The 127879-nt window shown below is 44.5% G+C and overlaps 4 protein-coding genes and 1 pseudogene across 12 annotated transcripts in view; 3 read left to right on the top strand and 2 right to left on the bottom strand.

Moving 5' to 3' along the window:
• Nucleotides 1–9302: 9302 nt before the first annotated feature.
• KRCC1 (lysine rich coiled-coil 1) lies at nt 9303–25803 on the bottom strand. Of its 2 annotated transcripts, none has more exons than XM_060655773.3 (3): nt 25629–25803; nt 13990–14102; nt 9303–10491 (listed from the first exon to the last, which is right to left on the bottom strand). In XM_060655773.3, the coding sequence occupies exon 3, from the start codon at nt 10392–10394 to the stop codon at nt 9621–9623; it is 774 nt and encodes a 257-aa protein (XP_060511756.3). In that variant the 5' UTR covers nt 10395–10491; nt 13990–14102; nt 25629–25803; the 3' UTR covers nt 9303–9620. The 2 variants fall into 2 exon arrangements, with proteins under 2 accessions (XP_060511756.3, XP_081651365.1); XM_081795239.1 differs by having other exon boundaries at nt 9303–10416; nt 25629–25802.
• LOC132692940 (ribosomal protein uL24-like) lies at nt 12639–13485 on the top strand (annotated as a pseudogene).
• Nucleotides 25804–34106: 8303 nt separating the features above from the next.
• Nucleotides 34107–77436, top strand: SMYD1 (SET and MYND domain containing 1). 2 transcript variants are annotated; one of them, XM_060655763.3, is made up of 10 exons: nt 34108–34322; nt 48768–48944; nt 52452–52665; nt 57959–58089; nt 60462–60500; nt 63431–63620; nt 68644–68736; nt 70862–71025; nt 72552–72720; nt 74015–77436. In XM_060655763.3, exons 1-10 carry the CDS (start codon nt 34186–34188, stop codon nt 74171–74173), a joined length of 1473 nt encoding a protein of 490 aa, XP_060511746.1. In that variant the 5' UTR covers nt 34108–34185; the 3' UTR covers nt 74174–77436. The 2 variants fall into 2 exon arrangements, with proteins under 2 accessions (XP_060511751.1, XP_060511746.1); XM_060655768.3 differs by lacking the exon at nt 60462–60500 and having other exon boundaries at nt 34107–34322.
• A 5390-nt stretch (nt 77437–82826) lies between these two features.
• On the bottom strand, nt 82827–88960 carry FABP1 (fatty acid binding protein 1). The gene is made up of 4 exons (XM_060655754.2): nt 88829–88960; nt 87022–87194; nt 84836–84928; nt 82827–82951 (listed from the first exon to the last, which is right to left on the bottom strand). Exons 1-4 carry the CDS (start codon nt 88893–88895, stop codon nt 82901–82903), a joined length of 384 nt encoding a protein of 127 aa, XP_060511737.1. The 5' UTR covers nt 88896–88960; the 3' UTR covers nt 82827–82900.
• A 24358-nt stretch (nt 88961–113318) lies between these two features.
• THNSL2 (threonine synthase like 2) overlaps nt 113319–127879 on the top strand; it is a 21726-nt gene continuing 7165 nt past the window's right edge. Inside the window, exons 1-5 of one of the 7 annotated variants that reach the window (XM_060655664.3) lie at nt 113323–113487; nt 121041–121273; nt 122787–122981; nt 123389–123541; nt 127318–127548. In XM_060655664.3, the coding sequence (XP_060511647.3) occupies nt 113483–113487; nt 121041–121273; nt 122787–122981; nt 123389–123541; nt 127318–127548 (817 nt within the window). In that variant the 5' untranslated portion in view covers nt 113323–113482. Of the gene's footprint in view, nt 113488–119220; nt 119380–119471; nt 119574–120743; nt 121274–122786; nt 122982–123388; nt 123542–127317; nt 127549–127879 lie in introns of those variants that run through there. The other 6 variants (XM_060655745.3, XM_060655685.3, XM_060655737.3 and 3 more) reach the window with 6 other exon arrangements.

The raw sequence follows: 127879 nt of genomic DNA, 5'->3' as shown, positions 1-127879 counted from the left end.
GAGGCGGACGGTGGGGGAAGGGATGTTGAGCAGAGCGAAGCAGGCTCTGCCTGAAGAGGACTCAGGTGCCGGCAGAAAATGTCTGTATCGTGAGACCCATCAGGTCTGGCCTATTTTACCTACTAAACACCCTGGGGAATATACCCCTGCCTTCCGACCTCGCTGCTCCATCCCTTGTCTGAGCCCCGTCTTCTCTCACTTGCGCTACAAATCAGCCTTCATCCACTTGAACACACCCTTGAATCATGCTCCAGGAAGCAGCCAGAGGAATTATTATTATTTTTTTTTTCAGAGTAAATTTTTAAAAGTCAGTCTGGTTATGCCTGCTCCAGCCAAACCCTCGTGTTTACTATTGTTCTAAAATAGTCCTTAGTAAGTCCCCTAGGCCACCCACGTCTGGTCTGTTACCTATTCCTCAAGTACCAGCCACAACAGCTGTCCCCCATTTTCCCCAGCCTCTCTGTAAAAGCCGTGCTCCCTCAGGCCACAGAGCCTCTGTTCAGGCCATTCTTGAGTCCTTACCTTAACTATTACTTTTCTCCATAGACTGCTAGGTCGTCACATCCCTGCCTACTTCTTCTCTGCCTCGTTTCTGCCTCTCTGGCTTTGTTTTCTTAGCTGGGGTGCTGTATATTAAGACAAACATGGCTACACTATACAGTAGAAAGCAGAATTTGCAAAATAATGTGCAGGTGAAATCAAATTCTCTAAGGCATTTCCTTCTGCAATAGGCCTCTCACCCCAGACCCAGGAGACTCCGGTCCATGCTTCTCCGAGGAACTTGTGGGAAGTTAGGGGCGCCTGCTCTTCCGGCAGGCTCTTTCTTTGTGTCCTTTATTCCTGTTCCTCCTTCCACTGCTCAGACCAGAGCCACAGGAGACACCGCTGCTCCCTTGCTTTTCTCATGTGGCACACACAGCACGTCAGTTGGTCCCCCGTGTTCTACATTCAAAATACACCCCGAATTGGAGCACTTCTCTTCACTCTAATGGTTCCTTCCCTGGGGCCAGACCCCATCTCTGCTGAATCAGGCCTGTCAGCTGCTAACTGGTCTCCCAGCTCCTGCTTACTGAGTCTATTTCCAAACCGGCTGCCAGAATTAATCCTTTAACTATAATGTAATCCTGGCTAAAAGTCACTCCTCTGCTCAAAATCCATCAGAGGCCCTCCCTCACACAGAAAGGCCTAGAAGTACAGACACTATTGGTTGTCCCACTGCCCTGCGGTCTCAGCTTCCTCTGTGACAGCAACCCCAGTGCTCCTGCCTTCCAGCTACACCGTTCTCCAGGCTGGAGGGGAACAAGCCAGCACGCCCTGACCTCAGGGCCTTTGTCCGTCTCCACCTGAAGCCAACAAAGCTCTTTATTTATCTCCTTCTGAAGACTCCTCCTTCCTAGGCCTAGATGCAGTGTCACCACCCTATGCCCCTTCCCTACTTTGTTGCTCTGCGTGGCATTTTCCATGACCTAACACGGGGCTTCGAGATATTGTTAAAAAGCTGATTCTGAATCACTGGTCTGGAATGGGGCCTGAGATTCTGCATTTCTACCGACGGCCCAGGTGATGCTGGCATTGCTTGGACCCAGACTACACGTTGAGTAGCAAGGATCTAAATGCAATTTAACTTTTTGAAATTTGATCCATTTTCTATCCCCAACACTCAAATATAAGTTCCTTACCCTCTCGAAGTGTGTGGGGCATAGAGTAGATGCTTCATAAATACTGCTGAATGAATACACAAGCCAAGGAAGGCCCGGACACTTTATCGTCAATGTGCGGGTCCCACTAGGAAGCCCAGATGCAAGAAGTCCCACTTGCCTCAGCCGGGCCTCCCCGCCCCCTCCTCCAGTTCACACCTCAGCCGTCCTCCCTCTCAACTAGTGCCACATGCCACCCGCATGTCTGGCTCACCTCTTACCTGGAATGTACTATACTGACAGCAATTTCCACAAACGGATGGAACCCTCATCTCGAGCTTCCAAGTCTTTGAGGTCATGGTAAGTAGAAGTCCTGTGGGCCCACAGAGAGCAGAGTCCCCTGGCTAGACTCTCGAGGCGAAGGAGTCTAAGGCGGGGTGCAAATTTCACTCTGAGCTCCAGAAGTCCAACATTCTCACTGCTCAGCCTTCTCAGCCAGGTCCCTGGGAGCCAGGGAAGCAGCAAACCACGCCCCTTCCTTAGTCTCCAGCTTTTGAGTTTTAGACCTCATCGTCCTACAGATCCAGGCTCTCCCATCACAGTTTTTAAGGCGATTCAGGAACACTTAAGCCACCTTGGAATGCAATCTGTCTCTAACCTAATCGACATCATCATAGCCTGTTTCAAGTCTATTTTGAAAAAATTTTAAATAAAATACGCCACTCTTAAATTGCGAAATAAACACATATGCAGAAAATATGCACAAAACAAAAATATAAAGCACAATGATTTATCACAAAGGAAATGTCCAGCCAACTACATTCAGGTCAGTGAACAGAATGCCGCCCACACCTCAGAAGTTTGGCTCCTTTTCCTCCTCATCCCAACTGTGGGGCACTAGCTTGACTTCTGTGGTAATCTCGTCCTTCCGTATAGCTTATCACTTAAGTAGACATCTCAAAAAAATGATAGTTCAGTTTTTGTGTTTGAACTTTACCTAAGCGGAATCGTACGGCGTACTTTAGTTCAACACACTTCTGAATTTCACTATAATGTGTTCCTTTTCATGGTTGTGTGGTATTCCATTCTATTCAAAAATATATATAATCACAGATCATTTATCCGTTCATGGGCTTATGCATGTTTCTAGCCTAGGGCCATTTTAAACACCACTGTCATGAATATTCATATTTACATCTTCTGAAGCCCACAAGTCTGCATTTCTAGAGGCTGTTTGCCTCCCAGTGGAATTTCTGTGTTAACATGGCATTGTATACTCAGCTTTATCAAACACAACAATACCAAATATTTTTTGAAAGAGGTTTTACCAATTGAACTCCTCCCCCAGAAGTGTTTGGGTGCTTCTGATTCTTTCTAATGCTTGGAATTAAATTCTGTATCTAATTATAATAATTAAAGTGAAATTCAGAATAAACGAAAACAAACCACAAAACAAAAACAGGCATTTCCCCGTTTCCAATGATACTGAGTACCTTTCCTAATATCTCCTGGCTTTGGGGGGTTGCGCTCTTGTTTGTTTGCTTATTTATTCATTTAACTTTAGAGTTGGGGAGAGGGGCAGAGGGAGAGAGAATCTTTTTTAAAAAAATGTTTATTTATTTGAGAGAGAGAGAGAGTGCGCGCACACAAGTTGGGGAGGGGCAGAGAGAGGGAGACAGAATCTCAAGCAGGCCCCACGCTGTCAGCACAGAGCCCCATGTGGGGTTCAAACTCACGAACTGTGAGATCATGACATAGCCAAAATCAAGAGTCAGTTGGACGCTTAACTGACTGAGCCATCAAGACACCCCAAGAGAGAGAGGATCTGAAGCCGTCTCCACCACACCCAGCATCGAGTCCAACAGGGGGTGCTCAATCCCACAACCCTGGGATCATGACCTAAGCTGAAATCAAGAGTCAGCTACTTAACTGACTGAGCCACCTAGATGGCCCACTCTCTTGCGAAGTTCTGGTCGAGGTCTCTTGAACATTTTTCTGGTGCATAGTTTGCATTTTTTCTATATTCTGCAGATGAGTCCTTTGCTGGTTCTTCTCTCTCTCTCTTTTTTTAATGTTTACTTATTTTTGAGAGAGAGAGAAACAGAACTCGAGCAGGGAAGGAAGAGAGAGAGAGGGAGACACAGAATCCGAAGCAGGCTCCAGGCTCCAGCTGTTAGCACAGAGCCCTATGCAGGGCTCAAACCCATGAACCGTAAGATCATGACCTGAACTGAAGTCAGATGCTTAACTGACTGAACCACCCAGGCGCCCCTCCTTTGCTGGTTCTCTGGGTGTGAGATCTCCACTCTGCCTTACATTTTCATCCTCTTGGTGGCATCTCTTGACAGACAGCTCATGATAAACTGTGAAATTTCATGGTGCGTGGCTCCATTCTCCCCATTTGGAGGGAAATCTTCCAGACCATCTGGTCCAATGTCCTCTTTTTATGCCTAGAAACGGCCCGTTACCCCTTTCCTATCAGACCAAGACTATCATCTTACTTTTCAAGGACTCCAGCACCTTCTGTGCCCTCACGTTCTCTGCATATTCTATGAGGCCTTCTGAGCCCTTCAACCTTACTTTTCAAAGCTCTCACAAGACCTTCTGTGCCCTCATATTCTCAGCATATTCCCTCATACATGCTGAGGTGACTTCCTCCTTTCCTTCAAAGTCTATAGTAAAACTGTTTCCTCACTCTTGGCCCCTCCAGGAAGACCCTAGATTCTCTGAAGTCCAGCCAGTACCCATCTGCCAGCTACCCTCGCCCACCACACCTTCTCCTGGATTCTACTGCAGCTCCCTAAAGGGCTGGCGTTCAAACCTCAAATCTGGGAGGAGACAGGCCTGGGCTCCAGGGCAACCCTGGACAAATTACTTTGAGTGGTTCTCAAGAGTCTCGCTTTCTTCCATGTAAAATGGTGGGAGCAATGGAAGTTCCCTTTATGGTAGCTGTGGGGGTGAGATGTACAAGAATGTCAAATGTCTGTTGTGAGTCAGAGCCCAGTCAGCATCAGACTGTTATTAGGGTCTCTGGTCTCCAGGCAATCCACGATACATTTGGATATCCACACTGCCTATGAGAATCGTCCTTTTCTTTGGTTTGATTCTTGTCCATGGAAGTCCATACTTTCTGCTCCTGGAAGAGCCAGCTGAATCCCCAAGTGCCCTTGCATCCATCATTTCCAGGGCAGATAGCCTGGGGGCAGGTGGCAGGGAAAGCCTAGAGTGCACCCTCTTTCCTCCATGATTAGTGCTGTGACCCAGGGTATGCACCTTCATACCTTGGTCTCAGCTGCCAGCTCTCTCACATGCTTTCCTCTGGCATTCTGGGTATAAGGACTGCCTACAAAGTACTAAAGCAGTGTGCCCAGCCTGAGGACTGCCCCTTTCCAGCCTGCGGAGGTTGTTTGTTTTTATTATGTTGAGTATTTTATAGCGTGTCAGGCACTTCACATATGTCCTCTCATTTAATCTTCGGAAGAGCCCTGCAAGGGTACTTGTCTCATCGCCATATTACCGATGAGAGAACTGAGACCCAGAGAGATTAAGAAACTCACCTAAAATCACCCAGTATATAAGTTAGTTTTTGCTGCATCACAAACCGCCCAACAGCTCATGATTTCAAACAGCAAGAAGTTTTCTCACAATTTTGTGAGCTGGCTGGCCTGGCTCAGTGGGGGTTGGATGACCAAGGTGTTCTTGTATGTGGGGAAGAAGAGGAGTCAGTTCAATGTCAGCTGAGTGATGGAGACACGGCCACGAGGCTCTCATTATTCAGCAGGGCTTGAGTGGCTGAGTTCCAAAAGTAGCACGAGTAGCAAGCACAGGCACTTTTCCAAATCCAGCTTGCATCATATTTGTTATTCTCCCGTTGGCCAAGCCAAGTCCCACGGCCAAGCTCAGCAGTATGGGAACGGACTACCTAAGGGGTGGTACAGGGAGGAAGAATTATCGCTGCCATTTGCCCCAACAAAGAATGTGCCATACATAGCTTGTAAGTGTACAGCTGGAGTTCAAAACCAAGTATGTCAGATCTGAAAGTTCAAAACTGTCTTGGGAGTTATTGCCCAGGGTCAGAACGCTGCATGCATTGCCTAAATAAGTCAACCACCTTTTGCACGCACACCTGCAACTGTTTTGCAAATGCATATACATATTGCCATTAATAAACACAAATTACACATCAATAAACACAGCTTTAAGTGTCTGTTCTGCTTCACTGATTGTTTTCTTCCTTAGAGACTCCAAGTGTATTTGGGTCTTCTTTGCTTCTCTTTTATCCTTAATCACCTTTTTGCAGGTCTTTTGTATTTTTTTCCTTACTTTTGTTGCCTTATCCTCATTATTCTCCTTTCTATGCTTTATTTCCTTTTTCTATATTGTCTATGCTCACTTCAGCCCTGTTTGAAGTGTTAGGTCAGAGTTTTCATCTGCTTAGTGTCTGAATTCTTCTGGTGTCTTCTTGTCAAAATATGTGTTCATTTTTTCTCTTGTAATACCTTATGTGTGGCTAGGTTGCTTTCTCCTCCTCTTTTCCAAGATTGAAATGAAATGTGTTAACCTTCACTACTGGAAGGTTCCTTTTTGAAAAAGGAATGACCTAGGGTACCTTTCACAGCTTCACAGCTCAGGGCTCCCTCTTTTGTTATTGTGAAGGGTGCAAAATACTATTTCTCTGCCTTTCAGGGCTAAGGCTCGTTTCAGAAAAATCTGCTCTATTTCCTATTGGCCTACAGGTCTTACCTGCCAAGGTGAGAAGCTTAGATGCTGTATTTTGCTGTTACAGCAGTTTCTGGGTTTTGTTTCATCTGGGACCTTTTCCTGCTCCCTGTTTGAACATTCTCTTCTCCTTACTCCTAGTGTTACTTCCCAGCTCAGTTTGGTTTCTCAACCCAGCAGATTTTTTTGTTTTGTTTCATTTTGAGGCAGGGTTTTGTCCTTCTGAAGGAAATGTTTGCTGGGTATTTCTGAAATCCTCAGGGCTTAGATGGCCATAACAGTCATAGGTTGCTGGGTGCCTCTGGTGCCTGTTTTGCACTCACCAATTCAGAACCCATGATGATTTCTTCCAGTTCTGCAGCTCTTTGCAGACATACTTGTCCTGTTTAGTGCAAGGATAAACGATGGTTTGGGATAGGATGGCCGTCAATGAAGATGCAGAGAAGTGGACAATAGGAGAGATTATGTGATGGTATAACCAGGGGGAATTACTGATGGGCCTGATGTAGGAGAGGAAAGGATGAACAATGGAGTTGGTGTTGTTATTCACAGAGATGGGGAAGAGTGGACGGTGAAGAGGCGGGAAGGAATGCCTGGTGATGAGGGAAGCAAGTACTTTTTTGGGTTTCCAAGTGGAAATATCAACAAGTGCAGTTGGCTATGAATCTAGAACTCAGGGAGAAGATGTAGCCTAGAAATAGAAATTTAGAGGTATCTTAGATAATTTGTGTTGCTATAACAAATTACCATAGACTAGGTGGCTGATGTAGCTCTGGCCTCTTCTTATAAAGGCACTAATCCCATTCCTAAGGGCTCTACCCTCATGATCTAATACCCTCCCAAAGACCTCACTCACCTCCACACACCATTACAATGGGGATTAGATTTCAACATATGAATTTGGTGGGTGGGGAACATGTAGTCTACAGCATCGATATACAGGTACATTTAAAGCCATGGGCCTGGATCAGATCACTTAGGATGTGTGATTACAGAGTGATGGTCTAGAGCTGGTCTCTGATGCACTATACATGATGATGCATTTCGAGATAGGTGGAGAAAGAACCAGTAAAGAAGCCCATGAGGAGGAGGAGCTCTGGAGGTAAGGAAAATCAGGCAAATGCAGTGCTATGAAGGCTGAGGGAGGGGCATTTCAAGGAAGAGGGGCTGACCAGGTGGAAGCTGTTGAGAGGCTGAACTGAATACAAATAAAAAAATATCCATTGGATTTGACAACATGGAGGTCATTGGAGATTTTGACAAGAACAGCTTCAGCGAAGTGGTAGGGACAGAAACTAGATGGAAGAGATGGAGGAGAGAATGAGAGGTGAGAAAGTGTAGACAGCTGGCATAGACAAGTTCTTTTGTGAAAGAGAAAGGAGGTAGCTGAAAGACGATATGGGGGTCAAGGGAGTTGTTTGTTATTGTTTTTTGTAGAGGGGAAACAGAAGCATGTTTGCATTCTAATGGAATAATCCAGTGAAAGTGGAGAGACTCATGGTGCAGGAGAGATGAAGACATTGAGGAGGTGAAAGGGTGTAGGATCCAGTGCATGAGGGGAGACATTGGTCTTTACGAAGAGCAGGGACACCTTAACTGTAACAGGAGGGAAGACAGAGAACAGACTACCTGAGGGAAGTTTATCAGTCTGGTGGTACCACAATGAGTTATAATCCCCTCTGAAGACTTCTTTCCTCACTGGAGTGTGAGATGAGGTCATCAGCTGAGAAAGGAGGCCTTATGGGAGGCACTAGGAAGGGAAAGTTTTGAGGGAAGAGAATATAAAAGTGGTGTCTTTGAGAGTGGGAAACTTACTATGGAAACTCAATGGACTGGAGGTTTGTGGTCATTAGTTTAAAATAAAATGGGTCATATACCCTCTCTTCCTTCCTCTTCCCCTTCTTTCCTTCTTTGCTACTTGGGGCCTAGGCAGGTAGGAGGCTAGGTAGGGTGGTGATCCAGAGAAAGGCCAGGGCTGAGTAAGGCAGCAGCCCAGCAAGGGTAGGGAGACTGGTTACATGCAAGAGGATGGCTGTGTGTGTGTGGAATATATGGAGTGATATATATGATACATATATATCTCTCATATAACATATATATATATGTGTATATATATATATATATATATATACACACACACCTATAAATATGTATATGTATTTTAGCATATAAGCTAAAATCACTTTTAGCAAAATAATTCTAAAGTTAATATTAAAATAGACATGTAAGCCCAGCATTGTGGAAAGCAAAAAGAGTTTTCATATCACAGAATCTTGCTATCCAAGGCATTTTAGGGGCCAATCTTTCTAGTCATATTTGATAATGAGGAAAATGAAGTTAAGTGATTCCCCCAAAGTCACATAACAACTTGATGGCATAGCTGAGACTTGGATTCTGGGACTCAGTTTCCCAGGCCATAATTTTTTTCTACATAAAAAAGGGAATTATCAATTTCAACTATTTGGAAAAATTATGGTCATTAATAGATTTCTATCCTAAAAAGTGGGTTGAAATATGAATAAGCAAGGTAAAGAATTTTTACAACTGTAAAGTGTGACCCACCCAAAAGATCTTCCTCGCAAGTATAACTACTCCATTATTTCTCTTCCAAAAGAAAATCATCACTGAATGGGAACATATAATTGACACAGAACAACAAAATGCAGAAATTAGAACACTTTATTATAAGTATTTCCAGAATATAAACTGATTTTATATCAAGACTCTTTGAAACTTTTAAAACTATATGTAACCTTAGCTTATTATTATTATAATGTATTTCATTTTCCACTTTGCAATCTAGAAAATACACTGCAAGTTAGGTCTAACAAAGGAAAAAAAATCAGTCTAAATTGTGTCAAAGAGAAAACTAATGAATATAAAAATATCCCACCCAAAACTAAAACAAACCTAATCAAGAAATAGATTCTGCAAAGCCCGTTAATACTTCAATTTAAAATAAGTGACTTCCCAAGGGAAAAATACTTCTACTATCATAGCATTTTGACGAATAAAAGCAGTGCCACTCTCATTAAGGAAAATTACATTATATAGAAGAAAAATGTAGGGATGCTTTCAGGAAATGAGGAAAAGTAATTTCCGTGCTGGAGAGTAACCACATTAAATACTTTTGGTTCACTCAGCCTGTTGTTAGAAATTAAAGTAACTGTTCACATGAAAAAATCGATATGAACATGGACATCATAAAACCAAGCTCCTCAACTATTTTTTCAATTTAACCTCAGGAGAACCAACTCAGGATCTTCAAAATCCAAGGATAGACTGGTCCCAAAGCATTTCCTCCTCTGTCCTCTCTTTACCTTGTTCCTTTTTCTCTTTTCTACGCTTACGTTCCTCTTTCTTAGAGGCCACATCTCGGCCTTTTTTCTCCTTTCGATTCTTAAGCTTTTCTGTACTGACCCTGACTGTTTCCATTTGTGTTAGATTTCTTTGGAAGTTCTTGTGTTTGTCTAAATCTATTTCCTCACAACCTTTTTTCCTCCTATGCTTGGGCCGCTCCTCCTCTGCTTTTTCTCTGGCTTCCTCTGGGTGCCTTTTCCCCTGCTGATGTATCTGTTTATGACTGGCTTGATGGGCGCTGGCACTGTTTTCTGAGGAGAGACGCTTGTAAACTCCAGATTCCACACTGTATGGGCGACAGTTATATGCTTGCTGACTAAGGTTCAGGGGTCCTGGTTTTTCTGAGAAACAGTCCCTGGTGAACTGGCAGTAGCTCAGAGAGTCTAGTCTTAGCCTGCTGTCATGAGCTGGTAGCCACTGAGGTAACCGGTTTTCCACCTTTGGTGAAATAGGGCATGATCTCGGGTAGGTCTGGACAGTCTCAGATGAGAGTCTGTGATCAAACATTCTATGCCTCGGTCTGTAATCAACCTCTTCTTTGTACCCACAAGTTTCCAAACAGTCCTCTCTCATCTTTCTGAAACAAGTCTTTGGCTCTAAGCCTCTGGCTTTCTGCACTTTGATATAATCTTCAAGTTCATCTTGAAAAGAGTCATATGTCTTCTTTGAATGCTTCATTAGGTTGACAACAAGGGGTTCTCTGTAGAGAAGATGGGAGAAAATTCTTCTTACTAGATTATTGTATTCTGAATATTTCCTTTGCTCTTGAAGAGAGCTTCAAAAAACAAAACAAAGAAGCCCAGACAAATTAAAACCTAATTCAGCAAAGAATTTAAATATCATGACATTATATGCCAAAATGGTATATTAGGATAGTCAAATATCTCCCAGGCCACTCACAAGTAGGTTTATCATTCTCAGAAGTGGGATGAAGAGGGCAGAGAGCAGATAACACATAGGGTTCTGTTGTATGGCTAAAAATGTAAGGCATATAGGGATGTGTGGTTAAGGGCCACACATCCCTGATAGGTGGCTGATAGTTTTCATAGTTTTCCTAAAGTTCTGACTAATCAGTTTCTTGTATATTGTTTTTTAAGAGAAGTAATAGAACCATAGAGAAGTAATTTTTAAAATCTTCAGTTTACTCAAACAAAATAAAATAAATACGCCTACTTACCTGACTAGAGTACCATAAGACTTAATAATAAAAGGATGTTTATAAAATGGTTTGGGAATGCTGGAAATTGGAAATTCTGCTACGAGATGAAACTACTCTTTTGTATAGGGCATGAGGGAAGATGAGGGAACAGAGTTCCGTATCTTCTGTCCAGGGCTTGGATTTCATTCCATTACTTCTGATTGGTAAAAAAAAAAAGCATTCTAGAATGTCTTCTGGTTTGTTCTCTATTACAGTACTGGTGGGAGGGTTAAGGGAGGAATGGAGATGAAAGCGGAGAGGGGGTCAGACTGATGCAGAGAAAAGTTTCAGAAGAAATTTAAAGTAGAGACACGAATTTTTTGTTGGCTTGTTTGATTCTTTTGGTGGGGGCAGCACTATTTCTGATTTCTTTCTTTCCCCTACCTCAAATCCTGCATTAAGTACAAATGTAGCAGAAAACATCCTACAAGATCATGTCCTATGTAGTTTTGGTGATATACTTTGTCTCTAAAAATTAGAAGGTGGCATACCCACGGAGAACAGAATGTTCTTCCCTTTAACAGAAAGAAAGAAGCATGACATAGCACTCCAGAGTCACTAATGATCAGCTACGTTTTCTGGAAATTTCAGATCAAAAAATAAAGTCTAAATGAAGTCTAATTTGGTGAATCAGAAACTTTAGCTCCTATTCAACTTAAATAGTACAAAAATTCTAACGAGAATAACGCAACAAATATTTGATTATAGGCAAAAGATTTGAACAGACAATTCAGAAAGGAATATATACAAAGGGCCAATGAACACATGAAAAAATATCAATAGTCATCAGGTCATGTCAATTAAAACCACAATGCAATTCCACCACGCACTCACTAGAATGACTGGGATAAAAAGAATGACACCAGCAGTGTAGTTGGTGAGGATACGGAACAACTAGAATTCTCACACACTGCTGGTCAGGGACAGAAAATGGTACAACCACTAGCAAACAGTTTGCTGGTTTCTGAGGAAGTTAAACATACACCTACTGTACGATCTAGTTATTCCATTCCTCAGTATGTCCCCCCAAAGAAAAGGAAATATATGTCCTTACAAAGAATGATACATGAATATTTATGGTAATTTTATTTGTAATAGCCCCAGAAAGGAAAAAACAGAAATGATGATCAACAGGTGAATGGAACTATCAATAGTGGTACATCCATACAGTGAAATACTATCAGTGGTAACAAGGGAAGAATTATTGGTTATTGATAGAGTCAACAACATCGATGCATCTCAAAATAATTACGCTGAGAGAAGCCTGACAAAAGAGTACATAACATATGATTCCGTCTACAGAAAACTCTAGAAAATGCAAACTAATGTACAGTAACAGTGTTTGCTTGGGGATGAGACAGGAAGGGATGGGAGGGATGATTATAAAAGGCACATTATGGAGTCTGGATATGTTTACTGTATTGATCATTTGATGGTATACACATATATCTGTCAAAACTCAAATTTTGTATTTTAAATATGTACAGTTTATTGTATGTTAACTATATCTCAAAAAGCTGCTTTTACAAAGTCACTAGCAAGATGAAAAAGATGGTGATAACTGTTGAAGCTGGATGCTGGTATATGAGGGTTCGTTATACCATTTTGTCTACTTTTATGTTTAGAAATTGATACTTCATGCCCACAAGGATGGCTATAATAAAAAAGACAGGTGAGATTCAGTATTGGCAAGGATGTGGAAAGATGGGTCATTTCATTCATTGCTTGTGGGGATGTAAAATGTGCAGCTATTTTGAAAAATAGTTTGGACTTCTGGCCCCACGCACAGAGGTCTGAGCCTGCCTGGAGCCAGGTAGACCATCACGATGAAGTTCAACCCTTTTGTGACCTCGGACCACAGCAAAAACCCCAAATGCCACTTCAGTGCTCCCTTGCACATGCGCAGGAAGATCATGTTTTCCCCACTCTCCAAGGATTGGTGGCAGAAGTACAAGGTCTGCTCCATGCCCATCCACACAGATGATGAGGTTCAGGAGGTTCAAGGGCACTATAAAGGTCAGCAATCAGCAAGGTAGTCCAGGTGTTTAGAAAAAAATAGGTCATCTACATTGAGTAGGTTCAATGTGAGAAGGTAATACCACAACTGTCCATGCATGCATTTACCCAAACAAGGTGGTTATCAGGAGGATAAAACAGGAAAAGATCAGGAATAAATTCCGTTTTTTTTTTTTTAAGACTTTGTTTCTTTTTTTGTTTTAAAGTTTATTTACTTAGAGACAGAGACAGAGAGAGGGAGCAGGGGAGGGGCAGAAAGAGAGAGAGGGAGAGAGAGAATCCCAAGCCCTGACGCAGGGCTCGAACCCATGAACCGTAAGATCATGACCTGAGCTGAAGTCAAGAGTCGAAGTCAGATGCTTAACCGACTGAGCCACCCAGGCACTCTTGATCAGAAAAAAAATCTTGAATGCAAAGCCAAATCTCAACAAGTTGGAAAAGAGAAAGGCAAATATAAGGAAGAACTTATTGAGAAAATGTAGGAATGAGTATAAACTGTTATGCAACCATAGTTTAACTGCAGATTTTTAGCCTGGTATATACTTCTTTGAAACTTTTCAAGATGTCTCTTGAACGTTTCATTTCCTTCCTGTTTTGTTATTGACATGTGGCTCTGTAAATCAACTTTTGCTGTTTTAATAATTTTATGAATAACCATTGGAAATGTTTCCTAATTAAAAAGAAAAAAAAAGAAAAACAGTATGGCAATGCCTCAAATTGTTAACAGTGTTACTGTATGACCCATCAGTTTCACTCCTAAGTATATGCCCAAGAGAACTGAAAACCTATGGTTACACAAAAACTCGCACACAAATGTTCACAGTAGCAATATTCATAACTGCTAAAAAGCAGAAACAAGTCAATGTCCATTAACTGATGAATGGATAAATAAAATGTGGTATATTCACACAATGGAATATTATTCAGCAGTAAAAAGGGATGAAGTACTAATATGTGGTACAACATGGATAAATCCTGAAGGCATGCTAAATGAAAGAAGCCAGTCCCCAAAGCCCACATATCATGCAGAAATCAATGAAGAGGTGAATGGAAACTTACCTTTATCAGGCTGGGAACTTGGTGAAGAAATCTGATCATATTCCCCCATTAATTGCTTCAGTTTTCTAGCATGGACTTTCCCCAAATGGTGAGACCGTGCAACAACCAGGAAGCTAAAAAACATGATGCAGAGATCCCAAAATCTATTTTTGTCTAATATTCCACTTCCAGTCATCTGAAACCAAGTACAATCTTGTTACAAAGATTAAATAGTTCAAAGTTTAGACTCATACCACCAAAATAGATCCAGTATCTGAAAATTCACAAATCCATATCCTTTTTTATCATTTTACTTCCTATAAACCTGAAAGTTAGGCTAACTTTTTGAGCATATATTTTACTCCGGAAAAATAAATAATATTTTGTTTTACAACACAGTGACCCCAAATGTCTACCTCTAAATTTGAAAATAGCTTTCATGATTTTTAACACATTTACTCTGAACTAAAAGTTTAAGGACAGAGTTTTGTTTGCATTCAAATCAAAGTATCAGCTTCAGGAGAAATTATCCTATGATTCAGAAGATGTTTATTTTCAACCTCCCTCATAATATGAAATCCTTTGCAATTCAAACTATATCACTACTTCCCATATACCTTTTACAAAGAGTATGTGTAAAAGCTCAATATTTATTCATTCAATGTGGTATCTATGAATAAAATAAAGGGAGGGATGATTGAAGATCATATTAAACATTTAAGGTAATATTTTCAATCTGTAACTAGATATCACTTCACATACCATCTCAAATCTTAATTTCCTGAGTGCTTGCAAGACTATCTACTAACTTTTTGCTAATTAGAATGAAATTTCAGTATGAAAACATTTAGTAAGGCTCTACTATTTAATATGGTAGTATATTCTTATTTAGTCCAGAATATATTCTGAAAGGGAAGTTACTGGGTCACCAGTAGGAGTCTGGACTTTATGGAAATGATCTGTATTGAAAGGCTGGGAGAAGATATCTGGCCTTGGCATTTTTGTGTTTTATAGCAGACAATTTCAAGAAATAGTCTATTTTAAGATAGTTACTGATTCTAGCTGTATCTCTCAGGTCATCTGGGAATCACAGAGAGGAACCACAAACCATCTTTACCTGTGGTGGGCAACAGTCCTCTATAGTTGTACAAAAATGATCACAAGCAAGGCTCCCTAAACAAGGCTCAGATAAGCCACTCAAAAGCTATAGTCATATTCACATATTAACTTCCAGAACTTTTGCTCAAAGTGTTCCTCACCTCAATAAATAATCTACACCAAACTTACCACATGTATATTTGAGGTCTATACTACTATCTAAAGTTCCTAACAGTTGAAATGTATTTTTATTGAAATTTACTAGTTTATAGCCAAATTATGGGAAGAGCCTAAATGTCCATCAACTGATGAATGGATAAAGAAGTTGTGGTTTATATACACAGTGGAATACTACTTGGCAATGAGAAAGAATGAAATATGGCCTTTTGTAGCAACGTGCATGGAACCGGGAAGTGTTATGCTAAGTGAAATAAGTCATACAGAGAAAGACAGATACCATGTTTTCACTCTTATGTGGATCCTGAGAAACTTAACAGAAGACCATGGGGGAGGGGAAGGGGAAAAAAAAGTTAGAGAGGGAGGGAGGCAAACCACAAGAGACTCTTAAAAACTGAGAACAAACTGAGAGTTGATGGGGGGTGGGAGGCAGGGGAAAGTGGGTGATGGGCATTGAGGAGGGCACCTGTTGGGATAAGCACTGGGTGTTGTATGGAAACAAATTTGACAATAAATTTCATATATATATAAAAATAAATTTACTAGTTTATAAATATGATACCAATCATGGAACGTCAAAATTGTACTTCCTATGCAGCCACTTAAGTGAATATGAATTGGAACCACATGTACTGTCATGGAGAAAAGTCCATGATATATTAAGGGGAAAAAACAAGATGTAGAACTCTATCTATCTACCTACCTGAGTACCTATCTGTTGATCAATCTCAAATCCAATTTTAGTATAAAAACACAACACAGAACCAAAAAATAAATATATTCACATGTATTTATTGTAAGGAAGGCATTAAAAGAGCTGGGCTGCAATCCATTCACTTCCTTTCTGGGGGTGGGGGGAGAGGGAAGAGGGTAGGTGACTTCTGGACCTCTGAGAAAAGAGACCAATGATACTGGCTAAAAGAATAGGAACTTATCTTTGAAATGCCCTTAGCAAGATGTTCCTGGCTAAGGATGATCTACAGTAAGTAAATTCAGGACCAATGAGGCATAGCTCTATGAAGAATGTCACATAAGCAAGGGTATATAAAATGATTCATAATTTAAATACCCACACTGTGTGAGGTGATCCTTACTTAGAAACCTCATCTATTATTTTCGGTTAGAGATGCAGGTCTGAGGAGCCATCTTTCATGTCCTAGAGATCTTTGCTTCTTTAGAGTTGCTTGATTGCTTGTATCCTTGAAATACTTAGAAAGCCTTGATACTAGGTAATATTACTGATTTGTGTTAGTGTGATTTGACAGTCTGATCTTGTATATCTCAATACCCATAGGAAAAAAAAATCTGAAAAGGTATACACTTAATGGGGCTTGGGATGTGAGTTTAGGAAAGGAGTAAGAGACAATATTTAACATTCTGCTCTCTGCATATGTCTGTACTGTTTTAATTTGTACAAAAAAAATACTTTGTAATTAAAAACTCCATAAAAATTGAATTTAAAGGTTCTACAGGTTAATTTTCAGAACAAGTGTATAGATTAAAAAGGTTTGGCTAAAAATATTGAGTTCAAGAACTGTAAATGATAAACTTTTTAGAAAGGATGATGAATATTTAAAAATGTTTCTCTAATATATATAGTATCTCTCTGAATTATTTGAGTTGTTTTAATGTATATAATTTACTTATGACTCTAAAATTAAAATGAAAAGCAAGCCATAAGTGGGAGAAAATATTCCCATCTCATATATCAGACAAAGGACTTGTATCTAGAATATATATAGAACTCTTATGACTCAGTAAGATAAACACAAATTAAAATGGATGGGCAAAAGATTTTAACAGACACCTCAAAGAGTGTATATGTGTATGTGTGTGTGTGTGTGTGTGTGTGTGTGTGTGTGTATGGCTAAGTAAATGCGAATTAAAACCACAATGAGATACTACTACACTATCACTGGAAATGATTAAAATTAAAAGGACTAAAAATACCAAATGTTGGTAAGGATGTTCAACAACTGTAATTCTCATACGTTACTAGTTAGAATTTAAAATGGTACAACTTTACAAAGCTGTTTGATAATTTCTTTAAACATTCAACATCTATCATATGACCCAGCCATTTCACTTGTATTTGTTCAAGAGAAACAAAAACATATATCCATGCAAAGCCCTGTACATGAATGTTCATAGCAGCTTTATTTGTAATAGCCCCCAACTAAAACAACCCTAATGTCTGTCATTAGGTTAATGGATAAACAAAACCAGGTATATCAATATGGTAGAATTATTCAGCAACAAAAAAGAAACAAAATAGCAATATATACACAACACGGATGAATCTCAGAATCATCATGCTTAGTGCAAGATATGAGTACCTACTTGTATGATTCCCTATTTGCAAAAAGTTCTGGAAATATAAACTAATCTATAGTGATAGAAAGCAGATTAGTGGTTGCTGGGGACAGGAGTAGAAGGAGGGATGGACTGTAAAGAGGCATGAGCAAACTCTGGGTGTTGATGGAAATATCTGGCATTTTATTTATGATGGTTGCTGAGTATATACCTGACAAAAACACATTGCCTTGTGTACTTTAAATATGTGTGTATTTTAAGTAAAGTATATCTCAATAAAGTGTACTAGAAGAGCTTAAAGATCTATTAACAGATGTTTTTGGAAAATGAAATTTTACCTTAATTTGTTAAACTGGACTTTTAAATGTTGGTTTTTTTCCCCCAGAAAGATTATCCACCTAACATAAGGCCAATTCACCTATGCAGAACTACTGCCCATCATATTGTGTCACTTATCTCGTTGCTCTTATGAGCCAGACATAGGGACTCTGGAGCCAGTTATTTGCTGTGTAAGCTTGGTTAAATTTCTCAACCTCTCTGTGCCTTAAGTCCCTCATCTCTAAAATAGGGATATAACATATACTTCAAAGAGCTGTTGTGAGCCTTAAGGAAATGAATATACATAAAATGCTTAGAACAGTATATGGTACATAGCAAGTACTGAATGAATGAGCTTTTATCGTTACTCAGGATTTCATCCATTTTACTGACCTAGTGAAATGTTCTCCCAGCCAACTTTTCTCGTAACTACAGAAAGCCAAATAAAGGAAAGGTTATGTGTAAACAGAGCAAGAGTGCCTGACAGGAGTACCTAATTCTTTGTATTTCAAGATAACTCATGTTTTAGAGGATCTTTTTAGTACTTACTTTTTGAAATGTTTATTTTTGAGAGAGAGAGCAAGCAGGGAAGGGCACAGAAAGAGGGAAGGAGAGAAGCCTAAGCAGGCTCCACGCTGTCAGTGCAGAGCCCAATGCGGGGCTCAAACTCACTAAATGTGAGATCATGACCTGAGCTGAAATCACAAGTCGGAGACTTAATCGACTGACTTCAGCTCAGGTCATGATCTCACAGTTGGTGGGTTCCAGCCCCACACTGGTTTTTTGCTGACAGTATAGAACCTGCTTGGGATTCTCTCTCTCTCTCTCTCTCTCTCTCTCTCTCTGCCCCTCCCCTGATCACACTCTCTCAAAAATAAACATAGAAAGAAAGAAAGAAAGAAAGAAAGAAAGAAAGAAAGAAAGAAAGAGAAAGAAAGGGAAAGAAAGAGAGAAAGAAAGAAAGAAATGAAATGAAACGAAATGGAAATGAAATGAAATGAAATGAAAACTGGGGGCTCCTGGGTGGCTCAGTTGGTTAAGCGTCTGACTTTGGCTTAGGTCTTGATCTTGTAAGTTCAAGCCCTGCCTCCATCTCTCTACTGTCAGTGTGAAGCCCACTTGCGATCCTCTGCCCCCCTTTCTCTGCCCCTCTCTTGCTCTCACTCTTTCAAAAATAAACATTAAAAAAAGAAAGAAAGAAAGCTGAAAGTTAGACTTGATCATTATTGTGTCTTCTGGCTGCTCTATTTTGAACCAATTCTTTGAAGATTTCAGTTTATATCCTGTGTTAATTGGTGCCATGTCTACTTTAATACCCAAGAGTATGGAATATCAAGCAGAAACCTCTAAGGATACTAGCTAATTTTACTACTTACAGGCTGGTATTAGGTCCCAAGCAAGAAATAGCTTGTCTTGACTGAAACTCATCTGGAGTATTATTTTAGATTTACCTTCTAATATTTTTTGGAAAAAATCTAGCAAAATTCTGAAAACCTTTCTATTTCTAGAAATAGATCTCATGTCCTGATCTGGTCATAAGATCCAGCCCTGTGTTGGGCTCCAAGCGGAGCAGGGAGTCAGCTTGGGATTCTTTCTCTTGTCCTCTCTCTCTGCCCCTCCACTGCTCTTGCAAGCACGTGTACTCTCTCTCAAAAATAAATATTAAAAAAAATATATTAAAAAATGGAAATTGCAAAGCCTGAGCTTTTGCATTGTATAAAATGTTTTTAGTAAGTCTCAGTTCTGATGAATAAATCAACTGAATTTAAGTGAAAAATCTATTTAAAAAATGTCATGCCCCACCGCACATCATTTCTGTTGTGACACGGCACTTAAACATTATACAGCATCTTTAAAAAAATGTATATTAAATATCTCTGAAGAAAAAATGAGCAAAATTAGGATGTTAATTTGGTTAGTTTTAGCTCAGTTCTTTCCCTTTAATACACCCCCAAAATGGTATGGTCTTATACTTTGTTTTTGAAGTTTATTTATTTTGAGAGAGAGAGAGAGAGAGAGAGAGAGAGAGAGAGAGAGAGGGAGAAATGTGAGTGGGGAAGAGAGAGAATCCCAAGGAGGCTCCACATTGTTAGCTTAGGGCCCAAATCAGGGCCCAAACTCACCAACTGTGAGATCATGACCTGAACTGAAATCAAGAGTCAGATGCTTAACCGAAAACTGAGCCATCCAGGCGCCTTACGGTCTAATACTTTTAAATCTAACTCAGTCAGAAGTATTAGGAGACGTTCTATATTTTCCCATTATTTGCATTTTTCTCTCAGCCATGTTATGTAGCATTCTCTGTATTCCATTAAAGCTATCTAAAAGTATTTTGTTCTTTGGTGCAGTAGTAAACAGTATTTTTAAAAATCTGAACTTACTGTTTGTTGCTAACATTGAGCAATACAATTGATTTTGTATATGGAGCTAATATTTTGCCCCCTTGCTAAATTTATTCTAGTAGCCTTTTCTGAGGTTCCTTGGCATTTCCTACATAGATGATCATATCATCTGCAAATAGAGAGTGTTATTTCTCTCCAATCTGAACATCTTTTGTTTTTCTTGCCTGACTGTACTGGCTAGGACCACCAGTACAATACTGAACAGAAGTGGTGAGAGTGTATAGCCTCCCCTCATTCCTGCTCTTGAGTTTTGCAATCTTTTAGCATCATTATAATCTCAGGAAAGGCTAAGCAGAGCATAGCATTACATTTTAGGAGACTAGGTAACTGACTGTTATCTTTGCTATCTTTTGTAACTATTTGCTATCTTTTCAGGTTTTAATTTTTTTATTTTTTACCTAAGTATTTTTTAGAGATCTTAATTGTGCTAGACATGCAACCCTGTAGCTGTCAGCCTCATAAATACTCCTAGCTATGTTGGTTATTAACCTTGTCTTTTCAGGAACATAGATTAGTATCTGATTTAGGAGTTTGCCAAGCTCTAGCTATTTCACACTAACCCAACAATCACAAAAATAACTAAGGGTTTACTATTATGGCAAATTTCCAATGATAAAATACAAAAGAATTAACAAAATCATTAATTGGGAGTACTACACATTTAATATAGTTACACATTTAATATAAAATTTGTGTCTTTATTTAAACTAAGTCTTTGAACATCAGTAATTGTAAGTACTCTGTGGCTAGCTAGCTCAAGGATCATGCTTGTGAAGTTAGTTTTACTTGGACCCAAGGCAGACATCCAACATCAGAATGCCAGCAGATGCATTCCATTCCTTTCAAAGGATTAGTAAATGTGAATGTGAATGGGTCTGTAAGAAGTGGGGGAAAGCCCCAATGCTTTCACATAGATGCCCTAACATATATGTGATGAATATAGTAGGGGAAATCTTTTTAGCCATTTTAACATGCTTAGTCACTATTTTCACACACTGACATCTAATAAAGTCAGCAGATCTGCAACTAACAAATAATCATCAATGTCTCTCCAGAGATCTTTCTCCCCAACTATTCTACCCATCTGTCAACACTAGATTTACAACATAATGTGCCCTGGTGTGCACGTAGCAAATATGTCTTGGACAGAGCACACCTTTATACAAAACAATGAACTACTCCTGATTATCCCAGGAGTCCTGGCTAATCCACATTTAAGACTACATTTTCTCTAATGTGTTCATCCTGCTATTTCTTACCAATTTTAGAAGTTGTCAATTAACCTGTTTCCTCACCACTCCATGGAGAATTTGACTGCCTCACACTACTATCCCACATTTCCTCTGCAGCCATTTCAGATTAAGAGATAGAAGTTGTGTGTCAGGAAGAAGAAAGCAATCATGCCAGCTCTGGAGCACTCACCATTAACGTAATTTGAGAGATAAATAAACTTTTATTGTGTTTAAAAGAAAAAACCCCCAAACTGCATTTTGTTTTGTTTTTTCTTTTTCTAATTTCACAAAAAAACATTAACTACTAAGCTCTTTAAAAGGGCTGTGCCTAATTCATCAGTATATCCTTGGGACTGAGCACAGTACCTGATACATACCAGGAGCTCAAAAAGTGTTTTCTGAATAATACAACAATGGCTATTAGCTAGATTTTTCTGTCATTTGATCCAAATCTCTGCTTACTATCATGAAAACAAAGGAAAACATTTTTAGGTAATGCTATGTAAATGGGTTACTGATTCAATAAGGAGTCAAAAATGTCCTTCATTCTAAAACCAAGTTCATTTAATTTCTTGAAAAGAAGCAAATAAGCTGGAATTGTTTTTTGTGGTTTTGTTTTTACTAATCCTTCAGGAATATGATTACTTAAAAAAAATTTTTAACTGTCAAAAATACTTGAGAAACCAAAAAACTTTTTTTGAGAAACCTCACTGAATGAATTAGAGTGTCCTGGAAAACGTTATGACAACTTCACCATAAATTCTATATATATGTCTTTTCATAGAAGTCTGGTTATGCGGTATTTCTTTGGGTTTTTGTGAGTGAGTTTAATTTCTCAATTTCCTATTTGTAATCTGACACTTTCTACATATTCTCTGCTTGCCAATATTTAATCCTTACCGACATCTGTTCATTATCGAGCCCGTACAAAGGAGCTCCTCTCAGTGTTACAGCTATAGGTGAAAATGGTTTAGCAGATGTTCTTCAAATCAGTTTGAATGGTCCTATCAGGATCTTGACAGTGACTGGGATTTTAGTAACTGGAAGCACAATAATTCATACATTTAAGGTAAATCTCCTAACCAAGTCTTTTAAGGAAAAAAAAAATACTGGGTCAGTAACAAGCAACATTTTCCTCTTGTTTATGTACTGTCTTACCTGGCAATTATTTAAGGCTTTTACAAATATCTCAAGTAAAAATATATGACTTCTACTAGTGTTTTAAATAGTATAATATGCCACATATTTACCATTTGTTAGGTAGCAGTTAACTGAACAGTTAATGAAGGATATTTACCCAAAATAATGTGACAAGAGGTAACTTTTAGGTAGCGAATTATATTTTGTTTTTCATATCCTCATGAAGTCTCAATCTTAACTCAGAGATTTCATCACTCTTTGAATGCCACCTGACGGCCATTATAGGTCGAGGTTTCGTGTTTTATGAACTGCTATTCCAGTACACAGCCAGCTCATGGAAAGAATATCAATACCGAACTGTAAAGCCAGTTAACAATTTTAAGGACCTCAGAGTTTGGTTGGTGCAGAGGTCCTCAACCTCGACACTACTGACATTTTGGGTAGGAGAATCCTTTGTTAGGGTGGGTGTGGGACTGCCCTGTGCATTTTATTTCTATCAAATAGATGCCAGGTAGCACCTGTGCTCACCCTGTCCTTCCTTGCCCAGTGGTGGAAACCAAAAATGTCTGCCAAATGTCCTCTGGGGTAGGAATGCAAAATAACCCCTGGCTGAGAACCACTCAATTGGGCTAATCCCATTCCCCCTCCCCACAGATGACAAAACTCAAAACGGAAGTTTGGGACTTTGAAAGTTTGAAAAGAAAAGTTTGGGACTTACTCAAGTCATACAACTAGTGGACAAACTAGCACTAGAACCTAGTACTAGTCAAGATTCCTATTCCAGTATTCTCATTATACCACCTTGAAGTCGTATAGAAAGGTGACTGATAGCACTGTGTGAACTGACATTGTACAAAGTCTTAAGAAATTGCACATATTTAAAGTCATCACACACACGAAAAACAAAAAAACTTGTTTTTCCATGAGAAACTGTTTCCAAATCTTCCTGTGATCTGGCTGAGAGCCAAACTGAATTGTATAAACTATAAACCGTATAAAAATTATAAACTCTATTACAAATTGCATAATCTATAAACTGCTCAGGCTTACTTGTTGGTGAGAGGCAGTAAGTCTGGTATGAAAACTAAATCCAGAGTTTATTTTTGACCTCAGAACAATGATAACTAACCTAGGCTGACTCAAGACGTTAAATCTAGTTTTCCGAAGGTTGCCTTCATTCAGAGATTTACTAGAACATCATTTGGTTGCAATGACTTCCTCATTCCATTTTTAGTGCATGGAATTTACATAAAGTGCTTATAAAAATGTTTTAAGAAACGTATACTTTTTTTTTTTACTTTGCCGTTCCACCAAAGTGAAATACGTAAAAGATTATGGAATAGCACAGAAAAATAGAATATATCACGAAAAAGGGTAAAAACAAAATTATTTTCATGAGGTTATTATATTGATGCCTCTCCAGAAAAAAGGAATCTAAATTATTCTACAATATTTTGGCTTCCACTGTCTTTTCCCTCTGGGGACAAAAAGCAACATAAGTCAACACGGTAAGTACTAAAAATGGTGAGACTGAAGATGGTGAAATGTTTTACTGAGACCTGCAACGCGATCAAGCTCCACCATCTAAAATCCTTTCCTAAACTGCCTTACAGTCTTACCTCATAGTTTGGGACAAATAGGGTGTTCACAGGCATATAGTACTTGTAGGAACTTAAACATCTGTTAGATCGAGATGATGAGGAAATAGCTTTTTGTGTTAGGGGAAATGTGTTGGTGAGAACTGTGAAAACTTGGGCAGAAACACTCCTTCCAAACTCCTGCAGGGAGACTTGACCAAATTTTAACATGGCCTCTAGCAGCTTAAGGCTGAATCCCAGCGATGACCCAGCCCCCTTTGGAGCTCCTGCAAGAAAAACCTCAGGGCTGTCAAAAAGAAATCTGCTGTTTTTAGCGCCAACACCTGATAACAGGTCCCCATCTCTCTTTTTAAGAGTACTTACTGAATTTGGATTGTGAATCCTTCCTGTCTCTGAGAAGGATGTGTCCCTCCTACAACTCAGGAGTGTCCTTCTCAAAGACCTGAAAGCCATTCCATTGAAGTGTAATCATCGGGAAGGAGACGCCTAGGTCTCCCAGTGGCTGTGGGAGGATAGAATCCTAAGGTCCCTCCCTACTTGCCAGCAGCCAGACACAGCTGGCCTAACAACATCCCCTTTGTAATTCCTCACTTCCCTGACTCTTCTGGAACCCCCACCTCTCCTCCAGTCCCTCATTTTCCCTTTGAAACTCCCAGTCACCTCTGCGCAAATGCAAATGGAGCTCAGCTCTTTCCCCTACAGTCGGGAGTGTCTGGATGAATTCTGTTTTTCACCGCTCTCACTACTGTCCACTTTGCTACCTTTGACACTGATCTGTAGATCCCTATTGAACTCAGACCACTATCAAAATAGGCCTATAAAGCTCAGAAGCTTGCTTTATAGGGTGTTATCCTCAAAAAGCCCCGGAAAACTCTCCAAAGGGACCTCTCAACGCCCTCGCCCCTCCGCTCTTCCCCCAGGGCCCCGACAGTTTTAAGCTCCGGAGCTACTTCCTGCGGTGGGCAGAGTCCTAACTCCACTTCGGCCCAAGTGTCTATTTCCCCGGATGTTCAAGTTCACCCCGCCGAGGTTTCCTCGCTTCCACGTCTCAGGCCGTTTCTCTCCTTATCCTCGGAGCTGCCTCATCCATCCTCCTTCCCTTTCCCTGCCACTCCAGTCAAGACTTCTCCCTGGACATCTCTCTGCCCCCTCAATCCTCAGCTTCCTGAGCTTGCTGGGGTGTCCCTCTCCCCTCCACGCTCCACCGGGGGGCCGTGGCGCCCCTTTCCCCGGGAGGCGGGTGGTGAGGAGGGCGGACGGACTCCGGCCCCGGCCCGGTCGGCCATGGCGCACGCTAGGGGCGCGCCCAGCCTTCACTGGGCCGCGGAGGGAGCTGAGGGGCTGAAGACCGGGCCGCCCCCGCCGCCGGGGCGGGAACTCACCTTCTCTGAGGCAGGGGCGGGCGTCTACAACTACTGTCCCCCTCCCCGCCAACGCCGCCGGCCGGGGGGTAGGCCGGGGTGGAGGTGGCGGAGAGGCAGGGACAGGCGCTGCCGCCACCGCCGCCTCCGCCGCCGAGCAGGCGGGGTGAGAGGAGGAGGCGGAGACCAGGCTTCCTGAGGGGAAGTCTCCGCCACCACCGGCGGCTTACTGGACGGCGCCAACGCCATGGCGGCAAGGCGCGCTACTGCGCTTGCGCGGGTGCCTCCCTTCCAGGGAGGCCCTTTAGCCCCGCCCCCTTTAGCCCGGCCCCTTTCGCTGGGGTTTTTTTGCGGGGGGGGGGGGGGGGTCTCGGCTCTAACTGTGGCTGTGTCCCCTCCGTCTCGTGTACTTTCCCCGGGGACTTTCCCCTCGTTGTCGGAGGGAAGGGAGAGCGCGTGGGGCCGCTCGCCTGGGGTGAGTGAATCTAAAACCGACTAAGAAAGAAAAAGTCTGGGAACCTCCGGATTCTTCCTCCAAAGTATCTGAGAAATACGTCATCTCCTTTATCTGTTTGTCTTTCCTTTGTTAGGGCCTTTACTGCACAGAGTTAGAGTAAGCAGAAGCCTCGGTCCTGATACGTTGTCGTCACTGGTCCGTAAATGACTTTTGTCGCCCTCCGTCAATATATGCCTATATGCGCGCACTCACACGCACAGCCAAACTCACCTCATCTCATTCCCCATCTCCCAGAGAAATCACTACCCTCCTTTGTAGTTTCTTTTCATATCTATATCTTTATTCCATACGTATGCGGCCAAAAACAGTTGGGATGATTCTTGAATTTCCTAAGATTTGTATCTTTCTCTGTGCAGTATTCTGGAACTTGTTTTCACTCAACATTTTGAGGTTCATCCAAGCTGTTGCCTGTAGGTGTTTGTTTCACCGCTGCACAGTATTCCACCCATTTTCCTGTTGAGGGGCATGACTCCTGGTGCAGGGTGCCAAAGTTTCTCTTGAATGGCTTCTCCCTCCCTGTCACACTGCCATTGCCTAATTTCAGGTGCCCATCATCTCCTGTTAGAACCATGGCAAGAGATGCCTAACTTATCCTTCCAACTTGACCAGCCCAGTGTCCTCTCCATACTACTGCCAAAGCCTTCTATGTAGAAGTCATTTTGGCTCTCCGTTGTCTGTTGGAGAAAGTCAAACAGGAGTACTACTGGGCTTCTGTGCACCCTGATCTCTGTCTTTCTACTTCTCACCTCCCCACCCTGCTTTTTCACTTTATGATTTAGCAACGTTAAACCTTTACTGATTCCTATAAATACCAAATTACTGCGTAACTCAGTTTATTGTATATGCTGCTCCCTCTTCTGGAATGCCTTCTCCCTACTTCCTAATGAACTCCTCCTCCCTTCAGAAGTAAATTCTGTCCTGAATGCAGCATTTCTCATTCCTATTCATTTCTTAATACTTTTGCTACATATGTATGTGTCCCCAAGGAACATGAAATATTGCTTTGCATGATTTAAAACTTTACATAAATGTTATTATATTTTCCCTATTATATTTTCCCGTTTATTCCCTTGCAACTTTTTTCACTTATTATATTTTGATATTGAGGTATGCTGAGATGTGAGGTTCTAATTCATTTACCTTCACAGCTTTAGAGCATTCTGTTGCATGAAAACACCATGAACTAGCCATTTGACAGACATTGAGCCTGTTGTTCATTTTTGCTTTTATAGACAGTGCTGTTCTAATGTACTTGTGCAGTCTCCCTGTGCATACATGTGAGAGTTTCTCTGGGGTTTATACTTATGAGATGCTGCTGCTTTTTAAATAGAGGCTTTGATAATACCCACTTCGAAGGGTATTATGAAAAACATACGAGGTAATGTTAATAAAACACCATTTCAGACATTCATACATTTATGTTAGAAAACTTGCAAACGTATATGAAACAGTGGGTCACCAGGGCAATAGTCTGGTGCTAGAATGGTGAACAGAAGTATAATATGCATGCTCCTGTAGCTCCAAGGTACCCAACCTATTGTAGGTGTCTGTACGTCTGCCATTTCTTTACCTCCACACCTCTGCTTGTGCTGATGTGTCCTTGGGGCTGAAATGGTCTCCTCCAGTTCTGGTTGTCTCACTCCCTTCTTATCTTTGTTGGCTACTTTTCTGAAGCCTTTCCTGACTCCTCAGGCTGCCCTGGATATCCTTTCCCCTCCCTTCCTGTATCTCTCTCACCATCTTTACATGCTCTTCCATAATCCTTTCTAAATGGTCAGTATCTTAAAGACAGGGGCTGCGTGTTACTCGTCTTTTATCCAGGCACTGAGCACAGTGCTGATAAATGTGCTGATAACTACACAGGAGTGGACTTAGGAATTCTTGGGAAGAAAGTAATTTGCAGCCAAAGATTTCTTGGAGCCAAAAGAAGAGAGATGGAAGCAAGCATGCTCTTTTGTTAGGAACACAGAGACCGGAGAATTTGAAGGGGTTTTTTGGAGGCTTTTTTTTTTTTTTAATTTTAGAGAGAGAGAGGGAGACAGTGGGGGAGAGGGGCAAAGGGCGAGGGGTAGAGGGAGAGAGAGAATCTTAAGCAGGCTGCACACTCAGCATGGAGCCCAATGTGAGGCTCGATCCCATGACCCTGGAATCGTGACCTGAGTCAAAATCAAGAGTCAGATGCTCCACCAACCAAACCACCCAAGTGCCGCGAGGGTTTGAAGTTTTGCCAATGATGTAGTTATATAGGATATAATGGACTGTTAAGGAGGAGACCTGCGCCTGTCATTCTGGAATGTGAGAGCTAGATGTACGCGAGAACTTTTTCTTTGAATCTGTCACTCCTAGGGATTATAAAATGAATGAATGAATCAGCCAGTGAATTCACTTGAATGAAGGCAGTGAGCAGCCCCTTGCTTATTTAACATTGCCAGGCTTTAAACTGTTATTAGTTTAAAGCAGGCGTTGGCAAACATTGTCTGTAAAAGGCCAGATCGTAAGTATTTTCAGCTTTGTGGGCCATATGGTCTTTGTTGCAAGTATTCAACTCTGCTGTTACAGTGTGAAAGCAACCGTAGAAAATATGTACACAGAATAGTATAGCTGTTTTTTTTTTTTTTTTAAAGTAGGCTCTGTGCTCAAGGTGGAGCTCAAACTCACTACCCCGAGATCAAGAGTCCCATGGTCCACCAATTGAGCCAACCAGGTGCCCCTAGAATAGCTGTTTTTTAATAAATTTTATTTATGGTCACTGAAACTTAACTTTCATATAATTTTCATGTATCACAACATATTCTTTTGACTTTTCCCCCCAACTATTAAGGAAGGTACAAACCATGCTTAGTTCACGGTTTCAAAAAAACTTGTTGACCCCAGGTGGAAATGAACCTTACTTCCAGGTACAAAGGGGGTGAAATCCAGTGATAAAGGACTGTTCTTTTACTAAACAAATCTTGCAGTTCTCTTGATTTACCACTAGATGGTGGTCCCTTGTAGGTGTGTGGCCCAGCCAGTGAGTCTTTCCAATAGAAGGGATGATTGAAGTTTTTCCAAGTATAGTAGATCAGCCACTGCTTTGTTAACGCAGGCATACAAACTGTCCCAGGCTTTCAAAAACCATTCTTCTGGGTTTCATTTATGTCTCCACCTTCACACTTATTTGTACAAATTCCTTCCATTGCAGCATATCAAACTGAAGGGAACGCAATTGCTCTCAAGTCCTCTGAGATTATTTGCTCGAAGGCTCAGGAGGACAATAATTGAATACAGGCTATGGCTGAAGATTTGGGAGCTGCAACTTGGATCTGGGAACAGATGTTACCTGAGATACAGATTAATAAGTGGAGCTTATATTGAGACGATACTTGAAGCCCAAGTGTTGATACTTAAAACTCCAAAAACAGCCCCCATTCTTGGCCTCTTCATGTCACCTTTTTCTACCCTTAAGGTGCCCAACTGGGGACCCAACATAGCCCTGGCTTAGCATCTTCTGCAACAATTTTCCCACACCTTTCTTAGGGTATGGAAGTATTTGGTAGCCATAGTGACGTTCTTGGCATGTATGTGTGGCCTGAGGTGCAAGGGAAGTTCAGCCGAAATAGAAGTGCGTAGAACCATTGTGGTTATTCCTGTCATCCTCTTGTCTGAAATCTCCCAGCTTAGATCTCTCTTCCAGACTAGGAGTCCCCTGGCTTGAGCTGTCCCATTTGTCTCCCTTTCTCACCACCCTTCTTTATCCAGACACACGAAAGAAAGAGACGGGATGGCTATTAAAATTGTTAACAATGGGAAAAGTTTCCATCTTCCTGGAGCAGAAAAGAGCTTGACAGAAATTTGACTTTGAATGTCCTTGAAGCTCAAGTCTGTGACCCTAGCCACCACACCACACTGTCACATGGTTATGTCCACTCTGCCCCCTAGTTGGATCTTTCAGCAAACATGGAATAAATCCGTTTCTTCCACACCTCGATATACGATGTTGAAGAGAGGTCTTAGGTTCTTCCTGAGTCTTTTCAGCTGAGCATCTCCAGTAGAGCAGTAAGATATCCTTCCAAAACTCTAGATGGATTTTTCCTGGTCATGAAGACCAGCAGTTCTCATGAAGGCCGTTCCACTACTTAGGGGCCATTTTAGAAATGTCACGGGGCAACTCTTGGTTGTGCAGTGGTGCTGGCATGTTGTGCGCAGGACCAGGGTCACAAAGAAGGTTTTGGGTCCCAGTGGAAAACAAAACGGGAGGGGGGCAGATGGGAAAAAACTATTATAGAGGATTTATGTTGATACGCAGTATAGCAGGGACATGTACCAGGACATGTCCTTGTCACCAGCCTAATAACTGGAGCCAACATCCCCTGTCTCATTGATCCTGGCCACAGATGCAGGATATCTTGGGAGGAAAGGAACAGTCACACATTGAAGATTCTTTGCCTGTCCTACACAGCCTCAAACATACAGATGTACATTTTAGGTATATGAAACTTTGTTTATAATTATCAGAGTCTGGAATTCTGTTTTATATATAATCACAGAATCATTTTTAATATATCCTAAATTTTCCAAGGCAACCTCTTGTTAACTGAAGGATTATGCTTTCTTTCATTCAGAACTTGACTAAGTAAGAGTCATTCACCATTTCAGAAAATCATGTCACAGACAACCGTGCCCTGTGTGATATTTGTGTCCCCAGAATCAATCTACATTTTCGGCTCTCACTCTCACAGCCATTCTACTTGAAGGTGCAAACATATGACCCCTGTATCATGTTTTCTACTGTAGTTGTGCCCAAGCATATGCATAGTGAGTTCATTGACATATTTAATTTAGCATGATTATATATTATTTTATCATAGGCTAACTTTCACTTTATCTCTCCCTTATTAGGTTAGGTAAATGTTTTAGTCCGTACGGGCTACAATAACAAAATACCACAGACTGGGTAGCTTATAAACAATAGAAATTTATGCCTTACAGTTTTGGAAGCTGGAAGTTAGAGATCAGGGCATCAGCATGGTTGGGTGAGGATTCTCTTGTAGATTGTTCACAGCCTTCATATAACAGAAAGACCTAGGGACCTCTCTGGAGCCTCGTCTTCACGAAGGCTCCACATTCATAATTTTTAAGCACCTCCTAAAGGCCATACCTACTAATACCATTCATTACCTTAGAGGGTGAGGACTTCCATATTTTGAAATTTGGGCTGGGGGCTGAGGAGAGTGAGATACACAAACATTCAGACTACAAGATATAGTAATTTATATTTTTTAGGTAAAAGAGCTGGTAAATTATGTATGCCATTTCATTTCAGAGTAGCAAAAGGGATGTTATAAAATATATACTAGAATGAAAAACTATAATATTTTATATATTTGTTTCCTGGTTTTGCCATAACAAATTACTTAGTGATTTAACATAAATTTACTGTCTTACCGTTTGGTGGTCAAAAGCCAGAAATTGGGTTCACTGGGCTTAAATCAAGATGTCACCATGGCTGTTTTCCCTCTGGGGGTCCAAGGGGGTGAAGCTGCTCCCTTGCCTTTTCCAGTTTCTAGAGACCACCTGCATTTCTTGTCTCATGACCCATCCCTCCATCTTCAAAGCCAGCAATATAGTATCTTCAAATGTCTCTCTGACTCTGACCCTCTGCCATAGTCTTATAAGGATTCTTGTGATTCCATTGGGCCCCACTGGACAATCCAGGATAATCTCCCTCTCTCAAGATCCTTAACTTAATCACACTTGCAAAGTTTCTTTTGTCGTGTAAGGTAACATATTCCCAGGTCTGGGGAGCAGGGCCTGGACATCTTTGTGGGGGGTGGGCCTTTATTCTATTGACCACACTTTATTTTTTTTCATTTTTCAAGGTTTTTTTAAAATGCTTATTTATTTATTTTGAGAGAGAGAGAGAGAGAGAGAGAGAGAGAGAGGATCCCAAGCAGGCTCCATGCTCAGCATGGAGCCCCACGCAGGGCTTGAACTCATGACCTGAGTTGAAGTCAAGAGTCAGATGCTTAACTGACTGAGCTACCCAGGTGCCCCCTATTGACCACACTTTAATATAATACTTGTTCTGATAAGGTCAAGACCCACAGATACATAACTAAAGCATTGGGCTTGATGTTCCCTCTCTTTCTGTCTTGGAGCAGCAAGATTTCTTTCTTTTTTTTTTTTTTTTTTTTTAATTTTTTTAACGTTTTATTTATTTTTGAGACAGAGAGAGACAGAGCATGAACAGGGGAGGGTCAGCGAGAGGGAGACACAGAATCTGAAACAGGCTCCAGGCCCTGAGCTGTCAGCACAGAGCCTGATGTGGGGCTCGAACTCACGGACCGCGAGACCATGACCTGAGCCGAAGTCGGCCGCCCAACCGACTGAGCCACCCAGGCGCCCCAGCAAGATTTCTTTCTTGACCTTGGCTTGGGCTGAACCTGTTCCAGGGGTATAGTGTTTAGAGAACAGTCTACTCCCTTCCTGAGGGGAGCTCCGAGTTGCCAGGCAATGGGGGTCCAGGTATTCATTTGAAGTCAACCTGGATTGAAGAGCTCTTTTTCAATCTTTTTTTTTTTTTTTTTTTTACCATTGGGAGCATGTGATGTTTACTCTTTGGGGCATCCAGTCTTGTTTTATTTATTTATTACTTAAAAAAAATTATTTTTATTTTATTTCTTTTTATTGAAGTATCATTGACATACAATGTTAGTATTAGCTCAGGCGTACAACATAGTGATTTGACAACTCTGTACGTTACGCTGTGCTCACAAGTGTCACTACCGTCTGTCACCATACAAGGCTATTACAGACCATTACTATATTCCCTATGCTGTACCTTTCATCCCTGTGACTCATTCATTCCATACTGGAAGACTGTATCTCCCTCTCCCCTTTTGCCCATGCCCCCACCCCTCTTTCCTCTGGCAGCCACTAGTTTGTCTTTGTGAGTTTTTTTTCTGCTTTGTTGGTTTTGTTTTTTAGATTCCACATATAAGTGAAATCACGTGGTATTTGTCTTTTCAACCTTGGGAAGAGCTGTCTGGCAATCAAGAAGAGTGGCATTTAGAGGCACCTGGCTGGCTCAGTCTGTAGAGTTTGTGACTCTTGATCTAGGGGTTGTGAGTTCGAGCCCTACATTGGGTGTAGAGTTTACTTTAAAAAAAAAAAAAAAAAGAAGAGTGGCATTTAGGTCAATGGACACTTTAGAATTTTCCCTCCAATGTCCTTATTCCTGGGAAAGAAGAAAGACAGAGCATGTTGGTGTTCTCCTGGCAACAGACACGGTTTAAGGGAGATTTGATAAAAAGACAGAAATGAGGGTTTTCATTTTCAAGGCCTATCTCCTCTCCTAGCCTGCGTCCAGCACCCCTGTATCATCAGGGGGCTCCCAGACCTCTGAGCCCTGCGTGGGGGTGCTGTGGGAGTCCCAGGTAATACTGGAGAAGAGGGATGTCACTTGGAGCCTAAATAGTACTGTTCCGTATGTGCGAAGGGGGTCAGTTGGGCATCTGCTGTATTCTGCAAGCAATCCACCTGTGGGGGAGGGGAGAGGGGAACAAGGGGCCCATCTCACTTGAGAAAGTATGAGCCTGACAGCTGAAGGTTCCCAGAGCAGCAAGCATCACCTCTTCTCTTGGACCATTTCAGCTGTCTGCTTGGGATTGACAGAGGCATCTGGCTGCTAAAAATACCCCACTGACCAAGTGTTCCCTATTCCAACTGAAGCTGAGCACAACCGCCATCCAGGACTGAGCTGCTTCTTGCAAAGGAATTTTGCAAAAATTTCAGGTCCAGTTCGAGAGGTGCACCAGCCCGTGGTCATTTCTGCTTTGCCAGCTTTGCTGGTGATGAACGTGACCCTTCTCGGATCACCATTCTCTTGCCTGCCCCATTTCCACCTCCAGGAAGCGTGGCAGAGGGGGAGGTGAGGGCCCCATTGCTGAGAGGGGGTAGGGAAGGGGAGGTGCTTGTCCATTTATAGGCTTGCTCTTTGGGATGCTGAAGGTGCTGAAATAGCAATGACAGGGGACTTGGCTCCGTGTTAAATATCTGCCGAGCTGCCTGAAAGACTCTGAAATGACAATAGGGAGAATGGAGAACGTGGAGGTCTTCACTTCTGAGGGTAAAGGCAGGGGTCTGAAGGCCACTAAGGAGTTCTGGGCTGCGGATGTCATCTTCGCCGAGCGGGCTTATTCCGCAGTGGTTTTTGACAGGTATGAAATGTGGGGTGTTGCCTTCTTTTCTCTGTTGGTTTGGCCGGTGCCAAACTCTAAAACACTTTGCTCTCAAAATCTTCAGGGAAAGGGATAGAAGCCATTTGATCATTTTTAACAAAATGGCACTTCTGACAGCTGTTTTCTGGAATAACTTTTTCTGCAAAGAGTCATCACTAATGTGATTTGCTCTGGTCCCTAGGAGGGTTGTAAAGGTGAGCCAAGGCACTGGGGTACTTTCTCACAATACCATTGAACTTGGCTGAGTGGGTGTGCTGGAGCCCACTGGAGAGGTGGGTGTGGTACTATAGGAAACATCTTTCTTTCTTTCTTTCTTTCTTTCTTTCTTTCTTTCTTTTCTTTCTTTCGTTTGTTCTTTTTTTTTTTTTTTTTTAAGTTTATTTATTTACTTAGAAGGGGAGAGGCAGAGAGAGAGGGAGAGAAAGGATCCTAAGCAGTCTCCATACTACCAGCACAGAGCCTGACGCAGGGCTCGAACACATGACCTGTGAGATAGACCAGAGCTGAAACCAAGAGTCGGATGCTCAACTGACTGAGCCACCCAGGCGCCCCATAGGAAACATTTTCTTACAAAAGGCTCCATGTTTTTAGCTTCTTGAGTATGATAAATATATTACAGCATAAAGTAATTGCTGAGACTTTTAAAAAGTAATTGTAAACATTACAATCCATTTACATTTGGAACATTAGAATATCACCATGAAGCCGAAATCCCTTTTTACCATTACTACTCCCAATACCAATCTCCTGTCTTTCCTCAGAGGTAATACTTGTTATGATTTTAATGTGCTTCCTTCTAGAATGTTCTTGTACTAGTACATACATATATCTTCATTTATCAAGAATGTAGCACTGTAGTTTGTCTTTTTCTTTTTTTTAATAGAAGCAGTATCATACTTCAGATGTCATTCTAGAACTTGCTGTCTTCACTGAACATGTTTTTGATATCGACCCTCATGGGAACTATAGGTCTATAGATAATTCTTTTAAATCCTCAAAGATCTGTTTCTTTTACCCCCATGTATATCTATCCGTGTTGATCCATATGCTATGTGGATCGCCAATTACAACTGCTGTGGATATTCTACCCAATAAATATATGAAAACTTATTTATCCACTTCCCTAATGAGAGACCTTCAGTGGTTTCTAGATTTTCACAAAAACAAACATTTCTGCAAATAAAATCCTAGACCATGTCCACCTGCACACATGTGTGATTATTCTCAAGGATATATGGCTAGAAGGGGAATTGTTCCAGAGTGTGCTGTTTCTATTTTAATAGGCCTTCCAAAGTGGCTCTATTAAATTTACATTCCCATTTCCCCACAACCATGTCTATACTTGACCAAACTTTTAAATTAGTATTAAATCTTTATTTCAAAACAAAACAAAACAAAATCTGCCTAGTGATTAAACTATGACAATGTTCCCTCCACCTAAAGCTGGGTGACCTGCCTGACATTGATGTGGTCTGAATCAAGATGGCCTCTGATATCTAGGCTTTGTGGTTGGCTCGCTGTATAGACCATCCTGGGAACGGGCACTGCTTTTCAGAGATAATTTGATTAGCGTTCAGATCTTCGTTTCTTCCTGCCTACCAGGACCCGCAGGGAGAGGGCAGTGAATGGAGTATGTGGCTGACTGCCACCTGCGGAAGGAGACAGTTATACCTCTTCAACAGGAGTCTGTCTGGCTTTATTAATTTACTTGTATGTGTGTCGTGCATGGAGGTGAGTGTGGTAAAGGAGTCAGTCGGGTTCAGAATAAAGACAAAAAAGTTAGAAAACAGAAACTCGGAACACTCATCTTGATGCCGCCACTGAGTCGCCACACTGCCTTGTATAGAATACCTCCATTGGTGCCTCTAGTTCCCTAAAAGCTAATATAGCCAATTAGTGTCCCTTTTAAGAGTGGAGTTGAGTGGGTTTTCCTTCCGTTATAAAAAGAAAACTAAGGAAGAAAAAAATCTTTAGTATCTTCACACAAAGATACTAACTCTAAACACTGTTGTCTGTTTCCTTACCATTTATTTTAAAAGGTAGGTTTCATTTGTACTGCACAGCTGGGATCTTATTACAGAAACTATGATGTTTTACGTTTCATAGTTTAAGTACTTCTGGGTGACTGTACTCTCTTCATAAACATAGTATTTAATGGCTGCGTGTTCTCCTACCACTTTTTTTCTGACTGATGTTTCCATGGTTTTCTTGGTATAAATAAGTCATCATTCATTAGAAGTAATAATTACAAAACAACTTTAGTAAACATTGCAGACAGAATGCTAGCAAAATGTTATGTTATTATTACAGTAATAAAAATTGGGATGATTGGGGTAAACGATCTTTAAGATGATTGAAAAAAAAATCTAAAAGAGATACTTTTAAAAAGTGATTTTTCCCAAGTGTGTCACTGCAAACATGAAGGGGCTGCGCTTTGGGTATACCAAAGATAGCTTGGAAAGGCATGGGAGGAAAGCTTTGCCCATCCTGCCCTCCCATTGTGGCCTCCTGGGGAGACTCAGCCACTGTAGATGAGAAACCTGAGGGGGGAAGGTAGGACTGAGAGTGACCCACATAAGAGGCACATTTTAATCATTCTATAGAAGAGATGCATCCTAATCCATGTTATTGCAAGCCGGGCTTCCTGCCCTACCCTCCAAACACAAACATGAGGAAAGATTTTATTTTTAGTTGAGCACAACGTTTAAATGAAAATTCTTTCAAACAACATATGACTTGTATGTACCTATATATGTTATGAAGCATAACAAGAAATGAACACCCATAAAACCATCATCCTGTTTAGTTAGAGTATGTGATTCTATTGTATCTTCTCTATCTTCCCCTATCCTGTCCCCAACTTGTCCCACAGGTAACTAGTAGCCTGAATTTTATGTTATTTATTCCTTTGCCTTTTGAGGAATAGTCTTACCACGTGTGTACATATTCTTAAACAATATATAATTTACTTTTTTAAAGTTTATTTATTTTGAGAGAGTGCAAGTACATGAGCAGGGGAGGGACAGGGAGAGGGGGAGAGAGAGAATCCCAAGCAGGCTCCATGCTGTTAGTGCAGAGTCCGACATGGGGCTCAAACCCACACACTGTGAGATCATGACCTGAGCCAAAATCAAGAGTCAGATGCTTAACTGACCGAGCCAAATATTTTAGCATTTAAAAATTCCAAGGAATGTTTAATGACTGCGTAGTATTCCTTTTGACTGTTATATATCAGATTAGCAAGTGCCATCAAACTTGGATGTCAAAGTTGTTTCAGTTTTCCTAACAGATCTCTCTGTACATCTCTGATTATTTATTAAAGATAAACTCCTAGAAGTGTATATTTTGGATTGAAAAGACAGTTTTGAGTCTTTTACTATAGATTTCCAAATCACCCCTCCCCCCCAAGAGGATTATACTAGTTTTTCCCATGAGGGTTATAGCATTTGCCTCCTTATCCAAGCACTGGCTAACACAGAAAACTAACTTTTACTTTTGTATTTTCCGACTTCACCTATAAAAACTTAGTACTATTTTGTTTTGAATTTTTTGATTAAGGAAGTGAGATATTTTTTTAAAAAATCTGTTTATTGATCATTACATCCTTCTTTTGTGATTTGTCTATTTTCTATTGATCCCCTCATTTTAAAACTTTGTTTTATTACTCCTCATTTGTTTTATTACTCTTTAATAAAACAAAGCTTATTTGTTTTATTACTCCTTAATGTTCAGAACTTCTAAATTGTTTGAATTCTTATGAATCATTTTGGTTTATTAGCCCTTTTGATTTTAACTCTTTTCTAGTCCTCAGTTACTTTTGACTTTCTTTATTTTTCATGTCTTTTATTTTAAAACCTATTCATTTTTCTATCATATGTGCATATATATTATATATATATATAATATATATATTAAAATTATGCCTAAGCTTTAAGTTTCTTTTTTTTAGTTTATTTTTATGCAGTTACTTATTGTCATTGAATTTATTCACTTTCATTGAATTTTATTCACATTCATTTCATTGAATTTATTCACTTTTAGCTTATTTAGTTCATTTTCTGTCAAGGGGAATGAGAAGATAAATGGTTTTAGCCATAAGACTGACTCAGGCCTTCAGCAAGATTCAATCCTTATCTTTTCGCTGTTTGGTCTTGAAAGGACCCTTCCAGTTCTCTGAAGTAGAACCTTCATCTTTTCCAAACTATAAAATCAGTTCGTTAGCCCAGTGGACCTACAGACTGAGGTCCATGGGGCGCCATTTATCACACTGAGTACAATCCCATTGCCACCATCACCATCACCGTCTTCAAACAAAACCCACAAACAAATAGATTCATGGCCAATGTGGAATAGAATCAGATTTGACCAGGATAGGAATTTGAAGCATATTTTACAATAACATTGGAGAACTTCTTCTCCTAAAAGCCATCTACAAATAACAAACTGTCATTTGCAAGACAGAGGGTTCTAAACTTTATTTTTGTACTTGACAGAAGGGTGAGAACCAAGCGTCTTGAGCAGAAGTTATTTCTGGTCAAAATGGGATGTGTGGTGGGGAAAGTGCTAGTTAGAGCTCAAGACATTTAAGAATGAAGTAGGCCCTGGACACCTTTATCTTTAGAGGTTCTATCTCACAATATGTCAAAAGGTAGTTTTTGCTTACCACTTCTGAATGGGTTTTTATAACTTTGCTATTACAATTGTTATTAATTTCCATTTTGCATTTTTTTTTTGTTTTAAGAAAATTTGGGGACTATTCAAAGGTGTGATGAATTCCAAACCTTTTCCTGGGTCACCTGTAAACTTTTAGGCCCTTGACACTGAACCTCTATTGCCTAATGGGAGACCAGGGCTACCAGTGCTGTCTGGAGATGGGAAGCTATTTCCAAGGTTTTGTAGTTTCTGGTGGCAACCTGGCAGAGATGATGTCCTTGGGGAGTTGGGCAGTAGAGGGGAATTGGGTCATTTGACCCTGAAGATCTCTTCTAGCGTGAGATTCTATGGGTTTCATGATTTCTTCAGTACATGTGAAGGACTCCGGTGCAGCAATAGAGGGGTGCTGGACTAATATAAAATGGAGCTTGTTCTGGTTATTTTTTATTTTAGCATTAAACACAAGACATGGCATGGGAATGGTGCTCATGAGCAGTTCCGGGAGCCAAAAATGCTATTTGATGGTTCCTTTTTAACAGTCCCAGACGTTATGAATTTAGAGTGCATCTAGGCTTTGGGTCCATGGATCCTTAGCTAAGGAGAGAACTATATTTGAAAGATCAAAGTTTGTGTGGATGTGCATCTGTGCTTTTTATTTCTGGGGAGAAAGTCTATAGCTTTTATCACTTTCAAAATCACTTTCAACCCAAAAGAAGGTTGAGACCCATTGGATATATTCAGTCCTCTCTTATAGATCAGGAAGCTGAGGCTTAGTGAGGAGACAGGCAGGCCATCCCAGGTCATACATGGATGGACAAGCATAGGGCAGGACTAAGATTCCTGAGATCTTGTCCTTTATCACTACCCCCACCCCAAGTGGGTCTGGCATCGCTGACTTAATTTCTTCTTTCCTTGTCAGTCCAGTTAATAATATTTGGTCTTAATAAAGGAAACAATACTCATCCATCAATTTCAGAACAATCAAAATCTGGTTCTGGGACCTGAGAATGGTTAGATTCAGAGACTCCTAGGTAAAAAACAGGAATATACATGTGATTACACAGGAGACTTCCTGCCTCCTTCCTATAAGGACCCTTGCAATTGCATTAGACCCACCAGGATGTTTCAGGATTATCTCCCCTTCTCAAGGTCTTTAACCTTAATTACATCTGTAAAGTCCCTTTTGCCATGTAGTGTAACATATTCACAGGTTCCAGGGATTAGGACCTTGTCATTTTGGGGGGAGCTATTATTCAACCTACCACAACCAGTAAGATGAATTTCCTATTAATCCAATTCATCGCAAAAAAAAATGTTAAGAAGGAGCAAGGATAGTGGATTTTTACAAAAATTTCTTTAAGTAAAAACTTGACTGGTTTCTAAGTGATTCTGTATAAGCAGTTGAAAGTGTCTAGGAGATTATGTACATATATGTAGGAATAAACAATGATAAGAACATAAGAAAAAGTAGAGTACTTTAAGAGAAATTAATGCCAGCCAGGCTTTTTTTGAAAATTGAACCAGTTATGAGCTTCAGGTCCACTGGAGACAGCTGGGCTTTTAGCCAGTGTAATTCTATATGGGCTTGTGGGAACAGGAGGATTAGTGTGGCATACACAACCAACACACTGTGGCCTTTAATCTGATAACAGCTGGTGGGGGAGGTGGGGGGAGCAAATGATGCTATAAATGGAAATCATTTAATAGAAGGATTAGGGAAATTCCTGAACAGTTAGTTCAGAAATGAATGAATCACTGTTTATTGTTCAATTTACAGTGTTAAACATTTACACTCGATGTTGCGGATAACCATAGCAGATTTAAAACTATGTCTTTATTTTATTTTAAGTAAGCTCTATACCCAACGTGGGGCTTGAACTCACAACCCTGAGCTCAAAAGTCACATGCTATACCAACTGAGCCAACCAGGTTCGCAATGTCTTTAGTTTGACACTTTTGCAGGTGCAAGACGTGGTGACGTGTCACGTGCCCCGTTACAGGTTGTATTGCTACATTTTATGAAATGCATTTAATCCTTAAATGCAGAAGTTTGCAAATAATTGCTTTTTAAATATAAATGAGGTCAAATGCCAGGTTGTCCCCACAGTGATTTCATCTTCAGTCATGTGCATCTGAAGATGTGTTTTAAGCATGGGAAATGAGGTGTGGTCACAGCTACAGTGTTGGAAATGCAGACAGGTCTGAGTTGGGAGTGTGAACTTCTTCGTGTGAGTTGTGGCAGAGGAAAGCTGGAGAATTGCTACGTGAATATAGAAGAGATGTTAAAAAATAGGCAATACCTAGATCTGACCTAAGGAAGCAGTATCACCTAACTTCTTTTTTTTAAAATTTTTTTTTTTTAACGTTTATTTATTTTTGAGACAGAGAGAGACAGAGCATGAATGGGGGAGGGTCAGAGAGAGGGAGACACAGAATCTGAAACAGGCTCCAGGCTCTGAGCTGTCAGCACAGAGCCTGACGCGGGACTCGAACTCACAGACCGCAAGATCATGACCTGAGCCGAAGTTGGCCGCTTAACCGACTAAGCCACCCAAGCGCCCCTTAACTTCTTAAGCTAAGGTCTGTATAGTGCAAACATGAATCCAGCGATGCCCCTCAGGGGTTGACATGGGCCATTTCAAAACAACATTAAGTAGATGCCATGGGGAAAAGAAAATGAGCCTTCCAACTCTGGGTGGGTGTCTCTTCTCTGCAGGAGCCTTCAGTGGTTCCCCCTTTGCCTGCAGAATAAGGACATACTACTGAGAGTAGCATTCCAGGTCCCCTCGCCTCCGGTCATTGTTCCAGCATCATTTCCCAGTATGGTGCATCCTATGATCTTGTCAGATAGCTTACTCCCGTCTCTCCTGTATGTACCTGTGCCCCTATATGGATGCCTTTGACTCAAGCCAGTGCCTCTCCATGGAAGAACTGACGGTCTCTGAGTACAAACTCGGCCCATCTTTAGAGGGTCAGAACAGTGCCTCCTTCCTTCACAGATGATTGCCTCCCCAGATTCCTCGCCTCCCCCACCTCAGTGGGAGTTAGGCTTCCCTCGAACCCTGCAGGAGTTACCTGCACTCCTAGATGGCATGCCTCACCTTGCTTATATGTGTTAATGCCCCAGCTCAGCCTAGGGACCGCTCAAAGGCAAGGTTTGTGTCTTGTTTATCTTTAAGGCCCTGTATTACCAAGTTCAACGCACAGCACATAATGGATGCCCAATAAATACTTGTGAAAGGAAAGTAGAGTGGAAGGGACGAGGAAGGAAGGAGAGAGGAATTTAAAATATTGTAAAATCCTCTGGGTACTTGAGGAATGTGGGATGTTCTTTAGGAGGTGCCCCCTTCCCCCTTGGTTTTTGAAGGAACAGCTCCTGGCAGGCTGAGAGTCTTTAAGCAGTATAGAAAGTGAGAGCTGTTGGCTCAGTCCTTTCTGGCTGTGTTTTTAGGCGGCTTGTCCACCTTGCAGGCGCCTTCTCTTGGCATTTATCTGTCCAGCAACTGGTTATTTCCATATAAGGAGTTGAGCAGCAGCTGCCCTTCTAGCCCTCTTGATTCTGACAGGTGACATGACCCAGGGCAGGGCTGCAGAGCAAGAAGTGAGTGGGGACCCGCTGGCCAGGGCAAAGAACGCTCAGGGCTACAGGCAGAGCTCAAAAGTGGGCTTTGGGGACTTCCTCTGTCCTCTGTGCTGGGCGCAGTGGCAGACATGAGGAACCCCTATAAGGATCCTCGTATCCCCAGGAGGGTAGTAATCACTACTCCTAAGGGTTGTTGTGAAGGTTTAACAAAGGAGAATTGCTTGCAACATCTCTTTGAAAATTGCAGGGGGTTGTGTAGGTGGGAATTAACATCCTCTGTGGGCACTGGGGAAAGAGACTAGGAGGAAAAATGGGACTTCCTCAAGGCTGCCTGGCTAAGCCTGGCTAGAAGAAGCATCTTTCTCCTGCAACCCAAAAAGTGGTTTTAGGACTTCCTGTCTTCTGGATTTTCTCTCTCTCTCTCTCTCTCTCTCTCCCTCTCCCTCTCCCTCTCCCTATCCCTCTCCCTCTCCCTCTCCCTCACCCTCTCCCTCTCATTAGGGTTAGTAAGAATGAGGGGAGGTATTTCTGTCAGAGAATTACCTGCTCCTCCTACAGGGGTTCTCTGCTAGCCTGGAGGTCTTTCTCGCTGGTGGCTGCCTGAGAATTAGTGGATGCTGGAGGACAGCAGGAGCTCTGAGATCACCTGGCCCAACCTCCCCATGTGACAGATGGGTGGATGGACCCGGTTGTCGTCTACTGAGCACTATCTTGTGCCAGGCTCAGAGCTGGCTAACTTTACATTTAATCTGATAGTGGTGGGATTTGGGAACTTCTTTGTACTCTTCTTCTTGCTTGAATTTTTAAAAATAGTAAACATGTTTCATTAAAAAGCAATATTTGTCTAAAAGATATCAAGATCTAGGTGTTGTTATGGGGCACCTGGGTGGCTCTGTCAGTTAAGCGTCTGACTTTGGCTCAGGTCATGATCTCACGGTTCATGGATTGGAGCCCCGAGTAGGGCTCTGTGCTGACAGCTCAGAGTCTGGAACCTGCTTTGGATTCTGTTCTCCCTCTCTCTCTGCCCCACCCCCATGCATGCTCTGTCTCTGTCTCTCAAAAATGAATAAATGTTAAAAATTTTTTTAAAAAGGCATCAAGATCTAGGTATTATTATTCCCATTTTCACGTATGGAAATGAAGGCCCAGAGAGGTTAGGGTACTTGCTTGAGGTAGATACTGGAATCCGGAGTTGAACCCAGCTCTGACCGGCTCCAGGTCTGACCTTCCATAATACCCATCCCACCACCATTAAAGGAGATGGAGACCAGAGAGATGGGCTTTTCTTTTTTTTAATTAAGCTTCCCCTTTCTGCCTGCCTGACACTTCCTTGCACACCCCACCAGAAGGAGCAGGTTTTCTCTCATCTCTACATTCTTGCTACTCAAAGTTACAGCTCAGCATCACCTAGGAGCTTGTTAGAAATGCAGAATCCTGGGCCCCACTCCAGACCTACTGAATTGGAACTTGAATTTTGACAAGATCTCTAGTGATGTGTGTGCACACAGAAGTTCGAGAAACCCAGCTCTGCTTCAAACCTACCCCCCGTGTCTTTCCTGGTTCCAGCCTCATGGCTAAGCTTTACTGGCAGGTGAGGTAATGGAGAGAAAGGTCAGCCTCATCCTAAGGAGATCTAAGTTAGGAGATAACTCCCGATGCTTTTTCACTAGCCTTTAAAACTTGACTCCAGGCCCTAGCAAAATTGTAGGATGGGTTATAAAACAGGTGTGTAAGCCTTTGGAAGTAGTTTGCATAGTTGGGTGGCTAACATTTGGAACCCACTATGTGTTCACTATAAGAAAAAGAACCATTCCAAATTGACCACATTTTCTTTCTATGAAAAGTAATTAAAAGTTTATTATAGAAAAGTGTAAAGACTCTGATGAGACAAGATGATGTGAAATGCTGAACTGATGAATTGAATTGATGATAGCTGAATTGATTCAAGGACTGATAATTGATTGTATAGTGACTGGAGAGGTCTCTCTATCATCCAGTCTGGGGTGAAGTCTTTACACTGTTAGACTGCATTTGTTAGAAATGCAGAATCCTGGGCCCCACTCCAGACCTACTGAATTGGAACCTGAATTTTAACAAGATCTCTGGTGATGTGTGTACACGGAAGTTTGAGAAACCCAGCTCTGCTTCAAACCTACCCTCATCGTCCTTCTAGTCTCCAGCCTTCTCCTTGTCAAAATGGTTGTTAGTGACTTGGGAGATGTGAGGGGCTTTCCACTAGAATTTCTTATGGACATATTATAGCTGTAGTTCACGGCAGATAGATTATTCTATAATCAGGCTCCATTAAGAAGTGTGTTAGGTCAGTTTATGGGGGCCTGGATGCAGGCTCCAGGACAGATGTATTGTCTTTCTATGAGCCAGACTAAGAAAATTTGAGCCTCACAGGCAGTGTGGATGAAGGGAAGGGCAATGCCAGAGGTCCAACCATGGGGCAGACAGTAAGGGGGCATTGTCTGCACAGAATTTAAAAACAATAACAGAACTGACTTTTAAAAACCTGACTAAAAGTTTCTGTTTTTATTATCACCATGCACCAGTAATTCTAAACAATGTCAGGGATAAAATACTCTTCCTTGGGAAGAAAGAAAAACTGTGTTTATCTAAGTTCTAAACAATTGCAGTTGCATAAACTTCAAACTGGCACATTTTAAAATCACATAACCCTTAATAAACATTGTATTCTGCCTGGGAGCTAATCCGGGAGACTCTCAGTTGGCCCCTAACACATGTTCCCAAACACTACATGTTTGTTGCAAGAACAATTTCTTAAGGTTCACAATTGCTTGAGCTTATGAAGGCCACAGCTCATGTCTCCAACCCCTATGCTATTATCTCTTCCTGAAGTTTAAGTGTATTAGAAATAAGCAGACCCCAGGGGTGCCTAGATGGCTCAGTTGGTTAAGCGTCTGACTTCAGCTCAGGTTATAATCTCGTGGCTCATAGGTTCAAGCCCTACATCAGGCTCTGTGCTGACAGCTCAGAGCCGGGAGCCTGCTTCGGATTCTGTGTGTCTGCCCCCCGCCCCCACTCATGCTCTGTCCCTCTCTCTCTCTCTCCCTCTCTCTCTCAAAAATAAATATTAATTTTTTTTAATTTTAAAGAAGAAAGAAATAAGTGGAGCTCATAAAGATAAAGCAGAAGAACTTTTGTCATTCTAGGTGACCACCTGGAGTTTGTGGTCCTTTTTAAAATGTGAAACAGCGAAATGGTGTGAGAACTGCAATGCATAATATTTGGTAGGTGTAAATTCCAGTTTCAGCATGGAATATGTATACGAATGTGAATATATGTGTACAAATAAAAATATGAGGATATAATGCTTGAATGTTCTAAAAATATCAGTTTGGGTATAAAATGTTAGGGCAATCCAGTGCGGGTTTGTTCCCTGATGGACATCCCTGGGGCAGATAGGCATGGAGTTCCAAGTGACAAGTCACAAATGGCAGCCTGCATGATCATACTTGCTTCTAACTCTCCCCTCTCCAGACCATTTCCCTTTCTTTCCTGCCTTGGGTTTGTATTCCTGGTCTGAGTCCTGATACCCCAGAGGCGAGAATCTGCTCCTCCTTCCCCATCCCAAACTAAGAGATGCTCTCAGACTTGGAGATGACTCATGGCTTAGCATACTGTTATAAGTGATGGAAAACTGAAAGCTCAAAATGATTTTGACCGTTTGGAATACCATAAAGGTGAAGACCCCACTTCAGGTTAAAGAATTCAATGTCATGAGGAAATTTGGGGGAATGTGGATAGGTTCACTGTCTTGGTCATGTTGATGGTTTCACAAGTATATGCACATGTCAGAGTCTACCAAATTAAAGATTTTGGATATGTATGTCAGTCATACGTCAAGCTATTTAAAAAAGGTAGCATCATATGGACAAATGGAGGGAAGCTCTGATTTGGCTGTGTGCCTTTGAGAAAACCTGGGACGTACCAGTGACTAGATTTTTAATTTTATCTCAAATAACTGAGTTTTTTTTGCAGGAAAGCATTTATAGCACCACACTGGATACCATACTCTGTTCTTGGCCCTGTAATTATAAAACTCTGTGACCCAGTATCCACCCTTGAGTGGCCAGGAGACAGGATTTGGAGCCTCATTGGGATCCAAATTACTTGGGTTCTTCAGCAATTCAGTCTCTGCTGAAGAACTTCACATTTCTGCCAGAGAATGCCATCTTGACTTGAGGCAGATACGAGAAATTCATAGCTCCCCATTTCTAGGGGTTTGAAGATTCCACTAAATGGTCAGGGTCCTGCATGAGCCTATCTGCTCTGTTCTGCTGGAGCGCTCATGACAAATGACCTTCTCAAGCAGGGAATACCCTCTTTGGTATAGCTACGATGGGCTGCAGATTCTGTGCAAATATAGCATATTCTAAATATGCTAGTGTAATTCTAGTCTTCCTCTCCCATTGGGAAAGCTTAAGGGATTGCATGGGAGTGAGGAAGACATTATTAGGGGGATAACTTTGAACCTGCTCTAAACTTATAACCACTAACCTTCCATGCCCATGAGTATTTCATGATTAGTAACAAGTTATAAGCAACATACCTCACAGCAGATGGGGACACAGCAGTGTGTTGAGTTGGCCACCCAGTGGCTGAAAACTGGACTCCAGGAAGCCCAGGACCTAGCTTACAGCAATAGCCTGAGCAGTGCCCTCAGTTTGGCTCTCTACCTCTCTCCATTTCTTGATGCCCTCCTGGGGCCACAGGGCCTGACCTTTGGTCTCCTTGAGCCCAGCACCCTAGCATTGGTCTCTGAATCTTGCTTGATTGCCCTGCTGCGCCCACTTTCCTTTGGCTACAGGGACCCACTGTGGGCGCATCAGAGACCGGAATAGGACTGTTGAAGGAGCTGGGAGTGAGAGGGTGAATGAAAGGGAGTCACAGCAGCGGTCTTCAGATTCTTGCATCACTGACCCACCTAGGCCTGTTCCACTGGACAAGGATCCAGAGAGCCGAATTCGATGATAGGAGTATGTTTCTCAGGAAGACAAATTCAGGCTGAACTCAAGGAGGAAATCTGCAACAATTAGGACTGGCCAACAATGGATTAACTGTTCTTGGAAACAGTGTACTCTTTTTCACTATGGGAACTTAAAAAGTGCAAGGTCAAGGATGGACACAGGGATTTCTGTGTTTGTATGTTCTATTGAAGGTTCTTTCTTCAGGCCCTAGCCTTCTGTGATTCCAAAAGCTCCTGTTTTCCTATACTTTTGAGATGCCTCTTTAGACCGTAAACTACAGTCTGAGTTCACATACCCATTTTTTCCCAGGGAGCTCAGCGTTTCTGCGCATACCGCTGAGCTTGTTTTCATCATTTTTCTGCTTCAGTGGCCAGGATTTCTTTTCTCCACATTGCAAAGATATTGAGATATTGCGCATCACGCCAGATTTCACTCACTCTTGGTATTAGGTTTCCATCATGTAGCCTATGCTGTTTTCTGCCTGAAAGACGGCTCTAACCTGGGAGACACAAAGCTCTCTCTTGGGAACACTGGGGGGTGGGAAATACGGGGTAAGGAACCTCATCTGCCTATTCATCTCTCCCTCTCCCACTGAGTGGGCAGGCATGACCTTCCATGTCACTTCCACTCTCTCTCTCTGAGTCAGGAGAATACAGCGGGTGACCTCCGTGACATCAGTAACCTTGTAATTGTTACTCTTGCAAAACACACGGAACTGTGACATACATCAGAATGCGCAGACCCCATTTTGCAAAAAATACATCATGTTTCACGTCCCATCATATTGTAGGTAGTTATGAGTTTTATTCTTCAAGGGAAAGGGGCATTGCCTTTCAAGAACAAGAGGGTCATGTCACACAGAGTGCTATGGTACCAGTGACCTGTGGCTTTTGGCGAGGGAACCATGAGGAATTTCCACCTAGTCCTTTGGCTTGGAAGACTTCCTGGGCTCCTCAAGTGTCTGTTCCAGTGTGTTCCAGGAACACCCCATGGGGCCGCTATCATGGCTTTCTCATGCAGTTTATGTATTCCCAGTGCCTACCGCATATGGGTCTAAATCTACACTTGCAGAATTAAATTGAAAGGCTTATATGCAGCGTGCAGTACTGTCCCCACGTTGGGGTCCAATGTCCAGTGCAGTCCCTGTTTGCTATGCCACCCCCAATCACTTGTTTCTCCCTTCATTCCCAGCCTTGTTAACTTTGTGTGCCATACCTGCTTCAAGAGGCAGGAGAAGCTTCATCGCTGTGGACAGTGCAAGTTCGCCCACTATTGTGACCGCACCTGCCAGAAGGATGCTTGGCTGAACCACAAGAACGAGTGTTCGGCCATCAAGAGATATGGGAAGGTGCCCAATGAGAACATCAGGTCAGAGCTGGGCCCCGGGGCTAGTGTTTGGGATTCCCAAGTGTCAGGTGGGGAAGGCATTAGTGACAAGCATTCCCAGGCCCAAGGAAGCCAGGCTGAGTGCAGATCACGGTAGAGCCTCAGAGAGACTGGATAGGGGCATCTCTATGCACTCCCTTGAGGTGTGGGAGCCCATCTAGAACTGGGTGTCTGTGGCCATGGTTTTAGTCCACAACCCGTCTAGACTTGACTGCAGACCTGTTCTCAATGGCTCCCTAGTGTTTAACTTTAAAAAAAAATTTTTTTGATCTGCCAATGTTTAAAAAAATTGGAAAATTCCATATTAAAAAAGTTAGGATTTCTGGTTTCTCTTGAAAGAAAAAAATCTGAAGATTTGGCAAAATGAGCTAGAGCTCAACAGCAGCTGAGCTATTTAATTCCAGCAGAATTAAACACACAAAAAAGCAGAGCTTTTTTTTAAAGGTTTTATTTAAATTCTAATTAGTTAACATACAGTATAATATTATTTTCAGGTGTCCAGTATAGTGATTCAACATTCCCATACATCACCCGGCACTCATCACAGGTGCACCCCTTGATCCCATCACCTATTTCATGCACCCACCACTCTGGTAACCATCACTTTGTTCTCTGTGGTTATATAGCAGCATATCTGCAATAGTCAAATTACAGAAACAGCTCAAGTGTCCATCGACTGATGGATGGACAAGGAAGATGTGGTATATATACACAATGGAATATTACTCAGCCATCAAAAAGTGAAATCTTGCCATTTCCAATAAAATGGATGGAGCTAGAGAGGATTATGCTAAGTGGAATAAGTCAGATTTCACTCATATGTGGAATTTAAGAAACAAAACAAATAATCAAAGGGAAAAAACAGACAGGCAAACCAAGATAAAATGCAGAGCTTTTCAAGTAACCATAGACCACTAGTCCCTTGGCTTGTGCACACAGCCTTCTGCACTCATTATACGCGAAAGACATTCACAACAGTTAGTGGCATCCCCAGGGCGGCTGTGGCCAGGAATCTCAGGGCCAACACCACAAGATAGGGCTGCAGGTCAGTGCTTGGGAGGTGGTGTTGGAGAGCAGAGGAGATGGGGAAGGTGAAGTTGGGACCATTTTCAGTGGGTAGGGTGGGAAGTTCAAGTACAGAATGGAATCATCATATCCTAGTAATTTTTAGGAAACTACAAAATGAAATGGCTCAGTCAGCCTCCCCATCCCCTTAGTTCCATCTGCTGAAATCCTGCTTCTTTAAAAACATGTTCTTTTGCAATTTTATTTTATTTTCATGTTTTAAAAATTTCAGCTTTATTGAGGTATAATTGGCATATAAGATCGTAAGATATTTAAGGTGTACATAATGATGATTTGATGTGTATACAATGTGAAAGGACACCTCCCATCTAGTTAACATACCTATCACCTGACATATATATCCTTTTTTTCCCCAAGTGAGAACCTTTATGTTCTACTCTCTCAGCAGATTATAATTATACAGTACAGTGTTGTCAACTGTAGTCACTATGTTTTACATTAGATCCTCAGACCTTATGTATCTCCTAGCTGAAAGTTTGTGCTTTAACTAGCCTCTCCCTGTTTCCCCCACTACTCAGACCCTGGAAACCACTTTCCTCTGTTTCTATGAGTTTGACTTTTTTCTTTTCTTTTTTAAGATGCCATACATAACTGATACCATGCAGTTTTTGTCTGTCTGGTTTGTTTCACTTAGCATAATGCCCTCAAAGTCTATCCATGCTGTCTTAAATGGAAGGATTTCCTCCTTTCTCATGACTGAATAGTATTCCATTTTATACATATATATATATATATATGTATATATAATATATATATATACTGTATATATATTATATATACATGTATATTATATATATTTATATTATATAATTATATATTATATTTATGTTATATATATATATATATATATATATATATATATATATATATATACACAGCATATATATGTGTGTATATATATCTACACACACACACACACCACATTTTTCTTTATCCATTCATCCATTGATGGACACTTAGGGACCATTTCCCTAGTATTTGGAGGCAACAGACACCCTACTGGAGCCTTATTTTCTCCAGTGCTGTCCTGAGCTCCATGTGGGGATACCTCAGTTCCCAGGCACCTGGGATTGCCAGCAGGGCATCTTTTCAGAAATAACTCTGTGACCCAAACGAGAGGAGAAACAGGACTGTTCTTTGCCAAGGAGGTCCCTCAGGGACAAGATCTGCCTTAGGCCCCCACCCCCTTGCAGGTGCTTGGCCAGCATGCATTCAATGAGTAGCCGAGAGTTGCCAAAATGCCTCTCAGTCATAGGCTTCATCTAGTGAACATAGGCTACCAAATAGGTAACCCTCACTGTCCTCAAGATGAACTGCACCCTTCTGTCTCACACTCCACACCCTGTGCTCTCCAGGGCTCCCTCCTATCCCACCTTGCCTCCCCTCCTCCTTCAGAGCCCTCTGCCTCAGCCAGGCCAGCCCCCTCCCCTCCTTGCTTCCTGCATATGCCAAGCCTGTAGCTGCCTCCGAGCCTTTTCTTATACTGTTTCCCCACCCAGATTGTCTTTCCCACCTCTTCCTTTAATCACTAAGACTACAGATAAGTTCACACACATGTAGACATCGGTTACACCACTTTGTCTTCCAAATATTATGTCAGGGGATATGTATTATCATCTTTTACTGGCCCTTAGATAGGTCCAGGGAATTGCCCAAGGTCACATAGTAAGTGGAAATGGATTTGAACCCAGGTTGTTAGACTCCTTCTCTAGTGCTCATCTCAGTTAGCCATATTATCAGGAGAGACCCAGGCTGCCATACCTCAGTGTCCCCAGATGCCTTTTTCATGGTCTCATAGACCCCACATGACCTGGCTCCTGCCCACCTCTCCATCTTTATTTGCTCTCCACTCCCTACTCACTATGCTCCATCCACCTTGGATTTCCTGCTGTTTCTCCATCATTCCAAGCCCATTCCTTCTTCAAGGTCTATGTACTCACTGCGCCTTCCCATCTGCACGGACCCAGCTCCTAGTCATTCCATTTTCAGCTTGAGTATCATCCTCAGTATCACCTCCCCTAATCACCTTGGCATCCCTTCCCCCAGTCACCCTCTACTATGTTTTTATTCTACCCTAGTTTATTCTTTGCGTTGCACTTAACGCTAGTTTAAATTATTATTTTTTAAACTTAGGTCTCCCCACTATAAAAGGGATAGTGAGGGATGGGCATTGAGGAGAGCACCTGTTGGGATGAGCGCTGGGTGTTGTATGGAAACCAATCTGACAGTAAATTTCATATTAAAAAAATTAATAAAAGAATAAAATAAAATAAAGGCTCCATGATAAAAAGAAATTCCATATATGTAGGTCAGCCCTGTGCCTGACATGCATTAGGTGCTCAGTAAGTGTTTGTTGAATGAATGACTGTGCTGGGGCATCCCTAACCCTGCCCCTCTCCACAGGCTGGCGGCCCGCATCATGTGGCGGGTGGAGAGAGAGGGCACTGGGCTCACAGAGGGCTGCCTGGTGGCTGTGGATGACCTGCAGAACCACGTGGAGCACTTCGGGGAGGAGGAGCAAAAGGAGCTGCGGGTGGACGTGGACACTTTCTTACAGTACTGGCCGCCCCAGAGCCAGCAGTTCAGCATGCAGTACATCTCACACATCTTTGGCGTGGTATGATCCCCCATAAGGTGGCGGAGGTGGGAGGTGGCAGCTGGGATTGGTCAACCAAGAAGTATTCAGAGGCTACCAGGCTGGAGCGGGGGAGGGGAGGCCGAGAGAAGGACCAGAGGGGACAGAGGCCCAAAGTGAAGAAGTTTCATCCCATTTCTGTTGTTCTGGCCTTGCTTACCAGAAAGTCATTCCCACCCTATCAGAAGCAGGCATCCCACACACAAACTGTCGGTTATCCCTGCATGGTAGATATGGATAGGAATTGACCTTCTTATTTATCTCTGCTTTCTACTTTCTCTTGTTTATACTGAGAGCAAAGACCCAATCACCATCCCTTGTTGCCCAAGTCACTCTGGAAATGAGATCCTTCCTTTTCCCAAGTATGGTAGGCAGGATAATGGAGAGCCTGGAGTCGTGTGTTATGGACATTAGGGAGACGAGAAGAAGGACTTTTGGAGAGAGCTGCCTTGGAGCAGCAAAACCAGAGCTCTTGTAGCCATAAGAGGCCAAAGCATGGGGGTAGGAGCTTCATGGATTAGCAGGTTCAGGCCTTGGGTTCTGGGGGTAGATGTCTTCCAACTGGCGCGTCTTCCTTCTGTGGTGCTGATGAGTGGGCTGAGGGGGGAGGTTACTGTAATAACAACAATAGCATGATCATACTGTACCTCTCCTGTCCTCACCATGTGCCAGAACTTCTGTGATAGAGTGCTGTAGAGAAACAGAACCAATAGCGCGCGCGCACGTGTGTGTGTGTGGAGAGAGAGGGAGAGAGGGAGGCAGGGAGGGAGGAAGAAGAGATTTATTTTAATGAATTGGCTCTTGTGATAGTGGAGACTTAGTAAATACAAAACCTGCTGGTAAGCTGGCAGGCAGGGGGCCCGAGAAGAGTTGCAGTTCAAGTCTAAAGGCAGTCTGCTAGCAGAATCCTTTCTTGTTTGGGGGAGGTCAGTCTTTGTTCAGTTATAGACTTCAAAAAGGAAAAGAACCATATCATCTTGTCAATAGATGCAGAAAAAGTATTTGACAAAATACAGCATCCTTTCTTAATAAAAACCCTCAAAGAAATTGGGATAGGAGTAACATACCTTAACCTCATAAGAGCCATATATGAAAAGCCCACAACTAAAATCATCCTCAATGGGGAAAAACTGAGAGCTTTGCCCCTGAGATCAGACAGGGATGTCCACTCTCACCACTGTTGTTTAACATAGTGTTGGAAGTCCTAGCCTCAACAATCAGACAACAAAGTGAAGTAAAAGGCATCCAGATTGGCAAAGAAGAAGTCAAACTTTCACTTTTTGCAGATGACATGATACTCTACATGGAAAACCTGAAAGACTCCACCAAAAACTGCTAGAACTGATGCATGAATTCAGCAAAGTTGCAGGATATAAAATCACTGTACAGAAATCGGTTGCATTGCTATACATCAATAATGAAGCAACAGAAAGAGAAATCAAGAAATCGATCTCATTTACAATTGCACTGAGAACCATAAAATACCTAGGAATAAACCTAACCAAAGATGTAAAAGATCTGTATGCTGAAAACTATAGAAAACTTATGAAGGAAATTGAAGAAGATACAAAGAAATGGAAAAACATTCCGTGCTCATGGATTGGAAGAATAAATATTGTTAAAATGTCAATACTACCCAAAGCAGTCTACACATTCAATGCAATCCCAATCAAAATTACACTGGCATTCTTCTCAAAGCTAGAACAAACAATCCTAAAATTTGTATGGAACCACAAAAGGCCCTGAATAGCCAAAGTAATGTTGAAAAAAAAACAAAACTCAAAGCGTGGGGCATCACAATCCTGGACTTTAGCCTCTATTAGAAAGCTGTAATCATCAAGACAGTATGGTATTGGCATAAAAACAGATACTACAGACCAATGGAATAGAATAGAGAACCCAGAACTGGACCCAAATATATGGCCAACTAATCTTTGACAAAGCAGGAAAGAATATCCAATGGAAAAATGTCTCTTTAGCTAATGGCGCTGAGAGAACTGGACAGCAACCTGCAGAAGAATGAAACTGGACCACTTTCTTACACCATTCACAAAAATAAACTCAAAATGGATGAAAGACCTAAATGTGAGACAGGAAACCATCTCCTCCTAGAGGAGAAAACAAACAACAACTTCTTTGACCTCAGCCACAGCAACTTCTTCCTCGACACGTCTCCAAAGACAAGGGGAATAAAAGCAAAAATGAACTATTGGGACCTCATCAAGACAAAAACTTCGGCACAGTGAAGGAACCAATCAACAAAACTAAAAGGGAACCGACAGAATGGGAGAAGATATTTGCACATGACATATTGGATAAAGGGTTAGTATCCAAATTCTATAAAGAGCTTACTAAACTCAACACACGAAAAACAAATAATCCAGTGAAGAAATGGGCAGAAGACATGAATAGACACTTTTCCAAAGAAGACATCCAGATGGCCAGCAGACACATGAAAATATGCTCAACATCACTCATCATCAGGGAAATACTTCACACCAGTCAGAGTGGCTAAAATTAACAACTCAAGAAACAACAGGTGCTGGTGAGATTGTGGAGAAACGGGAACCCTCTTGCACTGTTGGTGGGAATGCAAACTGGTGCAGCCGCTCTGGAAAACAGTATAGAGGTACCTCAAAAAATTAAAAATAGATCTACCCTATGACCCAGCAACAGCACTACTAGGAATTTATCCAAAGGATACAGGAGTGCTGTTTCATAGGGGCACATGCACCCCAATGTTTATAGCAGCACTTTCAACAATAGCCAAATCATGGAAACAGTCCGAATGTCCATCAACTTATGAATGGATAAAGAAGATGTGGTTTTGGGGCACCTGGGTGGTTCAGTCGGTTAAGCGTCCAACTTTGGCTCAGGTCATGATCTCATGGTTCGTGAGTTCGAGCCCCATGTCGGGCTCTGGGCTGACAGCTCAGAGCCTGGAGCCTGCTTCAGATTCTGTGTCTCCCTCTGTCTGCCCCTCCGCTGCTTGCACTCTGTCTCTCACATTGTCTCAAAAATAAATAAACATTAAAAAATATTTTTTAAAAAAGCTGTGGTTTATATATACAATGGAATACTACTTGGCAATGAGAAAGAATGAAATCTGGCCATTTGCAGCAATGTGGATGGAACTGGAGGGTATTATGCTAAGTGAAATAAGTCAGAGAAAGACAGATATCATATGTTTTTACTCATATGTGGAACTTGAGAAACTTAATAGAAGACTATGGGGGAAGGGAAGGGGGAAAATAGTTTTAAACAGAGAGGGAGGTAAACCCATGAGAGACTCTTAAATACAGAAACAAACTGAGGATTGATGGGGCAGTTGAGGAGAGGGTAAAATGGGTGATGGGCACTGAGGAGGGCACTTGTTGGGATGAGCACTGGGTGTTGTATGTAAATGATGAATCATGAGAATCTACCCCCGAAACCAAGAGCACACTGTATACAATGTATGTTAGCTAACTTGACAATAAATTATATTTTTTAAAAATGTAAAAAAAAATACGGGCTTCAGCTGATGGCATAAGGCCCACCTGTACATTATTATGCAGGCTAGTTTGCTTCACTCAGAGTCTACTGATTGATTGATTGATTGATTGATTTTAACTTTTTAATGCTTATTTATTTTTGAGAGAGAGAGAAAGAGAGAGAGAGCTAGCAGGGGAGGGGCAGAGAGAGATGAGACACAGAATCCAAAGCAGGCTCCAGGCTCTGAACTGTCAGCACAGAGTCTGATGTGGGGCTCGAACTCACGAGCTGTGAGATCATGACCTGAGACGAAGTTGGACACTTAACTGACTGAGCCACCCAGGCACCCCTAGTCTACCGATTTAAATGTTATATACAGAATACTGTTTAACTAAATATCTGGGCACTACAGCCCATATTAACCATAAAATTAACCATCATATCTTTCCATATATTTATTTTATGCAATCTTTAAATACAAGATGAAATCATTGCTTTTAGCACTCCAATTTTATAGAATAGGAAGCCTAGGCCTGGAGAGGCTATGTTATCTCCAAAGCCCACATAGTGATAATGGGCTGGTATCCAAGAAAGGACTAGAAGCAGTCTGGCAGGTGATTCTAGATTTTTTACTCTTAGCAGTTATGCTCTATAGCCTTGGGGTGAATGGGTGTCACAGACCGATCCTGGGTATCACTAAAGTGGTCCAGGAACTAGAGTCACAGGACCACATAATCACCAAGGTGCAGAGCTGAAAGAACTCTTAGAGATCATCTAGTCCAACCTACAGATGGGAAAACTGAGGCTCAGGGAAGAAGGAAATTTGCCTGAGGTAACAGCTTGTTAGTGGTACTGACAGGCTTGACTTCATGTATTTGCTGAATGACTGACGACATTGAATGGAGAAAGGGACATTCCTGCAATATCTATGACACATAGCCACGTGAGTGCATGCATGCATATGCATGAGCACAGTGTAGCACATGTTTACATACGTATTTATGCAGACAGCAGATGTTTGTGTGAGTGATTAATGTATTCTAGGTTGTATTTATTCTTATGCATTTTTTCGGAAAAGGTATTTGGAATCTGTTTTTATAAAGAATAAGTGATTTGGGGGGAAAGGAAGTCAATAGAGTGCCACATAAGTAGTAACCAACTTGATTTGTCTTGCATTCAAAGATATATGTTAAGTGTTACACTCAACAGATTTTAAAATTGTGAACAGGAGTAAAAAATATCCATCCACCAGACCCAAAACAATCAAAAAGAGATGTCAATTTTATGAGCAGCTATAGGAGTTGAGGGTGGGTAGGCAAAGGAAGCAGGGGAGGCACACAGCCCTCTGTATCTATGTACACACACACACACACACACACACACACACGCGCGCGCGCGCGCGCATGTGCATGCACACACATACACAGAGTAAGGCAGAGCAGGTCATGGAGAAAAACCAAAATAGATACTGGGGAAAACTCATGTGAGACCCAGAAACAGGAAAAGAGGGAGACTTCTCAGAACTAACGTTTCCATCTTTGGCCTTTTTAGAATACAGCTACCAAAAGCTTCCAAGGTGGCTTTGTTTTTTGGCAAGTACAGTACTCTCCCAGGGTGCTCACCTTGAGGGTCCTTTGGAGTCACCTAGAGAACAAGAAATTAATTGTTTTGTTGCAGACTCTCTAAGCATCTCCAGGATTAGACTGAGTCTTCTATTTTCTTGAACTTTGAACAGCCAAGATGGTGTTCTGTCCTTGGTCTATGTCTGTTAATTGACTCTTTTATCTTTTCCTCTGAGTAGATTAGCTGCAATGGCTTCACACTCAGTGACCAGAGAGGCCTGCAGGCAGTGGGTGTGGGCATCTTCCCCAACCTGGGCTTGGTGAACCATGACTGTTGGCCCAACTGCACCGTTATATTTAACAATGGCAAGTGAGTATGTCTTTAACTGGGGATGGTATCATGGGGATGTGGACCCTATTGTGTTTTCTCTACTTGACCTAAACCAGACTGTGGAACCTGAACTAGCATGGATTTTGACTGGGCAGCAAATAGAAATTTTGTTCTAGGGGCACCTGGCTGGCTCAATTGGATGAGCAAGCGACTCTTGATCTTGGGGTCATTAGTTCAAGCCCCACATTGGGTGTAGAGATAACCAAAAAAAAAGTTAAAAAAAATTAAAAAACATTTCATTCTAGAATAATTGTGGATAAGAGAAAGGTAATGAGAAAGCAAAGAATTCCACATGGGTAAAAACTGAGTCTTTGCATGTTTCTTGAGGCTGTCTAGATGTGTTAGGTAATTTATTTATTTTGAGAGGGGGAAAGGGAGAGAGAGAGAGAGAGAGAGAGAGAGAGAGAGAGAGAGAGAGAGAGAATGAATCCCAAGTAGACTCCATGCTGTCAGCACGGATGTGGGGCTCTGTCCCACGAACCATGAAATCATGACCTGAGCTGAAATACAGAGTCAGATGCTTAGCTGACTGAGCCATCCAGGCGCTCCAAACCTCTACTATTTTAAAGCTCAAAGCCTGGGATTATCTATCAGGCAGTCATTGCAGAACAACATCAACTGAGAAGGTGCTTGGCAGAAGCATATATTAGTCAAGGTCCCAGCAGAAATCAGAAGGTACACTCAGTGTTTACCCAAAGATAGTTTAATAACAGGAAAATTTACAGAAGTAGGGGTAAAGTTTAAGAAACTAACAAGGAATGGTGAGGTGTGCAGGGTCTAGCAATAGTATGAAATCCTTACCACCTCCAGACCTGGAGGGGCAGGTGGAGGAAGTACTGTTCCTGCATCTGGTGAGAGCTGTAGCATGGGAGAGTTCCGTTTCTCCACTCCCCACCCAGTGGCTTGGCTGTACTGGTAGAGAAAACTGGCACTGCTGGAACCATGGCCAGGCAGAGAGGGAGCCAGGAGAATTAAATACCCCAGCCTCCCTCTCCTCCCATCTTCTGATCCCCTCCCACTGGCCAAACTCCAACCAGAAGCCAGAGAGCAAAGGACTCTGGGTGATGAGGCTCCCAGAGGTCATCCTCCCTCACCCCCAACTCCCAAGGCACAGATCAGGGGACAGAAGGACAAAGAATGGATCTTGGGATGGGCATAAATGGAGAAGTCAGCAAACAGAATGAGAGCCTGGCTGTCCATGACTCAGGGCTGGGGGAATTTGGAGGATGAGGCCTAAGCAATATTACTTATTTTGCTCTTAGAGATGAGACAAGATTTTATGACAGGTGTAAGTCAACTCTGAGCCATCAACAATGAGCTGCTTTGCCCCCAAACATCCTGGAAACCAGAGACAATGGTTTCTGGTTCTCAGTCAAGAATCAAGCCTAAACCCCAATATAGCAAGGACTCTGATTTCCCTTTTCCTTCCTATTTCTGGAAACAAAGGCCTGCATGACACCAGGCTCTAAGCAAGTGAGAAAGTTACTCAAGACAGAGAAGTTTATTTGGGACCCAGATCATTTTTCCCCGGAATTTGCATTTCCCTTGCTAAGCCTCTTGGGGTCACTGACGTGGACCTCATAGAATACTCCTCAGAGGGGCTGTTGTCCCAGGTTAGCCTGCTTGGCTGAGGATCAAATTCAGCCATTTATGGGGCTGGTCTTTTGGGACACCACTCCCCTAAGCAGTGATGACCCAGGGCTCCCCTTGTCACTACATGTAACAGCTGTAGGAGCCCAGGAACCCTTTCTTCAGACCAAATCTGATGTCTGCTCTGGCTTCTTTGCATCCACTAATTTTGAGCAGCCATATTTACCTGGCTTCTTGGCTGTTGTGCAAAAGAAGGTGATTTTGCAGTCATAGTCTAGCTGCCTGCCATAGTGGAAAGAACCCAATTCTAACCCAATGGAATTTTACATACTATCTATGTGACCTAACCAACCTCCATTTGCAGTTCACACAGTCCCCAAGATAGACATCAAAGAGGCCACGATGCTTGTGAGTGAGATAACAGCACCCATACAGGGTTTAGCACCTATTATTAAATGCACTGTCTCATGGTAGTCCCATTACCAGGTTGCAGTTGAGGACAGTGAGCCCAGGAAAGGGAAATAACTTGTCCAGAGCTGAGGACCTTTGAACCCAGAACTTCTCATTCTAAATCCAGTGCACTTTCCACTATAGCAGTCTGCTTCTTGTCAAGTGAGCCCCCACTGGAAGGGGCTGGGATAAAGGTGGTGGTGATGGCCAAAGCTTTCATTGCATAAGCTGGAATGCTGTGCTCCCTTGCTAGCTGTACTGGACCAGCCAATGGTAATGATTTCCATTCGGGTGTCTGTTTTGTCTTTCAGTCATGAGGCAGTGAAATCCATGTTTCACACCCAGATGAGGTGGGTCAGTCCTTGCAAGCATCCCTGCCCCTCTGACCCATCTCCCTCACTTGCCTGGTTTGCTGGGGCCGCCCCCTCCCGAGACTCCGAAGCTGCTCTCTGGCTGTAATATCCTTCCACAGCCCAGAGTCTGGTCTTTGCTGAATGCTATATTTTAAATGCATATATATTAATCGTTTTGTTCCTCACCCACCCACTCCCCACCGTGCCTTTGCTTCTTTTCTTTCCTGTCTTTCACTCCTTGCTTCTCTCACTACCCCAATCCCAAAGCATGCCAGTCCCTTCTAGTCCACATCACCTTAGCAAAACCCACGCTGTCCGTCGAAGTCCTGATATTACTGGATGCTCATATTACTGACATACTAAAGGGACTGTGTTTATGTATAACCCCCAATTTCTCACCCAGACTGTCTTCTGAAAATAGCACCCATAGCTGCAATCTTTTTGACAAATATTTATTTACGCTATTTGTTCAATGTTTCTGGCCAACTATGAATTAGTGGTTTAGGTAAGATTTTGCTTTGACTTTTCTTAGTGACAAATAAATGGCCCCAGGTGGATCTATTTCTCAGGCTGGGTTTGAAAGTACTTGAAATGCTCTTTAGATTAAGAACAAAACTCTGCATGGGAGTTTGGGCTCTGGGAAGGCAGGGGTAGGAGTGGTTGCTGCATTGGAGTGTGTGTTGGTCTGCATTACATGTGACTTTGGATGATTCCCATCATCCCTTGGGCGTTTGGTCCCACATCTATAGAGCAAAGGTCAAGATGAGCACATCTCTAGGGACCTTCCTAGTTTTAAGTCTCTGGGGCTCTGCACTGCATTTCTAATCTCTTCAAGAAATAAATACGTTAAATAAGTTATAAATACGTTAAATACGTTAAATATGTGTGCCTCAATTAGCTGAACTCCAGAATTGCAGGCATTAAAGATGGAAAAGGGAGAATGGACTGATGGTTGCTATTCATCCCCTGACCCTGAATCCCAAGTAAGGTGAAATGGGGCATGCATATTTTCATATTTAAGGGACACTAAGTTCATTTGGTTTTGAAAATTCTCTACATAATTGAGATAATTTGAGATACTCTGAGACCTTGCATGAACTGACTGAGCCGTGATAGGAAGAAAGGCTATTGGGAATCCTCACTCAGTTGGCATTGAATCACTGTTGAGTGGGAATATGTCACAATGGAGCCGTGTGGGGTTGGTGGGGGCAGAATTACTTACCTTACCAGGACCAGATGCCAGAGATCCACACTCAACACTGGCCCAGGAGTTGTTCGCATGGAACGATTTAGAACATTGGCAGAGCTCTGAAGTCAAAGGCTTTGGTGCATTTCTTTCCCTGTGCATGGCAGACCTGGGAGGCAGACTGAGGATACTCTAGGGAGAAGATTATATTGAGGTGAAGTGTGAATGGCACTCGATTTTTCATCTTGACTGTTGCCAAAGTGCTGTGGGACCTCATGGGGGGAGTTCCTTCCCCTCTCTGGGTGGCGGTGCCCTCCCTTGTGAAATGGGGACGTTGATCCCCTGCAGCTGAGACTATTAGGATTCTAAGCTGGGCTGTGAGGAGAATCACACAACTCACCTCTCCCTCTTGCCTTTCACCATGGCAGGAACAGCTGCTGCCAAAAATTGGGGTGGGGAAGAAAAGAAAGGGGTCCCATGGGCACGTGAACAGGCACTGAGACTTTGCCAGGCTCCCTCTGAATTGTTTGTATATATTATCACATTTATTTGGCATGTCAGGGTACCCTGATTTGGGAGAAGGCTTTTTTACCTTAAGTGGTCACCTAAGATACTTGGACATGCCTGTCACTTCCAGTCAGTGGTTGTTACTCACCTGGTTGTCACCTCAGAGTGTGTGGAAGTGGCTGCCGGTCACATGGTGTCTGACTCAGCCTCTCTGGGAGGTAGCGGAAATAAACACAGACCTGTCTGCAGATGTTCTCCCCAGCCCTCTGTGTCCTGCCACCCACTCTCCGGGTGATGGCTTCCCACTGGGCAGTGAGAAGATCCTGGGGGGACACAAGAGCACAGCTAGGCAGCCAGCTTGCGGGGCTCCCCGGTTGTTCTCTGTAGTTCCTGGCCTTGTGGTGGAGGGTGCATGATTGAGAGCCCCACGAGCTGCTCTGCTTGTTTGGCTTAGCTGGATGTCAGCTCTGCAGTGAGTGGGCTTTTGTCCTCAGCACCTTCTGTATCTGTTACCTGGTAAGGTGGTAGTGCTGTAGGTAATGACAGGGTCAGGTCTAGGCTGGAAGGGGATTGAAATGCCATCTGCTGTTGCTACCTACCTTCAACCAAAACCCGCGTCCCCCGATAAATACAAAATGAACAATGCAGCAGGCTAACAGAGCCAGCCTTTGTTTATTCGTCATCAGCGATCTCCAGGCCTGTCTCTTTCCATAACGTAGACCAGAACCAGTGGACTGAGGGGTAGGTGTGGGAGGGCTTAATGTTGAACCCAGAACGGGCCACAATTGTGGGTAACTGAATGTACGTACTTTCAAAAGAGTAGTCTCTAAACTAAGCAGAGGCAACTGTTGAGTCTTCTCCTATTTGGAATGTTTACCTTATTATTTCTCCCTTCCTTTGTTGCAGGCAGCCAGTAGCTAAATGTACAGGGATAATTGCAGGCGGGGAAGCTACGTATGGCTTTGTGACCATGCCCAGCCCTCTCCTGGGAATCCATTTAATTGGATTTCAGAGCAATTAACTGAATGGAGCAGATTTGATTGTTATAATGTGTAGAGCAGAATTATCCAGAAAATTGTCCTTTGGGTCCTTTGGGGGGGGGGGTGGGATTGGGAGTTTTCTTGGAGTGCTAGTGGGAGTTGTCTTTAAGACTCAACTCCCTGAGACCTTGGAGAGCAGAGACCCCACTCTGAGAGCCCTGGATTTGATTTACTCTTTCCTCTACCTTGTCCAGAATTGAGCTCCGGGCCCTGGGCAAGATCTCAGAAGGAGAGGAGCTGACTGTGTCCTATATTGACTTCCTTAACGTCAGTGAGGAGCGCAAGAGGCAGCTGAAGAAGCAGTACTACTTTGACTGCACGTGTGAGCACTGCCAAAAAAAGCTGAAGGATGACCTCTTTCTGGGGGTGAAAGATGACCCGAAGGTACTTGTAGTCCTGCTCCTGGGGTGTCTGCGACCATCTTCTCTGGGAGCCAGCAAGGGTGGATTTCACAGCTCATCCGTGCAGAGAACCAGCCTGTGACTATTAGAAAGGTGCTGTGGGGTAGTGGACAGGGCATAGAGGAAAGGTCCCAGCTAGCGTCCTGGGGCCACCGCTTGCCAGGTGTTTGCGTTGGTGAAGTTGCTCAGTGTTCTCATCTGTAAAATAGGAATGATGGCACCCACCAGAAGGGGTTGCTGTGGGGACTGAACAAAGTGATAAATGTAAAGGGAGTGGCATACAGAGTGGACACTGAGTAAATTTTAGTTCTTCTCTGTGCCCTTTTGCTGGTTAAGTAATGCTGAGAGTTTCATATATTGAGACCAGATGGGCAAAGAGATTATTTGCCTGGTTACCACAAAGATATTCCTAGTCCCATGGAAATGGGCAATGTAGGGATTGGGTAATGTGCTTAAATCCTGAATAGCTTGCTGTCTGGTTGCTGGTGAGACCACCAAGCAGCTAAAGGATTCCTGAGGGGGATTTCAGGAGCTTGGCTGAGCTGGGAGGGAGCCCAGCAATGGTATAAACAAAAGGCTAAAACTGGACTCCTCTTGTTCCATTTTCCCCCATGGAAAAGTGCACAGGTGGAGGGTCAGGTGGGGGTCTTCTCCCTGCTGAGGGGCTCAGCCAAAGGGGTTCAGCAGTTTTATGGACCTGAGATGGGGAGAGGGTGGAAGAAGCTGTGGGGGAAGGGCTATGAGTAGAAAAGTACTGGGTACCAAGTTGGAGTGGGGGAGAGAATCTTCAAGGTTCCCTCCTCCTCCTCTGGAAGGAGGCCTCCAGAGGTCAAGACCTCAGATAAAGAGACCTAGGAATGAAGGCTCCTGGCTAGGAATACAACCACGCAATATGTGGCTCTTGGTTCTCCTCTGTTTACTTGAGATACGCTGCTACCAGCTGGTGACGATACGCCCACATCTTCCAGTGTGGAATTGCAGAGTTGGCGTCTCTCTTGATATAAAAGATTGATGATTTCTGCTTGAACCTACCTGGATTCAAAGCAAAAGCTTTCTATTGTTTTTATGTAAAATTTGGTTTCTCTATGAAAAAAAATAAACAAAATAAAAGTAACCCAAACCAAAATTAGTCAACCAAAAAAATTCATTAGAAAAAAATTGAGTTTAACCTATTTTTATTTTTTTAAATGCTTATTTATTTTGAGAGAGAGAGAGAGAGCAGGGGAGAGGCAGAGAGAAAGGGAGAGAGAGAATCCCAAGCAGGCTCTGCACTGTCAGCGAGTGTAGGGCTCGATCTCACGAGTCCTGAGATCATGACCTGAGCCAAAATCAAGAGTTGGACGCTTAAGCAACTGAGCCACCCGAGTGCCCCAAATATTGAGTATAATTTTTTAAAAAGCAATGCATCCTAAGGCAAATTCAAGGCCATTATAATGTAGTAGAGAGAATACGGGAAAATGAGCCAGGAGGCCAGTGTTAAGAGTTCGGGCTATGACACTGAATATTTCTGAGTGTGGGCAAGCATCTTCCTTTTGAGCCAGTGTCCTCATCTGTAAAAAGGGAGTTGCACTGTTAGCAGTTTTTTCAAGCTTATCCTATCTATGTGGTTGTCAAAGCTGCTTTTCTTTAAATGCGTTTATAATGTGTTATCTCAGCCTGATAAGCCCTATCCAGTAATCCAGGCTTTGTGACTCCTCCTCAAACTTTTGACTGGCATCAGAATCCCTCCTGACTCCTTAATATATGGATGTGTTAACTCGTTAATATATGTGTGTATGTTAACCTGGATAAAAGTCAAAACCAAATATTTACAAAATGCGCAAAATAACACCAAAATGTTTAACATTCCCCTCAACTATAGCTTTGGGCCCTCCTTGTTTGGATTGCTTAGGTTTTTCTTTTTCTGTCTCCTCAGTTCTCACCCTTGGTTTTCACGATAGGAATATGCCAGTTTTTCAACGTTGGGGAACCAGTATCCCTCTTTCCCTCTTCTCTTCTACTTCTGGCTCCTCCCTCTCCAGTGGGTCCTTCCCTTCTGATGATTCCTCCCCATCTGCTGACTTCTCCCCTTCCTCCTAGTCTTCCTCCTCCTCTTCCTCTGGCTCCTCTTCCACTGACGTTTCCCTCTGCTCCAGCTCCTTACTCTTGTCCTCCTGGTTTTCTATTTATTTTGTATTTCTGGGGAGGAGAGTCTCTCTCTGCAGGGTTCCTAAAATCCTATCTGCAGATCATGCGTTCCTGCCTTTACTCTGAAAAGTGGAGCCAAATGGAACAGCCCTATTTCCTTTCTCAGAATAGCTTTATCACATGTTGCACATGCAATTAACAACCTACTAGCCAGGTTGTTTTGAGAATCTTGGCAGCTGCCTCCTTGAGCAAATTTGATTCACTTCCCAAGCTTGAAGTAACACTCTTCCTTACAACATCAAATTGAACAAGAATTTTATTAATACCTGACCACTTGGTATTCGCCAGCTCTACCCTGATTTCTCCAGAAGATTCCCTACGAATTTTGAGTTTTAAAGATGATGGAACTTACTATAGATTAGAGATTAGTGCTCATAAACTAGAAGTGCTTCAATGAGCCATTATTTGAGCAACAAGCTATGGATGAAAGGAAAAATCTAGGTTTGACAGATTGGTGGTACACCTCTGGACTACCAGTTATAGAACTCTGCCCAACCAGATGAGATATAGACCCCCTCTTATTTATGTGCTTGATTCAAATGAGTTTAAGAAAGCACATATGCACTTAAATGACCTGTCTGGAACCAAGACACGATCCGAGTTAACAGAAGGTGAAGAAGTACTCTGGGGCTAGAGGGTAGCCAGATACCAGAAATCTGAGCCACATCAAAGATCAAGACAAAGGTTGGGTCAGGAGTGAGGCCTGTGAGCAGAAATCACAGCACTGGTGGATGCAACACTTGTTGGCGTCAGGCCACGCAAGACCCCAGAGATGCAGAAGGATTCCAGGGAGGCCAGATGCAGAAGGAAATGAGGGTAGTCAAAACCGTAGTGTTAGTTAACTAACACTTTAGTTAGTTAAGAACTCTGCGGTTAGAGACTGTTAAAAACTGAGAACAAACTGAGGGTTGATGGGGGGTGGGAGGGAGGGCAGGGTGGGTGATGGGTATTGAGGAGGGCACCTTTTGGGATGAGCACTGGGTGTTGTATGGAAACCAATTTGACAGTAAATTTCATATATTAAAAAATAAAAAATAAAAAAAAAAGGAGTTTAGAAATCAAAAAAAAAAAAAAAAAAAAAAAAAGAACTCTGCGGAAGCCGAAGTGCAGTGCATAGAAGAATAAATACAAAGGCCATTCCTTAGAATATCCTGACCCTGAAGCAAGCTGTCCTGGCCAGGGCCTCTCATACTGCAAGGTGGATACTCAGCATAGAACTGGCTCAGGACAGCTGGGAGACCAAGGGAAGATCCTGATCTCCATCTATTAAGGGACTGTGTTTTTATGGGAACAGATGCCCATCCTCTTGTTACTTTTTGGTGGTTTGGTGAAGGTGATGATTTCACAAAACAACGTAAGCAGCAAATCGAAATGGAGCCATTGGACCCAATTCCTTACAGTGAAAAAATTGGAAAACTGGTTGAATAAATTATTCTGGCTTTATATAGTGGAAAAGTCTATAATTATTAAGCGTGGTGCTGTATTTTTATATTGACAAGGGAAAATATCCATAACGTACTGAGTGAAAGAAACAGACTATAGATGGAAATCTGATACTATTCCAATTAGAAGAAATATTTGGTGCTGTTGGCATATACACACACGCATATGTACATGTACAGGCATTTCAGCCAGGACATACTGCTAAGGCCGTATAAACGTATGGCTGCTTATGGTCAGTGTCAGCTGGTCAGTGATTGGTCAGTGCCTTTCCTGTACCAGTTGTTAAATATTTTAAATATTATTCCTGTATATATGCATTGGAAAGTGTTCCTCAAAATGCTATGGTCATCTTTGGGTGGATTCCAAGGATTTCTGTTTTTTCTCCATGCTTTTTTCACGTGTTTTAGTTTAGTTTTTTTTTTTTTTACAACTTCTACATGTCATTTTTATGGTCGGAATAAATAACAAAGTTTTTTTCATTTTGGAAACAAGTTTTATCAGATTTGTGTAGGCAAAAAAAAAAAAAAAGAAAGAAAAAGAAAAAAATTCTTATTTTTGTATTCCGGAAAAGAGTTTCTGATATGGATGAGCCCAGCAAGTAAACTTTTTCTTTGGACACTGAGAAGTTTGGCACTTCTTATTCAAAATTATGATGCCCTCATGGGCTTTCAATTATGGTGCCTCCTTGCCTGAAATATCAAAGCTTGTTTTTTGAAAAATAAGATCACTGGACCATGTAGGCAAATGCAGGAAACCTGATGAGTCTAGATTTCACAGAGACAGCTGACAGATTCTCTAATGATATAATTTGGTCAAGACAAAGAAATATGAACTGGGTGCAAAGATACTTTGGAAGGGTTTGAATGCCCACAACCACAAGTCCCTTCTATAATGAGCTCAATGGCAAACTGGAGCACGGTTTTTTGGTTAAGCCGTAAGTTTCTGTCCTCAGTCCTGTGCCAGTCAGTATTTAAATCCATGACTTGTGCGAAGACTAAAATGTGAGGCCATTACCTGTAGAACACGTGGTTGACTTGAAGTAAAGACAAATAATGGAAGATATTTTGGGTGATAGAATGAGAATGTCAGATTCTGCACTGGGGTTCCAAAACCCAGGCATGAGCACCAGGTGGGGAACAATTGGCTGGCAGCAAGGTGCTGGGGCTTGGTCAGTAGAAAGTGCATGTGAGTCAGAAACATGATGAGGGAGCTGGAAAAGCTATAGGGATCTTGAGCAGCATTTATGGAAATGAAGCGTTCAGAATGAGGAAAGCGTTAATCTTGTCCTACATTGAATGTCAAAGATGGCAGCTATTCAAAGATGCAATGGGTTGCTTCGTGAGGGGGTCTCTAACTCAATGTTCCTTTTTTCCCAGCCCTCTCAGGAAGCGGTAAAGGAAATGATACAGTTGTCCAAGGATACACTGGAAAAAATTGACAAGGCTCGCTCTGAGGGTTTGTACCATGAGGTAAGAATTCATTTTTATAGGGATGGGGTGGGGAAGAGGGCAGAAAGATTCTCTAGTATGGGAGGGACATGGGGAGGGGTGGAGATGAGGAGGCTACCCAGCAGGTTGTTTTTCTGGAGGATAGCCCTTGGTTTGGACCATGACTCTTCTTGCCCTTAAGCCTTTAGCATCTCTTGGGGATATGTTCTCAGTGATTGCCCAACCGGCTGAAACTGGGTCTGAGGAGAGCACAGGCAGCCTGGCAAATGTCCCTGGGGGGTCTGTGATGTCTCAGGTTGGCATCAGAGGTGGAGAAATGGAAATGGCAGTGGGTTGCCTGCTTTTTCCTAACTGAATGCATGTCCTGGCTACAGTTTCCAGTCTCTACCAACTGAGCATTCAGCCCTGGCTCTCGAAGCAGCAGGAATTGTCAACTGGATGTACACTAGAATCGTGGAAAACTCCTGATGCTCAGGCTCCGACCCAGGGCATTTTCACCCAAATCTCTTGGGGGTAAAACCCAGATGTCAGGATTTTTAAAACTCTCAAGTGATTCCAATGTGCACCCAAAATGGAGACCCACTGCCACACACTGACCTGCAGAGTACTTGCATCAGATTTACCTGGGCAGCTTGTTGGAAATGCAGATTCCCGTGTCTCGCCCCCTAAGATATGATTCGTCAAATCTGCAACAGAACACAGCGACTGTGAATCAGTGTTTTTCCCCCAGGCTCTTTCAACAACCCAGGCATGTAGCTGGGTTTGGAAGCCACCAAGGCATGGCAGTGAGAGATGAATTTGTTTTCATTTCCACCTGCTTCTCCTTTATTTTCATCCTCTTCATTTACTCATTCATTGCACATTTGTGAGCCCTTACTGGTGGGGTGACCAATGCGAGACATGCTCCTTGTCTCCCAGGAGTTCTCATGGGTGGGGAGACAGGCACGCCAGCAGGGTGTTACTATACAATGTGGAAAACCTATGTCAGAGGCACGACGTAGGAGCTGAAGCAATCAGGAGGGCTCCACTGGTTCCATTCTTCTGACTTCTCATTTCTCCCCTTCCATTCAAACCTAACAGGACCAGGTGTAGACCTGGACACTGGCCCCGTGGGGTTAAGAGGATTGTCTTCAGGATGGATTGATGGTCAGTCCACAGTTGGTCACACCCCCACCCATGGGACTCTGGGAGAGTCTCAGAGCAAAATTAGTTTCCGCTCATTTGAAATGGAAGGAATCGTGTGACATTTCTCCCATGAAAGCGGCAAGCGAGGGGGGAACGATGAACAACTAAAATCTGGAGACCGTCTGACTTTGTAGGGTGCAACCCAAGCCCATGTGGACACAGGAATCAGTGAGGAAAACCTGACTCCAAGCTCACTGGGGTCAGGCCCATCTTATTCCTTACCAGAACCAAGGTGACATCCTCCTGGTGGGTCTCCCAGCCTCCTGGGAGCCTCCCTTTCTGCCAGCTCATCTTGTATGCTTCCATCGGGGAATGATTGTCCAAACTCTGTGCATAAGGACCACCCAGGAGCTTATATACCCTACAGTTGCCAGGGTCCGTCCCCCAGATATTTGCTTTCAATTGGTCTGGGGTAGGGTCCAGACACTGCTGTTTTTAAAAATGTCTCCAGGTAATTCCAGAGCCCAACCAGGGTGGAGAGTCACAGGATTGGTGGTTCAGATAAAGCCCGGCTGCTTAGTTTGAATTCTTGCTCCATGTTTTACCACCTGCGTGACTTCGGCAAAGCACTTAACCCTTTCTGTGCTTCAGTTTCCTCATCTGGTAAAACGGGAATGTTAGTAGTACCTATCTCATTGCATTATTGTAAGAGTCAGTCAATCAATCAATCAGTCAATCTCTCTCTCTCTCCCTTTCATAACTCTCTGCTACCTACTGATTATGAAAACTCATTTTTGTCATATGTCAGCCATATCTCCCACTGTCACCCTTTCCATCCCTGCATCATAGCCAAATAGGGCCATTTTGCTATTCAGATCACAGACTGGTGCTCCTGTACCTCTGTCAGCCATTTCTTCGGCCTTAAAAGAATGAATGTCTAGTGTCATCGTGATGCCCCCATATGTGAGCTAAGTGCATGCTGCGGTGCCGTGGTCACGGACAGGTCCTGTGTCTCCTCCAGGTTGTGAAATTGTGCCGGGAGTGCCTGCAGAAGCAGGAGCCGGTGTTTGCCGACACCAACCTCTACACGCTGCGGATGCTGAGCACTGTTTCGGAGGTCCTCTCCTACCTCCAGGCCTTTGAGGAGGCCTCGCACTACGCCAGGAGGATGGTGGATGGCTATATGTAGGTAACAATGCTGGGTCTCAGAAAGTCTCCTGGAAAAGTGTCTATTCCAGGGATGGCAAAGATGGCGCCCATATTGCTGTCTCTCCCTCCTGCACCCACGGGAGGCATCAGTAATCGATCATGGTCCTTTTTATCTTTAAGTTTATTTATCTTATTTTGAGAGAGAGAAAGCATGTGTGTTCGCATGAATTGGGGAGGGGCAGAGAGAGAGAGGGAGAGAGGGAGAGAGAATCCCAAGCAGGCTCTGCACTGTCAGCGCAGAGCTTGATGCGGGGCTCGAACTTACAAACTGTGAGATTATGACCTGAACCGAGATCAAGAGTTGGCTGCTTAACTGACTGAGCCACCCAGGTGGCCCAGTCCTTTTTATCTTTACAACTGAGTCTTTTTACCATGGTGCTCTGAGTGGTACCGACCGAAGGATCAGAGTTAGTACCTGAGATGATACCTATGGGTCATCCCTGGTCTTTCCCAAATCCTCTAGCACATTTACCACTTGGGTGGCCCCTTCTGCATTTGGTTTTCTTAAGGCTAAGTTCAGCTTGCTTTTAAGTGCTTCGAAAGGATTTCCCCCTGGCAGTCAGCACAGGCAACCCTGTGACCTTTCTTTTATTAAAAAAAAAAAAAAAAGGTGTTAGCCATCCTTGCTTATAAATTAGAAAATGCAGGGGCGCCTGGGTGGCTCAGTCGGTTGGGCATCCAACTTCAGCTCAGGTCACGATCTCGCGGTCCATGAGTTCGAGCCCCGCGTCGGGCTCTGGGCTGATGGCTCAGAGCCTGGAGCCTGCTTCCGATTCTGTGTCTCCCTCTCTCTCTGCCCCTCCCCCGTTCATGCTCTGTCTCTCTCTGTCTCAAAAATAAATAAACGTTAAAAAAAAATTTTTTTTAATACAAAAAATAAAAAATAAAAATAAAAAAAAAAGAAAATGCACAGTTCCTGCCTTCCCTCTGCCAATGTCTTTCTCTTGCCTTCCATGTCCACGTTGGCATGTGAATTTGTATCTTTGACCAAATGAGTATGTTGGCACAAGAAGGTAGATTTCTTTTGGAGAGAATGTTCCTCATAAACAAAAGCCAGGAAGACTGTACAATATGCTAAAAGGAAGCTCTGTTAGGACCATGCCAAGGAGGTGAGAATACAGTTCTGTCCCAAAAAGGACATTCAAGTTATTTTTATTCCCCTGAACGTCTACTTTGCAGGGAGAAGGCTGGGGTGCTCCTGAGAGCTCCCAGCCTCCTGCCCTCTAGTTCAGAGTCCAATCCTCACCCCATTTCCCCATGAGGACTTGCCTTGGTGGCCCAGGTCAGAGTCTCAGCTCTCACAGCCTCACCATTCAATGTGTTTGGTCACTGCCCACCTTCTCTGTGGCTCAGGCCCTGCCCAATGGGCTGTAGATGCCTCATGGTGCTGATGGGAGAGCAGATGGAGTGAATCAATGAAGGTACATGGTGAGCTGTCAAATACCGTGCACCTCTCAGGAAGGTTGGGATGATTTGTACATTTATTTGCTATGCCCCCACAGGAAGCTCTACCACCCCAACAATGCCCAGCTGGGCATGGCCGTGATGCGGGCAGGGCTGACCAACTGGCATGCTGGGAACATTGAGGTGGGGCACGGGATGATCTGCAAAGCCTATGCCATTCTCCTGGTGACACATGGACCCTCCCACCCAATCACCAAGGACTTAGAGGCAAGTAGCATCTCAGAGATGGGCGTCCTTGTCTGGTCTGAGCTCTCTAAGGATGGGAGCTGCAGACCCCAGAGTTCTGGACTCTGCATTTGGGGAGTCCATAGATTGCAGAAGGGAATTCAGAACTGCTTTAGTTCACCATCCCCCTTATTTTACATCTGAGCAAACTGAGGCCCCAGTAAGGGGATTAACCTGTCTCTGGTCACGTAGTGAGTGGATGGCAAAGCTGAGGTTTGAACCCTGAGATGCTCCAAGCGTGGACCGGGAAAGCCTAACCAGCAGTATGCGTGCAGCCAGGTACATTAGAATTTGTGCCGCATAGAGCAGAGCTGGGGAGCATAGGCCCTGGAATCAGGCTGCTGAGACTGAACTCCAGCTTTACCACTTTCTAGCTGTGTGAGTGCAAACGTGGAATGTGTGGGCCCCAGTCTCCTCATCAGTAAAATGGAGAAAAAGGATAGGGTTGTGATAAGGGTTCAGTGAGTTAATGTGTAAAAAGCACTCAGAACAGTGCCTAGCAAATGGCCTGGTTTTAATAGCTGGGGTTTCCTTTGTGTTTGGAAGAGCTGGTTTATTTGAGGGTGACAGGGTTCAAAGGACGGTCCTCATTCAGTATGGTACAGGGAAAGAGGACAGACTTCAGTGTCATAAAATGTCTGAGAAGACTAACTTTATGTATAGTATATTAAGTTTGCCAAAGGCTCTGCCTTCTTCACTGCTGTATCCTTAGTGCCTCAATGATGCCTGGCCCTTGGTAAATGTTTCTTGCATGGAAATATGGGAGCATAGGGGCTTTTCTATGCATCACATACTGTAATCTTCTTGGTCCATTATGACGTATGAAGGAATCTCACCCACTTTATGTGTGAGGAAACTGAGGTCTGAAAGGAGGTGTCATTTGCCTAAGGTCCCACAGTGTTAGTTGGGACCTATGTGCAAGATCCAGGGTTCAGACCCAATCCCCACTTGTCAGTTCCTGTGAACAAGCATTCTCTGCTGTGAACAATCCCTCAAGCTACTTTCTCAGGGGTCTGCCTCCCTCTCCCTAGCAAACCGAGCCCACTCCCAGGACTTTAAGCCCCCAGAGGATGTGTGTGTGTGTGTGTGTGTGTGTGTGTGTGTGTGTGTGTGAGTGTGTATATCTGTGTGTCCTCTGAGTGGGAACAGCTGAATCTCAGTGTCTGGGAGTCATTTACCCCATTGTCTGCCCTTTCCAAAAGGGCGAAGGTAGGTCAGAGGCCAATACGTCCTGGTGACCTGTCATCACCGTTTATTGTGTATTTATGTCCCACAGGCCATGCGGATGCAGACGGAGATGGAGCTGCGCATGTTCCGCCAGAACGAGTTCATGTACCACAAGATGCGTGAGGCCGCCCTGAACAACCAGCCCATGCAGGTCATGGCAGAGCCCAGCAATGAGCCAGCCCCGGCTCTGTTCCATAAGAAGCAATGAGGACCGGTCTGGTGGGGGAGGGGCACCGTGGCTGGGGACCCGGGGAGACGTTCTGGAGGTGGTAGGTTTCTGGGAAGACCCTTGATGAGGAAGTCGGGGTCATGTTCACGCTTGTTGCTGTGGGAGTATACTGCTCTATGTTCCTAAGTTCATTTTGGTCCATTTAAACTCAGTTCGATTCAGTTGAACTCTACCCCAGCCCAGCCTAGCCTAGCCCAATTTATCCTGTAAATATTTATTGGGTGGTAGACCCAAGGGATAAAGAGGCTTCAAATGTAGCTGGGCAACCAAAATGTAAACAATTAAAGCACAGTATAATAATAAATGCAATGGTAAACTATATGGGGGGGGGTGCAGTGGAGGGCATGTGGCTGGTGTGCGTGTGTGTGTGTGTGTGCATGCATGTGTGCGTGTGTGTGCGCACACGCATTTGGAGGAGTGTCATGGAGGAGATGATATTTGAGCTAAGAGGGTGGCAGGTGCAAAGAGTCTCAGGTGACTGCTGACACACCTGTGCAGGTATCTCAGGGACTGCTGGTCTTACTCATGGTCTGGAATACTCAGGTTTTGTCCGACTAGGATGGATGATGTCTAGTTTCCTCAGATTAGTGTGGGATTATAAAGAAGGGGTGATGTTTGGGCCATTTGAGTTCTACTCAGAGAACCAAAATCTCTTAGTAAATATGAGAATGAGATGAATGTGCAGAAATAGGTGGGGCTTTGCCCAAACCACTCAAGGCCTCAGTTTAAAGTCTGGATTCCAAGTATTATTCTGAAACTATTTCTAAAACACACAGAGGGAGTGTCTCCCCCCACCCATCCTCACTGTCAAGCCTTGATTCCCTGTGATGTGGGTGCTACTTGAACAATATCTGAGATTTTATTGGCCACTGGTCAACCAGGACTGAAGTCTTAGCAGGGTGAAGCTGAAGGAGAAACTTGGAAGTACACATACCTGATGGTCATGGGTTCAGCAGAATTGGTTTGGGGAGGTTTTATTTGGTTACATGTGCCTGGATAGTCTTTACTGGCTTAGGCGTCATCATAGGTCCCGAGCAAATTTCTATTCCTGGTAAGGAATAATTATGATTTCTCTGCTTAATTTCTCTCACTGCCCATCCCCTGAGGCCTCTGCAAGTCTCACCAGGGGGAAAGTCTAATCCGGACTCTGCATGCCTAGGTTAGGATCTCCCTGGGGACGTGACTGACTTGTCATCATTTCCTGGTGGGAGGTTGCTATGGTTTCCACCCAAGAGTTAGGGTCTTGGGATCAGCCAAATCTAGTTGTCCCATTACCTTCTGGGGTCCTAAACTTCTCACCAATGTTTTGGGGGAATCCTGGAGCAAAGCTATCCATTTGGGGAGTGTCACCAACTCTTCTATACCACCTGGGGCCACCCTTGACCCCAGAGCTCTAACCATCTGGAAGCGGTGCCACCAGGCCCCATATTTGTCATCTCTGCCTAAAGTGTTGGTTCCTCCGTTCCTACTTTTTCATCCTCAAAACCACCCACTGCCTCCCTCTTAGCCTTTCCAGTGGCTCTGCAAATATGCCAAAAAACTGTCCAAAAGCTCTGTGAATGTGCTACGTCTTTGCACAATATTCATGTCTGGCATTTGGCTCTTCTTCAAGGATACCCCCTTCTCTAGAAGAAGCTTTCACAGGAAGATTGGCCATTCTTCCAAGCCTTCATACCAACAGACCTACAGATGGCACCAGCATTCTTCCAGGGGCCCAACTGCACATTGAAATAATCGCTTTTCTGCCTCCTATAAAACCTGCCCCCCACCCACTACCCTTCTCTGTCACTGTCGTCTGCCATTCCGCCGGTCATGCTCCCATGTTCATGGTCTTATTTTCCACCCCCTCTGCCTCAAATTTGGTGTCTTCAATGTCCTCTCACAAAAATCATCTAATCCTCTTGCTTCACAGATTCTTTATTTACTCAATTACAGATATCTTTCCAGTTTTTCCATTAGCACCCTCTCCTGACCATAGTTTCTCCATTTTTATTTTATTTTATTTTTAAGTAAACTCTATATGCAGTGTGGGGCTTGAACTCACAACTCTGAGCTCAAGAGTCACATGCTCTACTGACTGAGCCAGCCAGGCGCCTCAATTTCTCCATTTTTGATGTTTAATTTTCTGGTCATTGCTTCCTACCTTTTCGCCTCTCTTTTTTCTCCACCCCAGATTACTATATGACATGTATACTGGAGTGTTTCACCCTGCTACTTTCTTTGCTTCCTTCCAAATAAGCTTCTGCCCGTTGTCCCTTTCTGCCTGGCAGAGTCTCAACCCTGGATTAATTTGGCTGTCTTGTTTTCTGTCTGCTGCTCCTGGAGATGCTAAGAACAGTCAGGGAGAACAGTGGCTCTCTGAAAACATGCACTTCTACAGACTCCTTGCCAACCTCAGCTGGCCTTTGGGCGCAGCCCAGAAGTCTTTCATGTGCTCTTCATTGGCTGTCTCTCCCTTTTGCCCAGTAGCTATTTGAGGCCTTCGCTCCTGTCCTCGAGTCCTCTGCTTTCAGCAGAACCTCATCTCCTGCTTCATGGAGAAACAGAGGCCAGAAGATGGGACTCCCTCAATCCTCTTCCCACATTCATGCACGTCTTGTCTGTGCTTGACCTTCTTTTCCTCCTTCCCACATTCGTGGAACGGGAGCCCCTCTCCTCCCACAAAGCTAACTCTCCACCTGTGCTGTGGACTTCTTCTCCTCTGATGTCCTCAGGGCCTTGCTTCACCTTTCATTCCCTCACCACCATGGGTCCTTGACATTCCTCTGTCCACTGCCTTCTTCAATGCCGTCAACAAACGTGCTGAGGGCTCTTTGATCATAATCTTCACAGCCGAGTATTTTTTTTAATGTTTATTTATTTTGAGAGAGAGCGCGCAAGCAAGGGAAGGGCAGAGACAGAGGGAGAGAGAGAGAATCCCAAGCAGGTTCCATGCTCAGTGCAGACAGAGCCCAACATGGGGCTCAATCTCACGATCATATCATGACCTGAGCAGAAATCAAGAGTCAGACACGTAACTCAGGAGCCCACTGAGTACTTTTTTTTAAAGGATTTATCTCTCAGGGCACATGTGTGTCTCAGTCAGTTAAGTGTCCTACCCTTGATTTTGACTCAGGTCATGATCTCATGGTTTGTGAGATCGAGCCCCGCATCAGGCTCTATGCTGACAGCGTGGAGCCTGCTTGGGATTCTCTCTCTTCCTCTCTCTCTGCCCCTGCTCCCACTTGCATGCTCTCTCTCTCTCAAAATAAATAAGTAACCATTAAAAAAAATAAAAGACTTGTCTCTCATAGTTCTTCTCTGCCTTTCTTGACTTCTCATTTGTTCCTGAACCCACTGCAGGCTGGCTTCCTGAACTCCACTGAAATGGCTCATACCAAGCTGGACTCTGGGGGGGCGGGTACCTTAGTCTGTATATTATTTGGTCTCTCTACACCAGTTGACATTCCCAGCCCTTGATATCTGGATACCACTTCTTGTGATGATCCTCTGGTGTGGTTTCTCTTCTTCCCTGACCCCATTTCTCTACCTGCCCCGGAAACATTGACGTATTTCCTGGGATTGGGTTTGTTCCTTCTGGTCATTCTTGGTCCGTGCTCATCTTGCTTTGCGCACTCCCTGCATGAGCCCAGCCAGGCCTTTTGTTTAATCACCACCTTGAGGCTGAGAGTGTTAAATCTGTATTCCCAGACCTTGCTCTTGAGCTCCAGCCCCACATACCCCCTCGAATGTTGTCCAGGCACACCACCCTCGGCACATCCAAAACGAGACTCTTTCTCTTTCCTTTCTCCCCTCCCCCACATCTGCCCCTCAGACTGACTTCTGCTCTAGCTACTTGCTTCCACTGCATCCTAGACTCCAGTCAAACCCACTCACTCCTGGGTCCCTGAGTGACCCATGTTCTCCTGGGCCTCTCTTTGAATTTTGAAACATTCTATCTAAAATATCTGAAACCTGCCAACTCCTATTCATCTTTCAACATCCAGTTAGGAAGTCACCCCTTCTGTGAAGCCTTCCCTGAGTGCCTTGGATTCTGCTGGCTGCCTATCTCAGTCTCTCACATCACCCTCGAATCCCCCACCATCGCACTGTCCTCATGACTAATAATTGCCTTTTTCCTTGTCTGCCTCCTCCATCAGATTGTGAGCTCCTGGAGGGCAGGAGCTGTGTCCCTTTCTTTGTCTTTCAATCCCCAGAACCTGGCACAGGCCCTGGGACTAGGTGCTCAGTTAATATGTGTTGAATGAATGAATAAGTGAATGACTTTGCTCATCTCAGAGCAGAAGAGACAAGTAACACTGCGTGTTTTTGAGTTTTTATGTTATAGCAGTCAACAAAGGCCATTAAATCGTCCGTATTTCCAAGCAAATATGTGTGGCTTCTTTCTTTCTGATAGTCTGTTTAGAGCAGCACTCTCTGATAGAACTTTCTGTAATGATGAAAATATACCATATCTGTGTTGTGCAGTACCGTAGCCCCTAGCCCCTACACCTTTCAAGCTCTAGCAATGTGTCTAGTATGAGTGAGGAGCTGAATTTTAAATTTTATTTAATTTCAACTAATTTCAGTTTTAAAAGCCAACGTGGTTACTGGCTGCTGTATTAGACAATGCAGTTTTAGGGAATAGTGTGGTTTTTAAGATTATGGATGCAGAGACAAGTGATGTTCCTTTCTCAGCTCTCCTAATGTTAGCATGACCTTGGACTGGTGATTTCACCCATGCCTCAGTTTCCTCATTTCTACCTACCACACAGAGTTGATGTGAGAATTAAACTTTTAAAATGTGAAAGCCCTCTGAATGGTGCCTGGCTCATCCTAAGTCCTTCGTGGGCACTCTGGCCATGGTGCTGTCCAGGGTCCCTTCCCCTAAGAGGAAAGTGAAGGTCGAGGGTAGATGCAAGCAGCAGTATGTGGGAACCAGCTCTTCCCGGCCTGTGAGAGCGGACTGTGCACATCTCTTCCAAACTCTGCATTCATCAACATCACGTCGATAGCTTGGTATTGGCCATGGTGGGAATATTTATACCGGGGCAATTGGCTTAACTTTAAAAGAACACATTCATTTGTAGTGTTGTTAATCTATAAAAACGCGGTTCGCTACATACGAGTAGCAGAACGAGTAGTTAAAAACGCCATTAAAGAAATCTTTCCTGGGGCACCTGGGTGGCTCCGTTGTTTAAGCGTCAGACTTCTTTCGGCTCAGGTCGTGATCTCAGGGCTTGTGGGTTCAAGCCCCATGTCGGACTCCGTGCTGACAGCTCAGAGCCTGGAGTCTGCTTCAGATTCTCTGTCTCCCTCTCTCTCTCTGCCCCTCCCCTGCCCATGCTCTGTCTCTCTCTCTCTCTCAAAAATAGATAAACATTAAAAAAGAAAAAAAAAAAGAATGCAGGAGGGAATCAGCATAGTTGGGGCATGCAGCAGAGAGAAGAGGAACATATGTGAGGGCAGTCAGAGGTGCAAGCTCTTGGACTGAGGTGTGCACAGTGCTGATGATAACATCCAGTGCGTGAGGGTTAGCAGCACCTCTGGAAGCTGCCTTGCCCGCTCCCTGCCCAGCACTACATACAAATCCCCCAATCTCACGTTGCCCAGGAGTACCTCAGCAGTCTCAGAGAAGCACAACACGCAGCCTGACCACGGGCCACCACATGGGTTCAATAACTCAGAGTATGGCTATGCAACAGTTTATCTAGCCCTTTCTTACTCGTGGGCATTTTTATATATGTGTTCAAACACTTCTCTAGGAAGACATACAAGAGTGGCATTGCTAGGTGTTAGGGAACTTAGAAAATATTAGTAGATACTGTTACACAATTTATATCTCTACCAATGATGGGAGAGCCATTCTTGACTCATATCCTTGCAAACGCTCCTTATTATCAATCCTTTTACTTTTTACTAATTTAATTTGTAATATGGTATCTCATCTTAAAACCCTCCTCCCTGATTACTTTGAGACTAAGCATGTTTCACACTGTGAATTGCCCATTAATGTGCTCACCCCACCTTCCCATTGACTTGTTGGGCTTCTTACTGATTTGGAAGAGGTTTTTATATTGTGCCAACCTCTGTTATGTAAGTCACAAATAATTTCTCCCACGTGGTTGCTTGTTTTGGAAACTGTGTTTATAGTCTCTTTTCATACAAACCTTTGTAATATGGATTAATCTTTTTCTTCATTGTTTTTGCACCTATACGTCAATATATACTGATTTATCTACTATGTCTATTTTTAATGTTTCACATTTATTCATTTAGCTCTTTAGTTCGTCTAGAACTTATTTTTGTGAATGGCATATTGTAGTGTGCTTTAGGGTTTTTTATTTTTCTTGTATCTCCTACCTCTGAATTCTTACTGAAGCTCTGAAGCTCTTTCCTTAAGTGTGCCTCAGTTCCCCAAATTATGGGCTCCCTCTTTTTCTAAGACCCCACTCCACATATGTCAAATACTGTAGTGCAAGGCAGGAAGAATTTCATCCAATAAACTGGTGTAGATAAAATGCCAGAGGGAGGGAAAGAGTACTTTCAGCTGTGCAATTCAGGAAGTCTTCTTGAAGGAGGCGGCACTTAAATTGCTAGGGCAATGAGAGATTGTTTAGCTTGGTTGGAATGTATATTATAGGAAAGGGTTGAAGCTAGATAAGGCAGGGCAGGCTATAATCAAGCAAGGGTCAGCAACCTACAGTCCATGGGTCAGATCCAGCTGCCACTTGTTTCTATATGGTGTGCAAGCTAAGAATGGTATTCTGTGTTTAAATGGTTGAGAAAAAAATCAAGAGAAGAATGCTATTTTATGTCACATGGAAATGATATGAGATTAAAATTTTTTAATGTTTATTTTGAGAGAGAGAGACAGAGAGTCAGAGTGAGAGAGAGAGAGAGAGAGAGAGAGAGAGAGAGAGACAGACGGAGTAGGGGAGGGGCAGAGAGAGAGGGTAAACGCAGAATCTGAAGCAGCTCCGGGCTCTGAGCTGTCAGCACAGAGCCTGACGCGGGGCTCAAGCCCACAGACTGCAAAATCATGACCTGAGCTGAAGTCGGACACTTAACTGACTGAGCCACCCAGGCACCCGGAAATGATATGAAATTTAAATGTCAGTGTCCATAAAGTTTTGTTGGAACACAGCCATGCCCATTTGTTGGTGTATTGCCTGGGCCTGCTTTGTGCTATAGGAGCAGAACTGGGCAGCTGTGATGGGGACTGGATGGCCCATAATGCTGAAAATATTTACTCTCTGGCTTTTTATAGAAAAGGTTTCCTGCCTCCTGATATAGAGACATGAATGCAGGTTGAGGAGTTTGACTCTTATGTGAGAGGCAATGAATTAGGAAGCTTTATGAGCAGTGCTATTTTTACGGAAGAGGACTATTAGTAGGGTGGAGATTTGTAGCTGAGGGGGTGGGTGGGGAGATGCCATAGGGCTTGTGCAACCATCCACATAACAAATTACGGGGTTTCAACTCTGGAAGTGGGAAGAGAGGAGGTGGGGAATGTGACAGGTTCATTCATATTTAAGGCAACTTTGTTGAGAGTGCTCTGTGGGCTGGTGCCATTCTGAGGCTGAAAGACATGATGAAGGTAGACGTGTCTGGGCTTGGCAGTTCTTTGGATGTGGGGAATGAGCACCGTATCACCTTGCTAGGGGTGCCATTTCAAAGTACCCCGGACTGCGCAGCGTAAACAACAGAAGTGTATTATCTCACAGTTCTGGAGGCCAGAAGTCTGAGATCTTGGTGAAGACAGGGTCATGCTCCCTCTGAAGGAGGTAGGGAAGGATCTGTTCCAGGTCTCTCTCCTAGATTCTGGTACATCCTTGGCTTGTGGCTGCATAACTCTGATCTCCGTGTGGCATCCTCCTCGCGTGGATGTCTCTGTCTGCAAATGTCTCCCTTTCATAAGGACACCAGCCGTAATGGATTAGGGGTCCCCCTTACTCCAGCATGACTTCCTTTTAACTTAACCAATTATATTTGCAATGTCTGTATTTCAAAATAAGGTCACAATCTGCCGTCCTGGGGATTAGGACTTCAGCATGTGAATTTTAGGGGGGCGGGGTGCAACTCAACCTATAACAGCTACCGGAGCCTGATACAAAGTGCTGTTCAGAGAAATCCTTTTTCCACATTCTGCCTTTGCCCATAGCACAGAGGGAATGTCCACCTGACCTTCCTCTGTCCACTTCTGGTGCCTCCTGCTAAGCTCCTCCGTCAGCCCTTCTCCAGGAGAGTGAATTGTTCATTTGGTGGGTCAGAGCCTGGTCTTTTGGTTCATGTCCCTTGCTGGGCGGGGACACCGTGACCATACTGACAGGCATAGCTCCCCTTTGCCTGCCTAGCATTCCTGTTCTCTGTCCCCACAGGCAGCCAGCACACCCCCTTACTCCAGCTCCTTGCCTGTCTGGATGACCAGGAACGTCATTCCAGGGCTGCCATACACATCCAGCCACATCTTGGGTTCCCTGTAGGGTCACTTGAGTGGGCAGCCTAGGGTCTGCTTTCAGGGTGAGAATCACCCTTCAGACTTGACCCAGCAGGATGGAACATGCAGATGATCAAGGTTTACAAAGATATAGGTGGTCAGTGGACACTGATACTCAGCACCATCAATGACAGGCTATCAAGAAGAAAAGACTTTTTTTTTTTAAAACAAAGTTCACTTTATTACATTAATTTTACACAGTAAAAGAATATGAAATGCAGGCTTGTCTAAATTCTCTTGCTGATTCTCTTGAAGACAATGTTATTCAGTGTCATGGTCTGAAAGTCAAAAAAAAAAAAAAAGAAAAAAGAAAAAAATCACAAAATGTTCATCTGATGTGGAGTTGCAAAAGGTAATTAAGGCTACAAAATCATCCCAAATATGCTAGCATGAGAAACAACCCGAAGTTTTCTATAGGACCAGAGGAAGGGTTCGCAGTCTTTTCTAAAATCCTTTGCCAGATCTTAGCCACTTCACTTCCTCATGTGGAGAGTTGTCCTGCCTTTTAGTGAATTCCTTTCTATATCAATGGCAGTTAGGGCAAGACCATCCAAATGGGTCCAGTCCAGTCCAATTTCTCAGTTTCATTGGGTGCCTGCTTACTACGTACCAAACACATGTTGAGGACCAAGAGCACATGTGCATGGAAACACACGTAAGCACGTAGCCTGGAACATAGTAGGTGTTGCAAAATTTTCCTCCCAAAGAGCTATGAAGCATATAAAAGCATTGGACCATTGGATTAACCAGTTTTTGAATTTTTGGGGGACGTTCCTTTCTCCCACACGACCCCACCACCACTGCCCCCCACTGGTTCTCTTGAACAGGTCCGTGACAATGACACAGGGTAATGTCATCAGGGTTACAGAGGAGCCCCTTAGGTTCAGCAGCAATGGAATAGAATGGAAAGAACTAGGTTTGAACCATGGTTCTATAGCTCATTAGCTGGGTGACCTTGGACAGGTCAGCCTGTCTATTAAGTCCCTCAGCCTGCCTCCCTCGTGGCAGAGGGAAAGATTAGGGGAGCTATCAAATGCATATCAAAGTACAAAAAAAGCCTATCAAAGGACTTTGGCCAGAACTGAGTCTAGGCTCATCTCCCTTCCTCCTTCTGGCACCTTCCTGATGTGCTGTGAATGTGTCCAATAGGGGTGGGACCACATGTTTCCTGGCTGACTCTCACACCCTCCCTAGTTGAGGGATTTTTCCCACTTGAACAGGGGTGCAACAGACTCCCTGGGTAGTGTTCTGCCTTCTGTTACTCCCCAAAGCAAAGAAGAGCCATGGGAATATAACTGCAGGAGAAACACTGTACTATTCACCCCCAAATCAGCGATAAGACATGGTTGACAGTCAGGCACCAAGGAGGATTGCACAACTGGTGTGTGCCACTCTGATAAGCTGCCACAAAGCTGCTATGAATATGATTCTCCTCGTAAATGCCTGTGAGCAAGTCTTGTGGCCACATCCCAGTGGAGACTGAGAAAGGTGGGCCACGCACGAACAGTGGCTCGTCCTACCAAGCACCTCTTGTTCCCCCATCCCATTTGGGTGTGGGTGGAAGAAAGAAGACAGCAATGAGGAGAGAAGGAAGAGCGGGAGGTTGACCCCGACCTGGAAAGTGGGGACGGAAGGGCAGACTGAAGGAACTCAAGAGAGGTGGAGAAGCACCAGCTGGGGCCCACCTCCAACACATGGGGGGTCTTGGGTGAATTAAAAAAGGACGCCCCTTCCTCAAGATACTATACTTCTATCTGCTGGGAAACTATCCAAATACACTGCATTAGTTTTGTCAGAATAAGACGGTTAACTGACATGCACTTCAAGATGGTAATAAGAATACAAGTCTACACCATCTATAATGGGAGTGGCTCCCTGTAGGGTTGTGCAGGGTACAGCTGTGGAGGACGGCCCTGTGTGACAGGCCCCAATCAGAGGAACCCTAGTTCTGCCATTCCCTGGCTATGTGTTGCCTCAGTTTCCCCACTTAGAAAACTTAGGGTTGTTGGGTAAGATAGAATGTGTGTAAAGTGCCGAGCATAACGGGTCCTCAGTAAGTGGTAGCAGAGACTGACAACAGGAAAGGTGATAGAGCTCCTCCCCACTCTACCTCTTCCCTCCCCTCAAGCACTGGGAACCATAAGCTCAGAGGGCCAACTTACGTTGGTGATTGTGTCGCCATTGAGTTCGGTCACAGACTTGATGCCTTTGAAAGTTGTCACCAGCTTATTGTCACCTTCCATCTGAACCACTGCCTGCAGGAGACAGAAGAGATGACCTGTGAGGAACGTCTCGCTAATGAGGCTGGCTCCCCTGCAGGGGTCTCTGCTTACGGCAACCTCAGCCTAGCATACCCCCTTGTTCTCCAGCTCTAAAGATGGGAGGTTCATTTAAAAGCTAAAGAAGGGGAGCCTGGGTGGCTCAGTTGGTTAAGCCTCAGGTCATGATCTCCCGTGGATTCAAGCCCTGCATTGGGCTCTGTGCTGACAGCTTGCAGAGCCTGGAGCCTACTTCAGATTCTGTGTCTCTGTCTCTCTCTCTCTCTCTGCCCCTCCCCTGCTCACACTCTGTCTCTTTCTGTCTCTCAAAAATAAATAAAAATTAGAAAAAAATTTAAAACCTAAAGAAAATGTCAGGGCTCCTTTTGTCAAACTTTTATTTTTTTAATTTTTTTAAATGTTTTTAATTTTATTTTTGAGAGAGACAGAGACAGATTGCGAGCTGAGGAGGGGGCAGAGAGAGGGGGAGACACAGAATCCGAAGCAGGCTCCAGGCTCTGAGCTGTCAGCACAGAGCCCGATGTGGGGCTCGAACCCACGAACCGTGAGATCATGACCTGAGCTGAAGTCGGCCTCGTAACCGAAGGAGCCACCCAGGGGCCCCAAAAACTTTTAATTTATGATATGTGAACTAGAAATGAGCATAGGACACCGAAGTGGTGTCGACTACAAGCACTAAAATAAAATCAGTAAAATCTTAATTGTCCAAGCTGATGGAAAGAGGTAGTAGCAAAATTCCAACTACTGGCCAGTTGGGAAAACACATATTTAGCTTTGGTATGTATTCCTTCTGGCACGTTTATGTTTTCTATTGTGGTCTCTGTTTCAAGCCTTATCCGTCCAGGAGGAAGCAACAGAAACCCAGCAAGTAACAGAACACCCTGGCCAAAGTTAGAAATTTGCCTCCAGGATGGACAATTGGAAAAAGACACCATGGGGGCGCCTGGGTGGCTCAGTCGGTTAAGCGGCCGACTTCAGCTCAGGTCATGATTTCGCTGTCCGTGAGTTCGAGCCCCACGTCGGGCTTTGTGCTGACAGCTCAGAGCCTGGAGCCTGTTTCAGATTCTGTGTCTCCCTCTCTCTGACCCTCCCCCGTTTGTGCTCTGTTTCTCTCTGTCTCAAAAATAAATAAACGTTAAAAAAAAAAAAGAAAGAAAGAAAAAGACACTGTGGTAAAACCCATAAGGGCTTGCCCCTTACTATGGGCCTCTCAAGAAAATTTCCTATTACAGATTTCCTGACCTGTGATGTTATATCTGGAGAAGCGGAAATAAGAGGCCATCAGAAGAGGTAAAAAGGCCAGCATGCTGAGGCCGATGCATAAAGTTGTCTGGAGGGGAAGGGTGAAGATGGCTGCTCTGTGGCGTTGGCTGTGCTGGGGTGTGTGGACTTTCCCAGGGAGGAAGAGAGGTCTCTAGTGAGGAGCCTCCTGCCCCCTGGATTTCTCTGCCATCTCCTTCTGACCACTCCCATAATCTACACCCAGGGTACTGCACACCCTGAGCCACAGCCCAGCGGAATGATGGTGCCCTGCCCACTGCCTTCAGTCAGGGAAGGGTGTCTGTGCCCATTTTACAGATGAGGTAGCTGAGGCCAGGGGCTTGGACTCAGTCTGAGGGCCTGCCTGGGGTCTTGGTATTCTGGTATTCTTGATATTGCCAGCCCCTCCTCCAGGAAGTTTCTCCCCATGACCAGCAGCTCTAGGCTCAGCAAGGCCAGTTTCCTTTGGGCTCAGGGATGACATCACAGCTCTGCTTAGGGTTTTTTGCTGACTCCTGCTTGTCTGGGCCTGGGAGAACTTGTGACTGGTCCCCCCATATCCTCCACATGGGAGAGCTCGGGTTCTTGGGTCAGAGTACCCACACAGTCACAGGAAAACAGGAAGGGTTTCCTTAGAGCTTCTTCCCTAGAACTGTCTTATCTTTCTGCCTCCCAGCCCAGAAGTGGGTTCAGAGATAAGGTATCCATGGTGGGGACTGTGAGGTGAGAGCCTGGTGGGATGAAGCTCTGCGGCCAGGTTCCAAGGAAAGTTCCAGAACCAGAGGGTGGCTCGAGGGGGCACCTCCTACCTTGACCTTCTCCCCAGTCATGGTCTCCAGCTCACACTCCTCCCCCAAAGTGAACTCATTTTGGATCACTTTGGACCCCGTGGTGATGGTGAGCTTGAAGTGCTTCCCGTTCTGCACGATCTCCGACACCCCCTTGATGTCCTTCCCCTTCTGGATGAGTTCGTCAGGCAGACCTGGTGGAAACCATGTGAGGTTCAAAGATGAGCAGAGGTGGGGATTGCCAGGCGATGGTCACAGAGAAACTTTGTGGCGCGGGGCAGGGAGGGAGGCGCCGTGACCCTCCCCAGAGACCGCAGGCACGAACCAAGTCCTGTGAGCAACATGGGCTGACCTCTGAAGGGAAAGGTTGGTGGCCTGCCTCGGTCTGACCTGGCGGTCTGCTGTTTTGCCAGGAGGGTTGTAAAGAGGACACTCCTGGGTCCCGCAGAACCTGTCCTCTGATGAGCACCCCGGTTCTCGCTCTCCCTCCTCTCTCGCTCTCCCTCCTCCTGCCAGACTTTGCTCTCTGAGTGTCAGCGTGCCATTCTCCACACCCAGACTGACCACACGGTTCGTTTCCTGAGCCAGGTCCCTACTGAGAGTGAGAGGAGCAGCTACGAATAAGGTGCCGGGGCAACACTCACAAGCTGGGGTTGTGTCCACAAAGCCTCCTTCCCCTACCCCTGCCTCAGCCTCTGCTGCCGAGGCTCTTGAGGAAGGCACAGTGGGAGTCCCTCACCCTGGGACAGAGCTTCACAAATTTCAGGCCATATCTATACTGTTAAACAAATTGAGGCCCACGTGCAGTGTCAGTGGGGGTGGAGTGTCCTATGGCCCAGGTAAAGGATTCGAAATAGAGATGATATGACACCCTATAGGAGAAGAGCCTAGCCCTTGCCTATCCCTGACGGTCCTCCTCTCCTGCCTTCTGTCTTCCCCACCCTGTCCCTCCTGGGCACCCTTCTTTGGCACATCGACCCTTTATTCAGAGGGTTCCCGCTACCTGGAGCACATTCCCCTCTCCCTGTCCCCTAGGGGATATTCACTCATCTTCCAAGGCCCAGCCTAGGCTCACCTTCACCACCACCAAGCCTTCCATCCATGCCCTCCCGCGAGCACCTCATCCTCCTGCACATGACTCTGGGAGTCACAGGGGATTAGAGTTGGGTCTCTGAAACCAGCCTCTACTTCAAATCCCAAGGCAGACACTCCTGCCTGTGTGAACTTGGTCAGGATCACTTAACCTTCTCAGGCCTCAGTTGTCTTGACTGTGAAATGGGAAAAATACTAGTACCCAACTTAGAGATTTGTGGTGAGGATTTATTACATGTGAAGGGCCTAGCACGGTGCCTGGCAGTGAGTCAGTGCTCAGTACACATCAGGGGATACTTTGTTGCATCTATCTCGTCTCTTTGTCTGTCTGTAAACTGTGACTTGGAAATGTGGCTCATTGTTATCTGTCTCCCTGGTATCCATCCAACACGGCATATGATTGGAGTTGAATCAATGTTAGAAGAATGAATGAATGAATGAATGAATGAATGAATGAATGAGTAGGCTCACACAGTGAGGTACCAGCAGAGATTGGTTCGATCCAGATCAGCCCCTAGCTCGGTGCTTTCCACTTGCCTATGAAGTAGCCTCGTCCAGTGAGTGATACTAGCACAAGCCGCAAATATCTGCAAAGGATGCACCACATGGCCTCTGGCCTGTGCAGAGCCTGAAACTTTCCTCCCATCCCAGCATCGAGACTCTGATTCGCTACCCCTGGCAGGGCCAGACCCTCATCGCCATGACCCCCCGCCTTGGTGACCAGCCCAGCACTTACCGACTGCCTTCATGAAGGCCTCAAAGTTTTCCTGGCTCTGTAGTTGGTACTTGCCGGAGAAGTTCATGGTGGTGATGAGGCTCCCTCCACAGCTGATCTGCAGCTCTGTGGGCTGCGATGTCCAGTGTGGGCTGATTTATAGGGGGCTCCTTCCGCTTCGAATGTTGGCCATAGGTCAGCAGCTGTCGACTCCTTTATGGCCAGGTTCAAACATTAACTGCTAGGAGCAATGGTCAACGATAAAAAAACCAGGATGGGCACAGCAGTGGTTTGCTCTAATTCAGCAAACATTAGTGGAGGTCAGTCAAGTGCAAAGCCCTAAGTCCCTGCGACATTAATGTGCTAATCCTCCATGAAATGTAAATTTGTGTGTATATGTATGCTTACATATATGTACACACATATATGTTCCTGCATGAACAGGTATGTGTGCATATGTATGTAAGTGTGTGCATATACGTGCGTGTGTGTTGAGATGTAGATACACAGAAAAATACCAAAGAACCCCTTTAAACTCAGAACTTCACCTTATTGGGCGTCTGGGTGGCTCAGTCATTAAGCATCTGACTTTGGTTCAGGTCACGATCTCAGGGTTTGTGAGCTTGAGTCTCACCTCTGGCCTCACTTCTCTTGGTCCCTCTCTCCGCCCTCACTCACTTGTGCCCCCTCTCTCTCTAATAATAATAAAAAAGGAACAAAAAACCTTCATCTTATTTACATAACCTTATGATCTCTTCCATTTTTATCATTACGCAAACTTAATTTTTACAAAGTTGTCATAAGCCCCTAGAGCTATTTTGTATTCTGGTAATCCTCTTGATAATTGTAAGCTCTGCACAGTCCACGTCAGTCTTCGTTTAAAGATGTCAAAGTACTGGGGCGCCTGGGTGGCTTAGTCGGTTAAGCGGCCGACTTCGGCTCAGGTCATGATCTCGCGGTCCGTGAGTTCGAGCCCTGCGTTGGGCTCTGTGCTGACAGCTCAGAGCCTGGAGCCTGTTTCGGATTCTGTGTCTCCCTCTCTCTGACCCTCTCCCGTTCATGCTCTGTCTCTCTCTGTCTCAAAAAATAAATAAACGTTTAAAAAAAATAAAAAAAAAAGATGTCAAAGTACTACGTACTGAAGGGCAGATGGGAACCATTGAAATGGGGTGTATGGAAATTGAGATGCACTTTATTAGGCAGAGACGAGGTAGGAGAAGGAAAGCAGGTAGTACGTGCTGGGCTGTACATATTGACAGCTGAAGGTGTCAGGGGCGCCCATGCCTGGGTTTGCTTTCCCGATGAGGCTCTGCCCATCCTTCACCTCCACCTGTTCACCTCCTCTATAAACCATCTGGGCTCCTGGAGCACTTCACAAATACCTATCATCCAAATCCTACTGGGATTATTTCTCTATGTATTCTTTTTCATCTCTTCCTTGGTATTCCCAATACCCGGCACATAGCAATTGTCCAATTCATGATGAGTCAGCAAATAAAAACCATCAAAGGATAATGAGGCCATGGATCTTCTTGTTAAAGGAAAATAAGAAACATGGAGTAGTCGGGTTGGCCCATTATCCCCTCAAATCACTGAAACCCTGGGGCTGGGCAGCCAGGATCAGGGTGTGTGTGTATGTGTGTGTGTGTGTGTGTGTGTGTGTGTGTGTGTCTGTCTGTCTGTCTAACCGGGCTTGTATGCCTAGATGAATCTCCAGTGTGAGAGGAGGTGAACAGGGCTGGCAACATGTGACCCCAGACCCCAGGGCCAGCCACTGTCTTCCCATCCCTGCCCATTCTTTCTCCTTCTCCTGCACCAGGAGAGATCTGCTCTGCCATTCCAGCCTGCACCAGGGAGATCACAGCCAGAGTCCTCTGTTTCCTGGAAGTGCTCTCCCCTGCCAGGAGATCCTGTCTGTTCTCGTCTGCAGCACGATCCCCAGGAAGCCTACATGCTCACTTACCCACCTGCCAACTCTGGGCTCCTGGGGGTCTGCTCTGGAGACCCAGCAGCCCTCAGGTTCTGGTTGTAGATGAGTCAGGGGATAGGTGAGTGGATGAAGGTTCGTGCCAAGGACGCAGGAAGACAAACCTAAGGAGGAGCACGGCACTCATGTAAGTGCGTCAGCCCGCAGTAGAGGCGTCTCTGTTATTTCCAACTCCCTCACACATCCTCTCCCAAACCTCCAGAATCTGAGACATGGTGATCTGGCAAAGTACCTGAGAAGTCCTCTCATCCACCCATGTGCTCAATGTCAAAGTCCTCCTCCCTTCTGTGGAGAGATCACTCCCTTCTGAGCGGCATGTGCAGAGGGCACTGGTTGCCTGCCATCATGTGGATCCTAAGACCAGTCAACCTTTCCCTCCAGCGCAGAGAGGTGCTCAACTCTGCCCTCTCTGCTCGGCCCTCCTCCTCTAACAGTGCCCAGGACACAAAGTGCTTTCCAGGCCACAGGTCAGGATGGTCCCTGGCGAACACTAAGCAGGCTTGTATGTCCAGAACTCACAGGCATTTTTAGCTACCTCAAATGCCCTTGCACCTAGCTGGCAGTGAGAGAGTGGCTCACAGGATGACGGGCACATCCTCTCATCTTGTTCTGAACCTTGATTATGTACCTTTATATATGTCTTATTGTATTGAGGGTGCCCATAGTAGACCCTAATCTCCTCCGTGTGGGACAATGATTTTTTATTTTATATATGTATATGTAAGGAAGTAAAAAATCCAGTGTCTTAAGAATTAGCATCAGAATTCCTCTCTGATATGAACTGTGTGTGTGTGTGTGTGTGTGTGTGTGTGTGTGTGTGTGTGAATGGCTAAAGAAGCTGCTTGGGAGAGAGTGAGTGAAACCTACGGTCTGTGGTCAACCAGGGCTAAGGTAGTGATGGGGAAGGACTTCTGGGTTGTGCAGGACCCAGGGAGAGGCTTGGTTGTGTCTTCTTTCTCCACCTGGACATCAGGGAAAGGAAAGAACAGTGCAGCAGGCAAAAAGGAGGGGGAACCACTGAGTGGGTATGGGGTGATGGGTCACAAAGACACCCCCAGTGACAGTGAGGCACTAAGGGCTTCCAGGAAAGCTAATGTTGAATTTGAAGCTGCTCATTGGCCACAAAGTGAATCTTTATCCATTTTTTTTAATTCTGTCCCCATCTATCTCAAATGCTTCAGTAAATTATAATTCATAAATCAATACGTGTGCAAATAGAAAATGATGGAGGGCTGAGCTTCATTTCCAGATTGATGTCCAGGAGTTGAAACAGTATAGAACTTCCTCAACTTATGATGGTGTCACATCCCAACAAACCCATTGTCAGCTAAAAATGTGTCTAATCCACCTGACCTACTGAACATTGTAGCTTAGCCCAGCCCACCTTACATGTACTCAGGATACTTACATTGGCCTACAGCTGGGCAAAATCATCTAACACAAAGCCTATTATATAATATAGTATTGAATATCTCATGTATTTTATTGACTACTGTACTGAAAGTGAAAAACAGAAAAGTTTGCCTGGGTACAGAATGGCTGTTAGTGTATGGATTGTTTTACTCTTGCGATCCCATGGCTGATGGAGCCAAGACTCTTTGTTGCAGCCCAGCATCACAAGAGACGATCGTACTGCATATCACCAGCCTGGGAAAGCATCAAAAGTCACAAAGTACGGGTTCTATTGAATGAGTATCACTTTCACACCATCGTAAACTCAAAAACTCCCAAGATGAACATAGGTCAGGGACTGTCTGTATCAGAGAGTAGAGTGTCTATGGGAGTACAGTCCCTCCAAGGATCCCCAGAAATCTTAGCGAGGGGTTTGGGGGAAATTAATCTAATTTTATCCAAATCCCAGAGTGCCATGTGGTCTGAGATGGCATCTGAGTGACGTAGGCTAATAGCAACTGGCTAACAGCTAGTGTGTGTCTGTCTAATGGCCATAGTGACTGAGTGCTGGACTAAATTCAAGTCATGCTTGAGACCCCACCCACCCCACCTCACCTGCCACCTACCCAAAGAACTTTTCAAACACTTATCAAGGAGTAAATCAGTAAAAATTTGCACCAGTGGGGAGCATAGGAGCTCTGTAGTCTAAAGCCAATGAAATAACCACTAAGAAAATGGCAATGATGAGACCATTTAAACCCCCATCCCCCAGCCATTAAGTGTTCCATCTGGGAGGATCTCCTGGCAGTGCCTTGGCTACACCATGGTCTCTTGTGCCACCACTGGCTGCCCAGCATCTATCCTCAGATGAAGGGTACCTGGGTCTACATCTAGACCCACTCCCCTTAACCACAGATGTCAAATGACACACCCCATAGTGCTGTTCTCTGGGCTCCAAGGTGGAGAGCAGGAAGGAAGGTCATGAATTTTTCTCCTTAGAGGAAGTTAGCACCCATCCCAGAGCCCTGTCAGGAAGCCTGGGATAGGAACTCCTTTTCTGGTATCTGAGAGCTGACTCTTTCCAGACCCTTCTGCCTGCCTCTGTACTTCTTGCCTACCCAGTCCAGGCAACACCTGGGCATGATTCACTCAGAGGCTGGTCAATGGACTGGCACAACAGCGAAGACCCACCAGCTTTTGGAGCAAAGAGCCTGACAGACATGAGGCAAGGACCTCCTCTCTCCCCAAGATCCCAAAGAAGGCCTTCTCAGGCAATCGGCAATGGCCTCTTTTGACCCCTACCCCCCATTTTTTTTAGTGAGTCTTGGGGCCAAGAAGGTTAGTGGCCATTTCAAAATCTAACACTTGTAAGTAGCTTTCCATAAAATTAGGAGAGAGTTATGATATCCCCTGCCCACAAGCTAAGCAAACACAAGAAGAGATAAGCTTAACTGCAATGACAAAGTTCAAGTGGCTTTCAAGAAGAAAAAAAAAAAAAAAAAAAAAAAGACTCTCACCTCATGGGAGCAATGTGTGATTTCTCAACCCCCAAACAATAATGCCTTCCCACTTCCCACTAGACATCCCTTCTCATGCTCCCTCTTCGGATGAGCAGTGTGGAGGCATGGGAGAAGGAGAGACGTGCTCTTGGTGGTCAGAATATGACTGGCATTCATTTTAAGCCAGGTACCTCTACAGTTGTATCTGATCCCAGGGTGTCCGCAGTGCCAGCGTGCCCATTCCAGGGTGTTCCAGGAGGTGCCCTGAGCTGCTCATACTTCTGCAAGAGGCAGGTCTGCGGAGGGGAAGGACTTGGGTTTGGGCCCGGATTTCTCTCCCTGATGTGTGATCCTGGACAAATCACTCAGCCTTATGGAGCCTCTACTTCCTTTTCTGTGAAATGGTCACGGCATTCTCTGCCTTGTGAGAGCACTGTGTAAACTGTCAAGTCCTTCAGGACCGTGAAGCTCCTATCAGAGGGGGCCAGAGCACTTTGCATTGGCTTTTCCAGGTGTCTCAGAGGTATCTCCAGCCCAGGACCAATTTTTATGTGTACCTCTTGGCTTGGGGACAAGCTCCTTCACATCTCTCTGGGCTGGTGGGTAGTGCCTTCCAACCCTGCCGCCATCTCTCCCACTTTGTGTATTTTACAAGCCCGAGGCCCCATCTCCTGCTCCTGAGGGCATGGAAACCCACATTCTTGGCCAACAGGACTTATTTCCAGGTCTGGCCACCCCTCCCCTGCAGGCACCCCAGCCTCATCAAACTGCTTACTGTTCTTTCAGTTTCCTCTGTGCTTGTGGAACTTGGGGATTTTTCTTTCTTTTCTTCTTGTGACCTCAGCTGTATATCTGAAAGACTGTTAGGGTTCAGCCTGCATATTTTTGCCATGCTGAGGGAAGAGCTTACATCAGCTCAGTTGGCCACGTCATGGGACCTGGAAGACTTGTGATTTTTTTTTTTTTAACGTTTATTTTTGAGACAGAGAGAGACAGAGCATGAACGGGGGAGGGTCAGAGAGAGAGGGAGACACAGAATCCGAAGCAGGCTCCAGGCTCCGAGCTGTCAGCACAGAGCCCGACGTGGGGCTCGAACTCACGGACCGCGAGATCGTGACCTGAGCTGAAGTCGGACGCTTAGCCGACTGAGCCACCCAGGCGCCCCAAGACTTGTGATTTTATTATGTGTTCTCTTAAATCCTTTTGGTGGGATTTCGGGATGCACATTTTTCAACAAAAAATTTTTGAAAGACATTATTTTTATTTATTTATTTACTTTTAGAGACAGAGCGAACAAGGAAGAGGCAGAGAGAGGGAGAGAGAATCCTGAGGAGGCTCCAATGCTGGCAGCACAGAGACCTTAACCAAAATCAAGAGTCAGGTGCTTAGCCCTTAACCCACTAGCTGAGGTGGCCCTAAAAGACATTCCTTAAGCTTTGCTTTTCATATGCTTATTCTATCTCGAGCATTGCATTTCCTTAAAGAACCCTCTGTAAATGACTGTCCTGTATTTAGAATGGAATCTGCCTTAAAACCATCCAATATCCTTGGCATTTTTAGACGTCTGCCTGCTTGAAGAACCCAATGGGGCCCAAAAGTGCAAATATGATAAACAAACTTTGTGTGTGGTGGTTTGCACTGTGAAAAGAATCACACTACACAGACTGCACTGAAAAGTCCACTTAACAAACTTTCCCTTTATAACTTTTAGGACTATCCTTGTTGTAGAAAGGGAAACCTTCCTGTGATTTATTTAAGCCACCCCTCCACCCCCGCCCCACGAGTTCTCCTTCACTGTGACACAGTGGAGTGGAAAATCCTGTGGATTCTGTGGCAGGCAATGGGGCTGATTTGTGAGCTGATGTAATCAAGAGACAACTCAAAACTTATCTGTAAGTCTTGTTTATTAGGCTCCTATTTTGGCTGTGAAGCTAATAGTGTTTGCTTGTCCTATGTCCCTGTGTCCTTGTGTCCCTTGCTCTCTGAGGGTTGAAAGCTAGTCCAGTTGGCCTCAAAGTCAGCCTGACACTTCAAAGAGAAATCTCGCCAGCCTGTCACCTCTGCCCTGCAACTCTGCCTTGTCTCTGCTTTAGAGCCATGAGTCACCAGCCCTTCAGATCTGGGACGGCCACTCCACTGACATCTCTCAAGGTTCAGCTCCACGTTCCCTCACCATACAGCCCTCCTGAGGTCTCTGCTTTCTCTACTCCCCTAGACCAAAGTACCCAATGGCAATTTTTAATATGTTCCCTTAATTCTATTGTATTCATAGTGATAAAATAGCAGCTTCTATTAACTGAACACTAAGTAGATAGTCTTTCTGTGCCATCTCATCAAATTCTCAGAACAATACTATAAGGTAAGTGTTATATTCCCATTTTTCAGATGAGAAAGCTAAAGTACAAAGAGGTTAGTAACTGCTTCCAGGTACCAAATAAGTTGGTAAAAAGGAACATGAACCCAGTCTGTTGGACCCCAAAGCTTATATTTTTTACCTTTATTATTTCCATATTATAATTTTTAAAGGTATACCTTGCTTACTTTCCTGAAAATTCTTCTACACCAGAGCTTAGCTTGCACTTTCCGTAGAGTGTGTGTCTAGAAAATGTTGGTAGGACAATAGTCCAGATGCCATTGACCTCTTGAGTCATTCATGGTTGACTTACTGTTGGCTCAGAAGTGTCCTATTAGTCTAGATCAAGTAACCTGACGGTCCATGTGTATGAAGACAAAACTCAAAGAAATGAAAGATCCAGAGGTAGCTGCTGGGCCCTTGTGTTCAGGAGAGGTACAGTGCAAAGCATATTTCACTAAATTCTAATTCTTTAATGGTATGATCTAAAGTTCTTCCTATATTGGTTTTACTGGAATATCCCATATGGGTCACTCTGTAAGCACACCCTGTGCTCTATGGTGATCATGCACATCATTTTGGTCCCTCCTCCAGGGTTTCCTGGGAAGCCTTTCCCCAGCTTCAATCCCAACAAAGCCACAGGCATCCAATGATTCACCTACTTGTCAAGTATTCACTCAGCAAGCATACACTGACCTACTATGTGAAATTGTTGAGGGGAGAGCTACGTTTTGAATCCACAAAGGAACTCACTGTGTAGTAGGGAGCACAATGAGAATTTAAGCTGCCTTTTGACTAGGATGAAGTTTGAATAAAATTTCAAAATAGGGGTGTCTGGGTGGCTCAGTCGGTTAAGCATCCAACTCCTGGTTTTGGCTCAGGTCATGATCTCACAGTTTCTGGGTTTGGGCCCCATGTCGGACTCCATGCTGACAGCATGGAGACTTCTTGGGATTCTCTCTCTCCCTCTCTGTCTGTCCCTCCCCTGCTTTCTCTCTCTCAAAATAAATAAAATAAACTTAAAAAAAAACTTCAAAATGTAGGGAATGATTGAATTAATAAATGAAGGAATATTCTGGTCAGGGAAGGAGTCAAAATACTTTCACGAATAGAGAACAAAGCATGCAAAGACATGGAAAAATAGGCTGCTGTTGAACAAAGCGGGAGGTTCAGGGAAAAAGAGTAGAGAGGAAAAGGGAAGAGTCTCTGTAGGCGTACTGGGGATGGAGGCCAGAAAGGGAGGCCACAGCCAGACAGTGAGGGAGAGATTGGATTGGATCCCCAGACGAGAGTCTGTATATACCCAGAATGGAGTATGTATCAGCACAGGAGATGATTTTTAGATGGTACATGGATGAACATTTTTATGTTGATATATTAATATTAATAGTTATGCGTGGAGTCTAATATAGATTTGGAAAATATACACCAACTTATGACCTCATAGATGTTATTGCTTAGGACAAGGGAAAGTTGTTTTTTAAGGAGCGACTTAGAGAAGAATAGTACATCACTAATAGTACAGAAAACAGAAAGTGCCCTAGGCATTTCAAATGAGGAAATTTAATACAGGGGATTAGTCACCAAGGCTTTAGAAGAGCTGGAACAACTGAAGAAAGGAGGTTCAAGGATATTTATGCCCCTGGGCTGGGCTCCAGAGGCCTACACTTGCTTCTACAGTGTTGGAGGTTGCTGGTGCCTTCAGTGCTGGATTCGGTAAACGGCTGCCACCTTGGCTCAGGCATGAGTGACTGACAGGGGGCCACCCCCAGCCAGGCTGCTGGAATCTAGAGCCCCTGCATTCCTGCTACCAACCAGCAACCACTAGAATGTCCAGCAACTGCTGCTAAGCAAGATTGCCTCCTCCTTCTGATTTCCACTTTCCTTCTGATTGGGTGATCGCCATGCCTGAGATCCTAACGGGAGGCAGCTGGCAAAGGAGTTCAGAAAATGTAGTTTGTAGACTCCAAGTCCCTAAAATACAGAGCATAGTGGTGAGTGAGGGTAAGGGACTGAGAGACATGGTCAAAAAACTGGCACAAAGGTACCTAAAGATATGACAAAAAGAGATAGTGAAGCTGATGTGCTAGTGACAGCATTTTGGATACTGCTATGCTAGGTGATGGACAGCCAACAAAAGTTTTAAGCAGAGGAGAGGTGTGATTGTGGTTTTAGAAGATTACTCTGTGGAGGCAGCAGGAAAGACTGGCTTGATGGGGAGACATCTGGAGGTGGAGAAATGAGTTCGGAAACTTCTACAAAAATTCTGGCAAGAGAAGAGGGGGACCTGATCTCTGGAGGAGGTGGGTGGGTGGGACTTGGAACGCTATTGTGTAATTAAATGTAACACTACAGTGTTCGGGAGTCTACTGTAGGTGCATGGATGGGGGAGGGGCTATAGACGCTCCCGGAAGCTCCAGCCCCGGTGACCATGGGGGTGTCAGTGCCATCCAGTGGGTAATAGCGGGAGATCATCCTCACCTCTTCCCTCTCCTCCTTCTCCCAGCTGGAAGTATGTCCTCCTCACTCTGAACTCTCCTGACTTTCTATGCCTCTCTCACTGTTTGTACCACTCTATCTTCTAATCTCACCTAGCTTTATGTCTTCCTTTCCCTCTGGATGGTAAGGTGCTAGGTAGCAGGGCGCAGTCATTCACCCTTGTCTCCCTGACTGGACTTTCATTGTCCCTGGCACAAAGAAGGATCAATGTATGCCCGAGGAACAAGGTGGCTGTAATGATGTAATGATGTTATTTGTGTATGTTCATGCTGTACAGTCTCCTCTCCTCTCCACCCCTCTTCTGTTCCTAGTAGATTGTTTGTGCACTGTCATATGTCCATGGTCCCTTAAAATCCTGAGGGCAAAATCCAGCATCCACATCGACAGCTCAACAGAAACAGCCAAAGCTTGGTGAACATCGTTTAGAGGAATTCATTCAGGCTGCCTTGTCACTCAACCTCTTACCTGATGGGATTCCCATATACATAGTACAGCTCAGTAAACACTAAACTATTTATTTATTTATTTATTTATTTATTTATTTATTTGTTTGTTTATAGGCTTTGCACCCAGTGTGGTGCCCAATGCGGGACTTAAACTCATACCCTGAGATCAAGATCTGAGCTGAGATCAAGAGTTGGTCGTTTAATCAACTGAGCCACCCAGACATCCCTAAATACCAAATTTAAAGTGTAGCACCTTCTCATTTCAAGGGTCTGTGGTCTCGAATATCCTTAGTCTGGAAGTTGTGTGAAGGAGGGTTCGTGAAGGAATAGCCTCCATATTGGTACTTTCTTTGTAGTACCCAGAAAAAGGGGGTGTCTTGAGAGGGATTATCAGAATATCTGCCCGTACAGGATTGCCTACATTGATTATGGTCCATCTGTGACTTGAATTACTGTATAGCCATTGACAAGCATGAGTGACTTGGGAATATTTCCAGAGATGGACTGTTAAGGTAATAAAAAGTGGTTACAGAAAAATATAGAACAATTTCATTTGAATTTTAAAAGCCCGATAGCCATGATTATGTATGCACATACACCCACACGCATGCAGAGAAAGTCTGGAAGGGCACACCCCACGGTTCACAGTGGTTACCTGAGAAGAGAACAGCGGGAAGGGAAGGAGTAGCAGAAAGGTACTTTTTACCTGTGTTCATTTGATTTTTTCACAGTGGATTGCTTGTATGATTAGATTTCTGACAATGGGGCCATCATTGCCACGTGAGAAATACTCAGGCAGTGTCTCTCTCCACTACAGAAGGATGGGTCCTGGCTCCTCCTGTAGCTGTGGGAAAAGCCAGTCACTTCCAGCTCTAGACCTCAGTGGGAGGTCTCACCCGGACTCACAATGGCACCGCTTCATGGCCCTCTGGCACGTCGTTGCTGTTACAGCTAATGCTTCCTGACACTCACTGGTACCAGGCACATTTATATGAATTATCGTATTTCACAACACATTAAAACCCACTTTAGAGATGAGGCACAGAGAAGTTAGGAAGTTTAAGCTCCACGCAGATGAGAAGCAGAGGAAGGAGCCAGGATTCAAACCCACGGACTCGGGCTACACTGCCCAGACCATTGATTCCAATGCAAGGTGAGAAGTCAGATTCTGTCATATTTCTCGGTGCATCCTGATTCACAGGGATCTAACTACACTCACCAACTTCATAGGAACCTTGAATGGAAATCAGGACAGAAGGATCTATTAATGTCAAAACCATCCTGATCCTCCCTTTGTTGATACTGGACCTGGGAGTGAGCCCACTTAGGAGGAACCATGCTAAATCCTTCATCAGGATGTTTCCCACAAACGTTCTCCAAACGTGTGCGACTGCCTCACATGTGCGACTTTGGTACCTCACCAAATGCTCTGCAGGATTTTTGAGACTGCCAAGGTCTCAAAGGGTGGTAGGTTTCAAAGTGTAACCCTGAGCTATTCTGCAGCACTGTCGACAAGCACGGGGATACCCAAAGCTCCATTTGGTCTGAGGCTAAACGGAAAATCTTGGGGACCCCTGAATTGTCATCTCTCCCCTTGTACCTCAAGCTTCTATCGAACTATTACATTGTAAACTTTGTGGAAATTTGATTAAGAAGCAAAGTTCCTGGGGTGACGGGGTGACTTAGTCAGTTAAGTGTCCGACTTGATTTTGGCTCAGGTCATGATCTCAATGTTCATGAGTTCGAGCCCTAAATCGGGTTCTGTGCTGTCATCACAGAGCCTGCTTGGGATTCTCTCTGTCTCTCTCTCTCTGTCTCTCTCTCTCTTTCTGCATCTCTCTCTCTCTGTCTCTCAAAATAAATAAATAAACTTTAAAAAAAAGAAGTAAAGTTCTCAAAAAACATACACAAAAAAATTTCTACTGCTTACTTTCAGTTTATCAATCTATGACTGGGAGGATTTCAACTGTTAGGGAATGATCATCATAATATTAACTCAGGAGTAAAATGGTACAGTTGGAGAGTTAGGGTTTGTAACCCCATTTTCTATTTCTGTTTTGTTTATTACTTGTAACTTTCTTGAGGGCAGGGACTGTGTTGTTATGTGTATCTTTAGAGCTTAGCAAAATCCCTTAGAGTAGAAGGCACTCCGGACATGCCTGGCGTGTCTGTGGAATAGCCGAGTGAACGGATAAGAATAAAACAAATGTCACAAACTTGGCCTACAAGTGACAAGTCTTCTGGCTTTTGCCTCCTGGCAGATCTTCCGTTACCCAGGGAAACAAACGCCTTGCACGGAGTGAAGATGTAATTAGAGATCTATGAGAAAGGGCCTTGGGTCTGTTTAAGCAACATCCTTATAAACATTTCATAGAAACACTAGAGCCCCCTGCTCTTGGAAAGTAACATGGAGAAGTACAGGATTCCATGATGTGGGCAGAGCTCATGACATGCACATGGTCCACTGAGAGGAGGGATTGCCCCATCTGCTGAAGGTATGTGTGTCAGGGGTAGGGACACTTGTAATCACATGTCCATCTCTGGCCCAAGTCCCTGCTTTGACCAAAGCTTTTGACAATATGGTTAAATTTCAACTAAATATTATTTGACTAAACTACCCCCCTTGTAACTTAGGCCCCTGGAGTCTGTCAGCTTTCTTTGCTGTCTTTGCTGAAAATAGCCTTGAAAGAAGTTGTTTCCAAGGTCAGGGCAAAGTTTCCCAAGGAGACTCTGGTGTCTCGAGAAAGGGCAGGATTAACTGAGTTAAGTGGGATTCAAAGTTTATTACAAAAGTGTGTGGGCCAGGAGAGCCTGCACGGCTTAGTCGGGTGAGTGTCCAACTCTTGGTTTCAGCTCAGGTCATGATCCCAGGGTCGTGAGACTGAACCCTGCATCAGGTTCCACACTGAGCGTGGAGCCTGCTTAAGGTTCTCTCTCGCTGCCCCTCTCCCCCACTTGTGCACGCTTTCTCCCTTTCTCTCTCTAAAAAATAAAATAATAATAATAATAATAAAAACCAAAGATGCGTGGGCCTGAGTGGGACCAGTCAGGTGTCTCCAACCATTTGCTTGATTCCCAAGTGGACAAACTCTTGACCCTGGGTTGGGTTGATATTTTTCACTCTAGTTGGGGAGACTGATTCAAAGAGAATCCAAATCGCCAAAGGTTAGAATAAATTGCTGAACCATAATCTGCACAGCACAGCTCAGCAGGACTTATGCATTCCCAATGCCCCATCGGGCAGGCATGATGCACGCTACAACTCCTATTTCACCCAGAGAAAACTGAGATCCAGAGACGGAAAGCATCTTGTCTGAGGCTGCACAGCTAGGAAACAGCAGAGAAGGCAGCCCTTCTGGGAGCAATGTCAGAACTGTCTCCTCCGTGCCAGAGGTATCTCCTCTTCACATTTTCATTCTAAATGCAAAACAACTTTGTATTTTAACGAAGTATATATACTCGGAGTTGGGGAATTTCTCTTCTAGTGCATTACCAGCGAGTCTGGCTACTAGACCAGAAAATCAGAGACATCAGTGCCTGGCACATTGCAGGTGTTAAATAACCATTTATTGAATGAATGAATGAATGAATGAATGAATGAATGAATGAACGAACGAGCAGTGCCTCTGGCCTTTCCTATTAGTTCACCTCAGGCCCAGGCTGAGCCCAGGCAGGAGCTGTCCGGGAAAGAGCAGACTCCCTGGCTCTTGGGGTCCAGTCTGTCCCAGTCACAATTGCTTGCCAGCCACTGAAGCCCACCTGGCTGGCACTCTCAGAGCTGTGCTGAGTGCCAGGCCCCTGCCCACTCCCAGCACCGAGCCTCTAAGGCAGCAAGTGGTTTTGACCTTGCCTTCTGCTTCCACACCCGAGTGGCGGACATTGCCCTGTCCTGTTTCTAGTGTAAGCCATTTCTTTCTCTCACCCTCAGGGGTGAGGGTGATGATCAGGACCAAGTGATGGGAGTCACATCATCATAGAATGAAGCTTGAGAAAAGAGGGGCACCTGAGTGGCTCTGTCGGTTAAGTGTCTGACTTCGGCTCAGGTCACGGTCTCATAGTTCGTGAGTTTGAGCCTTGCATCAGGCCTCGTGCTGACAGTGCAGAGCTTTCTTGGGAAACTCTCTCTCTCTCTCTCTCTCTCTCTCTCTCTCTGTCCCTCCCCTGCTTGCTCTCTCTGTCTAAAATAAAATAAAATAAAATTTAAAAAGAAAAGAAAAGAAAAGAAAAGAAGAAAATAAAATAAAATAAAATTTAAAAAGAAAAGAAAAGAAAAGAAAAGAAAAGAAAAGAAAAGAAAAGAAAAGAAAAGAAAAAAAACAAGGAAAAGTCTGTATTTCATTAGTAAAGCATGGCCCTTAATGCTGCCGGGGAAGGCTCTGCTGATGAGGTTGAATGCATTGCTGGAGGCCTCCCTGAGCATCCTGGAATCTCCCCCCTGGCCCTGCAAGTTAACTACCATCCTCTCTGTTCAAATCTCCACCGGAGATCATGGCACACTGGCCTAAGGACACCACTCTGGCCCTCACGTGAGCGTAACAGGACAGCCCCAAATTGTACCTTGAACCATTCACAGACTCAGACTGCAGCCTTTACAGTTTATTGCTGCCAAATCATCTTCAGTGGCCCGTGAGGAGGGTCCCTGCTTCTGACTCCTACCTCTGCTCCCAATCTTCAATGGACATGAGAAATAGGCATTCCCATCTACTGAAAAGATTGTAGGATTTGTGGCCAGGTATCGTGGATTCCTGGCCCCACCACCCTGGGGGTACATCAGCTTCCCTGACCACAGTTTTCCCATTTGTAGAATAAGAAGCAATTTAATTACTCACTCATTCAACAAATATTTATTGAGCATTTACCTCAAGCCAGGACCTTGCTCATCCAAGATATTAACAAGTTGTGGCCATTATCCGTGGGACGTCTGCAGAGCTTTGATCCTCCCAGATGTCAGTGTTGGCTGTCCCTTGGCTTTGCTGAGAGGATTGATTGAGATCAATCATGTGGATATCTTCATAAAGGACAAGGGCTGAGGATCCAGAGGACTGGAGGTACCTCCTTACTCCCTGGGTGGCTATGCATGAGTTGAAGGTGTAGGAACAGGAGGGCTGAGGAGGAATCAACTCACTTAACCTTCCCAAAGCCTGTTAGTTCAGCAGTAAAATGTGGAACTACATATACTATAGAGATCAAACGGTGTAGACTTTGCTTTTATAAATGATGGTAAGAGGCCAAAAACGTTAAGATATTGACCCAAAGTTCCAGTGCTCTTGTGTGGGGGTTGGTATTCGAACCCTAGGCACTTGACTCCCGGTCAGAAACTTTTCCCTGCACCATGCTTAGTGATGCAGCAGACCCTTTTGATTGTTTCCTGACATCTTCCTTGCTAATAAAACCCCCACTGTGCTCAGATGGTGCTGTACTTTCTCTTACTTGGAGCTCTGGGCATTTCTGATAAATCAAGTACTTTCCATACTTATGTCTGTGTCTACGTCAATCTACAGACACTTGTCATCCTTATAATATTAAGTCATCCCATCAAGTGCATATCCTCTTGGATTCTTTCATGGAGTTTAAAATTTTCCCCACGGAGGTGTCACATGTTTTAAAAAGTCAGTGCCTAGATGTTTTGTGATTTGTGCTGATATTGTAGATGCTATTATATTTTTGAACTGATTAGTCCTGGTATAGGAAGGTGCCTCTTTTCTTTTCTTTTCTTTTCTTTTCTTTTCTTTTCTTTTCTTTTCTTTTTCTTTCTTTCTTTCTTTCTTTCTTTCTTTCTTTCTTTCTTTCTTTCTTTCTTTTTTTGTTAACAGAAATCTGGCCACCTTGTTGAACTATTTTATACTAGGAGATTAATTTTTTAACAGCTTTATTGAGGTCTAGTCGACATATAATAAACTACACATATTTCCAATGAGAAATTTGAGGGGCACTGGGGTGGCTCAGTCAGTTAAGTGTCTGACTCTTGATTTCGGCTCAGGTCTGATCTCATGGTTTGTGAGATGGACGTTGGTGTCAGTTTCTGTGCTGTCAGCACGGAGCCTGCTTGGAATTCTCTCTCACCATCTCTCTCTGCCTTCCTCTCTCTTCCTTTCTTTCTCTCAACACAAATAAATAAGCATTAAAAATAAAATAAAATAAAATGTAGAATTTGATAAGTCTGACATATGTATGAATCCCTAGAACCATTACTACAATCAACATAATGAAATATTCATCACAGTCTAGAGTTTCCTTGTGCCCCATTATAATTCCTCCCTCTCACTCCCTGTCACCCACATGCCCCCATTCCTAAGCAACCACTGATCTGCTTTCTGTCACTGGGTTAGTTTGAATTTTCTAGAATTTTGTGTAAGTGCAATCATACCATATATACTCTTTTCTGCATGACACTTAATTTAGTGTAATCATGCCATATCATAAATAACAAAAACAAAACAAAAGAAAAAGACAAAGAAAGCACAATCTCAGACAGAACAGTCGACAACCTTATTCTGCCATGTTATATAATGCGTCATGATGTAGTAGTGGGATACTGAGACTGGGAATGAGAGAGCAGGACGGTGGGCTGATGGGGGATGTAAATATCTTGGGGAGGCCAGTCCCACCAGCCTCCCACGGACGGCCATTCCTCCAGGATGGGATGGTGATAGGCTTGTGGTCAGGAGTCCTGTGCCAGCACGCATGTCCCAATGGGTGGCTCACAACTTCAGTGGCCCTGAGTTTGCTCTTCCTATCTAAGAACTTGGCACTGTGACCATTGACCAGCTGGCCATGTGCCACAGATTCAATTAATCTCATTGAGATTAGGGAAGCAGCAGGAGCCAATGGTTCCTTCGATTAGACCCGAAATGGTCTGAACTCAGCACTCAATCTCGGCCTCTGATGGCCCTAGATAATAGGCTTCCGTCTGGATGAAAGGTCTTCTCAGGCTTGACAAAGATGACTAAAGACCTTTGGGCCTCACAACTGTACAGGTTGTCCCTTCCCAGGGCATCTGAGCCCATGAACCAGATGAGGAATGAGCACCATGGCCATTATCAAAATTGTTACTTATCTAGAAAGACCATTTTCTCCAGGATCTGAAGGACAAGGGTAGAGCTGGGCCCACTTCCCCAGCTGACCTGTCTTTCTTAGAATCAGCTTTTGATTAAATGCAACTCTTTGAGATGTTCTGATTTCTTATAGCCCTGGATGTCCTTGGTCCCTCATCATTCCCAGCAGGAGACTTAGCCACTAGTGTCTTGGTCAAGGTGGAGGAGATTTATATTTGCCAAGTTAGTGATCAGCTCTTTGAGCCCATAACAGGCAGTGTGAGGTGCCCGTTCAGTGCATGAGACCACCTATGGGCCGTGACTATTAAGTAGCTGTCCAGATGGGAGTCCTGCCCTCTCTCCCCAGCCAGCCTGCCTACAGCCTCCAGAATCCATATCAGCCTTGAACATCAGAGCTAAAAGGGACATGTTCTTGGAGAATATTCCTTCCAAAAGATTGTAACCCAAAACCTAAGGGACCCCGAAATTGTGTGCAAAGTATATTGCATTTCTCTGATAAGACTTACATTAGATCCTCAACTTGAACCTCTCAAAAATCTCGAGAAGCTCTGACCTAATTCGATCCCTTGCTAAGACAGGGAAACAGAGAAGCAAAGTGGTTGGCGCAAAAACTCACAGCGAGGGGGATGTGACCTGGAAGACAATTTGAGGCTTAGCTCTATCCTGCCCTCTACCCCTCTCAGAATCTAGAGCAGAAGTGCCCAAGTGGTCCTCTGAATCCCTGTGGCAGGTTAAGCACTCAGACACCTGGGCCTGCAGTGGACCTACTCAGAGTCAGAGGGTGGGGCCGGAGTTTAGTAAGCTCCCTCCGGGTTTTAGGGCACACTAAAGTTTGAGAATCAGGACCGCCCGAGAATCAAAAAATACACACAAAACACACATAAATGGTAATGTAATGAGGCGATCGCAACCATGTTCAACGCTTTTAGCTTTATTCCCCCCTAGTACTTTTCTCCACATTTCTAAATAGCACTGTTTTATGATCTTTCCTTCCTTCTTTTGTCCTTTTCTCCTCTCCTTACTTTTGTAGCTGTAGACAGTCTCAGCTAAGTTTTTATCATGGGCGATTAGGGTCATGAGACTTGTTTAGGGGTTTCCAGGTGCCCAGCTGGGCTCACGTCTCTCATCTTCCTTGTCAGGGAATGTTCTAGACTCTAGACGTGCTATTGACATACCCATTTCACCTGCCACAGTAAGTCCAACCTCCCCTCCCCTCGGGGGTGCTGGAGAGCAGGCCATGGTCTGTGCGCCCTGTTCCCCTCTGCCTTCACTGCTGATCCCAGCCCCCAAGACACCTGGGAATCTGCCCTAAACCTTCCCTGCAGGCCTTTGTGGGTAAGAAAGAGGATCCTTGGCCTTCTCCTGATTTATAGTGCCAACCCGCGTCCTCTTTGCCACCAGCTTCTAAACCCCAATGCCGGTTTCATTCCTTTGCCTCCATCCTTTTCCCTCTGTATCATCTTCCCCACGCGTGAGAAGTTGACAGAACTGTGCATAAGTTTCTATTTGTTGTTCTTACATCTGTTTATTTTTTTAAAGGTCATTCGTCTATCAAGGCACTTGGTTGTGTAACATCCTCGGCATCCCCCCCTTGACGGGAAATGTCTGCGAGTCTCACACCACCAATAGTCAGCTTCGACTCTCCAGCCTCATGCGGTGCTTTGCATCTAGGAAATGCCTAATGCCTGTTTGTTGAATGAATAACTTTGTCTTGCAAAGTATCTGTTGGTATTCTTTAAGAGATCGTTTCCTGGGACACCTAGGTAGCTCAGTAGGTTGAGGGGCTGCCTCTTGGTTTCGGCTCAGGTCATGATCTCACCGCACCTGAGATCAAGCCCCTGGAGATCCAACCCCACATCTAACTCTGGGCTGATAGCCTGGAGCCTGCTTTGGATTCTCTCTCTTCCTGTCTCTCTGTCCCTCAGGGCGCTCTGTCTCTCTCTCCTCTCTCAAAAATCAGTAATCAAACATTTTATTTTTGAGAGAGGAGAGACCGAGCCTGAGCAGGGGAGGGACATAGAAAAAATTAAAAAGAAATTTTTTTTTAATGTCTGATTATTTACTTTCAAGAGAGAGAGAGAGAGCATGCACAAGCAGGGGAGGGGCATAGAGAGAGGGAGACACAGAATCCAAAGCAGGCTCCAGGCTCTGAGCTGTCAGCACAGACTTGGACTCAGGAACCTTGAGATCATGACCTAAACCCGAAGTCGACACTTAACTGAGTGAACCACCCAGGCACCCTAAATAAACACTTTAAAAAAAAAAATCATTTCCCTAAAGTTAAGAAAAACAGAGACCATACTGTCTTAGTTAATAAGAAATGAGAATTTTAATCCCATTGAAAGGGGATTACTGAGAAATGAACCAGGTGACTTTGGAGATGAGACTCCCAACTCTGGTTTCCATCTGTAAATTATCAGGGAAGGTCCAAACTATCTTCTGATTCTAACATATCATAAACATTTTAGACAATAGCTGCTTTCCAACCATCATCTACTTAGAGAAAGAAGCTGGGGGAACAGGCAAAAGTGTTAGGAGATGGTGTCAACAGAAGATCATGAAAAAAATGAAGTATAACATCACCAATGTGTACACTTGGTACCTGGCCAGAAGGTAAGGAGGACGTGGTAAGAAAAGATCATTCCCATGGCAAAATTTCAGTTTGCCAATTTTCTAGGAAAACATGGAGCAGTGATTTCAATCTACTCTGGAGAGCAAATACTCTATTTGCTTGATTTTTTAATCCTTTGGGGCACATAAATATATATGCCATATACAACTTGATGAATTAAAGTAAAAAAAATTTTTTTTGAAAATCCTATCACCACTCCCAGGAACTCACCACCACTCCCACCCAGCTCACCCCCAAGATAAACCAAAACCCAAACTGGGGGTGGTTTCGTGAGAGGGCCGTTGTAGCAGCTCTTTTGACCCAATACTGCCATCTAGTGGCACTGAATGTAAACACTATGTTTTATGACGGATCCAGGAACCAGAGGCGGAGCTCAGGATGTTGGTACCAGGTAAGAGAGAAGGGAGCCAAATGCCCTGTATCTACTTCCTGCCTGGCGTGAGTGGGTGAAAAGAAGCCCTCTTCTGTTGTACGTATAGCTGCAAACCCGAGTCACAGAAGCTGGACCAGGGGCCACCTCCTCCACGAGGTGTTGGGTTTGACTCCTGAGCCCCAACAATCTGGGCCGAGCCACGCTCGGGCTTGCTCCCTTAGAGCGCTTCTCATTTGGGCTGTGTGTGTCCCTCTCCCTCTGCTCCCCACACTGTGGGGTCCTGAAGGGCAGAGGTCTTGTTTTATGTTTAGAGACTGGCCCAGTGCCTAGAACTTTGTAGGTGTGCAATATATATGGAGTATAATTACACATCATACGCCATATGTATAATTATGTATCAGCATTAAAATAAAAAATGAGTGAATGGCAGAGTAAATGTCTATCACCTTCGTAAAGTCAGTCCCAAGAGAATGAAACATCTACCCCTCTTAAGTCATTTTCTAAATGGAGTGGATGCGTGACGTTCAGCCCATCTCCTCTTTCAGGAAGAAAGAGCTTCTTCCCCAGCTGCTGGGAACTGCTGGGACAAGGCCTTCAGGCCACAGCCTTCTTTGGGGATTTGTATCAGCTGGAGATACAACTGTGGGCACTGACTGTACCATTCTGGCCCAAGGTCACACCTCCTCCCGGGGCAGCCGTATCCAATGCTTAACCCATGTGGGAGTATAAAGGCCCACATTTGTAGAATCACATGCGATTCCTGAAGATGCTGTGGTGTTCCTAAGGTCTGCCCCCAGGAGCCTCCGTCTCTTTCAAGCCCTGACTTACTCGCCCCATTTCTACACTGGGGGGAGCATGCCGCTCTCTCCTCCCCTCCCACAGCTTGGGGTACACGTTGTCAAGTGTCCCCAGTCCTCCTACTCCTTTCAGGCAAGCTCAGCTCAGTATCTATGTTTTTTAAATGTAGCCTGCGCTTTAAAGTGTTCTCCTTGGGTCGCCTGGGTGGCTCAGTCGGTTAAGTGTCCGACTTCGGCTCAGGTCATGATCTGATGGTTTGTGAGTTCAAGCCCCGCATCGGGCTCTGTGCTGACAGCTCGGAGCCTGGAGCCTGCTTCGGATTCTGTGTCTCCCTCTCTCTCTGCCCCACCTCTGCTTGTGCTCTGTCTCTCTCTCTCTCTCTGTCTCTCTCAAATATAATAAACATTAAAGAAATTTTTTTTTTAAATGAAGTGTTCCTCTTGCCTCTGTGTCCCTATGTGACTTGCATTGTTTCCTGGTCCCAGCGCCTGCCTGCCTTCCCCTTAGCAGGTGATTTCCTGACTCTTCTTGTGAAGTCCTGTCGTGAGACACAGAGGCAACAAGTTCTGAGTCTCCACCAGAGTGTTCACATAAAGACTGCCCACCTTTGCCTCCATGACTGTAATTCTACATAGGAAAAATCTTTTTTTTTAACGTTTTTATTCATTTTTGAGAGAGAGAAACAGGGTGTGAGCAGGGGAGGGGCAGAGAAAGAGGGAGACACAGAATCCGAAGCAGGCTCCAGGCTCCGAGCTGTCAGCACAGAGCCCGATGCGGGGCTCGAACCCACGAACCGTGAGATCGTGACCCGAGCCGAAGTCGGACGCTTAACTGAGCCACTTAGGAAAAATCTTTTAAACCAGGGCAGGCAACCTTTTTCTGTAAAGGGACAGGTTTTAGGCTCTGCCAGCCATATGGTCTATGTTGCAGCCTCCACAGTGCAAAAGCAGCCATCTGCAATACTCAGATGAATGGGCACAGCTGGGTTCTAGTAAAACTTTATCTACAAAAACAGGCAATGGACCAGATTTGGCCCATGGGCCATACTTTGTGGACTCCTGTTCTAGAAAGTCGGCATCTGCTCCCAGCCTAGGCTTAATCTACCGCTGGCCTACCAGACTCATGGTTTCTTAACTTCCTGTCCTATGTTGTCTCAGGCTTGTTCCGTGTGACCCAGACCTATGCCATCCAAATGGCCTGTGTGACACCTGTGTCAAATTGAAGTTCACCTATAGTTTTCTATTCCCCTGAAGGAATAAATTCTGTGCTGACCTTGCCCTATTTTGTCTCTCCCAGATTTGTCAAAAACCACACGTAGCCACACTCAGAGTAGCATTCGTCATGAAAGACTGTTAACTGCTTTTTTTGTATCCACATCAGGGTGGTGGTAAGGACTTTTGGGTCTGGAGGCACCAGGAGGAATTAAAGGTACTGGGGTACAGAGAGGGGCCAAGATCTCCAATATGCAGCCATGGTTTCCTTGACCCTGAAGCAAATATTTTATTGAGCATGTATCATATGACAGGCACTGTTCTAAGCACTGGCGATAAATCAAGGGAATGGAACAGAGCTATTCCCTGCTTTTCTGGAAGCTTTTCTTATGGTGAGGAGAAACCAATGGCCTCTACAGTGTCTAGTGGTGATAAGTTTCTGCAGAAGAGTAAAGCCAAGCAGGGGGAAAATGAACCATTGCTTTAGACCAAGGGATTACGGAAGCCCTTTGTAATTAGGACACCTGACTGCACCAAGAGGGAAGGACTCTCTGGAAAGAGCATTCTGGGCAGAAGAAGCAAGTGCAAAGGCCCGAGCACGAGGTCATGCAATGTCTGATGCATGGAGGAGCTGTCGGGTACCACGGTGGCCGGAGCAGAAAGAGCAAAAGGGAGTGTGTAGGGGAGGGAGTTAGGATTGAATACTCCGATATTTCTCACTGCCTGTGATAAAGAACTGTCGATCAGTTTTTTCCCTCGGTACAAACCCAGGCCCATTGTCATGAATGATGCCATGCCCGGTATCAAGATTTCACTAACCCATTCCTGAACTTCAGTTAGACATTTTCAGGTGCTCAACAAGGACATTGGCAAAGACTATATTGTGAGCGTTATATTCCGTCACTCTTCCTCACCACCCGTGACAGGGTATCCATAAAGAGCCCCCTCTCTACCCTTGCCCAAAGCCTTTTCCTATTTCTCCAGCTGCCATTGGCTACTTTTCTTGAAGGCAGCTTGTTAGCTCATCACTCTTCTTGAGTTTTTTTCTTACAATGGTCAAATGCAAACTTTCTCTAAATATATCAACAGACAATTTGAACCAGAATCACCTGAGCCACTTGTTAAAAACAAAGATTCCTGGGGGGAGCCTACGGGGCTCAGTCGGTTAAGTGTCTGACTTCGGCTCAGGTCATGATCTCATGACTCGCAAGTTCAAGCCCCGCGTCAGGCTCTGTGCTGACAGCTCAGAGCCTGAGCCTAGAGCCTGTTTCGGATTCTGTGTCCCTCTCTCGCTCTGCCCCTCCCCTGCTCATGCTCTGTCTCTCTCAAGAACAAATAAACATTAAAAAAAAATTTTTAAATAAAATAAAGATTCCTGGGCCCCTCCTACTGACCTTGGGAATCAGGATCTTGGAGATTGAGCCCAGGAATCTGCATTTTAAACAAACTTTCTAGGTACCTGCTATCCAAAGTGTGGTCCTCAGACCTGCAACATTGGTCTCACCTGGGAATCTCAGCCCTATCCCAGATCTACTGAGTTAGAATCCACATTTCAAAAATCCTCAGGTGAAGCTTTTGCATGTTCAAGTTTGAAAAGCATAGGCCTAGATGATATTTATACACCCGGGAGTGTAAGAACCACTGATCTAACACTATCAACAGGTGACAGTATGTATTCTTAGAATAGGGTCTACACTCGGATTGGGGCCACAGGAAATGGTTGTTTGGTTCACCCAGAGGAAGAAAGTTATGCAGCTGCAGGTTCCTTTTCTACATTAGAGACCACTTCAGTCTATGCAGATTTTCTAGTTCTCGATCTGCAAAGAAAAAAGCAAAAAAAAAAAAAAAAAAAAAAAAAAAAAAAAAAAAAAAACCCAAAAACGTGTTCTCATTCTGAAGCTTGAAAATGTCTTTGCTAACCACTGTTTTCCAGGATGGTTAGCTTAGCCACCAATTATGGGATTTTTTTAAAGTTTATTTATTTATTTTGAGAGAGAGAGAGCATGTAAGCAGGGGAGGGGCAGAGATAGAGGGTGAGAGGGAATCTCAAGCAGACTCCCATGCTGTCGGTGCAGACCGCAAAGTGGGGTGAGATCATGACCTGAGCCGATACGGAGACTGAGATGCCTAACTGACTGAGCCACCCAGGCGTCCCCAATTATAGAATTTCATATCAGTCTCCAATCAACTTTTGCAGGCTGGCCTTTACTAAAGGAGTAGCCAATGACATTTAGGTGGCTGACAATTCAAGCAAACCTTTTATTTTCTAGCATTTTCTTCATTCATCCAATAAGCATGTACTTAGTGTGGCTGGTGATTGTTCTAGGTGCCAGGGAGAGAGTGGTGGATACAACAAATAAGGTCTGTGTCCTCGAAGAGCTTCTATTAGAATAGAGAGAGGAGAAAACAGCCAAGAAGCACATAAATCTGATGCAGTAAGTGCTACGAAGACAATGGAACAGGGCGATATGATGGTGACGGGGGGGGGCGGGGGGGTGAGCTCTGAGGGTGCTCGGAGGCCATTCTGAAGTGACAAACAGTATCCGCCATCTCACTCCTAGAAAAGAGAGGTGGCTGTCACACCTACCCAAACTGGCAAGTATTAAGAGCTTGAGTGGGTGGTGCTGGGCCCAGGGTCCAGGTCAGAGAAATCTCTTGGGCCATGTGGGCTCAGAACCAAATTCTAATAGTGACGAGAACTACTGAGGATTAATGAGTCATCTCAATGGGCAGATGTGCCAACGGCCTATGAAACGCCTAGTTTCAGGGCTCCTCTACTGTGATGCCAACCCCATGGCATGTGCAGTAACATCGGGTTCTTGCCATGTCCTCCCCTGGGGGTTGGGGGTGTGCGAACTAATGCTAAGATGCTGCTCTGGCTGCTTTTTCCAGGGAACGATCAACTGTTTCTCTGATCCAGAAAACCCCATGTCTCCCATCAGGAGATATACCTAAAGTGTGGCAGGCCAGCCTGTGAGCTTCCAGGCAGGGTGACATCTCAGACCCTTCGCGGTTTCCGACTTAACACCAGGCTAACGAACAAATGAGTCCCAGGGGCACTAGTTGGGTCTATTCCTTATAAAAGCTGTCCTGGAAACTGTCCCAGAGCTTTTAGCTTGTATCTCACTGGCCCGAACTTGGCCACTGGGTCACCCCTAAAGGCAGAGAAGTTTGAGGCACACGTGACGTTTCTAACTGCACATCTTGCCACATCAGAGGAGTAGGTGAAAGTGGGTGTTGGTCAAGCATCTCGCGGTGGTCTGTCCCAGGATGTTTGTAAGGTAGCTCTTACACCGCTATCTTTCCCAGACTTTCAGAATTTCTCATCAATGGAAAACATCTTTTCCAAGTCCCAAGCAACTTAGAGTGGTGGCGAGATGAAAGGGAAATTGGATGCTGAATTGGGGGTGAATCCCGGACGTGCTGCTGTCTCATCGCGTGCCCTTAGGCAGGCCACAATCTTGCTGAGTCTCAGCTCCTGAAAATTGGAAATGACGTGGTGACTGGGTGGGTAAATGGGCTAACATATGTGAAGATTCTTAGGAAACGTGAGTCCAGCTGAGAGAGCGGAGGAGCAAAGGGCAGGTCCAGCACCTGTCGGGCAGCATGGAGCCAGGTCCCCTCCCAGAACAAAGCAACAAGAGTCCGCTCCCGTGACGTGACGTATCCAAGTCCACGTACGGCGGGCACAAGACCTCCCATCCTGACAGCCAACGATACCCATGACTGCGGAACTGTACAAGCAATTTACAATTATTACCACTCTGAGAAAATATGCAGAACACACAGGGTCAGTGTGGGCAATGGTCTCGAAATAATGGAACATGAGTCCGGGCTTTTACTTAATTCTGCTTCAGTGGAGATCATTGGGTACGCATGATTTCCTATTTGCATGAACAAAAGTACCTTTGAACTTGGCACAGATGCTTTCATGCACACAGAGCAATGCTCAGCACGGGCCAGGGGGAGGGAAAAGACACGACCGAGAAACCAGCATCCAGTCCTTATAACAAACATCTCTTATAAATGCACACTCTGCTCAGATGGTAAGAAAGTACCACCTGAAGTGACATTAACTGCAGAACTATTTGTACCCTTTTCAGCATTTTCTGCAGGTTTCTCAAAAGTTATGGAGTAAGACCAGATATCAGAGTGGTAAAAGGTATCTCTGACCTGCATTAATTATGCCCCATTGACTGCTATTCTAAGTAAATTAGCAATGGAAGACTATATTTAGAAGAGCAGAAAAGAGTGCATACTAACTACACAGAGGAAACTTCCAGCATCGGAAAAGGCTTGCTTGTTCTTTTCTGAGTTTTTAGAAAGGATTTCTAAAGTTGTTCGCTGATGGATTAGATTATGTCTGGATCAAAACTCTGATTGTTTTGTACTCCCAGTGGGAACAGCGTGCCCCTTCTCAGGGCTCAGTCTGCCCTGTCAGGCCATCAAAGCTTTTCTCTCTGGACAGCTCTTTTGGATAACTTGCCCTGACTCCTAGCCAATTAGTGTTTATGGTTTTTTGCATTTTTTTTATTATGATATAATTCACATAGCATTAAAATCACCCTTTTGGGGCACCTGGGTGGCTGAGTTGGTTGAGCGTTCGACTCTTGAGTTTGGCTCAGGTCACGATCTCACAGTTTGTGAGATTAGTTCCCTTGACTGTGGAGCCTGCTTGGAATTCTCTCTCTCCCTCTCTCCGGTCCCTTCCCCGGCTTACACATGTGCTCTCTCTCTCTCAAAATAAATACATAAACTTTAAAAAACATCACCCTTTAAAGTGTACAATTCAGTATTTTGAGTATATTACAAATTTGTGCAACCATCACCACGGTCTAAATCCAGAACACTTAAATTATTCCCTAAAAACACCCTGTCCTCATTAGCAGTCACTCCTTATTTTCCTTTCATCTAGCTCCTTGAAACCACTACTCTCCTTTCTGTGTCTATAGATTTTCCTATTCTGGACATCTCATATAAAGAGAACCATACAAGATTTGGACTTGTGTGTCTGTCTTTCACTTAGCATAATGTTGTCAAGGTTCATCCGTGTCATAGCATGTTCATCCATGCTATAGTATCTCTTTTTGTGCTGAATAATATTCCATTGTATGGATATACCACATTTTGTTTATCCATTCATCAGATGATGAACATTTGGGTTGTTTCCATTTGGGGATTATTATGAATAATGCTGCCATGAACATTTGTGTTCAAGATGTTGTCTGAAGATATGTTCTCAATTCTCTTGGGCATGCACCTAAGAATGGAATGGGTCATCAAGTAACTCTTTTAACATTTTGAGGAGTGCCAAACTGTTTTCCAAAGTGGCTAGACAGTTTACATTCCCACCAGCAATGGGTCTCGGTGTGTGTATGAGGATTCCAATTATTCCACATCTTCACCAACACAATTTCTCCGACGCAAGCCACCCTAGTAGGTGCGAAGCGGCATCTCATTCTAGTTTTGATGTGCATTCTCCTAATTACTAATGGTATCTTTTTATGTGCTTGGCCATTTGTAGATCTAAGTCCTTTGCCCATTTTTAAATTAGATTGTCTTTTTATTATTGAGTTGTAGGGGCTTCTTATATATTCTGGAGACTCAACTCTTAGCAGATTTGTGATTTGCAAACATGTTCTCTTATTCTGTAGGTTGCTTTTTCACTTGCTTTTAATAGTGTCTTCTAATGCACAAAAGGTTAGCCCAATTTGTCTGTTTTGTTGTTGCATTTGATGTTGGTCTCATATCTAAGAAGCCTTTGCCTAATCCAAGGTCTCATGAGGATTTATAGCATAGTTTTCTTCTAAGAGTTTTACCATTTTAGTTCTTACATTTACGTCTTCTGTCCATTTTGATGTAAATTTTGCATGCGGTGTGAGATAGGGGTCCAAATTCACCCACTTGCATGTAGATGTCTAGTTATCCCATCATCATTTATTTAGAGATTATTCTTTCCCCACTGAAAAGTCTTGGCACTCTTGTTAAAAATCAGTTGGCCATATGTGTATGGGTTTATTTCTGGACTATCAATGCTATTCCATGGATCTGTATGTCTATTCTCATGTCAGCACCACACTGTCCTGACTACCACAGCTTTACCAGGTTTTCAACTCAGGAAGTATAAGTCTTCTGCCTTTGTAATTTCTTTTCAAGACTGTTTTGATTATTCTGAGTCCCTTGCATTTCCATATAAATTTTAGGATCCACTTGTCCATTTCTGAAAGAAAGGTAGTTGGAATGATACTCGTCAGTTTTCTCTCGATAATTTGAGACTTTATTTGAAACTCTTAGTTACAAAGTCAGGAACTCAGAAGAATAAGGGCGATTCAGAGCACTTGGGCTTAAATATCACCCCCTCTCCTCAAACAACTATTGCACACATTAAGTAAAACAATTCTCAATTTAGGAGGTCAAAATGCTCAGAGATACCAGGCATGTGTCTCTGAATGCCATCTTTTCTCCTCTTTGCCTTGCTGCCTTGCCTCACCAGAACTCCAGAAAAAGCCTGAGTGCTCGCCTGTGCTCTGCACAAATGGCTGGCAGGCCTCTGGCAGGTCACTTGCTCCTCCAGCTTCCTGTGTGTTCTCTAATCTTTACGGAGGGCTCTGGCCCCTAGCTCCTACATCCCACTGCATGGAGACCACGGTAAATCTGCTGTGCTCACAGTCTTGTAGAAGCTTCCCTTAGAGGACTTTGTAGGGACACATGGAAGAAAATAGCACTGCAGGGGCCCTGGGGCTCTGCTTTGAAAATCATTGGCTTCAAGGCCACAAATGGCTACGTACTCAAATCTGTAAGGTCAGAAAGCAAAATAAATAAATAAGAACAATTTTCATCTCATAAAAACTAAACGGTGGTCTAGTGCAAACGTCTCCGAGAACGCCACATTCCTACTATTCCTGCTTAGAATTCAGAATTCTGTTCTCTTCATAGTCTGCACAGAAGTTTTTATTCTCTGTAGCTGCATTGTTCTGAATGTCCTGGGCCAGGAATTCCTAACAAATTAGACCTCTTCTTCCCTGAGCAAAAGGCTTCTCTCCTTTCTGAGGGAGTCAGACGATTTATAGAAGAGCTTCTGGCCTCCCCTTCTGCTTACAGAATGATGAAGAAGTCTTGCAGGCCTCTGGGAGTCTGGCCTGGTGGCAGAACTCTGTGGAAGCTACTTTTGTCCTTGTGGAGTTTTTGAAACTCCATCCTCGTTGGTCACGAGCATTGTAACAAACACAGCTGTGTCTTAGGGCCTCTTTGCCAGGTGCCTCAGTTTTCCTGGCCTTTGTATACCTGATATAAGGGATGGATACCCTTGGGGGTTTTGCCTGGCCTGTATCCTTCTCTGGGAATGGCTCCCTGGCATATATGTGAACTCCATGACCACCGTCCATTAGCTGAACAGGGGCTAGTCAGACTCTCTCCTTCTGGAATCTGAGACCCATCCAGACTAGAGTTGGCCAATGGCAGGTACGTGGACTCGTGTAGATATGTCAAATGAGAACGTGTGGGCCAAAGTTTGGAGAGAGGTAACTTGAGTAAGCAGAGACCACAGGGTTAGGAGAACGTCATAGATAGGAGGAAGAAAGGAGGAGGGCAGCCATCCAAGTCCACTGTCCCCATGAGTCCCAGCTGGGCCTGCTACACTGACCAGGCCCAGCCCAGAGGCACAGACTAAATCTTAGCTGACATCTGTGCAGCTCATCAAACTTTGCCTCCAAAGTGGCTTGGGACCCAGAAGCACGAATATGAATCCAGGGGCATTTGCCATATCTGGAGGACAGTTTTTCAAGTGTCTTGCTTCTTTTTTAAAAAAAATTCTTTGGGGAGGCACTTCACTCTAGACTAGATCTGTACTTGCTAAAAAGTGTTTTCTGACAAATAACAGTCGAGCTAAAATAATGCCATGTGTCCGTGTGGATTCCGAATTCCTAATGTGCTAGCCCCAGTCTCAGGAACAAGGAGTTTGTCCAGTCGTCTGATTTTGCAGGTGAGAAGCATAAAGCCCAAAGATAAGGGCTTCTTCTTTCCATCTTGTTCTGTCTTCTAATCTGAAAAAATAAGGTTCTAGGGCTGCGATGAAGATTAAGAGACTGAATGTAAGTGATTAGCGAGGTGCCTTAAAAACATGCCAAGTGAGCTGCTCCCTCACTGCCGTGCCCTTTGGCGCCCTCCTCCCCCTCTTCCCGCGCCGCTTTCTTCCGCGCTCGGCCTCACTCCCCCGCGGCCCTTCTCACTCGCCCGAAGAAGCCTGAGGCCTGCGGCCAAGTCCAGCGCGCAAGGCCGAGCCCCGGCCCCGCCGCCCGCCAGCCGCCGCCGCCCGCGTCCTGGACCCGGTAACCATCCCCCCCCACACACACACCCGGCCCAAGCCAGCCGATTCCGGGCCGGGATCCGGGGTGGCGCCGCTCGCTCGCCGCGGTGACCAATCCCCGCCCCAGCGGCCGAACCTCCCCCCTCCCAGGCCGGATCTCCTCCCCGCGTCGGCTTCTGGCGAATCGAGGCGCCCTCCCCGCGGTAATCGGTAGCGGTCTGTCTGCGCTTTTGAACTTCTCTCGGTTTCGCTCAACCCTGACTTCCGCGTGGCTGTGTCGGCCTCCATGCCCCCTTCCGTAGTCTAGGTGGGGCACTGTGCTCAGATTTGGAGGACCTGGGAGGGTCGAGGGTTTCCGAGGCTTGGAGCCTTGCGTAGGGGCTCTGCGGTACTCGGACACTGAGAAGTGTTTTCAGAGGCTGGGAGCGTGCCTTATCCTGCAGACCTTATCAAAACCTCCTTCCCTGACCCACGGCCTGGATAGCCGAAGACTGGTGCCCGGAGACCTTAGACAGGCAGGGGCCTACCTTGAGCCTGCTGGAGCCTCCACCCTGAGGGGCCCAGTCTGGGCTCGGAGGGCAGAGACTCAGCTGCGGGGGTCCAAGTCCAGGCCCTGCCCCGCCCTTTATCAGAAAATTTCTTCGCCTCGCTGGGCCCTTCCTTAACTGTTTCCTGGCCTTGGGGCTTTAAAACCAGACCTCCTGAATTCACTGTCATGGTCCAGAGAAAGGTATTCAGAGCTCAAGCTCAGCTCCTCAACATGGCACCGGGCTCCTGAGAAACTAACTTATGTGACATTGTAACCAGAGTTAGCCCTTGGGTGCCCTTGGGCACTCCCCCTGGCCACAACCCCAGTCAGAGTCCTGAACCCACCCAGGGCCAGTCAGCCTTAGCTAGACAGTATTAAGGGTAGCTTGTCAGCACTTCTAACTATTCCAGGGCTAGGCTGAGAAGTAGGGCACTGGTTTTCAATTAGCTTGACCAAATCCTTCTAGTTTATCTACCACTGAGGGGTTTCCTGGGACAGGGGACTTCCGGTTTTAAAACTGGGAAGGTCGTGGGCAAAGTGGGATAAGTTGGTTCCTGTATTCTTAACCCTGGCTGCACGATAGACTCACCCAAGGAGTTCTCATATAGGGGTTCTAATTTGATGGATTCAGGGAGGGTCCCAGATAGGAATATTTTTTTATAGCTCCCAAGTTGATCCCAACAAACTACCAGAGTGAGGAACCACTAGGTTATGGACAACAATGCTGTAAAACCATTGAAGGTGGCTATTTTTTGAACAGAAGTGGACCCAGACATTTCTCAAAATGGTGGTCCTCTCCTTATCAAGAGGGCTATCAAAATGGCAGTTGCTTTATTATTGCTATTATCTTTCCCCAGTTCCCTTATTCCTCAACAGTGAGGACCCACAAGGCTTCTCCTTCCCTCGAATGCCTCAGTATCCCCTTTCCCAAGGTCAGCGAATTTGCCTCATTTGGATTGGAGAGGCCATGATGTGGACAGTTCCGGATGAAGCTGGCATGAGACTCAACAGGGCTCCAGTCTCTCAGTCTGGGATGCCTACCCCAAATGAGTCGTGGTCTAGGGGCTAGCCGAGGGTGCTGTGTATGCTTCAGCTTCTCTCTGTGGGGTACTGAGCTTGGAGAGCAGGTGCCTCTGGGACTTTTCCCTCTGCAGGCCACCAGGGATGCGGTACATCAGCACTCGGGGAATGGCCCCCCGGGTCGACTTTGAGGGAGCCCTCTTCTCTGGCTATGCTCCTGATGGGGGTCTCTTCATGCCCGAGGAGCTCCCCCAGCTGAGCACAGAGACCCTGCGTCAGTGGAGTACGCTGTCCTACCCCGGCCTGGTAAAGGAGCTGTGCACCCTCTTCATCGGCCCTGAGCTCATTCCAAGAGATGTCTTAAATGGTGAGCACCCCCCAGCCTCCCTACTCTCCCACCTAACTCCCCAGCCAAGCCAGCCTCCCCACAGAGCTGCAAATCCATCACTTAACTCCTAGGAGGTTTCTAGTCCTATTTCCCAAACTTCGGATTTTTTTTCCAGATTCTGGAATCCCAGAAATGGAAATCTCCCCAAAGAGTTCATCCATTCCATTCCACCTTCCATCTCCAATAAAATGAATGCCCCGTGGCATCTGAAGAGAATTTTTCCCTTTGTTCAAAACCCTTTTCAAGACTAGACATTTCACCAACATCCTGAGATGCTTGAATAGTGGGATGCTTCCTGCCTGTATGTAAAGCACTTAGACCCTCAGATTGCTGTTTTATTGCCTTGAATGGTAATTTTAGAAGGGACTTTGAGAGTATCCTGGACCAGCTCCTCTCAAAACTGGAATATACCCATGGGTTGCCCTAGGGATCCTGTTAAAATGCAGATTCTGATTCAGTAGGTCTGGGGTAGGCCCAAGAATTCTGCATTCCTACCAAGTGTCCAGAAAATACTAGTGTTGCTGGTCCATGGGTCAAGCATGTGATATAATCACAATATAATGGTGACAGCTTGGGGCTGGGAAGAAGAGGGCCACTCAAAATGTGGTCTCATGGCAGTGATGGCATTGCCTGGGCACTTAATCAGAATTCTCAGACTTCTTCAGGCCTACTGAACCAGAATCTGCATTTAAAGATCCCAGGTGATTGGTTTGCTAATGAAAAGTTTGAGAAGCATTACCTAAGATGGCCTGCCTTAGGTAGGATTATATGTAAACCCTCCCAAGGTTCTGGTATCACAGATGTGAGATTTAGTATAGGAAAAACAAATAAAGAACAACCTCTCTTTAGAAAGGAATATTATGGGGTGCCTGGGTGGCTCAGTCGGTTAAGCTTCTGACATCAGCTCAGGGGCATGATCTCCCGGTTCATAGGTTCGAGCCCCATGTTGGGCTCTGTGCTGATGGGAGCCTGCTTCCGATTCTGTGTCTCCCTCTCTCTCTGCCCCTCCTCCGCTTGCCCTCTGTCCCTCTTTGTCTCTCAAAAATGAATAAACGTCAAAAAAAAAATTTTTTTTAAGGAAGGAACATTAGAAAAGATGAGACATGGATTTGTTTGTTGCACAATTGTTTACTCAAACTTCTGTTGGCATTCACACACACACACACACACACACACACACACACACACAGAAGAAATCCAAACAATGAAGTTTACACAATAAAAAATGGAAGTCTGATAGTGTCATTTCTCTTCTCTGGGGCGCATCACTATGAGGAATCTATGGACGGTGTGGTTCATGTCTTTTCAGACTTCTTTCTCAGATTATGCAATTATATTCATATACAGTATCATTTGGGGTAAACATGTTTTGCCCTCTCATCTGGTAGCAGGAGATAGGAACTTCAAATTCAAAAGTGTAAAGAGACAAGAGAGAGAACCTGTAGAAGAGATAATGCCCTTCTTCCACCATCCAACCCCTCTCCCCTCACAGGTCTGATCGACCAAGCCTTCAGCAGATTCCGCCACAGAGAAGTGGTCCGTCTGTCCAGGTTGAGGAATGGGCTGAACGTGCTGGAGCTGTGGCATGGCGTCACATATGCATTTAAGGACCTGTCCCTGTGCTGTACAGCACAGTTCCTGCAATACTTCCTGGAGAAGAAGGAGAGGCACGTCACTGTGGTCGTAGGTGAGCCCCTTGGGGGCCCTGACTTGCCCGCATCCATCCACAGGATGCCCGTTATTGATGTCTCTCAAGGAGGGTGTGTTACTGGTTCTTCTAGGGCAGGGTTTATAACCTTTTCTTGTGCCATTGGCCCCTTTGACAGTCTGAGGGAGGCTATGGAGACTTCACAGAATAATTTTTTTAAGTACACAAAATATGTAAGATTATATGGTACCAAGTACACAGGTGCCCTGATATCTATCCCTGGATCTCTAGGAGGTTAATGGACCCCAGATTAAGTACTAGGTTCCTACTCTTCAGGTATTTGAAATAGACATTGTCTCACATGGCAGCCATGCTTTAGGGGCCACGTCTTTCCTTTTCTGTCTCCCCTGTTCTAAAGAAGAGGGTTATTTTTGCTTCCTATCCAGGAACGTCTGGGGACACAGGGAGTGCTGCCATTGAGAGTGTTCAAGGGGCAAAGAACATGGACATCATCGTTCTGCTGCCCAAGGGCCACTGCACGAAGATTCAAGAGCTCCAGATGACAACAGTGTTGAGGGAGAACGTCCATGTGTTTGGAGGTGAGTGCTGGGATGGGAAAGCGTGGCCCTGCCTCATGGGGGGGTCTGTTTGGGGAGATGAGCTGGAATAAAATGGTCAGTTGATTGGTCGATCATCCTTCCTCCTGCCTTTTCTCTGTCCTTTCCTTCCTTCAACCGTTATGAGGTTGGTATATGCCTTGGCTTAGCTCTGGGCAAGCTCTTGGCAACACGGTTTCATAAGCTGTTGGAGGTGACGAGTGCACAGACCAATACTGTCAGTACAACCTAAGAAGTGTAGGCTGAAAACCATAATCCAAAGATTGCCACCTTTATGCAGGTTCAACCTCCTGGTGCCTTATATACAGGCAGCCACCAGACCCATTCGCCTGAGCCAAGTGACTTGGGTTTTGTTCCAGGACACGGGAAGTTTAGAGGGCACAAACAAATGTTAAATAATTATTTCTTAAATGTTTATTTATTTTTGAGTGCAAGAGCGTGAGCGAGCAGGGGAGGGCAGAGAGAGAAGGAGAGAGAATCCCAAGCAGAGAAAGAAAGAGAGAGAGGGAGAGAGAATGCCAAGTAGGCTATGCACTCAGTGCAGAGCCTGATGTGGGACTCAAACCCGTGAACCATGAGAACCTGATCTGAGCCGAAACCAAGAGTCAGACGCTTAACCGGCTGAGCCACCCAGGCACCCCAGCAGGTCTAAGTATTTAAAATAGGAAATCAGTTAGTGGTACCCATTGCTAGAGACACCCTTTCCTGAGCCACATCAGGAATTTGGGCATTTTGTATTTGCAGAAACACAAAAAACTATCTCCTTTAATGTCAGGACATCTATTTTTTAGAAATCGAGACTGTGGAAGGGTGGGGTGAGCTTGAGTGGAGCCGAACACTTTTATTTCCACTTCTCACACCTAGCTAGACCCCAGGTAGCCCCAAAGTAGGGGCGGGGATATGAGCAGTAGGGGTCTTGGTGAGGTTTTGTACACTGTATACACCGTGGCCTTGGGGAAGCTGTCCCAGTGGTCTGGTCTCGTTTGGTCACTCACCTGGCAGGAGAGCAAATGTGGTGGCAGAAGACAGTCCTCCTACAACTCGCCTGGTCTCCTAGTATGATCCCATAGAGCATGTTTGCATAGGACACGGGCTTTGTCAAGGAGCAAAGCGTAGTGCAAAGAAACCTTCCCCATGGGAGTAGCATGAATAGCCTTTGTCCATTTGTTCAGAAGTAAGCAAAAAGCCCCTTCTACTCTTTCCTTTAACAAGCACATCCACATCCCAGTGAAAGGTTCTGGGTTTAGCTAATGCAGGCGTTGGCAAAATCTTACACATTAGCCTTGGTGGTTGGCCGTATTTGGTGCGTTTTTCTGCACTCATTGCAAAATTTTGATGTGTGATATTTGGGCTCCTGAGGGTCTCTGTTATACCCTAAGCACTGAAATTGCTAGTGATGGGTCCAGGGCTATCTTTGCCTAGAATCAAAGCAGAGAGTAACCTTTTGTATTTCTGTCTGCCACCTACTCCCTTCTTGCCTTGAACCAGATTTTGGAAGACTTTTATCTAAAGGCATGGGGGTCGGGGAGCCTGGGTGGCTCGGTTGGTTGAGTGTCCGACTCTCGATTCTGGCTCAGGTCATGATCTCACCATCATAGTCTCATGGTTGTAAGATCGAGATCCGTGTCAGGCTCTGTGCTTGGCAGGGAGCCTGATTAAGGTTCTCTCTCTCCCTCTCCCTCTGCCCCTCCCCTGCTCTCTCTTTCTCTTTCTCTCTCTCTCTGTCTCAAAAAAGAAAAATAAATTTTAAAATACGACACGTATGTAAGCTTGGTTCCTGACGATGGGGTGAAGAATGGTGCCCATTTGTAAAATAATGGTAGAAATGTCAATGGTATTGAGTGCAAATCTGTCATAAATGTATTATTGCTGGAGCTCAAGGGGGCATTTCTGTCGTGCACATGCTCTGAGCTTCAAGAAAATAAGGCAGCAGACTTTAGAGAAATTAATTTTTATTTCTAAATAGCACCGTTCAGGTTGTTCCTTTCCTTTCTGGAGTCTTCTGATTTGGTTTCTCGGAGGATGTGTGTTAGTTCCAGAGCTAACAGTGGGTACGTATTTTCCCTTAGACCAGTGAGCTCAGGGAGTAGGGATGGACCACCTGGATTGTTGTGAGTTGGACACTGATGTTTTATAAAGTCATTAATTTCCAGGGCACCTGGATGGTTCAGTCGGTTAAGCCTCCGACTTCAGCTCAGGTCATGATCTCGAGGTACATGAGTTTGAGCCCCTCATAGGGCTCTCCTCTGTCAGCACAGATCCTCTTTCCCTCTCCGCCTCTCCCTGGCTTGTGCTCTGTTTCTCTCTCTCAAAAATAAATAAAACATTAAAGAAAATAAAGTCATTAATTTCCGTATATATTTCATACTTGGTTTTTTTTAAAGAGAATCTCTTTTTTTAAGTTTATTTATTTGAAAGAGAGAGAGAGCATAAGTGGGGGTGGGGAGGGGCTGAGGGAGAGGGAGAGGGAGAGAATCCCAAGAATTCTGCTTGCTGTCAGAGCAGAGCCCAGCGTGGGGCTCGATCCCAGCACCCTGGAATCATGACCTGAGGCAAAATCAAGATTTGGATGCTTAACCAACTGAGCCACCCAGGTGCCCCTATACTTGGTTCCTCTTAAGCAGAGAGTAATCAGCAAGTGCTAGGTACACATTATTTGGGATGTTTGGGGCCAGATGTAACAGAATATCTAACTCAGACCAGCTTGAACAAGAATATTTTCCAGCTTACGTAACTGGAAGTCTAGAGGTGGGCTGGGCTCCTGAATAGTTGATTCAGTGACTCAACAGTCCCTCAACAGGGACCCAGATTCTCTGTATTTTCTGCTCTGCCTTCCCCAGTCCTAGGGCTCCTTCCCCCTTGTGTATATGGTGCTTACTTAATGTAGCCAAGTCTCTCTTCGTGTGGCTCTGTCTTAAGAGCAGTGAATTTTTTCTGGAACTCCAGCACACATCCCCTGGTGCATGGATCTAGAGTCAGCCCCCTAGCCTCATTGCTGCTACTCAGTGCGAAGGGTGGGATGAATAACAACCTCAGTGCCTACTCTGGCACTTCCCACGGTAAATCCCAAGTTTGGATCCAGAGGAGAAATAGACCCAGGTTTCAGATAAGAGATCCATATTGGCTTGATTGCTAGTTGGGCTGGATTGAGGAATGCAACTTGGACTAGTAGCCAACTCACCCATAAATTTAATGAGCAATTCATCCATAAATTAAATGGGGTACACACCCAGCTCATGGAGGAAAGGTCCATGCCAGCTTCCCTACCACGTAGGAGCAGGGAACAGAATGCCTCTCTGTGATCTGAGAGAAGAAGGGCAGACCGTATGGCAACAGTGACTCTTTACCCCCACCCGCTGGTAGAGGACCGTGGAGTGAAGAAAGGATCAGCCTCTTGCCACCTCACGACCTCATAAACCATCTCTCCTTGTTCCTAAAGAGCGGGGAAGGTGGGCACGGATTACAAAGAGGAGTCATTTTCCCAATATCCCAGAAGGCTGACATTATATGTCTAACTTATATAGTGGTAGAAATGTTGGAAATCTGACCACAAGAACACGAGACATGGTTTCTTTCCTTGAGTTGCTTAATTTTGCGTCTAAGAAGCCAGGCCAAGACATGGGAGAGCAGAAACCGAAGGTCGAGTGAAGGTCCCGACAGGATGGGCCCAGTGTGGGAGGGCCTTGTTGCAGGCAAGTGCTGACCACCTGGGGGTTCTTCATGCTCCTGAGAGCCACACTCCACTCTCTCCCTGACAGTGGAGGGCAACAGCGATGAGCTCGATGAGCCGATCAAAGCTGTGTTTGCTGACGTGGCTTTTGTCAAGAAGCACAACCTGATGAGCCTGAATTCAATCAACTGGTCCCGGGTCCTCGTGCAAATGGCCCACCACTTCTTCGCTTATTTCCAGTGCGTGCCATCCTTAGACATGGATCCCCTGCCCCGCGTGGAGGTGGTTGTACCGACAGGGGCTGCAGGTAACCTTGCAGGTAAGGGACCCCTGGGCAGAAATGGGCTTTCCAGAAAAATGCCTGTGGCCCTAGTCCTTCCCGCCACCCCCTCGGCTGCAACTATGAGGAGGAAGATTGAGTCCTCACTCTGGCTCTGAAGGTGACAGGCAAGCCCTCAGCAAACTTCCCCCTAATTCCCCGAGAGGACATCCTGGCCTCTTGCTGCAGGAGGGAAAGATGGGCTCACCCCACTCAGGAGAATGTGGGAAGATGAGATCAAAGTTCACCTCTGTGCTGGCCTGGCAGCTCCCTCTTCCAGAGATACGGACTTTGCTCCCAGCCTCGGCCAGCTGCCTACAGTGAGGGCACC

Source organism: Panthera onca, chromosome A3 (genome assembly GCF_046562875.1).
Source record: "Panthera onca isolate mPanOnc1 chromosome A3, mPanOnc1 haplotype 2, whole genome shotgun sequence".
NCBI lineage: Eukaryota > Metazoa > Chordata > Mammalia > Carnivora > Felidae > Panthera > Panthera onca.
This window is presented reverse-complemented; position numbering and strand designations above follow the sequence as displayed.

Bases quoted from the DNA above. Each gene is read 5' to 3' on its own strand.
- KRCC1 (XM_060655773.3), bottom strand. From the start codon at position 10,394: ATGAAGCATTCAAAGAAGACATATGACTCTTTTCAAGATGAACTTGAA.
- FABP1 (XM_060655754.2), bottom strand. From the start codon at position 88,895: ATGAACTTCTCCGGCAAGTACCAACTACAGAGCCAGGAAAACTTTGAG. The intron at 87,195-88,828 runs GTAAGTGCTGGG...GGTTTCCACCAG, and splicing joins GGCCTTCATGAAGGCAGTCG to GTCTGCCTGACGAACTCATC. The intron at 82,952-84,835 runs GTAAGTTGGCCC...TTTGACTTTCAG, and splicing joins ATGGCGACACAATCACCAAC to ACCATGACACTGAATAACAT.
- SMYD1 (XM_060655763.3), top strand. From the start codon at position 34,186: ATGACAATAGGGAGAATGGAGAACGTGGAGGTCTTCACTTCTGAGGGT. The intron at 52,666-57,958 runs GTATGATCCCCC...TCCTCTGAGTAG, and splicing joins TCTCACACATCTTTGGCGTG to ATTAGCTGCAATGGCTTCAC. The intron at 68,737-70,861 runs GTAAGAATTCAT...TGTCTCCTCCAG, and splicing joins CTGAGGGTTTGTACCATGAG to GTTGTGAAATTGTGCCGGGA.